The sequence below is a fragment of the Besnoitia besnoiti genome, chromosome XII (genome assembly GCF_002563875.1).
Source record: "Besnoitia besnoiti strain Bb-Ger1 chromosome XII, whole genome shotgun sequence".
Taxonomy (NCBI): domain Eukaryota; phylum Apicomplexa; class Conoidasida; order Eucoccidiorida; family Sarcocystidae; genus Besnoitia; species Besnoitia besnoiti.
The window spans coordinates 593,621-730,631 of NC_042367.1; the positions used below are offsets into that span (position 1 = coordinate 593,621).

General features: G+C 56.7%; 15 protein-coding genes and 2 non-coding genes across 17 annotated transcripts; 10 read left to right on the forward strand and 7 right to left on the reverse strand.

Annotated features, from left to right (window-relative positions):
• Positions 1-3,202: 3,202 nt before the first annotated feature.
• On the reverse strand, positions 3,203-13,375 carry BESB_022870 (uncharacterized protein; the record flags this gene model as incomplete). Its single annotated transcript, XM_029360989.1, has 17 exons — positions 3,203-3,580; positions 3,889-4,010; positions 4,262-4,502; positions 4,840-5,015; positions 5,294-5,417; positions 5,847-5,951; positions 6,604-6,693; positions 7,367-7,471; positions 7,877-7,928; positions 8,224-8,461; positions 8,667-8,820; positions 9,098-9,291; positions 9,990-10,113; positions 10,404-11,451; positions 11,940-12,220; positions 12,533-12,660; positions 13,255-13,375. 17 exons carry the CDS (start codon positions 13,373-13,375, stop codon positions 3,203-3,205), a joined length of 3,681 nt encoding a protein of 1,226 aa, XP_029215804.1.
• Positions 13,376-20,938: 7,563 nt separating this feature from the next.
• Positions 20,939-29,871, forward strand: BESB_022880 (Sodium:neurotransmitter symporter family protein; the record flags this gene model as incomplete). The annotated part of the gene is made up of 16 exons (XM_029360990.1): positions 20,939-21,065; positions 21,278-21,405; positions 21,792-22,553; positions 22,902-23,025; positions 23,354-23,547; positions 24,130-24,283; positions 24,691-24,928; positions 25,301-25,406; positions 25,658-25,762; positions 26,183-26,272; positions 26,623-26,727; positions 27,450-27,573; positions 27,777-27,952; positions 28,527-28,764; positions 29,039-29,160; positions 29,434-29,871. The coding sequence occupies 16 exons, from the start codon at positions 20,939-20,941 to the stop codon at positions 29,869-29,871; spliced, it is 3,231 nt and encodes a 1,076-aa protein (XP_029215805.1).
• Positions 29,872-33,184: 3,313 nt separating this feature from the next.
• Positions 33,185-37,153, reverse strand: BESB_022890 (putative serine proteinase inhibitor PI-2; the record flags this gene model as incomplete). Its single annotated transcript, XM_029360991.1, has 7 exons — positions 33,185-33,333; positions 33,707-33,742; positions 34,094-34,216; positions 34,692-34,796; positions 35,168-35,299; positions 36,435-36,550; positions 37,098-37,153. 7 exons carry the CDS (start codon positions 37,151-37,153, stop codon positions 33,185-33,187), a joined length of 717 nt encoding a protein of 238 aa, XP_029215806.1.
• An 892-nt stretch (positions 37,154-38,045) lies between these two features.
• Positions 38,046-38,672, forward strand: BESB_022900 (uncharacterized protein; the record flags this gene model as incomplete). The annotated part of the gene is made up of 1 exon (XM_029360992.1): positions 38,046-38,672. One exon carries the CDS (start codon positions 38,046-38,048, stop codon positions 38,670-38,672), a length of 627 nt encoding a protein of 208 aa, XP_029215807.1.
• Positions 38,673-40,343: 1,671 nt separating this feature from the next.
• BESB_022910 (protease inhibitor PI2) lies at positions 40,344-43,375 on the reverse strand (the record flags this gene model as incomplete). Its single annotated transcript, XM_029360993.1, has 8 exons — positions 40,344-40,390; positions 40,871-40,993; positions 41,153-41,218; positions 41,514-41,633; positions 41,772-41,858; positions 42,171-42,293; positions 42,579-42,656; positions 43,282-43,375. The coding sequence occupies 8 exons, from the start codon at positions 43,373-43,375 to the stop codon at positions 40,344-40,346; spliced, it is 738 nt and encodes a 245-aa protein (XP_029215808.1).
• Positions 43,376-48,008: 4,633 nt separating this feature from the next.
• Positions 48,009-48,080, forward strand: BESB_024490. The gene has a single exon. It is a non-coding gene; the product is annotated as a tRNA-Ala (tRNA).
• Positions 48,081-50,158: 2,078 nt separating this feature from the next.
• On the forward strand, positions 50,159-50,230 carry BESB_024500. Its single transcript has one exon. It is a non-coding gene; the product is annotated as a tRNA-Ala (tRNA).
• A 511-nt stretch (positions 50,231-50,741) lies between these two features.
• On the reverse strand, positions 50,742-55,156 carry BESB_022920 (uncharacterized protein; the record flags this gene model as incomplete). The annotated part of the gene is made up of 4 exons (XM_029360994.1): positions 50,742-51,648; positions 52,131-52,206; positions 52,717-53,374; positions 53,636-55,156. The coding sequence occupies 4 exons, from the start codon at positions 55,154-55,156 to the stop codon at positions 50,742-50,744; spliced, it is 3,162 nt and encodes a 1,053-aa protein (XP_029215809.1).
• A 2,368-nt stretch (positions 55,157-57,524) lies between these two features.
• BESB_022930 (protein phosphatase 2C domain-containing protein) lies at positions 57,525-63,225 on the reverse strand (the record flags this gene model as incomplete). Its single annotated transcript, XM_029360995.1, has 9 exons — positions 57,525-57,662; positions 58,167-58,772; positions 59,289-59,378; positions 59,841-60,105; positions 60,367-60,469; positions 61,029-61,257; positions 61,904-61,979; positions 62,347-62,480; positions 62,767-63,225. 9 exons carry the CDS (start codon positions 63,223-63,225, stop codon positions 57,525-57,527), a joined length of 2,100 nt encoding a protein of 699 aa, XP_029215810.1.
• Positions 63,226-65,474: 2,249 nt separating this feature from the next.
• On the forward strand, positions 65,475-71,388 carry BESB_022940 (uncharacterized protein; the record flags this gene model as incomplete). The annotated part of the gene is made up of 6 exons (XM_029360996.1): positions 65,475-66,132; positions 66,864-66,905; positions 67,351-67,425; positions 67,884-67,993; positions 68,548-68,656; positions 69,035-71,388. The coding sequence occupies 6 exons, from the start codon at positions 65,475-65,477 to the stop codon at positions 71,386-71,388; spliced, it is 3,348 nt and encodes a 1,115-aa protein (XP_029215811.1).
• An 11,573-nt stretch (positions 71,389-82,961) lies between these two features.
• On the forward strand, positions 82,962-89,276 carry BESB_022950 (nicotinate phosphoribosyltransferase; the record flags this gene model as incomplete). Its single annotated transcript, XM_029360997.1, has 15 exons — positions 82,962-83,311; positions 83,593-83,669; positions 83,812-83,950; positions 84,396-84,457; positions 84,670-84,740; positions 85,320-85,514; positions 85,989-86,090; positions 86,322-86,376; positions 86,650-86,749; positions 87,052-87,172; positions 87,574-87,645; positions 87,978-88,115; positions 88,275-88,433; positions 88,723-88,803; positions 89,199-89,276. The coding sequence occupies 15 exons, from the start codon at positions 82,962-82,964 to the stop codon at positions 89,274-89,276; spliced, it is 1,800 nt and encodes a 599-aa protein (XP_029215812.1).
• Positions 89,277-92,327: 3,051 nt separating this feature from the next.
• Positions 92,328-99,100, forward strand: BESB_022960 (DEAD/DEAH box helicase domain-containing protein; the record flags this gene model as incomplete). Its single annotated transcript, XM_029360998.1, has 9 exons — positions 92,328-93,092; positions 93,580-93,730; positions 94,023-94,164; positions 94,574-96,049; positions 96,526-96,627; positions 97,024-97,166; positions 97,674-97,757; positions 98,079-98,224; positions 98,900-99,100. The coding sequence occupies 9 exons, from the start codon at positions 92,328-92,330 to the stop codon at positions 99,098-99,100; spliced, it is 3,210 nt and encodes a 1,069-aa protein (XP_029215813.1).
• Positions 99,101-101,461: 2,361 nt separating this feature from the next.
• Positions 101,462-102,487, forward strand: BESB_022970 (uncharacterized protein; the record flags this gene model as incomplete). Its single annotated transcript, XM_029360999.1, has 1 exon — positions 101,462-102,487. One exon carries the CDS (start codon positions 101,462-101,464, stop codon positions 102,485-102,487), a length of 1,026 nt encoding a protein of 341 aa, XP_029215814.1.
• A 1,852-nt stretch (positions 102,488-104,339) lies between these two features.
• BESB_022980 (carrier superfamily protein) lies at positions 104,340-109,298 on the reverse strand (the record flags this gene model as incomplete). The annotated part of the gene is made up of 9 exons (XM_029361000.1): positions 104,340-104,521; positions 104,836-104,987; positions 105,282-105,760; positions 106,045-106,172; positions 106,727-106,853; positions 107,069-107,109; positions 107,506-107,652; positions 108,157-108,250; positions 108,672-109,298. The coding sequence occupies 9 exons, from the start codon at positions 109,296-109,298 to the stop codon at positions 104,340-104,342; spliced, it is 1,977 nt and encodes a 658-aa protein (XP_029215815.1).
• A 3,843-nt stretch (positions 109,299-113,141) lies between these two features.
• BESB_022990 (uncharacterized protein) lies at positions 113,142-119,352 on the forward strand (the record flags this gene model as incomplete). The annotated part of the gene is made up of 6 exons (XM_029361001.1): positions 113,142-113,296; positions 113,784-113,838; positions 114,362-114,472; positions 114,814-114,877; positions 115,599-115,741; positions 116,137-119,352. The coding sequence occupies 6 exons, from the start codon at positions 113,142-113,144 to the stop codon at positions 119,350-119,352; spliced, it is 3,744 nt and encodes a 1,247-aa protein (XP_029215816.1).
• A 1,770-nt stretch (positions 119,353-121,122) lies between these two features.
• Positions 121,123-127,895, reverse strand: BESB_023000 (putative DNA ligase 1; the record flags this gene model as incomplete). Its single annotated transcript, XM_029361002.1, has 11 exons — positions 121,123-121,332; positions 121,694-121,801; positions 122,091-122,276; positions 122,670-122,824; positions 123,108-123,954; positions 124,246-124,514; positions 124,882-125,147; positions 125,548-126,025; positions 126,357-126,458; positions 127,017-127,423; positions 127,843-127,895. The coding sequence occupies 11 exons, from the start codon at positions 127,893-127,895 to the stop codon at positions 121,123-121,125; spliced, it is 3,081 nt and encodes a 1,026-aa protein (XP_029215817.1).
• A 2,726-nt stretch (positions 127,896-130,621) lies between these two features.
• Positions 130,622-136,166, forward strand: BESB_023010 (putative vacuolar ATP synthase subunit 54kD; the record flags this gene model as incomplete). The annotated part of the gene is made up of 11 exons (XM_029361003.1): positions 130,622-130,777; positions 131,404-131,544; positions 131,961-132,060; positions 132,411-132,552; positions 133,011-133,147; positions 133,665-133,710; positions 133,972-134,134; positions 134,536-134,622; positions 135,017-135,182; positions 135,558-135,717; positions 136,022-136,166. The coding sequence occupies 11 exons, from the start codon at positions 130,622-130,624 to the stop codon at positions 136,164-136,166; spliced, it is 1,443 nt and encodes a 480-aa protein (XP_029215818.1).
• Between the last annotated feature and the right edge of the window lie 845 nt (positions 136,167-137,011).

A 137,011-nucleotide genomic window follows, 5' to 3' on the forward strand; every position in this document is an offset into this window, starting at 1 on the left:
GGGCTCTGCCTTGGGCATTGAAAACCCACAGGTCAACCCTGTATCACAAATTCCAGCAGACTCATCCCCTGGCCGTCTGTATAACCTATTAATTCTTGTCAAGTTACTTGTATCTAGTTAGCTCACTACGTATTTAGGAAGACTCTGCTGGCACACCGTTGGCAGAAGAAAGCTACCGCGGAGGCTGAAGCCGAGCCTGCAACTCGTTCCGCCTGGTGACAGAGAGAAGGCCCGCTACCCGGGACCAGCCACCGCCCCAGTGCGCCTCTGGGCTCCGGTCAGACCCTCCGTTTCCATGCGCCGCCCGCTACCGCTGTTCCAACGCAGAGAGGGCTCGCATTCTGAGCAAGTCATGTCTCAACGTGAAATACATGATATGTAGTCACCGCAAGAGTGCTATCGTGTAAGCTTGCACACATCTCGTATGCTTGTGCGTCGGCGTAGATGCCGCGAGGCAGCCCAAGGCTCGCGGTATGCGTCGAAATATCACCCACTCTGCCTGAGCAGCAGAGGCCCCTGTCCGCCATTGGCCTACTTCAGTGCCAACAGGCGCATATATATATATATATATATATATATATATATATATATATATATATATATATATATATATATATATATATATATATATATATATATATATTATAATGCACGCGTAGAGCTACTTTGTGGCGGGCGGCACTGCTCTCTATGCTCAGTCATCGATGCAACAATCTCTTAACAGTCTTAGAGCTCCGCCAACCTCTAATAAGAAAAACTCGCGTACAACGCCAACATCTCGGTGGGGTCGTGGCAAAAGTGAACACCCGGCAAACCATGGTCTCTGTTCGAGCATGACTGCACACCCGACAAAAACACTTGACAAGGGAGACAATACGCAAACGCATGCATGAACTGGTGCTGGAGAGACGCACCAGACGACGTGCAGATACGAATTTCCTCGCGACCGAATTAAAAACGAGTGGACGGGCTAAAAGACTGGAGACAATGAGAATGTGGAGCGTAAGTATGTGCATGCGCATGTAAAACCTTGGATGGAGGTGAATGCCGGGAACTCAAGGCGACCAGTTGGGAGCTTCGAATTAGGCGATGTCGCTACAGTAGATGGATTACTGACCAGCAGCTACACCGCCAGAAAAATACACAGCCGCCGCTCTCGAAAAATACGTGGCTCTGTGTTTAGTGCGCGAGATGCGCTGAAAATCGGAGATGATGTACATCGACGACTTCCTCCCGCAGAGCGAAATCGAGCGACGTGACGGCTAGCTAGGTGACCGGACGTTCCCTCCCCCCCACATCCAACCGAATGCGCGGCGTAACATGCATATACAGAGCGTAGTTTCAAATAATGTACACGGGGCGACATGCATTCCCCGCCCACATTGGCGACATTCGCACGAAACATTACATCAACGCTGCTGACTCAGGTGCGCGCACCCACACGAGTAAGAATAACGACATGTAGATTTATCACGTATGCTTATATCCATACGTACACAAGGAACGAGATCGCGTTCTCTCTACACAACTGCGCAGGCGTACGACAGATGTCACAGCCTCCACACAAACAAACAGCTCGCATGTGGACGAAAATATTTTCACTGCGTGCAGGAGGAGTCGATTGCACAGCGGCCGCCCTGCTGGACTCCCTCCCAGCAGAGCCTAACTTGGATATCCCTTTCTCGTCCGCGAAAGACAAGATTCGCAGGCGACCCGCCATCTCAGTCTCCAGTCGCTTCCCCCAACTCCACGCAAAAGAAACATGGCCATACACGAACACTCGGTTCGCATCCGGGATAGGGCGCTGGAAGACGCAAGCCGGAAGACTTGCAGAAGTCGACCCCGACGCTGCGACTCGCTGTCCTCTCTGCACGCGATGCGGAGCCCACGTGCCTCGCAGCAGCGAGACGCCCTTGTAAATACACATTCACCCGACACAAACGCCGCGCACGTGTATGCACGCTCCGCCGGTCACGCGTGGCGCTGCATTGTAGCTCCAGAATAGACACCTAAGCCGTGGTGATCGCTCGACAGTGTCCCTGCGCGCTGCCTCGGCAAATCCACAAAATGCAGAAAACCCCGACATTCCTTTCCGCACAAGACGTATGCATACACCGGACGCCGATCGAGTGAAGCAGTAGACGCACTGTGGACGTGACGTGGTCCACTTACTCTTTCACTGGGATATGCATGGACGCATATGCCGAGCTAGCACGGGCGAACATGCGTAACAAACACTCTGTTTGTGCGAGCTGCACATTGTTCATCATTTATGCATGTGTATGGTCATCTGGCACAGACGATGCGCGCCACCACTTCCACGTCAGGGCTGTCGTCGCGCGTCCCACAGCACGCCGCACAGCACACAAAGACACCGAGTCGCGTGCGCACGGAGCCTTACTCTCGAGAGAGTCGCGCGACAGCTCTACGCAAGCCGTATCGCTAGACTCCCGTTTCGGGTCGCATGACAGCAGGCACAGCCGCACACATCCGACACCACCACGCTACGCTGGATATGGCTCAACAATTTCAAGCCCGGCCTCCCTTTCGAGTTCTGCTCCGCATTTTTCCCTACGGAGACTCTCCCACACACGCCACCTGCGTCTCTGATGGAAATACCACAACTGACCGAGCACGTCGGCGCGGAGAGATGCGGGGCGACTCCGCGCCTCATTAGCCTCTGAGGAAAAACGGATCTTTCCGTGGCGGTCGCCTCTCCATCTCTTTCTTTATCTCCATGGCGTCCCTCGTGCTTGCGGCGTCTCACTCCTCTCCTGTCTTCCATTCATAAACCGGCAAGTGAGCCTCTCTCTCCCTCTCTCCCGTTTCAGCCTTTTTACGCTTATTTTTTCTTCGCGTAATAGAACTCATGAACGTTGATTGATAAGCCGGCAAGTGAGCCTCTCCCTCTCCCTCTCTCCCGTTTCAGCCTCTGTACGCTCACTTTTTCTTCGCATGATCCAACTCATGAACGTTGATTCGCACGGACACCGAAACAGCGTGCCGTTCGCGCATTTGCAAGCGTGAATGTTCAACAAACTCGATAAGACACCTGCATGCGTTCTTGACTGTCAGCCAGTCAGTTCCCGCGGCACAGACCTCTAATAGCCGTTCCGGGCGGGTTCTCCATTTCTTGGCTTGTCGAGCAATTTTCCGGCCTCTGGAGGCCTCTGGCCTCCCGATCGCACCCGTCGCGTTCCGCTCAGTCCACGAGCTCTGCGAGCGCGCTGCTGACGCGACTCTGCGTCGCAGACAGCTCACCTATCGTGCCGCCGCCCATCGTTCGGTCAGTCCGCCGCGAGAGAAGGTACCGCGGGACGCGCGAGTTCGCACGGTCGCACTCGTCCTTGTCGATGGCGCGCGGCGCCGTCGCCCGCCGCAGGCAGACGTGCTGTCGCTTGTAGTCGGCTACCACCGAGTAGAGGAAGCGCGACGTGGTCCGCGACGAGGCAGAAAACTCCGCAAACAGCCGCGCAACTGCGTTCCCCAACGGAGGCACCCGCGGCGGCCGGTAGACGTGGACTGGGAACATGTAGGCCGGCATGTAGTCCTCTGGAGGTGGGCAAACCCACCAGCGCAGCTGAACGCAGATGCAAGAGATGCCAGCCGCGCGTCATCGTCGCCAACTAGCCACTTGTTGCACGCAGGCGACACGGCGTCGACCCAGGTTGTCAAGCTCGTCCCCAGGGACTCACTGCACACACGGGACCTAACCAAACCGCCCCGGCGGGCTCCACCTGAGGCAACGCGCCGAGGCGCCCACAGTGGAAGTCTGTCTGCGGAGCCACGCGGAGCGACGGCTGAAGCCACGCAGCGGTGCCAGAAACAGAGTCGCCTGCCGGCTTCAAGAAGCTCCCGGCTACGAGACTGGCGGTGACGCGAATTTACCTTGGGGATGACCGGCGCGAGAAACAAAACAAGGTAGGCAAAGACCACGGTGGCGATGCCGACATGTCTGACGTGCGGAGACGTAGACATAAGTTGCCAGTATCGAGGGAAGTCTCGAAGCCCTGAAACAAACAGGCAAGAAATGGAGAGGGTGTGAATTGGCGTCGTGACCCCGCCGGCGGGGGGGGGGAGGGGGGGGGAGGGGGGGGGGCTCTCAGCAACGGAGGGCGCAGTGGAAGTGCCCGTGGAGCGCGGCAAAGAACGACACACGAGTTCCACGTCGCCAGCGACCGCGGAAGAGGCAGGAAAGCAAAGCCAAAGACGCGCGGAAGAAGCGACATGCGGCCACCCCGCTCTCGATGTGCATGCGTACCTTGCGCCAGGAGTCCAACCATCGCCTGCGGAAGGACGTGTTTCACCAGCACACACCACGCGATGGAGATGCGAGAGAGGTAGAACGGCTTCACTTTACTGAAGAGGCAGCCACACATCATGCGCAGCATGGAGAATAACCAAGCGACTGCGGGGCTTGGAGGGCGGGTGAAGAGCGTCACACGCAGGACCTGCTCCTTGAACAACTCCACGTTGCCGAGGAAGAGCGCCCGAAAGCGAACCTGGAAAAGAGACAAAACGTCCCACAGACAGAGCCGCGCGTATGCACAAGGGGGCAAACACACGCCTGTCGAAGTTTCTACTCCCGCGCCGCAGCGAGCCTCGGCGCCGCTTTCTGCCGACGCGCTGTGGCGCGCTTCCACGAATCCCGGGCAGCCAGTGTCTGCTCTAAGTGATGCACCTTTCCGCCGACGGGGTTCCGTGGGATTAAATACGCGCACCAAGGCAACTGCCACAGCAGCTCGATTGATCCGCCCCCCTGAGCTGGAGCTTGCTCTCTGCGCAACTGACACTGCGAGAAGCTTGACGACCCCCCGCCCCCCCAACCCCTCCCCTCACCTGGAAGAACGAGGAAGCCTCTGGCGGGTGGATCAAGTACGCAGTCAGCGCCGCAAGTCCCGCGTTTATGGGGAGCATGACGAAAATCGGGAGGTAGAAGGTGCCATTCGCCGCGAGGGCGATGAAGCCGTATCCAACAGCAACCAGCGCGCAGCAGCCCGCATAGACGCGCACGGCTGAGCAAGAAAGAAAGCAAACAACAATACACGCTCTGATGCCAATCCGCAGCGGCTGACGCGATGCGACAAAGCGACCGTGGAAAATCATCATTCTGCGCAGGCATGCATGTATACTCGCGGGACAGTGACGATCTAGCTACGAGGTGATTCGCCCCGAGGGGAGCAGCGTGCCCACTCTCAGTGCGGCTACCACGCACTGAAAAAACAAAAAACACATGTCGTTCTCGCAAAAGCCGAGCAACAGCACATATTCGCGAATTCTCCTCGGGACATACCAAGTCTGCCGGCGACTCTTTCTTGGTAGGTCGCGTTGTGAATCCAGCCGATGGAGATGCTTTCGAGAAAAACCACGCACGGCGTGAAGAGAAAAGAGATTAGAAAGGCGAAAAATGCGTGGCGCTGCACAACAGAAGCCCAACACGAAAATTTAACCCTTTCGATACGTGCAGACAGCATGAGAGACGTCCCTTTCAACAGTGCGGCTTTCCACTTCGACTCAGCTATACAAATATACCCGAACTGAAGTACGCCCAGTGTCACCTGTGTATCCATGCATACATATGCGGCACGGCGTGCGAGACGCATGCACGCAGTACCCATGTATTCGAATAGCGGAGTGGAGTGAGACGAGGTAATCAGGCTGTCGACTTGAAGTACCTCCAGAATTCTATCGTGAGTACTCCTATCACCATGGAGTCCCTCACGAGATCGATATGGATGTCCGCAAATGTATAGAGGCCGAAGTCCCCGGAGGCGCATTGACGCCGCGAAAAAAAAAACTGTGCTGCCACGGTGTCCCTTCTCTTGTTCATGCGCGTATTGTCTCACCCTCTGTTGGTCGTTGCTACAGAACGTTAGCGAGAGAATGAAACAGATCATAACGAGGCCGACGCAAAACTGCTGCCGCCATCGGAACTGGACGATGCGAGACTCCTGGAAAAATAATCACACAATTCGCAATAAAGGTGATGCACACGAGGTGCCCATCAGAACCAAGCCTCACTCTGTGTATCCATGCACACAGATGCAAGAAAGAATGTGAGGCACATGCGGGGAGGCGGCTGTGGAAGTGCCTAGTCTCCACCGCCGCGCGGGAAATAAAAAGAGGGGGAAGACGAGAGAAGACATCACAAGTCGAGAGAGAACATAGAACTGCGCCAAGCAGCCCATGAGTGAGAACATCAGTCGAAGAAGGCAACCGAAAATACCCTCAAAAGGGCTACGTTCTGTCAAACGTACGGCTGAGAAGGACGGAGCTTTACTACCCCACCGGATACGCTGTGAAGGCATGGAAGGCGAACGCGAATTCGTGCGTGTACATGAATTCCAGGCTGCGTGTCTAGTCATCTCTGCCTCTGCGCTATGCACAATGGAGAGGCAAAATCCGACAGCTATAACGCGCAAAGCAGCGAGCCAGAGGCGAAGGAATGATGAGGAGAAACAAAAACAGGAAGCCTCCACGAGGTTAAAGCGAACAGAAGCGGGGTATTTGGAAACATGAATGTGAAAGTATCTCAGAGCTGGAAGAGACAACAGGAGAGCGAAGCAGTCGCGGCACGAAAAGGCTCTCGCCTTCGAGACGTACTTCGAAGACGTTAATGACTGAATGAATTGCGATGGCCGTGACCTGGATATTCAAGATGAAGATGCCGCCATAGAAGAACATTGCAAAGACCTAAACGCGCGCCAAAGAACACAAAGGTGTGCGACAACGTACATTCATGGAGGGAAGGGCCGTGTTGGAAAACATGCGTGGACTGTGTTCGTTCCCAGTACGCGAACCACGCAAGCGTTTTTCTATTCCGCCCTTCTTAACCGTCACCTCCTTGCTATGGCTGTTTTTTCAGTGTTCTTTCCTCTCGCTGAGGATTCGTCGCGACCCTCGTTCATCGTTTTCTTGTTCTTCATTCACGGCCGCCGCTCAAGGTGTCCGTGCTGCAGCCTCTCCGCGAACCTGCCACCTCTTTCGGTTGCATCCCCAATCCCGTCCCTGCTCGAACCGCTTTTCTCGTTTGGCTGCGCTTCCGGTAGACCCCTTCCGCCTCTTGACCTGTCAGCATGCAGACCTATCTCACCACTGCCTGCTGCGCCGCTCCGGGATCCACACGCCGACTTGCTCAGGCGTAGGCGCACGCGTTGACACTTAGAGCTCCGGCGAAACCTAAACCGTCGAGCCTCGGTCTGATCGCCACGCGCGACATGAAGAGGCGCCCGCAAGCGCCCCAGCACTAGACACTCCAGGGATATGCATGCATGCATGAGAATACTACACCGTCCCTGTCCGCTCGGTTGCTTGCCGCGGGCAGGACCCGCGGCGTCGGATAGCAGGGGACTCAGCGAAGACTTACATTCGATGCAGAGACTCGATCGAACGCAGCTGGGAAGATGACGTAATACGCGGGCGCATTCCGGGTTTTCCTGACCAAGTCGTAGAACGAAACCCCCGTCGTTTTCTGTAAATAACGAAGAAAGACAGAAAAAAGAAATGCGCGTGTCACCTGCGTCGTCTGGGCACACCTTCCCACTACGTCTCCTGCAAGGCATTGGCGCTCATAAACATTTCTATTTGCTTGCTGTGCTACCGATCGACGCATGAACTGTGCTCCCTTAACATACATACAAACATATTGACGCATACATATGTATACAGAGCCTCGCAGTCGTGCATAGGCTTCCCTATTTGAATATGGCGCGCAGAAAAAGGCCATCTGCAGTCCGCGTTCCTGGAGGCACAAAAGTATAGTGTTGTCTTGAAAAAGCTCACTGACACCCATTTCGAAGAACCACAAATCGCGACTGCCTCACGTGCATATTCTGCAGGACTGTCATGAGGGAGAGGAAGGCGAGAAGACGCTGACGTAGTCGATGAGCGCCAAATGGTTCGCGGCTGGAATGACGTTGTATCCGATTCTGAAAAGGGAAGCAATGCGCCGAAGCCCCAGAGAGGAATCCACATGCCGAAGCGCAGAGATTGTCACCCTGTGGCAACTTCTGCACTCCCATTCCCCCCGCCCCCCCCCTCCAGTTAGGTGCGTCTACAAAAACAGCGTGTTCGAAGCAGATTGGTCAAACTCGCAGGCCGCCGCAGTCACCTCCGAACCCGTTGCGGCCCAGGTAGGTGCTGGTTTATATTTTGCAGGTCTTCGTAAAAGTACTTTGAAAATTATTATGAATCGTTTACCTAAAAAAATAGGTTCTGTCCTACTTTGAGAAACTGCTGACGGTCTCGTAGACGCCGCAACCGAGCGTGAGATCGTGGAGCACCGCGCCCAGCGTATGGGCACGCAGCGCCCACATGTCCTCCGGTGCACCCATGAGGGGGTCTTCCTGGATGGCGCTGTAGTCCGGCTGTTCCTCGTGGCGAGACGTGATCGCCGTCATGAAGCAGGTGACGATGAGCGCAACGCACAGCACCAGCGCCATAAAGACCAGCAGCGCAGACACTGAAGCGAATGCACCAGACACACAGAGGAGACACATGAGACGCGCCGCGCGCCTGAAGCCTCGGCCTGCTGCAACTGCCTGCCGACAGAACGCACCTACGCAAGCTCAGAAAGAAAGTGACACACAGACTTGACGACAATGAATGAGAGTTTCGAGTGAGCTGAGCAACTGCGCCGAGCAAGAAGGGCGAGACACGCGACTCACTGAATCCGATTTTGAAGAGCCCCTTCCAAATGTACGCCAAAACGAACGCCCAGACGATACTGATCGAAGCGACGTTTGTCGGCTCGAGAGTGGATGGGTTCACGTTTGAATGAATCTCCGCAGGCTCCAGACGCGAAAAGTAGAAATGTGTTGCCTGCACACAGCGATGCAGCAAGCCAAAGCGTCGGAGTGGCGCAAAAAGCATGTCTCACGGCGTGCCGGAGTATGCATTTTTTGTTGTATCGCACGGTCTTCGAGTCTGGGCATTTCTCTGAAGAAGCATTCGCAAACCCGCCCCCTCCGAGAAAGCACAGCTCGCGGCCCAGGCAGCAGCGCAGGAGATTTTTGACGGCTCTGATACCCCTACACTCTCGACCGGAGTTTTGCTGTTCGCGTCGCCTGCTGCCCGGGAGAGCGCCCAGAGGTCTTACTTTCCCGGTAGGCGATGCGAGACACTCGAGCAGCGGCGAGCCTCGCCAGTGACAGAGAGTCCCCTCGCCTGCGGATTCGCAGACTTGGCCGTTTGAAATCGATCGACAGAGCTGCCGGTCTTCCGCCGTTACTTCCCACGGATGTGGCGCCTTCCAGCTCGCGAGGAAGTACACGAGAAGGCGTGCACTCTGGCCTGATACAGGACGCACAAAGCGACCAACAAAACGGAGGAGATTTAGCAACACACAGAGAACCCTTGCAGCGCTCGTCGCCGTCTTCGTCCATGGCGCCTTGCGCCGGCCTAGTCACACTCGAATCCTGCGGGCACCCGTTCCGTCCCCACGAGATGCGCAGTTGATTCATCAGCAGACGCTCGACGGAACTCGGAGAAAGAGCCAAGACTTCTTAGTGGCAGCACGAACAGCTCATCAGCACGCTGACGCTCACGCAAGGTGATACATCTATCTCTACACGTGTATATATAGATATATATATACATACGTAGTTCCCTGTCTATATATGTGTATGGCTACATATGCAGCTGCGCATCTATACAGGTATGTGTGTGTATATGCAGTTGTCTACGGCCGACGCGAGGACATGCGAGAAAACACAGTGGGCGCATAGCCGCTGGCTCAACGCTGCGGCAAGGACGGGTGCCGACGCTGCGCCTGAAAACTGCAGTCTCCCGCCGCCCTCGGACCTCTTCCGAGAACGGCAGCGCCCGTTCCCAGCTGCACGCGCAGGTGTATAGCACGCCCAAAAGGAGCACCGCGAGCACGAGGGAACGCGACCGAGCCGAATCCACAGTGGAGTCCCCTCCGCTCGCGAGGCCCGGTCCACGGGCCCTACCCCTTTAGTGCGCAGCATATCCTTTCTGTCTGCGCTCACCGGCTTTCAGCGACATCTGAATCACCGTGCTGACGAGAGTGAAGAGTCCGGCGCCGACCAGCCACCGACTGATTTGCGTGAAGCATTTGACTGGCGTCCCGCGGAAAAGGTTTCCAAGAAGGACCTGGAAACGCCATGCCCCGCAACAGAAGACACGCGGGACTGCGCAAAACAGAGCTGTCGATTCACGGGTCTGCGTTTGGTGCATTTCGTTGCTTGTTCAGACGACTCGAGCTCGCCGTCCAACATGAGAGACACCTCCGCGTGCGCTGTTGCACCCCGAGTACCGACTTCCATGCACAGGCTGGGACAGAGAGGCGCAAGCGACTCTATCGCGTGGATCGCGAAGCATGAAGCACTGCCTTCCCCCCCTCCCTCCCCCACCCCCCGTCGCTGGAATGACGCTTCAATTACCTCGGTGTGAAGGGCGGGCACTCCGATGAAGACAAAATCGAGCGTGTAGGGGACGAGGAACCAGAGGCTCTTCCACGTCTGCAGTTGACTCCAAAACGAGGTGAACGTGCCGGCGCCCATGACGGCGCCCAGCGTCGTCATGAAGTAGAGGGCGGAGTTGGCGAACCAGCCTCTTCGGCGTTGTCTCTGAATCCAGTCGGTCCAGTTCAGCGTGTGGCGCTCGCCGCCGGTGTCGCAGACCAGTCTGCAGCTCTCTGCGCCGCGTTCGCTGCGATCCACCCCGCGGCCAGAAATACCGTGGAACGCCTGCGAGACGCTGAAGCTGCTCCCGCGCGGGAGGGGGTTTAGGCACTCGTGGTGAACGCGACTCAGGTGTCCAGCGCCCTCCCATCGCCTGTCTCGAGCCAAGCCGTCGCCCACGCTCGACAGCCGCTGCTTCGAACGCTTCACCGATGCCTGCGACATGCGCGCCGCAGGCAGGCACAGCGGCACCGACGCCACACAGGAACCGCCGGAGGGGGTATCGACGAAAGACTTGGGCGAGAAGGAGAACGGGCGGTCGCGGTCGCGGTCCGCCAGCGCGTCGGACTCGGAGCTCCAGCCTGAAGACCTCCCCTTGGCCTCGCCGTCCGCGCCGCGCGCGTTCACCGCCGTCGCTACCCCCGCCGGCGGCGGCGACGCGGGGCCCCCAGCCGCGCCGGGAGGCGGCACGAGCGAGCGGTGAGAAGAGAAAAATGGGAACCGCGGCACGCCACGCGCAACCCCACTGCCGGATCTCCTCCGGCGCGCGCCTGCCGCTTGCGCAGGCGCGCGCCGGGGCTCCTCGCTGGGTCGCGTCGTCGTGCAGTGCGACAGCGGAGACGGCTGCCTGAACGAATAGCCCGACGGGGGGGGAGACGCGACTTGACCGCGCTGCCGACGCCGCGGCTGGTGAGAGAGACACGACGATGTCCCTTCGCTCGGCCTCATGCCGAAGTGGCGCCCGCGGACCGCTGCACACGGGATACCCGACCCCAAGTCGTCGCCGCGGCGGTCACGGTCTCCGTAGCTGCAAACAAAGAAGCACATTGACACCAGAGAAACCCGACTCGCACCGCCGTCACGACGCTCGCGATGACTCGTTTCACGCATTCGCTCATCCTACGCGCCTTCGAGGAATCCCGCAGTCGCGAAGCGCACGCAACAGCAAAGCCAAACAGCCACGCGCGAGACCTGCTTCTATGCGGCCGCGGGTCGTTCGGGACTGGAGGATGGAGATGGGCGCGTCCTCCAGTCTCTTCTGGTGCCGTTCAAATCTCGCGTCCCGCCTCGAGAATCCTCCAGCATCGTCTGGAGTGTGTGGCGCATGAGATTCTTTCAGGTTCTGGCGCCGGCTGACGCGAAGCCTAGCCACCCGCGTGCTGAGTCTCGTCTTCTTCTCCTTGCCGGTTCGCTCTCGCGTCGGTTGGGGGGTTGCGGCGTGCGGCTCGTCCCACCCCCTCCACCCCCCCCCCTCCCCCCCCCTCTCGCCTTCCTCAGCGGCCCACAGGCGCTTACCTGTGGGAGACGCCAGACACCACCGGCGCGTAGCCGACAGCGCCACGCGAATTAAGCGAACTCGAGCGCCGCAGGTGTGCGACGCCGGGGGGCAGCGACGCAAAGTGGCCTCGCGGCGTGTGAGGAAGTGGAGAGAAGGTCTCCTGCGACGGCGCGCGGAAGTAGTCCGGCAGCAGGAGCTCGTCGGGCATCAGCAGCGGCCCGTTCTCCTCCGACCGCTCCAGCGCCTGCAAGTGGGCGTGCAGCAGCCGGTGCTCTTCGACGCGTTGCTCCAGCGCGATCTGCAGGCAAAGACGCAAGCGACGCGACCCGAGAGGCACGATGCATGCACCACGCAGGCACCGAAGACCGGCAGGGAGCGGCGGTTGAGCCATGGGGCTCGGAAGATCCACGGACTGGAATGCGCATCGAGACACGCGTTCTTTCCCCTCCGCGTCGCCTTCCCTCTCCCTCGGGCAGACGGTGGGCGTCCACGTCCAGTGAAAACGACGACGCAGAGCGAGAGCGAAGCCAGCAGAGGCGAAGCAGACCGCGAGCGCCAACGCGAGGGGCGGCGACGTCCACAAATGAATTGCTGAGGCAGTAGGACCAACCTTGGTGGCATAGAGCGGCGTGGTGCGGTAGACGAGAGCTTCGGCGTAGACTTGACGTCGCACATCGTGGAAGTGATCCATCTGAATCACCGCCGAGGAAGTCTCGCCCAAAAAGGCGTCGTCTACGTCTGAAAAGAGAATAACAGTCTAGCACGCATAGGGGTTTGAGGATTCGGGCTCAACAGTTAGAAGCTGAGGGAGGAGGAGCAGCAGCAGCGGCACAAGCCAGAGAGACGCCCTGCGGAAACGACTCAAAGCGCAGGCGCTCGCGTGGCTCTCTAGAAGGCAGGAGAGCAGGGGGATCAAGGTCGCGGAGAACGCAGGAAGGACGCCAGTTCTTGAAGTAACACATCCAGACGCACACTCGCGACAGAGACCGGATCAAAAGAGGGACAAGACATACAAGCAACACGCAACAAGACGAGGACAGTAAGATGGAGCTCTGAGACACTTAGGCTCTATCAAAGCATGTTTAGTCACGCCCGCAAGGACGCAGTACACAAGGGACACGAGTACCGCTTGCGACTGAGGGCGTGAAGCAAAGCAAGATATCGGGGATGAGATATGAGACCCCGAGCGCCCCCCAGCACGCAACGACAAGGAGTGAAGCCACACAGTGGAACTTAAAGCAAAGGGAAGAAAAACAACAACCGAGGACCGCCGTCACAGTGCAGAGGCATGACGGAGAAAGTCCCCTGCTTGGCACTTCACGCCTGCCATACCACTTTGCCTGTGTTGCCGCGAATTATTGACTTCGAGGGACTCCACCTCTTCGAGGTCCGGAACGCCTTGGAAGGCATTGGAAAGGCGCTTGCGCGCCTTTGTTGTTATTTTGTTCAGCATCTTCCCTTTGCTCCTTTCTCCTTTCACTTCTCATTGTTCTGAGGATCTTCTCCCCGCCTCGTCGAGCTACCCTCTATGCCGCATTCCGGTCAATATCGAGATTCAGCTTCACGTCTTTCACTCGCCTTGCAACATGTTTCTCATCGCTTTCGCTCGCTCAGAGTCCTGCAGCGCCTCGTGCGGGGAAGACCTAAGGAATCGCCTTTTCTTTCACCCTTTTCAATTTCTCCTCCCCGCTTCACGGCAGGTGCGTGTGTAACCCGGCTCACGGGGGAGAGGCAACCAGTCCTCCGCTGTGGCGCTTCTCTTCCTCTGTTGTCCAGCGGGAACGAAGGACTGCGAACAGTAGGCGAACTCCGTGAGCTGTAGCGGCTTCAGGAGCTTCTAGAGCGTCTCCTTTGTCAAATTGCCTCTCGCTGCCGAGGTCCGAGATAGAGGCGAAAGCGAAGCGACGACGAGGCGGTCAGCCCGAACGCTGGGGTGAAAAGAGACAGGAAGACGGAACGATCGAAAACTGCCACAGGGAGAGAGAGGAGACAACAGGAAAACACGGGGCGGAAGCCAAGAGGGTCCGCACTGCGTGAGGCATGATACAACAGTGCGAGACAGAAGAAAACAATATGGTAGGGGAATGGACTTCAGACAGAATGGGTCGACGGGAGTTTCGGGAACAAAGTTGGAAGAAAGGCGCCGTCATGGATCAGGACGGGCCGTCACGGCACTAATGTACAGGCCAGAAACGAGATCTTGCTACTCTCGTCTGATTTCGCAATCTCTGCGTCATTGGATCGCCTCCGTGCGTGAATGTCCGGAGCACATGCAAACAAACAAGAATGCGTCACCGGTCACTTCTCTGTCCAGCAGCTATTCAGGTCTCGCGCGGCCGAAATCTGTCAGACCGGGATGTACGGAGACCTGTGCGATGTTCAAATAATCTAGAAAACGCGCGGATCGCACATTCTCATGCGAATGCCATGTTCCTGAGGCCAGACATGTACCACGCGTATACCAACGAAGTTCGTCGGCGTGACTACACGGTCCCGCAGAGTCCTCTAAATCTGGAACAACTGCGATGAATGACACAACGCGGCGGATTGCAGAAGTCGCGCAAACGAGAAGTTTGGGGTGCGGGCGTCCTCCAGGCGGACCGGGCGCGCCCAACACGGCTCAGGCATGAGGCGAAGGGTCGCGTACAAGACAAAAATCCAAGAAGCCCGCAGAAAAGAGGCTTGGGGACTGCGAGAGTGAACTCGCATGCAGGCGCCAGTCCTAAATCACAAACGCCCTTCTCGCCCCCTCAAATGTGCGCGGCTTCGAGAGAAGTCGCAGAGTGAGGGCGACAGACCGCGAGACTAGGCACATGCCGTCCGCCTCCAGGGAGGAGGACATCTAAAGTCGCGATCTATCGCGTGTCTGAAGAAATGCACAACCACTCGCCTCGCAGCTGCAGCCCCGCCCCTAGCAAGAAAAGCCGACTCGCCGACACGTGTTCTGCGCCCCGCGAGGGGTGCGTCAAGAAAGCAGGATGGCAGCCTCGCCGAGAGAGGAAAGACGTGCAGAGAAGGACACGTGGATATGTTGACAAAGAACAATCGCGCAACGACCAAAGAGCGGACAGGATACTAACACGAGGAAACACCGAACGGCCGCTCGCCGAAGTAGAGTGGCTCGGAGTCGCTAGCAGCGTTCTCCTACGTTTGACGCGGACCTCTGCATGCAGGAGTGGAGGAGACAGAGAAAGGACTTGACTCTCTCTAGGCGTGAAGTCGCGCAGGCCCGGAGCTCTCCCTGAGCAGCGCTCTCCCGCTGAAAAGGAGAAAATATCGCCCACGTGCTCGCCCTGCTGGTCTCGAAGATGCAGGAGCCCCCTAAACAGAACAGAGCGAAACGCACGTCGGACGCGACCCGAAAGGGGACCGAGAGGCCAGACAGCGAAATGAGGAGAACATCCGGGAAAGCGACCCCGCAAACTGTTCAGACTCGTGCTCAGAGACAACCGAGCGCCACAGAAAGAGTAACGAGACTCTGCAGAAAAGGAGCCATAAGCAACTGTGGAAACGGGACCAGAAGCCAGAGTTTATTGGGGCCAGAGATAGAGCAAAAACTGGCGGAAAGCGCACTCAAGTGCTTCGGTGCGCCTTCATGGAGATGGAAGCTGAAAGACCTCTTGAAAGAAGCTCGCAGAAGAGAATCACAAGATAACGCCTTCCAGAGGTAGATGATCGGCGCGTCAAGGAAGAGCCCGTTCACGACCGGATATCTCCTCGTGTCGTCCGGGGCTGGGCGCGCGCCGCGCGTCCCGCCTCCTGATGGACTACGCCGGAGCGAGGCCCTTCGCGCCTGCCGAACTCCAGCTGCCGTCTCCATGCGGAAAAAAGCCCACTGTCCCCCAGTGTTGAGTGCTTCTCCAGCCCAAGAGAGTACACAAGAGTTCCAAAGATACTCTAAAATCCCTGGAAAGTCCAGAACGATTTTCTGGCGGCGAGAACGAGCGCTTCCAGAGGAGGCGGGTCACGCGGCTGCCCGCGTCGTCGACGTATTCTTCCCTCACTCTTCAACTTGTTCCCGGCACATAATGGGGACGAGCGCCGCCAAACGCGGACGATTTACTTTGTTGGTCCTCTCCAGCTACTCCTGCCCCTGCAGACGCAAGCTTTTCGCCTCAGCTCCCACAGGCGCCCGGTATAGCCGTTCGACGGGAATGAGAAAACAAGATGTCTTGCACCAACGAGGCGCTGTCCCCTATAGTACGCTAGCGGTGGGCGCCTGCTGCGCCTGCCTGCTCTTTGGCTCTCGCGGCTTGCCGTGCGCTAAGCTCAGATATCCACACAGGTGTCGAAACCGGCTCGCCAGCATGAATACGTGTATGCCTACTTCCCCGCTGGATGCGCACAGCATGTACTGAAGCCGGCTGTAGCGCCACGGCGATTTCGTACACTTTCTGTCTGCTGTCGCGAGTCGAAACCATGGAATGCAATGGCGCAGCGAACTGAAATGAGCATCGGCACGAACTGCGGAATGGATGCCGCCTTGAAGCAATTGCGTGTCGGCGGGAGGTGTTGGTCGCATAGAGACAACCCGCGAATTCGCTACAGTCACCAGCGCAAGCCTGGGCGAATGAGCATCCTCACCGCCGTAGCGCAGAACCAAATAAACCAGTACAAAAGAAAAATCCACAACGCACACGTAGCGGATAGCTGGTGTGCAGGGAAAATGGAAGGCACGTTTGTCGAAGACGACAGATACACCCCCGCGCAAACTCGGCCTTACGATGAGCGTTTACCCTCATCTTTTCACATGGTTAACGGGAGCCGGATAGCCTCAATATGAGTCGCTCATTCAGAGTCATGCCTCCTCAGCCCTCACTCCCCGTGGCTCGCATAGAGGTTTGCGTTTCACGTGTCAACGAAAGATCACTTCACTGGGGGTCGCTTTCCAAAGGGAATGCCGGCGTACAGGAACGTGGTTTGGATAGGCTCTCGGAGGAGGTCTGGTTTTCTGTGTTTGCTCGGACCGACTCTTTGGGAACGAAGCGTTTCAGAGGTTGCATACGCCTCTGAAACAGCAGCTCACTTGACGTTGTGGAGGGACCTGCTGTTTCGGCGTGCTCTACAAGGGCACTCCATATACGACGACGACCATGTCAAGCGCTCTCGCTGGCGCTGTCGTGGTTCCTTCGACAGTTAGGTGGCAGTTTACAGCACACACACGTTTTTTTGCAGAGATGCTGTTCCGTGATTGTTTTCAGAGGCCGAGTGCACCGCGTGCACCCGCGGCACGCGCGCCGCTGCCGCGATGAACTCTCACACTGACTGCTAGGCGGTAACATCACATGCAGTGCAATTTGCGTTCGGAATACTCTCTGAAAAGATGGAGGAATGCTGCCCATGCTTTTGCGAGGCTCGAGAGCAGTAAGAGCTCGACAACAGCGTCTGTACCCGTGGGCTGTGCATATCCGCGAACATCTGAGCCGACGATCGCGAAGCCGGTTCCCAACCAGGCCACACGGACTTCTTCCCAACCGAAAGAGGTAAGCACGTGGCTGGTCATAGCGATGCAGGGCTCACCATGATGTTCCAGTCTCGCCTACTGACCAGATTTCTATGACGGCACTGGCTCTCTCTTCTCGGGTCGAGCACCATGCATGCTCAGCGCATTTTTGGGATTCTTATTCCACTGTGTCCATCTTGAAAGACTCCTCAGATCACATGCACGATTCTGCAGTGGCGTACGCGTCGCAGAGCAGTTCGTTGTCACATGCCCAGGCCTGCTTCTGGGCAGACCGGCATGCAAGCGACCCGAGATTTGGGTTGGAAAGTGCGGGGTAGTGAAAAACACTGCCACGCAGAAATCCTTTAATTCTTGCCTATCATACCCACCAGGTTACTGGGCGCTGGATGTAAACGAGTGAAGCTGGAACTTGGCACGGGGATAGCTGAGCGTGATTGTAGCCTGCCATTCTGCTGATGAAGGCAGCGAACAGAGAACGATGAGTACCCCGTCGCGATGCTTCACGAACTCTTGCAGTCCAGCAAACTTCTGAGAGCAGCCGTGCTCTTCCAGCTTGCACAAAGCGGAGCCACGAGGACCAGCACTCGTGGAGGGGAAGGCAAAGGCATGGGCGGCAGAGTATGTCGTCTGAAACCGAGTTTCACGAGAGACGGTTTCTAGCGGTCTCGAACCGTGCGCTCCTCGCTTCGCATCTCTTGTTCCTCTTACGGATTGCGAGACTGCTCGCCCTGACAAGGAAGGGATTGACTTCGTGATTTAGATCCTTGTGACCAGAAGATCGGTACATTCGTGCCACTGAGTCGAGGGCCGTACTCCCTTCGTCACTCGAGCGACGAGCGAGGATGACATCCTGCGCTACAGGGTCGGTTTCTTGTCGCGCTTCGTCTACAGTGCTGCGGATCGCAAGGCTGCAGGGCTATATACAACTACGCACGCGCTGCGACGACTGAAAGAACTCGTCTGCTCTCCACAGCTAGACGCGTGCTTGAGAGAGGGGTCTTCTGGTCACCTCCAAGCGCCTCTCAGGCGCGGTTGACACTGACTAGCCGCGAGAGCGGGAAGGCTGGACGCAAAAATGGTTTCACGTCCCGTGTCTTCGGCCGGCAATGACCGCACGCGGTGAAATACAGAGCAACCGGCATATTTTTCAGTCGACGCGATTCTTTCGCGAGGTCACAGACTGTCTGGACGCCGCAGGGCGCCGGCTGCGACACGCGGGGCTCCGATGCTTCTTCACCTCAGCAGCAGCAGCAGCAGCCCCTCTCCATCTTTCAAGAGAAAAGAGGGGGGGCTGGACGAGACGAAGACAGTAGTGGTGTGACGGTCACGGGTGCTGCGAGGACTCGAGGCAGTCGAGCAAAGGCGGCGGTTGGACGCGGCAGTTATCTCGGCAGTGCGTCCAAGAAAAGGATCGACTGCCTTTGCGGTTGCGACCCTTTCTGAACGCATCGCGTTGACAAACGCAGGCAGTTTCGTTCGCGTTGTTCCTCCCCGCGATCGCGCGGGACCGCTCTCTACAGCTCGGCGCTCCGGCCGGACCCATGGCGTTTTACTGATTTGTCACGTTTTCTTTCCGGAGCCGCCAGTTGACTGCATCAGCACTCGTCTCTCCTGATCTGCGAAACTCTCCTGGAGTGTTTCGACCAGTCTGTGTTCTCGTTGCTTCGTGGCGGAGCAACTCTTCTCGAACGACTTTCGCTGTTGCCCGGAAGCCGCAGGGCAGCCAGCTTTGCTCTTTTGCGGGACGCAAAGATCTTCGCTCCTGCCTTTTTCCCATTTCGTGCTTCATTGGCTGTTTCCAGGCCAGCTGTTCGCCTCTGTTCTCTACGATGACACTCTTCTCATCAAGTCCTGTACGTTGTCGTCGGGTTACGTCCGAAGGCGGTTGGAAGCGGGGCCTTCCGAGCCCCTCGCGCTGCGGGAAACAATGCCGTTTTTCTCCTCTTGATCTTTCCGTTCTCTCCGCCTGAGACGGTCTTCTTCTCCAAGTCTCTGTCGTTCCCAGCTCGCCCCAGCCCAGCTGCGGGCGTCGCTGCGTTGCCTGCTGTCATTCGGCTCGATTTTTCTCCTCGTGCCAGCATGCCACGCCAAATGTGCCGCTAGTCACTGATGTGGATGCGGTGTAGCCGCGTCGTCTTTTCTTCTGCAGACTTCCCATATTTCTTTGTCGCGCTATGACACCCTGTCTGTCACGCTCAACGCGCCAGGTGAACCTCCTCCTCCGAGTCAAACGTGAAGCGAAACGCGCCACAGCGCTCCTTTCTCCGCCGTGCGTCTGTAGCCTGATCCACGCAGCGTCGGGCCCGTCTCCTGTTTCCTCTCCAACAGTGTGCAGACTCCCCATTCGCCTGTCTAGCCTTGGCCAAGTCAAACTGAAGGACCGACAGTCAACTCGATTCTTGCCTTTCGCCTTGTGCGCGGACACCCGACTTCCACATTCTGCAGCTAACAGGTTCACGCTTGCAGCCTCTTCTTCTGACACGCCGCTTTCGGTGTCTGGTTCCCGAGCCCCGCGCAGTTCGGGAGGAAAAGTAAAGCGACTGTTTGTGCCATATCGAGATTCTCTACCCCTGTGTCTCAGCTGCGCGAGTGGCTGGCGGACCTGACCGAGAGCCTCTCACATCGCAGCAGGGGATGGCTTCCACGTACGCTCTCTGTGCGGGATGGAGGATAATTGCAGCCCTCGTCCGTCAGCCTCCGGATTCTGTAGTGAGCGTGACAGCAAAGCACACTTTTTCTTGGAGAGGAGCAGCTTCTCACCTGTACTGTGGCGACAGCCACTGAGGGACTCGTCCAACCTTTCTAGTTGTTCGAATGTAGACGGCCAGCATTCCTCCTCCGTATTCCGTCTGTAGTTCGCGCGAGCACGCGCTTCTTGCGGTCTGTTTGTTCGTTTCCTTCTCGTCTTCTGCGCTATCCTGCCTACTCTCTCTTTCTCCGTAGTACGCCGACTCTCCGGCCTCACTAGGGTCGTACACCTGCTCACGGGTGCTCGTTTATCTGCATCGCCCATCCGTCTCAGTCCATTTTCCGGCTGTCCCGCGTGTCGCATTGATCGTCAAATCTTCTCTTCCTGCGCGCTCTCGCCCTTCACTCAGCGGGACGGCGGCTTATTTCTTGCGAACCACGAGCGCCGCGTCAGTCTTCCGTCACCGCCGCCCCTTAGGCGGGCGTTCTCTCCGGTAGTTCTGTGAGCACGCAGACACCGGCCGCTTGCGGGCGTTCTCTTGATCATCATCGCGTGTGACGCGGCCGTCTCTCGCCGCAACCTCTTCGCACGCCGAGCGACTCAGCACAAAACGCAACCGGCGTCGCCGCGCGAGGGTGTGGGCATTCCTCCCGTGAGGGCCTCGCGCAGACAGCAGGCGCCTTCGCGCGTGTCTTCTTCCCCGTCCGGGCGCTGCGGCGAGGACGCGCCACGAGGGTCTCCTGTCTCTTCGCACCCTCGGACTGGCGGCCGGCTGAGCTCCGCGTTGCACTTTCTTGCCTTAGTAGCTCGGTCTTTCGTCGGAACTCTAAACCCTTCCTGCGTTCCTCTTCCCTGCCGTCAAGATGATGAGGCGACTCCGCACCGGCACCTTCAGGACGAAGAGCAATCAGGGGAATGCCGAGGGCGTCACCCAGTTGGAGCGCGTCGAGTCTCTCCTCGTGAAGCATGAGCAGAGTCGCGCCGGCGCAGGTGAGGCCGAGTTCGCTCTTGGGGGGCACGCTCCGTAGGCGCCTCGCGTCTTTCTCTTCTCTGCTCTCAGCTTGCACTCTCGACGTCTGTTCTCCGCTTGCCTGTGTTTTCCAGCGTCGCTTTCTCGTTGCTTCTTGTGAACTGGCTGGACTATTCTGCATTCGCGTGACGCGCAGCAACTTCCCGGCTCTCCTGTGTGGTGCGTCTCTCAGACGTCGATGATACGCTCCTCGGCGAGGCCTCGTCGCCCATCTTCAACGTGGACTACTACCAGGATGCGCGGCGGCAAGTCTACAATGAGTCTCTTCTGTTCCGAAACACGCCCTTTTACGCCAGCAAAGTGAGCAAGCGAATCGAGGCGCGTGCGCGTCTGCGATATCTCTGCTTTACTCGGGCTTTTTATCGCGTAGAGATCCATTCACAGGTGGCTGCCTAGGTTTGTGTGGCGGCACCTCAGTCGATCGTCTTGCCGCCCTTCAGCGAACTTTGGCGACGAGTCCGGTAGAGTTACCGCAGACTCGCATTCCTCTAAGCGTTCCACGTGGAGAGAGATGCGCGTCTGCGCAGTTCCCGTTCATATGTAGTTCCACATTTGTGTGTATGCTGACTGGGAACCCGGCAGTCAGGTTTATACCTGTGCGTGTCCGTGCCTCTCCCTCTCTGCTCTTCGCCTTTGGGGGGTGAAGGTCGGTCGGTTTTTTGTCGCCTCTGTGGCCGCGTGTGCAGGTGCACCTGGAGCAGCGCTTCGATGAGCATCATTTGCTGCGCATGCATTTGGCGGCGTTGGAGCGGTCGGAGCGCAACGGGCCTATCCTGATGCCTGACGAGTTCCTGTTCCTCGACGCGACAGACATCCCGCCGGCGCTGCTGGCGACGACCTCTCTGGGTCCGCACGCCGGCGGCGCGCTGCAGCACCTGACGTCGGGCTTCGGTCCGGCGGCCTCGATGGCAGCTGCGGGAGCCACTCCGCTCCATCGAGCGTCTTCGGCTGAGCTTGCCATGCCGCCCTTGCCAGGCGCTGCGCAAGCGGTCGCGGGCTCTGCGGCGAGCAGCGCGCCGTTCCACAGCTCCGCGGTGACCAGCAGCATCGGGCATCAGCTGGCCGCAGGGACTTCGATGGGGCGGATGGCTGGCGAGGGCCCAGGAGGCACGAGCGCGGTCGGAGGCGACTACTTCGTGTTCGACAGAGGGCAGTTTGGAGGGAGGGGCGACCGCCACATGCTCGGCGCCGGCGGCGAGGTGTCGCAGGTCAGCAACGTCGGAGGAGAGATGCACGTTCTGAACTGGAGAGCCTGGGTGCAGCGGCAGCGACAGCGAGGCTGGTTCAACAACGAAACGCTCTTCTACATGACGATTCTCGGCGGAATCGTCGGCGCCGGAAACTTCACCACGTTCTGGAGTCAACTGCAAATCTGGAAGAGCAGCATGTTCTTCATCCCGTTCGTCATCTACCTCTTCCTGGTCGGCATTCCTGCGATTCAACTCGAGGTGAGTTCCGTGCGCGGCAGCGTGTGCAGAAGGCGCTCAATGCCGCAGTCGACTGAGGCGGGTCTCAGGAACTAGCGCTGAGGACAGGCGCGGCGCGGCCGCAGGTCGTCTCGAGCCCTGGAGTTCCGAAAAGCAACGTGTGACGAGACAATAGAGCCGGTTGTAGGATTCGACGCCGGAGAGGCCACGCTGGAGACGATCATCACGACGTTCGTACACCACAATCAAAAGAGCGATCAGACGGAATAGGAGGCGCATTGGGCTTTCAGTATTACTAAGAGCAAGTCTGTGGATGCGAAGAGTAGAAAACGAAGAGTCTTTCGCTTGTTGCTGTTTCTCTCCCGTTAGATTCTGATGGGCAATCTGTTTCGAGGAGCGCCGCTGAAAGAGTTCACGCAGATCAGCCACAAGCTCGTCGGTGCGGGCGTTTTGACGTTCGTGAGTTGCCTCGTGCGCATCATTCTCTTAGCAAGTAAGCTGAATGTTTCGGCTGCTGCACAGCGCGGCTCTAACCCTGATTTATCAAGCATTGTTGAAACGAAGCGGCAATCGCCGTGTTCGGCTCGCCGAGTGGCGTCCACACGGGCCGTATCTGCCTCACCGATGCATCTTTTTCTTTGCCGCTGCATGGCTGAATGCATGTGAAGACCTGGTTGTGTGTCTCCTATTTCTCACAGACATGAGTGCGTGCACGTGGATTCATAGATATGATACAGTGTGTCTACGTTGAAGCGATCGTCTTGTGCGGGATTATCTCCCAGTATTTTCTTTCTTGTGTGCCTTCCTTGTCTGCTTAACAGATCGCAGCGCGCAGCTTGTGGTGTACTTCATTGCTAGCGTCAATACACCGCATCCGTGGGAGTTGACGACGCAGGACATCCACAGCTGTCTGATCCTCAGCGGGCACAAGTTTCAGTGCGAAGCAACGATGCATGGAACCTTATGTCACTACATTGACGAGGAAGGCGTCTGTATGGCGTCCCCAACCGGAAAGGTAAAAAGCGGAGGAGACTTGCAGACGACTGGCACACGTTTTCGCGGGCATGTAGACGGCCGGCGGCCTCAACTACGAGCCGCCTCACAATTCCAGGGGCGCGTGTGGATCAATAGGAATGTTTGTTCAGCCACTGGTTCACCATCATTTACCTGGTTGCGACTTCGTACGGCATGTGTCGTAGCACATAACAATCTTTTAGGTAGGAAGGTGGTTCCCAAACAACCGCATGGTGTTGAGCGGGTGAACTGGAACGTACATGCAGGGTGCACGGTGCCGACGTGTAGTGCATGCCGCCGCGAGACAACTTGTAGATCTATGGAGACTGTGCGTGTCAGTGGGGGGTTCGTTGTTCCTACTGGTTTGGCACGCTTTCCAGACGTATTCAAATTTACCGTTCTTGGTAGCTTCGCATACGTCGTCACCGCGTGTCACACAGGGTCGATACACAACGCTAGCCCCGAGCATACCGCATGTAGGGCCGACAGGAGTACTCGAGAGACGCATTCGACGTCGTTGTTTCTTGGTTCACGGCGTTCCGCGTGTGACTGAGTTTTGTCTCTTCGTTCCGATTCGGCTCAGGCGACGTACTACTATCTGAAAGAGCTGCAGCCGTCAACCATCGATAAGGACGTGAATCCGGATCGCCTTCAAGGGAAATTCATCGGCGCTGTTGCCTTTGTCTGGCTCTACATTCTTGCCTACATTTGGCGCGGGCTCTTCAAGCTCGGATTCTGTAAGCACAGACGCGCGAGATGTGCCTAGCGGAAAATCAGCCACACCCAGCCCGCTGCTGAAGCTCGACAGTGCGAGCGGCAATCGGGACCTATTCGACGCATCCGTCCATCGATGCATGCACGCGTAGGACGTAGACAGGGCGGGCGCACGCGGGAAACCGAGTGAGTCACGTGGTTCAACAATGCAGATATAGCAAACGTGGCAGCTATTCAGAAGCCCGTAGGTTTACAGTCATTTGAATATGTCTCTTACGGGGCACGAGCCCCTGACGTGGCCGGGCTTGAAGAGGCCCTCTATGTTCGTGTGCGTCTACCCTACACCCTGAATTCGGTGACGGCGCCGCTCGTGTTTCCACTTGAGGAGACATTTTGTTTTGTGGGGTGTTTGTGTGTGGCCTGCGCGCAGTGTCGGCGATTTTAATGTTCGTCGCAGGTATCCTGTGCGTGACGCTGATGCTTGTGTGCTTCTTCGGAGCCGCGGATTCGGGCCGAGACATTGGTGCCATTATTCGCGCGACCTTCAACTTTAGTCAGCTTCTCTCGTCATTTCAGGTGTCGCGGCTGACTGCGGCAGTCCTCCAATTCGTCTTCCAAGATCTCTCTTTGGGCTGTGGCATCTTCGGGACCGTCGGAAGCTTCACGAAGTGAGTCTGGAGCGCCGTGTTCAGCGGCTTCTCTCCTCAGGTGGAATCGCGGTTTCACGATGCCGCCACATTGCACATCGGAGTCGCGTGCATCATGTGGTGTTGGTTTCGCGGCGGAGGCTGCGGCGCGCGAGTTCAGGGTTTCGGCGACAGCCAGTTGCCCTGCCGTCGTCCGCGTGAGGCACTCGCGGCATACCCGGTGAAATGGCCTCCCAGCCCCCGCGGGGTGAACCGCAGCTGTGCCCGCACCCAAGCGTGACGCATTCTCCTTTCGCGGGCGTTGCGTACGTGTGGACGGCAGAGAGCGCTGCGTGCGGCTGTGTTCAGGATGCGTTTTTTCCGTGTGTGTGTCTCTGCGGCGTGTATCTGCAGGATTGGCTACAATGTCGTGCCAAGCGTCGCCTACGCAACGCTCCTAGACTTCATTATGTCGCTTCTCCCGTTCGCGGCCCTCCTCGCCGTCATTGGCAGCATCAAGGTGCGCGCTCTCTTCCTTCCCCTTTCTTTCAAGCCTGCCTCTGCATCTGCATTATGCCTCCACGTGGCTCTATCTTCGTACGACTAGGTGCATACATAGATATATATGTATATATATATATATTTATGCGTATGCGCTTTTACGCTTTTGTTCGGGGGCTTCGTGATGGCGCGGTGTGTTGTGGGTCACGTAGAGCTCATTTGGTTCTCTTTTTTTGACTTTGTGGACGTTGGATGTCTCGGCGTTTGCAGGTCGATACCGGCGTGTCGGTGAACCACCTGGTCTCGAAGACTCGCGGAGCGACGGCGTACTTTGTCATTTTTCCGGCGGCGTTCACGCGCGTGTCTGTGCCGAACGTGAGTTGAAGCACGTGCCTCGTCGGTTTCGCGCGGGGCTTTTCCCAAAGTCAGAGACGCGCCGAGCTCGCGGCGGGCAATCAGGAAGCCGCACTCTGAGGGGAGATAGTGTGTAAATGTGGAGAGAGCCTTTTGTCTAGAGTGTGTGTATGTATCTGTCTCATCCGGCATTTCCTAAGACGCAGCTTGTGGCATCGAGCCGAGATTCTGAGCGCCGTTGCTGTGCAAGCGTTGATAGTTTAGCGGATATGTTATGGATTTGGTCGGGTTGGTGCATAAAAGGAGTCTGCAGAGATAGCGTTCAGGGCATAGGTTTTATCGAAGCACCAGAGTGGATGCAGAGGCTGCTCCCTCCGCCGGCAGCGACGACGAGCTGCATCAACTTGGAATTGCCGTTTGTCACGGGTGATCGCCATGCAGCTTTTCGCCATGTTTTTCTTCGGAGGCATTTTCGTCCTGAACACGCAAATCGCGGCGATTTCATTTAGCACCATGATCAGCATGATTTCGGTGAGATTTGGAATTCCGGTAACAGCTCGCTCCAGTTTAGGGTAGATGAGCAAATCGGATCTGAGACAAGCAGATGCGCATCGCTGCGCACAACACCCTCTCTTCCGAACTCAGTGAACTGACGTCCGGCTTCAGAGCAGACGCGAAATTCGAGGACAGAATGGTGTCATCGACGTTTTTTGCAGTTTAGCTTTGAATCATAGAGGGGAAGGACGGTACTGTGCAGCTGAATGGCCAAACGAAGCCTGCTGAGTGTGCAGACCCGAAATATCAGATTCGAGTTGTACACTGCTGGATCGCGGATCAATTTTACAGAGACTCTTCCTGTGTCTCGCATGTCTTGTGTTTAGGAAGCGCGCGTCTTCCCGAAGAAGTATCGAAAGGCCCTTTCCGCCGTCGTTATTCTCATTTGCTTTCTCTTCTCCATCCCGTTCTGCGGATCGAACCAGCAAGTTGTGAGGCGCAGCTGCGATTGTGTGACAGATACGCGCTTAATCTTTGTCCAAGCGTTCGCTCACCTCAGCGGTTCGCGTTCAGGGCCGAATACTGGTTTCGCGTGGTCGATCAGCTAGATATAAGCTCAGACTCGTCCTGTGTAGTGGGTTGAATGCAGTGCACCTGCTCCTTGTCGTTTTAGTTTGTACAGAACTTCTGTCCCGACGCCAGCGTGTGGCTGCGCCTCCGCTCTTTCGGAGGCGGCATATTTTGCACGTGTTTGAATATGTATAACGTCAATATCGGCAGACGCCGGTTTAAGATTATGAATGCGAGTACTGTTTCGACGCGTTTTTTTCTGAGAAAACGCCTCGGGCCCCATTTCCTGACTTGAGTTGTCGTGTGCCCGGCGCCTAGGGAACATCTTAACGTCGGCAGTTCCTTTGTGGAGGGTCTTTGGCACACATAGGGAGATCCTATACAGTATGCATCGACGTCAGTTATACACCTGTGTCTACCTATATTTTTATAGAATGTCAGTCTTGCTACCATCTTCCGTCGACATAGGTGTATGCTTATAGATATGCATTTTTACGCTGGACTTCATCACTCCCTCGCGCAGGCTCGCACCTACGCGTGTATATGCATATACTTGCGTGTGCCTTGTGGTCGTCCCCCTGTGCAGTTTTCTGCGCAATTCGGTCACTGTGAGCGCTTGGCCCTTGTGCACTGTCTCTTTCAGCGCGTCGACTTTTTTAGTTACCTCCTCGCGACTTTCATGATCCCCATCGTCATTCTCATGCAGGCCATCGCCATCGGCTGGGTCAACAACTACCGCCTACAGATTCGCCTTGCCGGAGCAAAGGGTACGCAAGCAAGGGGAGCTTTCTCTGCGTCGCTAGCTGGCCGCGGCGCACCCTTATACGCCCGTATTTGTTGTGTTTTGTGTGGCGCGCGACTGCGGTTTTCGGCGCCGGCGCGCGTCGTGTGTGACCGAGGCGCCTAGCGTGCAAGTTGCGCCGCGGCTAGAGTATCGGGCAAGAGAGAGCGTGTGTTTGGGTGTTTGCAGCCTATTACTGCCACACCGCATGCTGCTGGGTCGTCACTGTCGTCTACGTGACCGTGATGGTTATCATGAGCGGAGGAGTCGCCGCGTCGGTGCTGTTCGTCCCGATCATCAACTCTGTCCTGGCCGCGATCTTCGCCTTCTTCTTCAAAGAGCCCCCGGCGGCTCCAGATTTCGCGGTAAGAGCTGCAGCGTTACATTCCGTCACGGCGAGTTCGTTCGAAGGCCCGTGCAGACCTCCGAACGCATGGTCGGACAGGTGTGCACGCCGCAGACAGCTGGCTGCGGGCTTCGCCGCGCAGCGTCGGCTGGGGTTCTTCACAGCCAGTGTGCTGCAGCCCCGCGCGGTTTTGTTCGCCTGTTTCTCGGCGTCCCCTCGGAGCTTTAGACCAACGCACGTGCAGACCCCTCGGAGTTAGCACGTTCTTATGCATACGTGCGGACAGACCACGTTGGCACTTTTTTCTGTTGAGAATTAAAGAAGTAGGTGATGGATGTCGTCGAAGAAGTAGATGATGGATGTTCTCATCCATCCTTCTTCAAGCACATGTTTTCTGGTGTTTGACCCGATGAGTGCAGAGTGTGCTTGCGGCTGCGGAGCTCTCGCTGCTCGGGTGACAGCTTCTCCGTGGCTCTGCATCCAGGGGGAACTGCCGCGGATCTTTAAGCCATATATGCTTATATATTGATCCGTGTGTTCCTGCAGACTGATGTGTTTCTGGTTGGATATGCGTTGTTTGTGCTGTGTGGCAGACGCGGTTCTGGGCGCTGTGGCTGGGGAACATCGAGGCGTTTCGGCGCGACGTGTGCCGCTTGACGCTCTTTCCTCCGCGTTCCAGCCGGCCTGCGCAAGTGTGTCTCAGCTTCCTCAAGCGCGTCTTCTGCGCCTGCTGCAGTCGAGGCCCCTTCTTTCTCTGCCGGCCCTCGATGTACTGGTCTTTCTGCGTCAAATACATTATTCCCGTGTCTACACTCCTACCCTTCGTCCAAGGTACGAAAGCCATACGCATTATATATATATGTAGCTTGGAGGGCGGCGAAACGCGAACGCGCGAGTGGCGGAATCCGAGGGCTCTGTGACCGTGCGATCTGCGTTCCCGTGCCATGCCCGAGATGGTCGACTCAGTCCAAGTGCAGTCCGCAGCGTTTGGTTCTTCTATCTCTTTTTTCCACTTACTGTCCGCAAGACACATGGGCACGTGTTTGTGTCAGCGAAAAAAGAGCCACGTGTGAGGAGTTTTCTGTCCCGTCTGTCTTTTTTTCAGGCTTGACAGATTTTGAGAGGCAGTGGGCCTTTATGTCGCCTTCTCCCAACCTGCGCAACGCGGGACTCGCGCTCGTCATAATCACTTACGTTGTTGCTGCCGGGATTCTCTTCATTCCTAGAGTAGGCGAGGCGTGAGAGCTTCTCTGGAAAGCGGCAAAGCATTCCCCTTCAACTGCAGCGCGTGCTTGTGCTCGAGTGGTTGTTGGGCACGTCACAGACTTTGACGTTTTGAACGCTTGCAGCGCTCTGACGTAGGTAGGCGTTTTCTGGTTCCTATCCCCCGGGTGAATTCGCGCGCAAGCGGCAGCGACCGCGTCGCGACAGCGGATGGCTGGATGCGTTTTTGTTCTTGCCCGATGTTTCTTCACGGGCGCTGTGTGCGGCTTTCTGTAGGTCCACTGGTGGGTTTGCCCACCTCCCGAGGACTACATGCCCATTAAGATGTTTCCACATCATCCGTACCGGTCGCCGCCTCCAGTGCCGCTGATGCGCTCGCTGTCGAGGCTGTTTCGGGAGTTCCTGAGCTCGTCCTACAAGACGTCGGCGTACCTCTCAGGCATCGTCACAGACTACCGTCTGCACCAGCAGCGGCAGGGCGTGCCCCTACGCGAAACAGGGCTCAGCTTACAGGGGGCTGCTCAGGGCGCCGAGGTGTTTCGAACCGCGCCGACGAGCTCGCTCCCCGCAGACGTCCAGGGTCGCATGCGCAGCCAAATCAGCAACGACAGCAGCGAAGTTGTGCGCCGGCCTACGCCAACCAAAGGTGCGAGCCCCGCGAAATCGTGCAAAGTGCCAGCGGCGCCCGCTGCAAGTCAAGCCGGGCACATTTGAGATGTGAGGCTCGGAGCTGGCTTCACGCCTGGCGCACGTGGCTCTGCTCGCGCGCCTCTTGTAGCCAGCGTGTCCTACGCGCATGCGTTGTCCAAGTGACGATGCATCTGTTCGGTCTTTTGGCGGCAACTGGCGGGGGGAGGGACGGAGACTAGGACCGGCGCTCCAAGCGCGACCCCCTCTTAACTGGACTGCGCCCGCGAGAGTTGAGCCTTTCGGATTCTCGGTAGAAACTTTGCGGATGATTTGCGTACGTGATCATATTTGCTTCCCGGGGTATCAGCGTGTAGTATTGAGATGTGCAGTACAAATGGCCATAGGTGTTAGTCGCTGTCTTCCCCGCTTTCCACGTCGGCGCACACCTGTTTGACGAGCCTGTTGCTTGTGCTTTGCGCCTGCCTGCAGGTGGCAAAGCGTGAGGAGCTGATTATTTCGAGTCGGCCGCGCTCTGATGCGTGCGACACGAGAGGCTCCGGGAAGCATAACGAGCTCCCGGGCTTTTTCACCGGCTGCGATCGACCGTGGATGTGCTTATGTGCTGTCTCCCATAGTTCGGCGATTTTCGACGTCACGCCTTCTCTTCGCCTCCGTTTGTCAACGTAGAGTACGCGCGAGCGTTCGCGTCTTCTCGCTGCAGTCGCACTGCGCGTGATTCGCTGTTGGCGTCTAAGCGCCGCAGCCGAATCGTAAACCGTAAATCTGCTCTAGGCAGTGCCATGCCCCTCTGAGTGTCCTATTGGCTCGTGGGAGCTCTCGATCACGCAGGCGAGCTGCTGCTACGCCCTCCGAAGCGGTCTCGCCGAACTTCCTGTCCGGCCTCGCTGTCGTGGTCGCATGGCTGGGGAGTCGACGGCGTGCACCATGGAGGCCATAAAAAAGCGAACCTGAAACGCTTACAGCGGCGCGCGGTAGAGGACAGGTTTTTCAGAGGAAGTTTCTCTGTTTGTCGATTGCAGAGGAGTGTCTCTGACGGTCCAACTTGAGATTCGTCTCATCGAAAACGCTACTGTGTACGCACGATTCTCGTACTGGTATCTCGCACCTGCCCAAGGCTGTGTCGCGATCTGTCGTCTGCCTGGCCTTGGTGTGCGGGCATGTGTACACATGTGCGCATGCACATATATAGATGCGTGTGTGGCCTGTACAGAACCGTACGCATGGTGGGGTCTGTGTGTAGTGACGCGTACGTAGAATTTTACAGATTTCAGGATGCGGGTGCGTGCGTACACGTCCAGATGCATATGGGAAAGGTTGCGTACAGGGCCTTTATATACATGCGCGTACATACGTGCTTTTTTTTAGTCAGAGGCAGGAAAGCAAGAGTCCGCCTGGTGGGAGCCTTCTCGCTTGCCAGCGCAACCGGAGGCGCGGCTCTTTCATTTCCATTGGAACAGGGAAACTTTGTTTTGAACGCCGTGTGGTGCTGGGGAAGCCTGTTGATGCCCATCTTTTTTAGGTGAACGTTCCGGTGGTTTTGTCGGGAAACACCGGGAATGGGAGAGAACCTGTTTTGTTGCTCCGTGGAGATCTTTGCTTCGCGCGTGTCTCAATTCTTGCATTAAATTGCCGCCGGTGACGCTCGGCATTTCCAGGCTCCGTTGCATTCTCGCATCTCCCAACCAGGTTTTGATGCTCTGCGAACCACTGGAGTACTATTTTAGGTTATTCCGTCAGCGTCGCGCTCATTCGTGCCCCGAAAGCGTAGACACTGCTGGAACAGTTTCGTAAACACGGAACCGCCGAGGGAAAGTGGGATATCTCAGGAACCCCGTCCGCGCTATCGCAAGCTGGGCAACAGGAAGTCCGACCAGCGAAAATATGCGAATGTACCTAAATTATATACATATATTGTTATATATATAGCGTGAAAACAAAGTGGTCGCTTGTCCATTCTCTGGTGCGATGATTCAGTAATTGGCACGTGAGCCGTGTCAGGCTACACACGCCGTGACATCCATTAGCTCTCCCATCATGTTGCGGGATGTTTATTACACAACGCACGTCGTAGCCACGCTTGCTACGCGATCGAGGACAACAGCGAGACCGGATTACACCTGTCTGCGCGGCGCGCTTAGGAATTCGCAGGGGCTTACCGTGCGGGTCGACGATGCGGTAGGTGTGTGGTCATAGCCCGTAGCGCCAATTTTACAGGTAATTAGAATATATGGGCGTGAATGCGCTTGTCGTTTCGCAGGACTAATTTCCTGCGGACTGCGGCAAGGAAGTTATGATTTCACTGTCCCTCTAAAACATACTGGCCTGGCTAGAACCAGTTCAGGCTGGCCACATCTCTCTATCACGGTGTTAGCCAAGTCATTCGTTATGCACTGTTTTTTGAAATGATGTGAGCAAATCGTAAGGGATAGGTTGGTCGGCCTCATCAATTGTCTGCCGCCCACTACCGGGGCCAGCAAATCCTCCGACACCTTTGTCGCTACAAAGGGAATCAGATCGCAGCGGCTGATTTTGTCGCGTGTTTATCAGTCAAGCACCGTAAACCAAGCGAGTTGTGCAGGTAACAGATCTGCGGTTGATTCGCCCTGACGCTTGAATTGCCTGTCAGGGAGCAGGACAACTGACTCCACGTTTAGAAACTAAAGTTTGCGCATGAGGCGGAACAGAAAAGACTGCCGTTTTACTTCTGTGTTCATGGTTTCTGCCGTCTGCCGCGGACGCACACGTTCCTTGGAGCTCCTCGTAACCGTGTGGCTTCAGTCATCGTCGCAAGGTAAGGAACATCACCAGGAGACTTCGTCTGTCCTCTAAAGGACCAGCAACCAGTCTGGAAGCTGTTTTGCACGCAACAAGAATGGGCAGTCAGCCTCAGCCCTGATCTGTGGCCAAAACCTTTTAACAAGTACAGATGTACCTTTGTGCTTCATTAGTCCAACATGCTGACCGCGGAGACGTGCCACACAGAGCGCTGTGAAACCGTCCGTATGAACGATCAACACGAACGTTCATCGACACACATAAAACTTCATTTAGCACGATCTGAGCAGTCAGCTTTACCACAGACATGCACATCCCTATATCCGCACATACAAATATATATATATATATATATATATATATTGGCGCCAGCATGCGTGCAGCTCAGGGCTGGTCACGCTAAGGCGATGGTAGACACTGACAAGAGGCCCACGCTGGTAGACACCGTGTGTGGATTTGGAAGACACCGACAGCGTTTTGCAAGTCGGCTTCTTCAGCACCGTCGATGAGTCTGCGAGACCTCGACAGCCAGGGGATGCGCACGCCAGCATACAAGGGCAGCGTCCTGAAGGCGTCTTCCTCCGATGACCGGCACCGCTGTTTAAGATAGCTCAGACTCCTTGTTCAACTTGCTCCAGCAAGTACCGTCATGGAGCTGGGCGACACCATAGCAGTCAAGAAAGCAGGAGTTTTGGTATGTCTGGCCGTCAATGCCGCAGACAGGAGAGATGTTTCGGGGGCAGCGGCACTCTGCAAAAAGGTGAAACACAGACAAAAGCCAATCAGTGTGCCTCACGAAACCACGAAGAAACACACGGCTTGCGCATTAACGCATTTAGCTCAGTGGGCTCCACTCAGAATAGTAAAACACAGCTTCAGTCCCAATCGAGTCACCTAAATGCCGGGCTACTGCCTCGTCATATGTAGCCTCTCCGGGTCCCACTGTGTCTGCCTGTGTACTCATATGTATATATATATATATATATACATGTATATACAATACGGCACTCCGTGGCTTATGGTCTAGAAGCACTAGTGGGATACCATAACAAAGCGGGTGAGCCACGTGCCGGATAAAACGCGGGCAACATGTGTGGACAGCCGGATGGGTAGGTCTGCTCACCTTTGTTCACGACGCCTTCGCGCTTTGACGGAATATCTGCGCAAAATACGGACCAGACACATTTGTGTGGTAACAGAGGGTCAGCCACATTTCTTTGGTTCCCGCTACTCTGCCATACCGTGGCTCTGGCACTCCTGGTCCTCGTTCCAAGCCGTGAAGCCTTTTTTTATAATGGAACAAACGCGCGATTACCGCTCTCCTCGCGCGACCGGATAACACGATGTGCGAAGACGCGAGGTGCGGCGTGACTTCTGTTTACCAGCATTGGGTCCTCCACACTGTCGGCGGCGATTATCAGAAATGAACAGAAGGGGAATCATCCTCGAGAACCGACGTGGAGAGCCACGTCGCATCAAGACCCTGCCTGAAGAAGACGGGCGGACTCACCTGCTTCTCCGCAAGGGCCGTTGTGGAACTCCCTCGCGTCATGGCAGTCTCGCACGCATTGATTTCTATAGGTCTTCTTGTCCATGCCGCAGACGTAGGCAGGGACAGCTGGGCATTCGCAAACTGAAGGAGATAAGCAAGGCCGAAGGGACGCGGCACCGCACATACACACAGACGGACCGCGGCAACAAGAAGCACGACGCCAGAAGGGAACACAGCTGCGAGGCCCTTCAGGAGGAAATCCACAACAGCGAGGATCCGTTTGAGGGCCTATCTGGCTTCCCGCGCGATGGACACTGGGGCGCGCATCACGAGGGAGAAGCAACGCTTGGCCTACTGTCCTGTCACACACACGCCGACAAGTATTTAGCACGTCGCGGGCGCAGTTTGAGTGCGTGCGTCTAGGTTAAGCTTTTCTAACTAAGAGAGACAGGGGAAGCGCCCGCACCTAAGACTCCCCGGCTGGGAGCGGCCGACACCGCGCAGGAACAGGTCGAGCACTGACGGTGCGACAAAGGCTTTCAGAGCTGGACGGACACTCATGCTGTGCACGAAAGACGCGCCCGGCCCCCAGAGGGCCGTGTGGAGCCCAACCTACCCCGGGGTTCTCCCGATCGGAGGACTGCAGCGACAGTCTCCCACTTGTTCAGATCCTTCAAGCTCGGGCCTGTCCAACCAAGTGGAGCCAAGCCGGCCTTTGCCTCTGCAACGAACATTTAAACAGGGTCTCAACAGGTCTTTCTCCGATCCAGCCGCCTGCTAAGTGCACGATAATGAGGGATTCGTGGGTGACCAAACGGGCTCTAACGAGGGCAAGCCCCGGAGGCTGCGGCCTTGTAGCTGAGGGAATTTCCATACATATCATCGGGCTCCACACTCGCACTCAGGATCACGCGTATCAACCAACACACCTGCATACACGCGCGCTCTAAACGTTCGCCACATCGTCTGCCCTGCGTGAAGGCTTGAACGGCATCGTCCACTGTGTGGTGAGCCGCACAAGGAAATCTACGACGCTGCAAAATCGCAGTTCTCTGCACAACGCTACTGTATGTGTTGCACGTTGGCTCTTACCTTCTAGAGTGCACGGACCGGGATGGGCGGCACCATTTCCGCCGCAACCGAGCTCGCACATGTTCCCCCAGGTCTTTCCCTTGTCGTCGCAAACAGGGTTGAACGTCCACTCGCAGTCGCCGACGCACTCCTCTGTAGAGCCCAACAGAATCGCTTCGGCGACACACAGGGTGATTCGCCAGACGAGGCATCCAAAGCACGCTTGTCGAGGTGAGGCTGCGGAAAATCGTATTCCCTCTTGTACTCCAGAGTCCCCGCGGTTCGGCTCACCCAGGCATCTTCACAGGCGCGCCTGCGGCCCTCAACAAAAAGCGGCGGTCGATGGGTGAACCTTTTCGCGCCACTACTCGTCGGGGTGGTGGGGCCCCTCTGTGTCTGTAGTAGCCGTGGAGCAGCGAAGACTGCGCTGATGCTCGCGACAGCACTGGGGATCTACCGTCTAAAAACTCGGGCACTGCGTTTTAATGTTGAAGATGCCATCGAAGGAGCGAGCAGTGAGGGAAAAGGTATTACAGGGCGTGAAAGATGAGCTCGCGCTCTGCGAGCCCACAGGACGCCGAGATATCACTCTCGCTGGCAGGCGGACCTTCTCATAACAAGGAGAGACACGCCGAGACACTACGCTTGTCTCCTCCAGGCTTTTTGTCTCACCGACGGATGCATCGACATCGGTTGGGATAGCGTGGCCTGCGTCGGTTTCTGCAGAAACAAAACAAGCGATCTCCGAAGTGATATGTGCAAAGAAACGCATCAGCCCCTCGGCTAGAGCTCGGCACAGCGGGCGCTCGTTCACGCGCTCGCTGATGTGTTGCGCAGGAGAGAGCGACCGGCAGATCACCTCAGGCGAGCGACCAGACATCAGCCTGCGCCGAAGGCTGCGCCGCGTCCAGGTTTTCCGAGCAACAAGTAGAGCAACCGCCATGTGACAGGAAACGCTGGCGTTGGAGGACGGGGTCGACGAGACTGTCGGCGCGACAAACAGACTACATCAGTTGCCACCTCCCCTCGTTGCGGTATCTGCTTGCTGTGAAAATGAAGCTTCCCTTTTCTTCGCATTGCGTGGGACGTGACCAGCAAGGTGGCGGCGTGCGAAACGTCTGTCGTGTGTGTGGCTGGCGCCACATTCACTTCGCTCGACGTCTCGGGCCAAGGAGATCTGGATGAGACTGCTGTTACAGCTACAGGCTGCTTCGCGCGATTGAGGTGAAACCCTAAAATCTGAGCTTTCCGAAAGCTGTGCAGAAGATTTATTTCTACGTATACTCACCTTCAGGAGTGCATACACCAGGGTGTGCCAAAGAAGTGGATGCGCATTCGCGTTCGCAAGCATTGGGGTATGTCACGCCATTGATGCCGCACTGGGGGTTGAAGATCTTTGGGCACCTGCACACTGGAGACGGCAACAGCGGACAACACGCATGATGGATGGAAAAGCAGACTGCGTGCAGGCACTCACTCGAGTGTTGGCTGCTTGCAATCTGCAGAACTTGAGCGTTGCATAGACCTCAGCGGAGCCTCCGAGTCTTGGTCCCCGAGTAGGGCGAACCCCGGATGTCCTTTTGGTTGGGCAAAGACGCGCGAAAGGAGGCGCACAGCCCTACCAGATTCAGCCAGCCGCACAGGGCATTTCAAAGAACACAGCAAAGAAAAACACATCGAGTCACGCGCTCGTGTGCACACAAGGCTGACTCCTCGCGCAAATTTCCGTCGCTGGGCTTCCGTTTCCTGCGGCTCGAAAGGTTCGAGCGTGCGCTTGTAGCGCTGGCAGCCTCCCTGCAGGACTGAGGAAGACTGTGGCGCGGAGTGGTTCCCCACGTGTGCTGAAACGCATCCGTTACGCGCTGCACGGCGTGTAGGCTCTCAATTTCGCGGCCGTCGGACTGAGGCGTGCGACATACGCTTTTTCTCCGCGGCTGCAGCAGCTGCGTACAGCGCGGCAGGGGCACCACAGACGAGCACGAAGAACGCAGCTTTTTGAGTCTTCATTGTGCGCGAGTCCACGGATATCCCGGGTTCAGTGACGACTTTTTCGGGTTGCGCGGCGGTGAGGGGAAGCACTGACGGCAACAAGACCGGCAAGTCGAGCGGCGCCTTGCACGAGACGAGCGACGCGAGGTGTGAGTCCACAGAGGGTTTCCAGTCTCGCAGAATTTGCAAGCGGAAGTGAGAACATGCAGGGGTATGACACCTCTGCTGCAGGCGTCGAGGTGTACGCAAGAAAAATCGCTGGTGCCTGTCGGCAGTCGCCGCCAGTTGGGCTCATGCTTGCGCGCCCGCGCCGCCCTGACGACCCACCGGCGCCTCACAGGGCTCGCGGTGAACGCTCCCGCCGAGCTTTGTGTGAGGCGCGTGTGTGACTTCGCGTGCGCTGCTCCTTGGGAAGAAAGCACTGCGCGGGAACGACGAAAAGCGGGCGAAGGAGCCGAAGGCTCAGGCTGGAGCGCGAGAAAGGGAAATTGACCGGCGAGAGACACGCACATGCAGAAGCTGCGAAAAGGCAGACAGGAGGCGGATGTGTTGGCGCGACGCGCGAAGATGCGATACGTGGATTTTCCGTGACGCAAAGGAAACACGCGGAGGAGCGAATACGTGTGCGACAACACATTGTATTGGACCGCTTCCCTGAAGTTCGACAGGCTCTAACAGACGGTCCGCGCGGGCATTGTGTCTCCTCTCTCGACGAAACTACGTTTGGTACGGCATCGACTGGTGTCGGATTCTTCGAGGACCTCCGTTCTCGCAACCTCGTTTTCTCTCTCCACAGAAGCAGTGTGCTGCCCACGCGTACGCCGTTCTTGCCTCCGCTGTCCCTCCGAGTGAGGCCCGAGTCGTCTCCGTGGCATATTCAAAACTTGTGTTTGTTCGCCTCCAGCGGAAAATGAACTCCTTTTTCTCTACGCCGGCGGCCGCAGCAGCCAGACGGCTGGCGGCTTCGGCTGCCGAGGCGGCGCGCAACAACGTGCTCAAATCCCGCGCCGCGCCTCGCGCCTTCCCTTCGCAGCGCCTCGCTGGTGAAACCCCCGTGGGGAGAGCGCACAGTGCGTCGAAATCTCTGCTCTCCAAGTGCTTCAGAGCAGGCGGCCGCAGTCAGTCAGGGAAGAGTGAGCAGAAGGCGGGAGACGCGGGGCGGGCGGGCTTCCGCGCCGCTGTTGGGGGCGGCGCAGGCTGCATGCTCGCAGCGTCGCCGATGATGTTCACTGAGTACGACAAAACTGCCTCTCCGTCGGGCGAGCTGATCTTCACGGCAGGCAATGCTCTCGGCTACTGCACGGAGCGCTTCTTCGAGAACGAGTACGGCCAAAGCGTCTTCATGTTTGTTCTCGGTCTGGCTTACCTCGCGATGCTGGGTCACGAAGGGAAGATCCACGGGGCTGTCTGGCGGATGAAGCACCTCTTCGCCACCAACTTCCGCACGGTTGGTCATCCCCGGTACGCGTACGCGCTGCCGAAGAACCCCCTTCTCCAAGAGGCCGCCAAGCCGAAGGCGGCGCCCGCGGAGAACTAAACAGGCGAGGCCTTCTCCGCCCCAGCGCGACGGGATCCAACCCAGAAGTGTGTTCGGAGGTGCAGGCGTCGTGTGCGAGCAGAGCGGAAGATGCACGCGCTTTCGGCGCCCGCAGCCTTCGTCTGTGTGCACGCTTCAGCGTGAGGTGCCTGACGCGGAAAAAGCGGGCGACGCCCGTTGTGAACCGCGTTCTAGCGGGGACTGGTTTGTCAGGGCCGTTCATTCTGCGCTCGGCAATCCAGTGCCAGCAGTTCGAGCCGTTCAAGCAGTTCCCGGTGACTCTGCGTGTGGAGAGAAACTCGGTCCTGGTAAATCTTGTTTGCTGACTCGATGTGACGCACACTGCAGTGCGTCCGCGCAATGCTTTTTCCACCAGACAGCCAACAGTCGTTTTCTGGTTTCAGCTGTCGAGGTGAAAAACGCCCGTGTATGCGGTGGCGTGCGACCAGACACTACAGAAGACCCGCCTCGCGGACGTGTGCCTGGACGGGGCTGCCGCGAGTGGCGCCGACAGGTTTGCCACTTCAAGGCACCACGCCCGTGCGAGGCAGAAGGCCACGCGACTGCACCAACACCAACGCAGAACTCGCCTCGCCGACACACGATACTGAAGCGAGTCTTCAGGGCAGCAGTTTCATCTCCCAAGGGAACTACAGGTGTGTTAGCGGAAACCATTCGCGGCGTAATAATAGTACTACGTCTTGGTGGGGGGGGGGGGGGGGGCTGGCGCATCCCACGTGGAGCAGGAACGCCCCCGACTGCTGGAAGCTGATGACTGTCGTCGCCCAAACGTTTTCAGCAAACATGCTTCTCCTGCTCCAGAATTCAGCTCGCCCGACACAAACACCCCTGAATGCTGGCTGAGCGTGCCGGATGCCGCAGGGAGTGAAGCTGACTGCACTGACGGGCGACAACTGCAGAGAAACGCGTGCGCGCGTACTTGAGAGGGTGTGACGCTCGTTAAACACAGCACCCGTCGCTAAACCTATTTGGATTATGCCTTCGAAAGTTTAACCGAGAGACAAACGCCGACATCTAGCATCACGCGACGTGGCGACGCTGCCCCCCTTCACGGGGAGGCACATGCAAGGCTTCTCAAATGACACGTCACATTCAAAGAAGTCGATTACTCAGACAACCAAAAAAGAGAAACGTGCCAAATTTCAACTCTTTACAAGACACCCTGCATCCCATATTACGGCACAGAATGTTTTTCGATCCTTCCTTCTAGCCTTGCTCAAAAACGGCAGTCGACCGCCTTCCGCTTCCCGAACAACAGTCGTAGCGCGTCTCCGGGATGCCCTTGTCCTGTGAGCCAAGTTCCCGTAGCACCCTGGCAAAGTTCCTCTTCTGCAGCAGCAACCGGACGTGATGGTGCAGAAGTAGACCACTCCGGCGGCGCACATCACACCTTGACCTGGGGTTCAAGGGACGTATTCAGCCTGAAAAAAGGAGACACAGGCCATCACAAACCCAACGACGCACGAAAGAGCGCATTTCACCCAGCCTGGTAAACGGGCGGAGGGGCAGATTGGGACGGGACGGGCAGGGGGAGGGGTGTAGAGAGGGCGATGGGCGTTGCAGCATTGACTTCTCCCACATCTATGTGCGGACCGAGCGGAGCCCCTTCCACACTCACATCCGTTGCTTATCTCTTCCCATCGCTGGGGTTTACTCAGAACCGTCTGCATCATCCCGGATGGCGACGTCCAGATGCTCTGAGGAAACAGAATGTGGTCACAGAACACGACACACTGCTGTCAGCATCGCTCCACTGCACACATTCAGTTTAGGGTTCACACACTCGGCGTTTAGTCTACAGGCCATGGCGCAGCCGACGCGTTGCACAGGCAGAGAAACCCACTACAAACACGTAGACGACTCGTGTGCTAAAGTGGCTCATCTCTTCTGAACGTGCTCCAACATCCTTGCCACTCTACTTCGGAGGTCTGTGCGGCCACGAGCCAGTGCCACTTGACAAACGAAGGGCGCAGTCTCTCTTGTGCACGATTCGACATGTCATCGCCGCCATGTGTTTTCCCTCTGAGAGAGTCCCGTGGTGTGCGCAATCCGGTCGACACACTGCGCGTGGGAGGTGGAAACGACACTGGTGCAGCTCGAATTGCGGGAACCGTGACTTTGTACTCGCTCAGCAGCTGACAAGCCGCGCATGAGCAGTCCCGGCGGAGTTGGCTTACCGTCACCCTTGCAGGGACCCTCGTGCTCCAGTCCCACTTTGTGGCATTCGCGTTCGCAGTGGTTGCCGTACGTTCGGCCGTCCGTGCCGCAGTTCCACACCAAGTTCAGCGGGCAGATGCACTCTGCAAAGACAGGAGCAGACAGAACGGAGAGGAGCTACACGCTGGAAGGCGCACCCGTGGGAACGCAGGCCATAGAACACGTGATGCGACGGACAGAGCACCCTGAAGCCGCACTGGCGAAGGTATTCCACCGTCGCGCAGGATCTTCACCACCCCTACCAGCGGCGAGTCCTTCACCCTCCGGGCCTTCCTCGGGCTGGTCTTCCTCTTTCTCGGGCTCTTCGCCTACAGAAACACACGAAGCAAGCACAGAGCTGGCTGGGGCTTTCCAGCCGGCAACCCGAAACGGAGGTACAGGTGCTGAGCGTGACACGCGAGCTCGGGCCAGTCACTGACGGGTGACACTCATTTAGCCGAGGAGCTGGTGTGCGGATATCGAAGCTCCGTCCCTTGTTTTCGAGAGACGCTCCGCCCAGCAGACGCACACATCCTCGACCACCCTACCAGGCGCTCGCTCTCTGTTTCTGCAGATAAATATCGCGCGAGCCTCCCCTCCGGACGTAACTTAATCCCGCCGCACCTTCAGCGCAGCCGCCATCGTGGAGCAGTTCGACACCAAGGCAATCGCGAATGCAGTGGTTCGCATACGTCACGCCATCCACTCTACAGTTGGGCACAATGTTGAAAGGGCAGGCGCACCCTACACGACACAAGCAGAGCAGGCATCGACCGAGGCGACTCGCGCAAGCGCTGAGGACCGAGACAGGAATCTCCAGACGCGACACGAACCACACGGCGCATTCCACACCCGTTACCCTGAAGTGCCTCATCGGCGTACCTTCCTCCGGCTCATCTTCTGTCTTCTCGTCCGCTTCCGCCTGCTCGCCATCAACCTCCTGGAGGCGTCGCAGTCTCAGTCGCTGCCCTGAACGCACAAGACACGACACGCGAACGCGAGAGGACAAAACGTGAACACAACAGTATCCACCCGCGCGACGGATGCCGTGCAGTTTCGACGCTCAGGGCCGCACGGCCGCACGCAGACACTCGGAACCCGGTAAAAGCTCTCCGAAGATTTCGCAGGGTGGTCTGTAGCTCGCCAGTTCAGTCCCTGGCTTTCGGCAAGCTCAGACGTCATCAATGTGGAGTCCACCCGGCAGGCAAGAAAAGAGAAGGCCCTCGGCAAGTCCGGCAACCACAGCGCGCTCGATTCACGCCTTCACGCGCAAAGCCTCACCCTTTTTCTCGCAAGGTCCTTCGTGGCGCAGGCCAACACCTTTGCATTTGCGAAGGCATGGGTTCGAGTACGTGACACCGTCCTCGCCACAGTTGGGGTGATATTCACGCGTGCAGAGGCAAACTGCAAGAGCAACAGAACAGTTCATGTCGTTTGAATCATCCAAGAAGCCGCACGATTTTCGGGCATGGAGCCGGTGTACCACGTCGGACTCTGCTGCTGCTCTCAGACAAAAGTTTCTGTGACGGAGGGGGGAGCTGACTTTTGAAGATTCCTGCGAAAGTGAAGAGCGCGTTTACTTGAGCACGTTTTTACGCTTCCGCACACACACGCTCATGCCAGCAATCTCGCAAAGACCACACACGCTTACGCAACAAGAAACGGCTCAGCGTGTTTCGCATCATGTACCTTTTTCCTCGGGCGCGGGCGCGTCCTTCTCCGTCGCGTCGACCTCGTCATTTGAGGTTCCAGCATCCGTCTTCACGTCTGCCACGAAAACACAATGGACACACCCGGGCAGTGAGGAAAACGTCTACCGCGACTACCCCTCTTTCTCTCGGCAGCACCGAGCAAATATAGGGGTTTCGCAGTCACGGGTACGCTTGGTAAAGGCGCACAGTCTCTCACCTCCGTTTTACATTCCCTCTACCAATTACAGCGGACACCCGACCCGACGCATGTAGAAGGTCATCGCGAGGCGCGATCTGAGCCGTCGAAAATGAGTTTTTTGAGGAACGTACCGCCAGCATCGCAGCGACCTTCATGCTGCAGATCCACTCCAGCGCACTCGCGAAGGCAGTGATTCGTGTAAGTGACGTTATCGGTACCGCAGTTGAAATCTATGTGCCGAGGGCAGGCACATGCTGAGAACAAGTCAATCGCACGTGCAGTACGCAAAGCCTTCTTCTTGCTACGCTCTGTTCAGACTGCATTCCCAACCTCGGTCAGATTCGACTCGATTGCCTCACGTAAAAACGACGCTTCGAGTTCTCGCGCCTCTGCCTCCGGAGTCGCACGCGTAGTGTCGCGAATACAAAACGCTGGGCAAAAAGGCGTCGCGTCGCCACGCTCATAAAGACAACCGATACGGAGTGCAGGTCCCTTCCCTTACTTTGGTTGCTTTCCACGGCATCTACGGGTGTGCCGGTGGAGACCGAGAGCAAAACCAGGCCGCCCACAAAAACGCAGGACGAAAAACCCTTCATTTTAGTAATGAACAACAGCACTAGGGGCTAATAGCCGCGCGCAAACTTCAGGAGGTAGCGTAGTGGATGGATAGCGCAGAATCGTAGTGCATAGTTCAAAAGCGCGGGAACTCACGTTAACTGACGGCAACCGAGGTGCCTCACTTCCGTCCTTTGCAGACTTCGAGAGGCATGCCACAGCTACCGCCGGCGGTTGAGGCGCGACGGCGCTCAGGCAGGTTGCGAGCAGCCGGTGTGTCACTTCCGCGGCATCGATCGAGGCTTGAGCCAGAGCTAGCGCTGCAACGATGGCGTCGCGGCTCGGGATCGAGTGAGTTCTCGCGTGTGACCTCTTTTCCCTAAGAAGACTCACGCTTTTTCCATCGTACTGGACGCAGCAAAACGGACCTAAGTGGCTTTGGCATGAGATCGGACTGCTCCGGAGGAAAACCTGCCCAGTGGGGAAAGCCGTTCCCGCCGGGTGTCGGCCCCCGGGGAAAAACGTGCCTGAGGTTCAGAGCGCTCCAGGCGGATTGGCGATGTATGCCGGTTTAGATATCATGTATGAACGGGCAACCATGTCTCTTAATTTAATCCTTCTTTGTACATGCCTCAATTGGAAACGAGATGCTAGCCAGCCGCGTGGGTGAGTTTGTTTGTTGGGACAGCGTTGTGCAAGAGTCGTGTTGCGGGGTAGTCCATCTTCAGCTTCGATGAACTGCAGCAACTAACGCGGTGCGCTCGGCCGCGTATGCGCATCGTTGCTGGTTTGTTGTTAATGGTTTTAGAATTTGCGCTTCTAAGGATTCGGTTGCCGTTTTTTGACGCGGACACGAGTAGTGAACTTGTCGGCGTTCCAGCGTTGGTACCGAAACAGTCCGCGCTGCGCGGGTGCCTCGCTCGAGCGACACTCAAACGCGATGCAAGTTGAAACAGGTATGACGTTGCATGTCGACATATTTTGCGTGGTTCTTCAAACAAAACATGACTGCCGAAACTGCCCAACCCATGCTTTCGAATGGACCTCAAAAAACTGAAACGTCTTCGGTACACTGGTTCCCGGGGCGAGGGAAATTATGAAAGGTAAGGCGCACCTCCTCTTCCCGTCGGCCCCCCTCTGTCTCGATCCAATGCTCTCTACAGTACAGAGTGGAGAAGATGAAGTACCATGACCCAAGACGAATGTTTGCGTGCTTGACCTCGCTGTGAGTTAAAAGTGAATATAATCCCAGCAGGTTCCGGCGTGCAGCTCATCTCTGCCGTAGCATTTAAGCCAGCACTTGTTTTGGTAGGTGTGTAGATCTTTACCGCACACGGGAACGAAGTCCATAGAGCAGCTGCAATCTACATTCCACCACACACACAGTGCATCCTCGCTGGACCAAAGTGATTTTTGTATGCTCAAATCCGGTATTTCTGCTACAAACGTCAGCGGCTGCAGCTTGGAGACTGGAGCCGAAGTCATCAACGCGTCCGAGCTTTCTATTCTCGGGCTATTCCTCTTGTGCCACCATAGACGTCCACGCACATCCGAACTGCGACTACACGAGTGAGCAGAAGTCAGCGGAGCCTCGGCTAAATGACGCCGATTTCGTGGTTCCTTTCCATGCAATAGTGGCTCCTAACGTGCGGCAACAGAGCATAATTGAGGCTTACCAGACACCTGCTGCCCCGAACTGTTGCGAGCGGGGATATCTGTAGCGGCAGCGGACAGAGACACACAATGGTTGTGTCGTGCGTGAGTTGCTTTTTGCTCTTTCTGCAATGGGTCATTTTGCTTGGTGCCGACTAAAGGACGTCGTGGTTGCGTCCCTCCTGGTGAATGAAATTTACATATTCTTACCTGCTTCTTTGCATGGACCCTCATGTGCAAGTTCTACGTGATGACATTCCCTCAAGCAGTGGTTATCGTAGGTGATGTTGTTCTGTCCGCAGTTGAACGCCAGAATCTGGGGGCACCGGCATCCTGCGATAGGGGCAACGTACACGACAGTCAGGTTCGCCAGATGCTGACACTCCGGGTAGAACTATTTGTGCGTGACTGTGTACATGCATCAGATGAGGTTTGCGCACTCATCCAAACCCTTCGTACTGGGAGGCGGCGACCGTCCGTGGAAAGACAAATGTATTGATGTCTTGGCCGACAGCCACCTAAGACAATAAACTAACCACATCTTTTTCTGCTTTGTATCGCACATGAAGTGGTCAACCCGCACGGACACCAGAAGCTGGAGAACACGGAGTACTGCTGCTAGTGTCTGACTTCTTTCCCGTCAGGAGCTCCTAACAGTTACCTTCAGCGTCATTAGGGCTCGAACTAGCTTCGATGCGTCCGAGACCGCAGACGTGAACGAACAAAAGTAGCAAGTAGAAGCAATGCCGCTTCATTTCGGAGGCGGAAATAATGCAAACAAAAAGATGAACTCTGGAGAACCTGTCGCTGATACGTCCGGGTGGCTTAAACATTCCCCCCATCACAAGACAAAAATGATGTTCGACTAGCGGGCACAACGCTGCAGAATGTTAAAAGAAGCGAGCACGCCAGAAGCTCCGAAGCGACGGGAGACATGAGCGGCCCGTGCGAAGCACTCTCTGGATTCCTGTCACGAAGAAAGCGAGCTAAGCAAGCATTCGAACACTTGGCACTGTCCGCTTAAGCTGGAGAGTAGCATTCCCGTGGTGAGACGCCTCTAAATGCGAGCGTTACCTTCGAAAAAAAGTTGGCGGCAGAAACATTGATACGGTGACATATCGGCCAGCTGTCTCGTGCTGCACCATTTTCTGCCGCATTAGTGTAGGAAAACGGCTACACAATCGTGCGTGGGTGCTCGATATGGGATTCCGAGGTCTGCCGTTTTTCAGCGCACCGTTTCAAAGCATGACCCCTCCGCTATGTATCCACTGCGTACGATACGCTACCTGCGCGTTCATTCTCAGACAGTCCGCGAGAAGGTCAACTGAACCAGACACGTCAAAGAGCCATTTCCTCTTGATTGGCTCAAAAGCCCCCCGAGGGGGAACAATCTGTTCCGAGACGTTCAGCCCAGAGGGGTGGCGTCGCACTGCAATGCTAACAGAGCAGTATTCGTTGGCCGTTATCCTGATTCACTTTCTGAATTCTAGGGACAGTCTCGTGGGGTGTTGGTGAACTGCAGTCACCAGGTTGGCAGTAATCTTGAAATCCAGACCATCGTGAAACATGACCGCATATATTCGACAGCATTGTGCAGGAAGTTTCGATTTGCATCGGCAGTGCATCCCATACTCCCATAAAAAGTAAACCAACTCTAGGGGTTGGGTTTCGAGCTTTCATAGAAAGGCGCAATAATCGGCAAGGTAACTGAACAACTGATCACAGAGTGTGACTGGCACGTCTGCTGCATCGCTTACTTCCGGCCCCAGTCTACGCTGCTGATTCAGCCACGCCATGAGGCTCCAGTCTGAGCCCCAGCGTCTGAAACTCTAGACGGCTCAAATGTATCCACGTGATTGTTAGGCTTGGTCAAAACACCTGTGCAGAACAACATTGACTCGAACTTCCTAAAGACATGGACATGTCTCATAATCGACTTCCTCAGTAGGCGGATGGTGTAGTGGTAGCACGCCTGATTTTGATTCATATCTCCCGAGATCGATCCCAGGTCCATCCATCGGTTTTGATTGATGAAACGAACATCTGTCTCATGTACGCTGCCCGTTCCAGCGAAATAGGAAGCAGTCACTCCGGTTGGTCCCGCTATACTGAACTTGCGATAAGCGAAACCGTGCACTGGTCGGCACAGATAAAACATGGACTGATCGTCATCTGCCTCTGACAGCGAAACAGGAATCCGAGGAGTGAGAACTTCCAGGAGTTGGTTCCAGGGATTTTCCGCCCAAGATAAATAAGTGCCACTGGCAAAACATCGTGTTGACACGTTGTTAAGCGACCAGAACCCGCACAGTGTACTCATTCATTCTGTAGCGATGCCAGTCTCGCTCATGCCAGAGTGTTCTCCGGCTCTCTTTTTTTGAGCAGACCATAGCAGGCACTGCTAAGCTGTGTTGGCTCCCCTGTGTTTCGTTCAGTCTTCGTTTATGGAATCGACTCGATAAACAATGTTACTCAATTGCTGCCGTGGAGAAGAACGCGTCTCGAAGGTTCCACTGCAACTCTCGAAGCACTGCCGGCGAGAAGGATTCAGATGTGAGAAAACAAGGATGCCATCGAAAAACTTTTGAACAAACATATTGGAAGCCGGACACGGAACAGTTTAAGATGGGCTGCAGACAACTTGGGTACAAGACGAGTCTCCCATTTGAAAAGTGAATAGAATGTAATTACGAAGCCACCCAGGCGAGGGAACTGTCTACCATCCGCTAGATGCTGCGTTCTCCAGATGTCGTCAAGGCGTAGGCTTTTAGAGCATTATTGCCTACGAGCCCTGGCGTGCAATGACACTGGCGTGTGTTCTCTCAACTTTGTGGACGCCGGGTGGTTAGCCTAGAGCATGATTGCTTCCGCACACATTGCTCATGCTCATCCACCGTCATGTGTATACATTCGAGACCGGAAAAGAGCTAGCAAATTAAGCAGTAGTTAGCCACACCAAGAATAAAGGTAGAGAGGACTGTCTTCAGTCGCACTGCGGTGAGATCATGAAACAGAACAACCGGGCGGATGGTGTAGTGGTATCACGCCTGATTTGCATTCAGGAGGTCCCGGGATCGATCCCCGGTCCGTCCACTTTTTTATTCTTTGTACGCTTCTATTAATTACCTGTCTTTTTGCGGCGATGTTTTCAGGACGTCATTCTTTGATCTTTCCTCATGAACTCTGGTTGCGGCCGTTAAAGCCTGAATCCGCTTATGCTGATTCACACAACAGACAGCAGGCGGACGAGCAATAGTGGCTGTGGCGACGGACCCATTGCCACCCAACTCTCACATGAGTTAAAACTGTCTGACTGACTTGTAGAATAAAGACAGTTTACCTGGATGACACCCGCACTTGTTCTGCGTAATGAGCCGAGCAATGGAGGCTATCGCGGCCCGCTGACGGGGACGTGACCTGCCGCGTCGTTGACCTTTGCTCGCGAAGACTGCGGTCTGTAAAGTCTCGCCATCTTTTGTTATTCCGCCGCGAGTAGGTGGTTCTCGAAGAAGGCGCCTTCGAGCAAGTTGACGCTTTGTCTTTCTCAAGTAATATCGCTCATGACTTGTGCCGATGCCTCGAGAGCTCCTGTCCCTCTCTCTTTCGAATGACGCCAGCTGCAAAGCGACCGCGACAGCACTAAACAATCCGACAGGCAAACGAAACAGCTTGCGTTCGGAACGGCGTCGCAAATTCCGCTTGTGATAAAGGGGAGGGGTGGTTTGCTTCTGCATGGCGTTTGTGGCAGGACCCCATGCGGTGATCACTTGCGCTCCATGAAGTGAGATTACAGCGGCGGGCACCTGAGGCCGAATGATTGCTAAGATGAGCATGCTCTGTCGGCACCCAACAACGATGATGGCAGTGGACTGATGCTTTGCGGGTCGCATGCGGCCTCTGCCCGAGCGCATCGGCATTCTCCTGGAACAGACCTGCCTTGATCGGTAAACTCTAGTGACGTTTGATAGCCTCATCTGCGTCACCACAGCCGGTTAACCGAGCGGCCGTCTGGCTACACGCACCAGTGTTGCCTCTAGAGACGTGCGCAGAGAGTGTTTAGAAGACGTCCGAAGTGATACTCTATTACCGTAGCAACTGAAAAGCCCGGTTCCGACCGTCACCGCGTATCACATGGTAGGCGCGGCTCACAGGATCGTTCACACAGGTAACGCCTCCTGTGGATGGCTGGGACTGATTCGCCCTGTTGCGTGCCCCTGCGTACATGCGAGTCTCGATTTAAGTTCCCTTAGCCAAGCGCATTAGATTTATCCCCCATCTGTGTGTCCGTCTAAGCAATTGCCTATTCATCCACGAGAGCATGCAGTCAACAAGGTTGCTTTTGGATGGTGCCTGTCACCATGTTTCATGCAGACGAACCGCTTAACTACTGGGGTGCGGCGGCATCTACCGCGCTACCCCTGAGTACCGGAGTCCGGAGATGAACCTACTTTACTAGGGCCCGCGCTTGGGACTACGATATTGCAGTTGGTTCTTATTGTTCTACGGCAAATGTCGTTTCACGCATGCGGATGCTTACGCACCCAGCATCCCCAATTAAATAACGGCTCTCTACGAAGGACACTTTCGTCCTTTGCATCCTCGTTAGCTGCCATCGGCTCATATGTCGTGTAATCAACCCATACGGATGCTCGCACGCAAAAATCGAGGCGTATCCAGCCTCAGTGAGAGATGCACGGAAACCGCGGAGCACCAACAACACGGCGACTTAGCCAAACAGCTTCATGCACTTGGTGAGCACAACACAACCTCTCAGCGCGGCTGATACACAAGATGGTGAGTTCAGTTGACTCCATCGAGGCGAACACTCGAATACGACCGACCAGCGGCTTCGTCTCTACATCGAACGAACATGGATCGTCTCCACTTGTTAAGCTGACCTGCTGACAGCACTTTCCTTAACCGTGAGGAGACTAGGGACTCTCTCAAATGCCCCTCGAAGAATGCTGTCGTGTGTGTCAGCGGCCAGACAGCTACGAAACCGGTCGCTTGCCCTTCTGCATTTGCCTCTGTAGGTACCGTGCCTTGCGTTTTGTCATGCCGTTTTTCCCCTGAACACACGTCCACATACAAATCACAGGAAACCGCGCATGAGCCACGTGAGAGACACTACAGAGCCCGCTGCAATACAGACATGTAAACCGGCCTTCGTCGGGCGGATGGTGTAGTGGTATCACGCCTGATTTGCATTCAGGAGGTCCCGGGATCGATCCCCGGTCCGTCCACATAGCAATTTTGAGGCGCACCGACGCGGCATGCAGAAGGGATACAAACAAGATTTCGAGGGCTCTCTCGCGACTACTTTGCCCTCGGCGAAAGGGGGAGGTATATCATTCGCGGAAATCACGTCGTGAGCCCGTTTCGCACTGCGGGCTGCGAGGTGCGCGCACACAAGACGAATCCTTCGCGTCGTAGGTTTCCGTGCCCACTAACACGAAAACGTGCTTCTACGTCGGCTTGTGCGCATATCACACGCATTTGTAAATCTACATACACCTCCGGTCCTGCTGCGGTATGCTTGCCGAAACACCAGAAAGTGTTACGCACAGCTGCAGCAGGCCACGAGCTACCCGCCTTACGCGCCGCGAGCGCCCTCCCCAGGGCGACGCCACGGAGTCGCGCGAGTGTTCGGCCTAACGACCGAACAAGAACGCTGGAACAGCCTCTGCGGGTTCAGTTCGCTCTATATAGACCGAATACCTCCCAGAGCCTCTCGGACTCCGTCACGCTTTACGTCTACGCGGAATCTGCTGCAAGGCCTAGACTTGCCGCGCTGGAATGCGGCCTGCGTTTCCCTGTAGACGATCTCTCTTTCTTGAAAAAACTCACCTCCTTGCCTCGGCGTCCGCCGCTCTCTGAGAGGCCTAGAACGCTGCCCTCTGCACCGACGATCTGCGCGAGGTCTTGGTCGAGCGACAAGTCGAGAAGGTCCTGAAGCAGACGCGGATCGAGGCCCTCCGCCTCCCCGAGGTCCGGGCCTAGCAGCGCCGCTGCGTCACCGTCGTTCCGCGAAAGATGCGCGCCAGCCTCCCGCTGCGAAGGCTTGTCGCCGCTGTCGCTTGCCTTCCCAGACTCCGCCTCAGACGCTTCGCTGTCGTCGCCGCCGCTCTCGTCGCCAGGAACCTGTCTGTTTTGACTCGGCTCTTCCTCCTCTCCTGAGTCCTGGGGGTCGTCCGCGCGCGCTTCCTCGGGGTCCAGGGCAGCTCGGGCGCTGCGCGACTCCCCCCGTTTCCGCTCTTCCTTTTGTCTCCGCTCCGCTGAGCCGTCGCAGTACCGGCCATCTGGGCAGCGACACGCCGTCAAGCGGCCCGCCGCGTAGTCCTTCAGAACCATTTTCGCGACGCGGTACAGATCCCACTGCCCGCCTTTCCCGCCAGCGGTGAACCTGCGCTTCTGTGCCAAGGCTTCGAGGAAAACCGGCGCCTGCAGCTGCAGCCTCTCGGGCGCGCCGTCGCCACCCGGCTTCGGGTCTGCCTCTCCGCCGCGGCGGCGCTCCTGTCTCCCGCGCCGCGCCGCGCTCTTCGCCAAGGCCCTCTTCGGCAGCTCCAAGGCAGCCGAGGGCGGCGGCGGCAGCCCGTACCGCCCTAGGAGCTGCTCCGGAATCCGGTCGCAGAGGAGCTGGATGGAAGGCAAGAAATCACCTCTGAAGGCACACAACACGCGAAACGACGCGGACATCCACCCTCTAAGTTCTCGACAACGACACGCTCTCACGCCGTCGCGCGCCTCGCCTCGCCTCGCGTGTGCTTCCCTCCCCCAGAAATTACCACACCGTCCGTGGAAAGCAAGCGTTAAGCACATAAAGGTCATAGCTACGCCATGCATCGTTTGTGTAACGTCATGAGCAGCTATAGTCTCTGTAAAACCGATCCGCGATCCAGAACTGTGTAACTCAAGTCGAATAAATAGAAACATTATGAGTCCTAGAATACTTAAGAGGACTCCTGACATGAGATACAGGCCCCAGTGGCTTTATGAGTCCACCACGCCACCGCCTCACTGGACTAGTCGAGCCTTTCTCGCTGCGTCGCCAAACCCTAAACGCTCGCGATGCATCGAAATGGAGCGGCGGGCAGGAAGACTCCAGCGAAGCCGCGCGGCGAGATGCAGGGGACGGGGACGTACCTCATGTGATCCAGCGGAAGAACGCCGTTCACCACCAAGTGGTGCTTTGTGGCTACTCGACGCGGAAACACGAGACCTGAACAGAACGACGCACACGCACCTTCGGCAAGCGACTGCCGCCCACCCGACACCGAGCCCCATGACGCGACGTCCAAGCCGCGAGAGAAAAACCAAGCTGCTCGCGTAGCGGCTCCGCCGCCCACGCCGCCTACTTGCGGCCGCGGCCTGTCCGCTACGCTGCGCCCACGCTTGCCTTTTCGACTGGAGTCCCGCGAGAGACTGCGTGCACACACCCGCGTGCGCGTAGTTTGGCGCCTCCAAGAGGCTTAGAGACTGGACTGGGGTTTCTGATCTCTGAGTCTGGCCGCGGCCGAATCGACAACTCGCTACCGTCCCCTCTTGCCCCCGCTCCGCCCTCCCCCACGATCCTCCTTTCCCCGCCCACATACTGGTCGCAGAGTTGCGCATTCCGTCGGTGACACGCGGCAGCGCTCGTAGGCCTCAGCGAAGGGCGCGTGGACGCCGGCGAGGGTCGTCTCTCCTGCCTGCTGAGAAGGCAAAACGCAACAGACTTGCCGGCGCTCACCTGGACAGTCGCAGAGCGTGAGCCCTGTGTCGCCGACGCAGAGCGTCTGCAGGTGCCGGGTTTTTCCCGGCGTTTTCGACACGCAGACGCGCTTCGACCCGAGGAGTGCGTTGATGACGGAGCTCTTCCCTACGTTCGGAAAGCCCACGAGACCGACGATGAAGGGCGGCAGAGTGTCTGCGGACGCGCCGTCGTCTGTGGCCTGCGCGGCGCCCGCCTCCTCGCGCTTCTTCGCGAAGAAGGAAGCCAGGAAACGCTCTCGCCGCTCGCACAGCAGTGCAAGGAGGTTTTCGGTGCGCAGGACAGGCGGCGACAGCTCCGTTGCAGCCTCCCCAGAGGCCGAGGCGGCGTCCACGTCCTCCTTCTCCTCATCGAGCCAACAGCCCAGAAAGGCGCCGTCGCTCTCGTCTTTCTTGCCTTTCTCCGCTCCCTCCCCTCCCTCTCCCCCCTGCCGCACGTCGTCGGCGGCCTCGCCTTCGTTGCGGCTTCGCTGCACGCTCGACTTGTTCTGCGTCTCCTCCCCCTCTTTCGCTTGGACCTCCAGCTCTCGCAGCGCCGAGAAGAAGACGAACGGAATGCCTTCCTTGCCCAGCGCCTCCGCCCACGCGCGACGCACACTCGGCGGAATTAGGTCGGCTTTGTTCACCACGAGCAACACCTGCTCACATAAGCGCGTCGCATTAACAGTAGCAAAACGCGACATCGCCCAAAAAACGCGAGAGAGAGGAAGGGCGACTCACTGACGCGGCTCTCAGCGGCGAGCACTTTTCGGGCGGCGGGTTCGCCCCGTGGCGGAATTCAGAGCCACGCGCTCGCCAACGGGTCGCCGCAGACAATCTGAGCACCTGCCGCCGCTTTTTCCTCCTTGTTTAAGTGAAGACGCGCTCAAGCTGCAGCCACTCGCTGCTAGAAAACCCACCTGCTTGCGCGTATCGACTTCGCCAACGAATTTCTCGAGATCCAGACTGCGGAAAAAGCGAATGTCGCGGCCGTCCACGATGTGCAGCAGCAGGTGTGCCTTTTCCACAACCCGCCACAGCTGCCGCCAGACGTCGAGGTTCCGCTCGAACGGACTCAGCGAGTAGTTCTTCTGTTCCTCCAGCACCGCGACTTCGCGCCGCCACCGAAGAAACGCATCCCGCTCCAACGCATCGAGCTCCGCGGCGGTGCGCGGCAGAGACGCAGCGGCGGGAGGCGCGCCGGGCGCCGAAGCCGGCGAGTGAGCCGCCGCAGCGGATACCGACGCGTCTTCCTCCGAGCTCCCGTCGCTCGCTTCTCCGTCCTCTTCATCTTCATCTTCTTCGTCTCCGTCTTCATCTTCTTCCTCTTCGTCTTCCTCCTCTTCATCCTGATCTTCCTCTTCAGCATCTTTTTCCTCTTCATTGTCACCTGCCTCTTCTTCTCCAGACTCTTCTTCTAAAGCAGCTTTTTCGTCCCCATCTTCTCCCTCCTGGCTTTCGTCTGGGTCGTCAAAGTCCTCGTCACTGTCGACGAGGACTTTGCGCGCATGCGAGCCATTGCGCGCGGCGCCCTTCCTTTTTTTCCGTCGCTCCTCTTCGCGCTGGCGCTTCTTCGCCCACTTCACGCGTTGCTCCTGACGATGCGCGCTCACGAACTCGACGTTGTGAATCGTCGCTTCCTCCATCTTGCCCTTGAGTAGCACCGCGACGCGTTGCCGGTTCCTCCGCCGCATCTTCTCCACCTTCCTCCGCTCCGAGCGCCGCCGCTCGCGCTCAGCGGCCGCGTCCTCGGCAGCTGCGCCCGCGGGGTCTCCCCCCCGCGCGAGGGTCTCAGCCGCGTGCTCGCCCTCGAACCAGACGACGGGGAACTTGAACGGGCGCCGCGGGATGGGAATGTCTTGCTCTTCTTCGTCGCTGGCGGCAGCAGGCCTCCGCAGCTCCGCGCCGGGAGTCTTGAAGACGGGTTGAGCCTCAAAGTACGCGCTGCCTTCTTCGTGGTTCGCCAGCAGGCGCGCGTCGACTCGATCAATCATGAAGTGCTCCTGCGACGCGAGGACTGTAGAGAGGTAAAAGTCCAGCTCCGACTGCTGCGTGAGCGACTGCAAGTTGTGGCTGCGCTTCTTCTTCTCCGCCTCCAAGAAGCTCGGATCGATGTTCCGCCCCGCGAGAAAATCAAGCAAGTGGTGCTTCGACGACCCGCCAGTCACCGCGATCCCACGCCCCTCGTGCGAGGTGAAGGAGGCCTGCGCGGCAGATGCAGCAGAGGCTGCAGAGGCGGCGCCGCTGGGCGCGGCGGCCTCCGCCAGCGAAGGAATGATCTTTGGGTCCCGCTGGCCTTCCTGCTCCGCCTTGATCGTGGAGAAAAAGGTATCCTGCTGCCGCTGGTGCGCCATCAGCCGCTGGTGGAGCAGCGCCCTCCCGAACGTCGATCCCGCAGCCGCCCGCTGGCGACGCGCCTGCGTCTTCTTCTTTGGCGGCATCCTGGTGAACGAACCTTCAAACGGGATGCAAAAGGCCGCGCCGGCGCGCGGGGGTCGGCGCGGCAAGAAAAACCGGCGCGGGCAAAGGAGACAGGGGACGCCGGCGACGGATGAAAATCGAAAAAAACGGAAACAAGAGCGGGAGCCAACCGAAGCGAAGCGGCGAGAGCGGCGAGAAGAAGAAAGGAGCTAAAGAGCTCTTGAGCTGCTCCTTTCTTGCCGGAAAAACTCTGCTCAGCTGCTCGACCCCACTCACTGGTCTGTTTGCTCTCAGCGCTGGCGGGGGGGAGGGGCGCCACAGTGCAGAAACCGAGAAAACACAGTCCCTGTTTCCTTGCCGGATGGGAGAACGCAGGGGAACCGGCGGAAGAAAAAATGGCGAGGAAGCGGGGAAGAGGAAGGGAGGTTCGGGCGCGGTGATTCTTTCCGTTTCTCGCAATGAAAAAACTCGAAAATTGAGTGCATGCGCGCCGCGCAGCGAGACAGAGGGAAGAGAGACACGCCAGACATGCAATCAGCTGTGCAATGGCAGCAGCGGTGGCTGACTTCTACGCTTCCTTGTCGTCATATATATATATATATCAAACTCGCTTGTCATGTCCTCTCTTCTTCTCTGCTGAGAGCAGAGATGGGCGGCTGACTGTCGCTGGGCACGCGTGAGGCTCTCAGAGTTTGAGGAGAAAGCTTGATATGGGTTTAGGGCTGAAGGTCGTGCGACGCACAGCGAACTCTGTAGATTCACAGATTGAGGCGGTCACGCGACTTGGTTTCAACTCGCGGACTCACGAGACGTCTTCAGTCACGGAAAAGCGTGCTCACGTCTAGCTGAGCCCCTAGTCTCCCGTACCTTCAAGAATTCGAAAAAGTAACTGTGCCTGCACTCGAACGAAGAGCAGAGACACAGAGACCGAGTCAGCTGTGTGCGAGGGCGCACGTCCGCGTGTGTATAGAGCGCTTCAAAGATTCGTAAAAAACCGACGAAACTGCAGAGGCCATGCGGTGGCGCTTGGGATACATGCAAATCGACTAGAACAGACGAAGGCGGCGGTTAATTAAGAGGGGGGGGAAAGCAGGTCCCAGCGGGACGACGAGATCCACGTCAAGCGGCTACAGCAAGGCCGCGCCGCGTTCTCGTCTCCTCTCTCTTTAGAGAAGAGTGACTGCCGCCACAAGCTTGTTTCGTGGACTGCACAGCTTCGCTCGTATATTCATGCACGCAGGCATGCATAGACGAATATATGTTTCCAAAGGTATATCTATACCTATATATATGCACGAATACGTATGGATGAAGGACAAGGACACAGATATGTCTTTGCATGTATGTGCGTCTGCTTGACGAGGGAGGTGATGAGACTTCGGTTGGCGGAGCGACCGCGTCGGTACACCCTGGAGCCTTCCACGAGAGCGGCAGTCAGGGCAGCCGCGGGAAAAACCAATAAATATGAGAAAAAAATTGTTTTTGCCTTCCACGTGAGGAGACGTCTGTGTGAGCCTCGTTTCGGGCGGCTTCGCATTGCTGAAGTGAAGTCGACTCCTGTGGGAGTCGCTGCGCTTTGTAAGTTCATTCCTCAACCAAATTTCCCTTTTGAAAACGTGCAAACATGAACAGAGATGCTTTTTATGGCGAACCGTAGTCTCATGTGCCACGCACACGAGGTCTCAAGCCCCTCCTGAATCTATTTCGCTCTGAGCAAGCCAGTCTTCGTTTTACATGAGACACTTCCGTTTTTGCGCAGCGAATACGCATTCCGGGCTAGTTGAATCGCTCGCCTGGCTGCGGCCTGTCAGGTTCCAGTTTTTTTCAACGATACGCTTGTTCAACGTGCTTCACATCGCAGACATCTGCAGCCATTCGCGGCATTGTCGCCCTGGCTGACGGCCTCCTCTTGGATGTTCGCGGCTGTGCGCTGACTTTCCTCCGAGCCCAATGCCGTCGCGGGGAGGGAAAGGGACTTCGACTCAAAGCGTCGACCTCGCAGAGAAGTCAAGCAAATCGAGAGAGAAAACGGAAGCGAGAGAGCGAGACAGCGCGCAGGAGCAACCGGAGATGGAAACACAACAGTTTAGAAAGAAGAAAAGTCAAGTCAGACCCGCCGCGTTGTACGCGGCAAAATTCACCGTTTTGCGCGGGTTGAAGCGAAACTTCATAAACAGATAGGTCAAATATCACTGGCCAAGGAGCAGAATTCTTTCGACTCAGCGCCGCGGGCGACATTCAGAGAAAAACTGCATCTCTGGGAACTGTCCTCACTTTGGGGTTTCAAGTGTGTGTTTCGCTTTCTCAGCTTATCGCGACCTTGTCACGTCCCCAGAGAGTGCATTGTTTCCTACTTGCCGCTGTCTCCATGATCCACTAGCCTCTTTTTCACATCGAGAAAATATCGATGTCTTCTTCTTCCTCTTGTTCGGCGGCCTGAGGGCAGCAGAACGAGAGCGACACGCCAGCGATTGGAAAAGAGGAAGAAAGCCGCGAGGGACTCACGCAGCCACCTCTGAAGCAGGCCTGCGAAACAAACGGCGAGAATACTCAACACTAAACGTTGGAATACGCAGTATCACACACAGGGCAACTCCGCAAAGGAAACCGCAGCGCCAGTGCGGAATACGCCGAGAAACTGCCCCTGAACGAGCCCAAGGCGCAGACAAAACGAGTTCCCTTTGAGACACATAAGGAGGATACGGCGCCTGCAGACCTAGGATCTGCGGCCTTCCAAAGGACGCGGCGACCCGAACTGGGCGCCTTTACTCCTCCAGCGGCTTCTTTACCACTGCTGTGAGATTATTTATTACTTAAGGGTTCAAGGTGTACTCGTTTCAAATGAAAACCCGGCATTAGCGAAGATTCCTCGAATCTACGCGGGGGCGCGAACAGGACGTCTCGCTGCTTTGCCTGCAGGCCCCGGCCGCGGTGCAGACCGCGCGGCTGTTTTTGTCCTTCAGTGAACTTTCTGGATCTTCCTTCCCTCGCCCGAACGCCCTCTCCGGAGACGAAAAACTACACACTTACCGCCTGTGCTTCTTCCTCCTTTCTCTGTCTTTCTTCTTCTTCTCTTCGCTTGCGGATCCGCTCGTAAATGTCGCTACTGGACAGGACCCCGATGTCGTCTAAGCCTCTCCCGGCTTTGAGCACATCCCCCTTCTTGTCCTTTTGGCTGTCAGCCTTCGCTTCCTCCGCCTTCGGGTCGTCAGCCGCGTCTCGCGCGTCCTCCGCAGGCGGCGCCGCTTCCTCCTCATGCGTTTTCGCTTTCTTGCTCCTCTCCTCCGCGGAGCCGCCTGCGCTCTCTGTCGAATCCCCAGGGGGACTGAGCCTTCGCATTCGCCGTCGCGCGCTTCCCTCGCCGTCGTTCTCGTCGTCGGTAACGCCTGCTTCATATTCTCCAGTATCTGCCTCCTCTGGCGGGCGGCGGCGCGCGGACGGGCGTTGGTCGGCGAGCGCCTCGGGCTCGCTTCCGCTCTCTCCGTCGCTCGCCTCGCTCTGTTCCTCCGCGGCAGCCTCCAGGCCGCTGGGCGCAGCGGGGAATCTGTCTTTGTTCCATTTGAAAAACACAACAGTGCATGTTTTGTCATCAGGACTGCCGCGCTTCAACGCGTCCTCCACGACGAAGCGCGCGGCCTAAAAAGACGAAAAACACCAACAGGCTCCATGCGTTTTGCTTCATATTCAACCGCGCACTGCACGCCACACTCTTAAGAGGGTCGCTCCCTCTTCCAACGCCTTGGCTGCGTCGAGGAAAGCGACGGAAAGGGAAAAAAAAATTTGTCCCTCGAAGCTTCGCAGCGCCCTCTAACGGACTCTACCCTACCTTTCGTAGGTTGCATTCTAACTGCATTCCACATCTATTTACATGCAAACGGTCGTCTGCGCTTTAACACCACATCAGGCGCCGTGCAGTGTGAGCACTGAGCATGACGATCGCCTCGTGATGCCCGTATCCCTTCGCTGAGGCTCGAGACACGGAGAAAACGAGGCGCTCGCCGCGCCGGCGCCTGGGAGGTTCCGCGCAGGGTCGCGACGAATTCGAAGCCGACTCCAGCGCTTCCGAACGTCTGCATGTCGTTTCGCTCTCTGCAGCCGCAGACACGCGCGGGAGTGTGTGGCGCGACTCCGTCGTGAGAGCGCGGATCTTACTTCTTGCGGCGACTTGTCCAGGTGCGCCGAGACGATCGAGACGACTTCCTCGTCAGACAGCACGTCCCAGATGCCATCGGAGGCGAGCACCTAAACCCCGCCGCATCCGCAGAGAAAGAGATAGAAATGGTGTGCCTCTGTGCGGCCATATCTGCTTAGAGGCGCAGCTCGTTTTAGCTCTCACGCCGCGAACACACCGCTCGAGGGCTCACCGCGCACGATCGCAGACTGGGCAGCGTCAAACGCGGCTCGAGACACGCACTCGTTTTCTCTCTCGTTTTCCTTCATATTGACCTCTCTGCGGCGCCTTATCAGTCAGTTTGTGCCTACGTGCGCCTCTGTCGCGCTCAGAAATTCCGCACATCCGCCAAGCGTCCCCTCTGCGTCGCAGCCGCCCTGTCTCTGTTTTTTTGCATGGGCCCCAGCCCGCATCTGCTGCTCGTACAGCGCGGACGACTCTGCGTCGCGCCGCGGGCGCAGAGGCGTCCAGCAGACGCGTATGCCGGCCGTTTGTACATAGATCTATTGATGCCAGACTCGGCACGCCCCTACCATGAAGAGATCTGTTTCGAAGTTGACGGAGTACACATGCAGCGTCGGTTGGCTGGTGACAATCGCCTTCGGGGTCTTCAGGCGCCGGTCGCCCAGCGCGCGGGACGTGGCGAGGCCATAGAGTCGGTTCGTCTTTCGATCGACAAACACAACTCGCCAGACGCCCTCGATGTTCTTCACCTCGCCGCCGTTTTGCAGAATTCTCCGCTTCTCCGCTCTGTCGTTGGGGCGGTGGTCATGCGTCAGTCGCAGCGCTTGCTCGTCGCTGAAAAAAACGCAAAGCGCAAAGAGAAGTGAAAAACGCGCGGGGGCCTCTCCGCGAGAAAAGGCAGCCGCCCCCGCGACTTCTCAGACACGCGCAGATGAAACTCGTCGCGCTTTGAGAGGAGGCGGCCTCCGCCCCCGCGGCTGCGGCGGTAGCCCAGAGAAAGCAGAACGTCCTTGCATGTCAAGCGCATGCGAAGGACGCCGATGCATCAGAGAAGGAATTGGATAGAGAAACGGTTCGCTGCTGAGAAAACCTCACCGACAGAGCACGGCTCGAGTGTCGCCTGCATGCGCCGTCACGATCTTGAGCTGACCGTCTTCGTCCGGACCGAAGAGAAGCACCACGCAGGCTGTGCTTCCCGCTGAAAAAAGAACGCATCTCGATGAAACGCAGCGCGTGAACGGATGCATCAGGGCACTGATGCATACGCACGCATGCGCGCGCCTAGCGAGGTTTGTGTTTGCTGTGGGCACATGCGGAGAAGCGCAGCCTGTTTCTGAAGGGCGAAAACAGGGAAGGGAAGAGTAAGGAGAGTCAGCACATCGCGCTGTCCTCTCTCCGCATATGTATACGGATATTAATATAGCCCTATGTGTACCTATGAACCAGTGGAGGGTTCAAAGTTGCGCGCCTGCCGGTGAATGCACCGAGCGAAAAGAAAGAGACGAGACAGAACACAACAGAGGAGATCAAACAGAGAGCGGAGGAGAGAGAGAGAGAGGCAAAGGAGACGCCCGGCCAGCCTCTCGAAGCTTGGGAGGTCACGAAAGCATCTCCACGCCAGCGGACATAAGACAACGAGGCCTGACGCAAATAAGAAAAGTCAGAAAGACAACGAGCAAAAGAGAGGCAAATGGCACGTGTGTGGAGGCACCCGAACAGAAGGCGGACGCCACCTCGTTTCTACAATTTCTTCGCACCTTCGGTCTCCACACCCGCCTTCTGCGCGTGATCCAAGAAGTTGTGATCTGTCATGAGGAAGCTCTTCGCAGTGGCTTTGACGAGCGACTCGAGCCCGACGGAGAGGAACTTCTCCTCGCGCCGCGCACTTGGCACGCCGTCGTTCAGCTGCTGCAGCAAAAGAGAAAAATTCTTCGCGCGCCTGCGCCGCTTCTCGTCCCCCTTGTTGTCCTGCTCCTGGCGCCTCCGCTGCGAACAGCAAGAGAGAGACAGGAAGCGGAGGCTGCAGAGACGCGAAAGAAGAACGGCAGAGTCCGCCGTCCTGGCAGCACCACTGCCTCCACAGTGCCTTTTCATTTCAATTTTTTATCCTTTTTTGCAGCGAGACAAACGGATGTGGCCGCACACTCAGACGTCTATATACATGCCTGCACACTATAATCTAAAAAATCAATTTTCACAAGAGTATATGCATTTAGCATAAATACATATATATATATATATATATATATATATATATATATATATATATATATATATATATATAGCATGGCAGGCGGTGAATGCGAGCGCAGCCTGCACGTAGAGCTCTCGGCAGGCCAACAGCCGTTTCTTCAAGCGAAATGCCCGCACGGAAAAGCGGATTTCCGCCATCCTCGACACATGACAGAGAACCCCAGATAGTCACAGATCGATGGGCACTGCCACTCTTAACTCAGAAACGCACAAATATATATATATATATATATATATTTACATGGGAACGGCAACGGGATTTGGATGGGCGGCGGAGGCGGAGCGCCGCCCACGACAGAGGAGGTTCGAACCTCGAGAAGAGAGCTCGAACATCAAGACAAAATGGAGAGAGAGCCTCGCGTTTGAGGCCTTCGCGCACCTGAACTGTGCTGTAAATCTGCCGGTAGAGACTTATCAGATTTTTGTGGAGATGCACCATGGCGTACTGCGCGCAGCTGCGAGAAACACAAAGCGAAAATTCCACCTTTCAACGACTACGCTGAGCGCAAAGCACGCACAAGAGGCTACGAAGGCCGGACGTGACAAAGGCAGCAAGCAGCAAAACTCAGAGAGTGCGCACGGAGAAAAAAAGAAGCCCCGCGAGCGAGCGAGTGGAAATCGCAGCGCAGAAGGGCAAGACGCAAGTTCTTCTGCTGCATGTCGTAGGGCGCGCAAATTTCGGGACAGCGAAAAACATGAAAGAAGCAACGAAACGTCTCTCAGCCGCAACCTGACCGCCGCGAGCGACACGATAGACACGAGGATACGCGGGAGAAGGCAAAGAAACGCGAAAATGAGACGGAGAAAAAACACGAAGCCTACCTAGATCCGTCGTGCCCATCAAAGACCGCAGTGTAGTAGCAGAGAGCATTTGCGTTGCCTGTGACGACCCCCACGGGAAGCGACAGTTTTGTCACGTGGCGATCCTCGATCTCCACTTTTCCTTCTGCCGTCCCCTGAAAAGCATAGAAGGCGAGCAAACAGGCATAAAAAACGGACGACAAACACAGAGAGCGAGACAGGAAGCAGAAAGGAGACACCCACATGTTCCTTTCACTCCCCCCTTCTCGGGGCTTTTCTCTCCGTCTTCCACGGCCTCCCTCGCCCATCCTCTGCTCGTGCGCTTGAACCCATCCTCCTCAAAGTCGCTCGCTGCATAGGTTTCACCAAGCGTAGAAGTTACAAAATAGGGTAATGCAGAACACAGAGTGGAAACGATTCTCGCCGCTGTGATCGCCTCACTTTGCGCTCGGCTGTCCCAGCGACGATGTCGGTTTCGAGGTCAAGGTCGAAGTCTTCGTCCTCTTCTTCTTCCTCGCACATCGCCTCCAATTCATCTTCTCCCTGATCGTCGTCTCCCTCTTCCTCTTGTCCGTCTTCTTCGGCTGCGGCTTCAGCGGCCTCGTCGAGCGCCGAGGGAAGCACGAGGTCTCCCGTTTCGCGATTGAAGTAGACGGCTTCCCTCGGATTGAACATCCACTGCGGGAACTCCTGGTGAACGAACCAGACGTCATTTTCGGTTCCAGTGTCCTCCGCCTGCGCCGCGGCAGCTGAAGCGGCGCCTTCCCCTGCAGTCGCACTCGACTGTCTGGTCTCATCTTTCTTTCCCTCCGCCTCCTCTCCCGCAGCCGCAGAGTCGGTTCGCAGCCAGCACGGATCGCCCGCCGTCCACAGGGGCGGCACTAAGGCCTCCGCCGCCATGACGGTGGAAGTCTCTGCAGGAAATTCCGCGCTGAACGAGAGAGAGAGAGAGCCGCGAACGGCTGCGCGGGCGAACGCTTGCACAGCGGGCGAGCTCAGCGCAGGCGAGATAGAAACGAGCGAAGAAAACACGGACGGGAGAAGTGAGATTTCCGCCAAGAAGGCAGAGAAAGACGGGTAAGGGAGAAAGAGAAAAAGGCGCGAAGCGAGGCGTTTCGAGAGAGAAAGACGGAAACCAGAGAGGCAGAGGTCCGGTGGGAGATAACAGTCCCAGCGCGAGGGGCGATCGGGAGGGAGGAACCACCCGCAGCGCGAGCAAAGAAGAGGGAGAAAATGCAAAAAGCGAAGATTGCTGGGGGAAAACAACACCACGCAGACCGACCAGGACAGCCGAAACGGAGCTGAAAACAGAAGCGCGACGGCGGCAAGGGAGAGAGAGAAGAAAGAAAAGGGCGGCAACACACCCTATATGGACTCGCGCGGCGTCCGTACGACCCCGGCGCGGAAACTGGGGGGAGCATAAACACGGAGAAAGAAGAGAGTGTCGCGGAGAGACGTACCTCGAGCGAAAAGGCGCATGAAACTGAGTGGGTGTCACAGAATGGGAGACGGCGAGCAGTGTGAGAGGAAAGAAAGGAAGCGACGGAACCGGGCACTGCGGAGAACGCCACAAGACAGCGACGGCCGCTCGAGCTCCAAAGAGAAAAAAAAAGAAGGACCGAGGGACGATAACTGAAGGCAGAGGAGAAGGAAACGAGTGGGAGAAAGAAACAGAGGAAGAAGAGGAAGAACGACGAGTAGAATCGGAGGCGAATCAAGGAGACACGACGACGTTTTTCTCAGAGCTGCACGCAATCAGGAAGGGAAAGTCCGAGGCCGAAGGAAGAAAAGACCAGAAGAGAACAGAAGAGAAGGAGAGACATACAAGCGAAACACTGAGGTGTGCGGCGTTGAGAGAGAGATAGCGAGAGAGAGAGACAGAAAGAAGGGAGCTTGAGTTCGCTGTTTGCGTCTTTCGCGCAGTAAGCTTGCATGCGCGCTCCGAGCAGATGAAACAGCTGGACATCAGGCAGGCGAAGTTTCTTTTCTTCGCATCCCTCTCTTTCAGACTTCCGTTTTTTCACTTCCGTTTCTTCATTAGGCAGGAGACGTGCCGTCTTGGTTCCCTCACAGGCAAGGGAGAAGTGAGTCTGAAGCTTTCTCTCTCTTCCCTTGCCTCTGTGCGCACGCGCGAAACTCTGGGCGGCGGGCGCTTCGTCTCCGTGCCAGCGGAAGATCAAGCTCTGTAGCGGCGGTTTCTTTTATATCCATGTTTTTTCGGCTGCTGTCTTTCCCGCTGGCGAGAAGACACGGATTCCGCGTGGTTGAAACGTTTGCATGCCACACTTCTCGCTCCTAGCCCCTTGCTCTGTCTTGGTAAGCGCTCTTCCACGGGCTTCTGTCCGCTTTTTCTCTCTTTCCTTCTTGCTTCTTCCGTCTCACCGGCCTTGCCGGTTGCCTCTTTTGCCTTCTTTGTCAGCCTCCTCCCTGATTCTCTCTTCTGCGCCGGCACACTACTCTCGTCTCTCCCTTCGGCAGCGCCCGTCACTCCCTCAGCTGCTTGTATCTATCTTTCCTCGCTTCCGCGTAATCCATGTCGCCTTTTTTTCCTGGTGTTCCCCAGCTTCGGTTTGCTTCTCCTCTCCTCTTTGTCTTCGCCTCTTTCACCTTGGTCCTCCTTTTCTGATTGCCTCTCTGCTTCCTCCTCGCGCTGGTGCCGGCAGAGTCGCGCGAAGAGCTTGCTGAGTCTGCGGGCGGTCAGTCCCACAGCGCGAAAAGGAGAATCTGGCTGCGCGAGCCGCCACCGCGGACGCAGAGACCGCAGGTCAGCGAGAAGAAGGGAAGGAAGAAAGAGGGAGCGCGTGGCGAGGGAGACGAGACACCGCACTTAGAAGCCACGCAGGAAGGGGACTCCACGAGGGGAGAGATCGGCGTCAAGTGTGGAAAAAACGGAAAAAAGCGGGCGGGAGAGGGAGAGATATTCGAGTGTAACTTCGTTTTCCAACGCAGCATAGACGGAGACGCCAAGCCGCGAGAGAGTCGCGCTCGCGCGGAAGCGGCGCAGACGGTCGGGAGAACGCGATGCTGAGACGCAGAGAAGAAAGCGGTCAGGACGCGAAAAAGGCGATGCGAAGCGGGCGACTTGACAATCAGCCACGCAGTGTGGGCAGCGCCGCTGGAGCTGCCGAAACTCAGAAGGAGACGCCACGATGACGGGGAGAACTGCCGCAGAGGCAAGCGGCAGGAGGAGCGCGAGGGGGGGAGAGGGCGCCAGCGCGTGGAGCGGCACTAGCCGCCGCGAGGCGCAGAGAGACAGGCGCGCCGCGCCGAACAAAGTCGAGGCGCTGCTGGCGTCTCCTCCTCTCCCTGAGCTGCTCAACGGAGACGCAAGACGCGGAAAAGAGGCGGAGGAATCCGCGCGCCGCGCATCCGCGTGCGCGGCTAAGGCCGTGAACGGCCTTAGCCGCGGCTTCGCGTCCCCCTCCTTCTCCTCACTTTCGCCGACTGTCTCCTCTGTTCCCTCTGTCTCCGCGGTCGTTCTGCCCGCGCCGGACGCAGCGGGCCTCTCGCCGCCGCTGGGCGTCGCCTCGCCGCCGGCCTCGGAGGTCGGCGGCTGCGGGACTTCGACGGCGTCGACGGCGTCGCGGCCGCGAGGCACGGAGTTGGCGCGGAAGCAAACGCGCACAGAGGACGCCGGCGAGGCGGGCGCTCGTCCGCAGTGGCACGCAGACGCGGCGAAAGTCGGAATTCTGTCCCACGGCGGCCGGCGGTTTTGGAAGAAACGCAAGGCGGGCATGATATCGCTGGTGTACGAAAACGCGCTGCGCTCCAAGGGCGTCCACGCCTACAGATACGACATCCTTCAAGGTCCGCGACAGACCGCGTGAAGCTGCGATCTCTAGGGGAGGAACCGATCGCGCTTCGCTCAAACAGAGACTCTCGCTCACCTACCTCTCCATCTGCGTGACACATGCGCGTGGCATTGTACATACATATATATATATATATATATTATGCGTCTTTCTGTCTATCTGGCTATCAATCTATATACATATATATATATATATATATATATATATATATATAGGGGTACATATATGTCTCTTTATCTAGGGTTTAGGCTGATGATAGATAGACAAATACATATGCCTGCACGTATGCATACGGGCTCGGTGTTTTTCTTTCTCTGTGGGTTCTTGCGAAACCTCGCGTCTGACTAGCTGCTGTCGCTTGGCGAAGAGGTGTTCTAAGTTTGCCTGTGGTGTCCGCTTGCTTCATCCGCGGATGCGTGCGCGCGGGAATTTCGGTCTTTTTTTCCTTTCGCAGCAGAGATGAGAGCTCGTGCTCCCCGCATGCGTCGCCGCGTAAAAGTGTGCAGATACCACTTGCTGAGTTCTTTCGCCTGCGTAACTGAGGTTTGACGTTCCCCTCTGCATGCCTCGTGTACGCGTAATGCATACATCGATAGGCATCACTGCAGAGAGAGGCGTTTCTAGACGTTCGTGACGGAGCTGTGTTGATATGCGTGAAGAGATACTCCGCCGTTGTGTGGGTATGTTTCGCGCAGAATTCTTTTTTCGTTTTTTCTCTCTGAGCAGGCCACGTTAGCGCAGCCGATGGCGTCGGTTTCGTCTTCGCAAGTAAGGTTTTTTTATAAAAAGTACTCAGAAAGGCAGGCTCACGTTTGCCGCAGGGCCAGTACTGTCCCAGACTCTCTGCGTTCATCTTCGACCCAGAGGAGATTCGTGGAAGCTAAAAAGAGAGCTCGCCATTTCTCCATGTGTAAATGCACACGCGTCTATATGCAGTTCATACGTATAAATATAGATAAATATATATATATATATATTCATATGGAACTGCCGTTCCGTACTGAACCTCCACGAGACTGTCCACCTGATATCGTGTTCCTATTTGTATGCAGTGAAAGATATTGCTCGGTGCTTGTCTTCGGCATAAGCTGCCGCTCACCGCGATATTTGTATGGCGGAGGACCGTTTGGTCTGGGATCGGCGGGGTCGGTGTTGGGGCGGAGGAATCGTCAGCGTGAGATGAAACTCTTCTTTTTTGGATTTTTCTGCGCAGATCGCGTGCCCTGTGGCAAGAACATCCAGACCCTTTGGAGCGTCTTCGTCAACCGACAGGGGACACTGTGCAAACGTGAGTGTGCGAGTCTTGACGCGGCTGCGGAGAAGGCGCAGTCTCTGCTTTCGAGCAGGCCAGCAGTCGTCTCGTTCGTTCCTGGTTTCAGAGGGTCCCTGCACCCGTCGCTTGCCTCCATAGGCATTTGCGTCTGTGTCCCCATTTCCGCACCTTATGTTCTCAGTTATGTCTGGGATGCGCAGAGCATCCTAAGCCACGCTGCGTCTCGGGGCAAGATGCAGCGATGCTCCTTCAGCCGGCTCCCACACTTTGCAACAGCATGATCATCAATATGCATGCACACGCCTCTATTGTGTATACACCATATATACATCATATGTATATGTGTCTGTATCGAGAGGTCAGTTGAGAATGCCTGTGTAGTGCACTGAAGGTGCTGAGATATACTTTTTAGCATGACGATGGCTTTCAAAGTTAGGGTTTTCAAACGACAGTTTTGCTTGTCGGCGCCTCAGGCATGGGCCTGCAACTGGTGAAGCAGCCGCCGCCCGGGTTGGGCCTCTTGGAGGCGGGCAGCAGCGTCTTTCTCCTCGTGGATCTCGACCGCAAGCTGGCGCTCTTTCAGGTAAAGGATGGGCTGCGACGACAGTCTTTTTGTGTCGCCTTCTCGCCTCCGTGCAGCGTCAACTCGGAAGCTCGCGTTCTGCGCTTCCGCTTTCAGGCGACGAGGAGCCCACGCTTCTGTGTCCATTCACGTCCATCTACGTTTGCTCAGAGATGTGTCTGCGTCCCTCTCGCGGTTTTGTCCGTTCCTGTATCCTGCGCGTGCGGCTCTTTTCTACCCGCGTGTCTCGTGAAAAGCAGTTCCATCCAGGACCGGTTGGTTCACTAGTATTTATGTCCTCTCTCCTTCACGTAGCTCTCGTATCTGGAATTTCGAGCCTTGAGCCCCGTCTCTCGTGTGCTTCCTTAGCTTTTTTCTCGTCTCTCCCGATGTGCACTCGAAGCAGAACTGGAGTCCATAGGAACGAACGCTAGCAAACTCAAAGAGGTTTGTTCAGCCGCTCGCTGCCGATTGACTGGCTGTGGTTGCGGGGGCTCTGTCCTCCGCCGTCGACTTCGTGCCCTGGCTTCTTGGCGCGTTTCCATCCCGAGCATGCACGCGTTTTCTGCCTGCAGATGAAGAATGGGGCGGGAACTGAGACCGAGCCTCGCCTGCTGGACTTTGGGGACATGGCGCAAGGAGCAAGTTGCTCCCAGGGCTACTTCTGCGTCGTCATTGCCGCAGGTGGGTTTCCTTCTGAACACGAAAATCCGTCCCCAACTTGACAGACGGCCCAGACAGGAGATGCTCAGCCCGAGGGAAGCAGGCGCGCAGCTGCCCCAGCGTTTTTCACTCGGGCTCCTCGCGCGGCGTGTCACTTCGATGCGGCGCCAACAGCTGCGCTCGGCGGCGAGAAGGGGGTGGACTGTATTCATTTGTCGCCTGTGAACCGCAGTCGGCTGCTCTCTCTGTCGGGAAATCTTAGCCGTGCGGCTCTTCTGACGGACCTGTCCATTCGATTGCGTTTTGCTTTTTTCTGTGGAAAGACTTGCATTTGCTGCAGAGAAACCTGCCTTGCCATGTTTTTTGACTTCTCCTCTCCCCGTGCGCGTGTGTCGCTAGGCGATGTCAGCGTGGAGGTCTCGGATCCAAGCGAGTTTCGGCATCTGTACGCGACACACGTTCGCGGGGCGGCTCTCACGTCTCTTCCGTCCCCTGCGGCGCCGGCCTTTTCGGCGTGCCGCGCCCCGGTGACTTCGCCTGGGCCGTCAGCCTGCCGGTCGCCGCCGCGCGTGCCTCCGCCCCCTCCGCTTCTGGCATCGCCTCCGCGTTCGCCGCTCGTCCCGCTGCGTCGAGGTGCCCTGCCCGCGCATGCGCCTTTGTCTCCATCTGCCTTTCCTGCTCTCTTCGCGCCTCCTTTCTCCGCGGCTTCCCACGCCTCTGCAATACCGTGTGCGCCCTCCGCCTCCGCCGCCTCCATCGCCTCGCAGGTCTCTGAGCCTTCGTCGTCCTCTGTAGCTGCGCCCGCCGCGTCTGCGCCGCTGATTTCCACCCCAGCTTCTTCCTCGGGGGCGTCTGCGACCTCTCGTCGGCCGTCGACCTCCTCGTCTGTCGCCGCTTCGCCTCCGCTGGCGGCTGTGCAGGGCCCGTTTGGGCCGCCGCGTGCGCAGCGGAGCTCGCAAGCTGCGCACGCGGCGGAGAGTCGAGTCATCGGGCGGACCCTGTCGTTTTCCTCTCTGCCACCTATCCCTCTCTCCAGCTTCCCGTCGCTACCTGCCCCCGTGCCTCTGCCCACGGTTCCGCCTTTGCTCTCGCCGCCTTCTGCCTTCTCTTCGGCTGTGTGCTCCTTGGTCCAGCAGGACGAGTCGGCGTCGCTGCGGCTGCCGGCGCTGCCGAGACGCGAGGCGATGCGAAGCATCTCCTGCGCCTCGTCTGCGTCCTCCTCGCCGTCGTTTTCTTCTTCTGCCTTCTCCACCGTGGCCGCTCTGCTGCGGTCGCCGCAACATCTGGCGGGAGGACTGGAGCCGGACCCGCCCGCCGGCGCGCGGAACGAAAAAGCGCGGGAGGCGACAGATGAAGACGCGGACATGAGTCGCGTGCAGAGAGTCACGTCGATGCCGCTCTCTAGTGAAGCGCGAGCGCCTTCGCCGCCTGCGCAGCTGCGCCTCGGTCCCATCACCCTCGGGGGTGGGGAACCCGCGGACGGTCTCTTCTGGTCTGGCGCCAGTGGAGACACAGTCTCCTCGTCCCGCCCCGTGGAGCCCAAGGCAGCCGAGAGCGACGGCTGGAGTTCGCTCATGGTCGCGCCACCGTTCGGTTTTCCCTGGTTCGGCTGGGGCTCCACCCCCAGCGAGGCGGACGCCGACCTCTCGAAGAACGCATCGACGCTGCCTTCTCCCTATTCGTCATCTTCTCTCCCTGCTGCACCCGCTTCGGCCTCTGCGTTCTTGTCTTCGCCTTCAGCGACCGCGTTCGCGTCGGCCCCCGGCTCGTCCGCAGCGTTCTCCGCAGGGATCGCAGCTCCGCTGGCGCCGCCTCTGTTTCTCTCTCATCCAGGCGATGTGCAGCGAGATGAGGCTTTCTTCCCTTCGTCGGCGTCGTGCACCTTCGCAACTTCGCCGTTTTCTTTCTTCTCCTCGGACCTCTCTGGTCCCAACGCCGCAGCCGCAGCCGTCGCCGCGGCGGCAGCCACGCAGCACCCCTCCGTCTTCCTCGAGTTCGAGCGTCTCGCCGCGACCGCGGTCGGAGCCACCGTCCTGTCGTCCGAGAATATCCCTCCGTCTCCTTTCTCCTCGCCCGCGCGTCTCGTCTGGAACAACCGTGCCGCCTACGCACACGTCATCGCCGCCGCTGCGCACATGACCGCCGCCGCCCAGGCCATCGTCCGGGAGGCGCACCAGTGTCCCGGCCCCGACGGCGCCGCGACCGCTAGTTGGGCTCCAATGGGGACAGCAGGGCCTGGGGATCCGGCGGCCGGCACCCGAGACGAGGCAGAGAAGAAGCAGACGGGCGAAGGAGCAGCAGACGCGCATACGCACGGGTCAGGCGGGTTGAGTCCTGAGCTAGATGAAGAGCAAAGCAGACCAGAGGACGGGAAGACTTCGCTTTTTCACGCAAGCGAAAACGGAGATCAAACGGCAGAAAAGGTGACGCGGCATGTGGGATGCTGTGCTGTAGGGTTTTCCAATGCGGCGCCGCACAGTGCGGAGTGCTGTCACGGAGATGCTTGCGCGAGAGACGGGCAGGAGATCGTTCAGTGCTCTCCGCTGGGATCGTCGCCTCCGTTGATGTTTCCACTTTTTCTCCCTGGCGAGTCTCGCAGAGACGTAGACTTGCTGCGCAAAGAAGAGATCGTCAGTGACAAGACTGAGACGGCGGGGGCAGGCCTGGACGGCCGAAACTCTGAGAACCATCGCCAGGGCTCGGAGGCGGGCGCCACGCGATTTGCAGAGGCGCCCCTCCGAGGCGTAAAATGAACCTCGGGAGGAACGCAGAGAGAGCGGTTGTAAAAGCAGGGGCGACTGCCGACAGACTTCTTCTTCCTTTTTGAGAACGAACGCGGCCATCTGCGGACGTCACAAGGCTCCAGCTGTACCGCGCAGGTCTTCCATGCTAAAAACGTGTGTCGTATCACGATGATGGGCCTGAAAACTCCAATGTGAACGACAGCATTACAGGGCTTCACCGGGAGGCGATCAGGACGGCGGATGCGCTGTTCGCCGCCAGTGCAAAGCTGTATCTGTTCCCCAGTTGTCTTCAGCATTCGCGCGCACACGGGCACGCGGCAGGTCCGCGTGAGATGTTTCGTAGCCCTTCAAGCGCGCGCAGCCGTGTGCAATGTCAACTCGTCGTTTCTCGATTTTTCGGCCGCGGTGGGAGTAAACGCCGCCAAGCCTGTTTCCGTCGAGCCATTTGAGGGGCGTCATCCGTATTGACCATACAAATACATCTCCGGTTAAAGGTATGCGTGCAAGCCTTGATACTACTGCACATACACGCGTTTGTATGTCTATATATATGCGGACGTGTGCGTGTGTGGGTGTGAGTTGGAGACACCGCCAGCGACCTCGGTGGACGCGATCGATGCTGGAGCCTGCGTATGCAGGCCGATGAACGCGATGCGACCTACGGAGGAGGGCGGGAGTCGATTTTTCGACATATTACCGTCAGTCGCCTCTGTGCTGGTATGCGGCCTCTGCTGGGAGGCAGGGACGCCGGAGCTGTTTGTTAACCCACGTGCGAGCTTCGAGAGGAGCTGCGATTATTTTCCAAGTGCAAAAGGCTTTCTTCGATGGAACGCGAGTTCCTCAAAACTCGATGTATCTGTAGTTATGTCAAACTTTGTGCCTGTGGCGGGGTATGGGCGCCGAAATTCATGCGCCGCACTAGCTTGAAGGGAGGGGGAGGGCGGTGGTACGACACCCTCGGCACAGGGGCTGGCAACTCTGTAGGTACTTTTATTTATATATATATATATGTGAACGCATGTGTGGATATACGCATGTATGCATATATATATATATATATATATGTACATTCACGCGTGTAAAACCTACCTCCACTTCACGCGAATGCATGCATGCATGCTCATGTATGATAGCAAGCGAAAGCACGTTTACATGTGTGGAATTTTGTCGCTTTTCCGCTAGACCCCGTAGGAAGAAGTGTCTGCCTGTCAAGAAATGCATCTTTTGCCTTTTCGTTTGTCCAGGGGGATTACTCGCCTTCCGAAGCATATTTATGCTCCAACCGTCTACGTGCAAGTCAGGTTTTCCACGCATCCGTACGTGTGATGCTAGTGTGTGGGATGGACACAATTCGAATTCATGACAATTTAAACCTGTATTCGCACATTCGTTGATTTGGTCCCTGGTGTCACTCGCGACATCTGATCAACGCGAGTGTGACGAAATTCGACTGTTCAAGCGGGACTCCAAAGTCTGGCACTGCCTCTCCTTCTCGGCCTTGAACATTTAAGGCCCTTTCTCTCGCGTAGCGCCTCGCTCAAAAAGGGCCTAGTTGCTGGTAGCTCTTAGTAGAAAAAAGCCGGCCTCGACGAACGCCCTGTCTGCATACGCCTGCTTGTTGATGTGCGTCCCATACACTGATCTCGCCCACCGAATATATATATATATATATATATGTATATATGTAAATACTCACGCATGAGGTGCTCCATAGCGATGGATTCCTCACGAATGAGCAAGTTGGATAGTTTGCCTATTCGTACGGATGTTCACTTTTTAGTTCTGTCACGTTGTCAGCTTTCGCTGCGCAGCACGCCCCCGGTCTGTTGGGAAATCTAAAGGTGCCACACCAATACAGTAGATGACAGCTGTCAGTCTGTGCGCGCTTCGCTATGAGCTTTCTGCTTTCAGTCGATCTGAACTTCGCCAACGAGGGCCTTTGTCCCATGCTGTGGCTTTGCATGTCTGTAAAGCTCGCTCGAGCTTTAGAGGTTTCGGCTTTTCGAGGGGTTTCCAGCAATCAGTAGCCTTGGCGGCACGGCTGAAGTGTCTGTCACTGGACCGGGCGACGCCCCGGGCACAGCTTCCGCACGTGTGGGAAATCCCGGCGCCAGGAGAAAAGGATGAGAGTGAGGAGACGCGGGCGCAGACAACAGAGCTTCTCAGGGTCCCACAAAACGCAAAGGTGCGAGGGGCATTGACCCGGCATTAAGAGAGCAAAACGATGCAAAGGGGTCTGCTGCTTTCCCGGCGTCGCGGCGTGTGCGTCCGCGGACGCAGGACAAGGAGACACCCTGGGTCGCTCAAGGGCGAGCACCAACGTCCCTGGATGGTGTAGAGAAACGAGCAAATGCAGTTTGCTCTGTGTATTCACTTTTGCTCGCCCGTTTTTCTGCTCCATCGTCGCACATCCCGTTGCTGCCATCTCCCTTTCCGGTGCTTTGCTGGTTCAACGACTCCGCTATTTGGCAATACATGCATCGACGATCGCTTCTATCATTTCCGCTTCGTCGTGAACCACATCGTCTTCGTGTAACGCATACTGTAAATCTTTGGATGCTGTATTCGCATGGATGAGTGTCGTTTCCGACCTTGCGGCCTTCGGTGTTTTCCATTGTGCCTATTGCTCCATCTGCCGTGTCTACCGTCGTCTTCTCGCTACACATGTTCCCTTCAAACATGACCTCCCCGGCATTTTCCTCGTCATTTGTTCAATGGGGGTCTCCCTCTGCTGACTGCCTTTCCCTTTCCCTCAAGTTCTCGTTTTCGGCCGGCCGCATTTTCACCTCTGTTGGGTTGATTCCCGCCTGTGGCGCTCCTGTCGCACTCCACGCTTTCTCGTCGATCGTCGCCTCATCGTTGATATCGATTCGGCCTCGCTCAGCTCCGCAATGCTGTTGAAAAAGCGCGTGCCTTGCAAGCGGCACCCTCCCCCTTGGTTCACCTCTTTCCGCTCTTCAAGCGCGAACGAGTAAGGGCGCCTTCTGTCTTTTCTGCCTCGCCTGGTGCCTGCTCTCCCTCATCCGTGTGCTTCGGCGAACGGGAGGAAAACGGAGTGACGGATGTGCCAAGAGAGACGAGCAGAGCTTGTGTGGTGACGAGAAAGTTCTATGCTTCACCGTCTTGGAGCGGTGAGTCTCTAACAGCTTCACTGAAGGAGCCTGGAAATGTCGCTGGAGAAAGAGAAGACGAGACCCGATGCTTTGCGTGGGAATGTTCGGAAAGCGAGGAAGCCGCTTCAGAGAGAGAAGCATTATGGAGGGGAGTAGATGAAGCGGAAGACGTTGAAGGCGAAGTCGACACTCGTAGGGAAATACAGGATGAAGCGGGCGACGGTGTGGATGACGCCTGGAAAGGTGAGAAGGCGCATGTGTTGCCCGGTTGCGCTGAAACTGCAGCGTAGGCGAGAAGCAATTGCGTCAGCTGCTGCTGTTGCAGCTGAAGCGCCCACTGAAGCAGCTTGGTGGCCTCTTCTGCCGTTTTCAGGTGCTATCGAAAAACGAGGCACACCATACGACATTGCACAATGCAGTGATTTGTACCCTTCACGGTTTGCCACCCCCCCCCCCCTTTATCTGCTGTCCACGACCCCGTGGCAAAGCGGCGCCTCCACTCTTTTGATGTGTCGTGTCCCTCGCTTCCCGTTGGACGTTATTATTCCTGTGTTTCCCTGTTGTTTTTTCTCCCAGCCGCGTGGCGATGTAGTCGTGCCATGTTTTGCGTTTTCCGTCCGTTCATTCGCCGAGTTTTATAGGGTAGTGCCACCCTATGTACCATGTGAGGATTTTCCGGCAGTTCTGCACCGTCGAACGACTTTTTTCATCTCCCTGGCTCGCGGTCTTGCTGCTTGCAGTTTCCGGTTCAGATCTGATAGCTGGTTCTCCTTCCACTTGCAACCGACGCAGGGGCCGCCGGGCCTCTCGTCTCCACCGCCACCCCGCAGGGGGAACACTGCCGGTGCGAGCGGAGACGACGCGCCCTAGGAATTCCTGAAGGCCTGAGCGTGTAGCGACGAGGCCAGATGCGTGTTGTCTCTCTCAAGGCGTTGAATCTTCGCGAGGTGAACAGACACTTCTTTGATCCAGCTCCTCTGCCGATCTTCCAAGAGCCTCTCACCATCTGCTCGCCCACGCCTGAGCGCACCTCGAAGCAAAAGCGACACCAGTGAAAGCGAGGGTCTACACGATAGCAAACGGCGACTACCGGGGGGCAACGGCACCCGATGGATGGCGTTTCGTCTAATACCACGCCTTCACGTAGCTTGTTTATTTTGTTTTACGGTGTCATGGCGCTACGATGACCTTGCGAGCGGCTTTTCCGAACTGCGACGGTTTCCTTCATTCTTGTGTTTTGGTTGGAGAGACAAAAGCGATAAGCGCGCTAACACGGTCTACATACGTCCGCCTCATGTTTCTTGCTCGCGAGTCTCCTCCCGGCCATTCCATGTCAGTGGTCTCCTTTACTTCACATCCTGTTAACCCCGACTCAGGCTGCCACCATAAAAAACAATGTGCGCTCATTACAATCTCCGCTTACTCGGCATCTTATCGGCACTGCGCAGCTTCTTCTCTCGCTCTCTGCTGCGTCGGTAGCCTCTTGTGTGTGCCTCCACGCGTCTGCCAAAGCGTCCTCGAGGTCCCGAAACTTCTCGCACATGGATGTTGCTTCCTCTTTCCAGTGTTTCGTTTCCTTCTGCAGTTCGTTCTTCTCCACCTCCAGGCCCTTGAGCTCTCTACAGCAAGCACATACGCTCCGCGCACAGTGCCCCTTGCATACTCGGAATGCAATAGGTTGAGCCTCTTCGTACGGTCGGAAATCACACATCCTTTTTTCGTGAGGCCAATTGCTCTTATTCGCTGTCGCGCTGGTTCCGCGGAGGTAGACTGTGACACGACCGGACGCTTTGTCAAGCGGAGGCCCTATTTCAGGGTGATGCTGGCAGCTTCGTAGGTGGAGTTACCTTTATACTCCAAATAATTAGAGATATCACTTCAGCGTTCCGATGTACTTCTGAAGCGTGTGGTGCATTTGCGAGTGTTCAACATCGTGAGAGTGCTCTCATGACCGCGTACCTGGTCGTGAACGTGGTGTGATCTGTAGCCCGATTCTTTGGAAGACGGACAGTCGTATGTAACAGCATGACAGTACCGAAAGGCCGTCTCGACACAATCGTGCCGTTCTCCGCTATGCATCGATTTTTCAACGACATGACTTGCCTGAAAGGCTTCGGAATCCCTTACCTCAACTTCGTGTCTCTGTTCACGGCAATCGGGAACTGCGGTTGCTGCTCATTTGCTCTATCACGCTGGGTATCCTCGAGAGCAAGGCCGCACGCTGATCGATAGGCGTCGGTGAACCAGGGATAAATTGGCACACAGAGTCTTGTGGTGGAGGTGATGCAAGCTTCGCGCTTCTCGACCTCGTCGCGCAGAATCGAAGTTTCTGTGCGGAGGTACTCGTTCTGTTTCTGGACTCGACGAACGCTCTCTCTGCGACGCGGGTAAAATTGGAATGCAATTTCGCTCCACTTGAGAGCGAGAGACATTGAGTTTTCTTCCTGAGACGTTTTGAAGGCAACTGTTAATTCAGCACGACGCTCACCTGTGGTAACTGGATATGGACGTTGGCGAACCCAGGAAAAGTCATACATGTTTGTATGTACTTTTAACTGGATATGGACGTTGGCGAACCCAGGAAAAGTTATACATGTTTGTATGTACTTTCTCCGTAGTCCACCTATACTGAACGCGCCTCATCGGCGGAGTTCTTTTTTTGCCCTGGAGAGTGAGAAGACAAAGGCTGAGTGTGTCCGCGAGACATGGATGACGAATTGTGAAACGCGAGAGGTGCTGCAACTCACCCGTCGGCGCCTCCTCCTGCCCCAGGCGAAGAAACGGTTGTGTTTCACAGAAGGCGTACCGAATAACTGCGACGACTGCGAAGAGGCTGATGCAACCTCGGAAGCAGCAACACATCGCACGCCAGACACTTACAAGAGAGGCTCCGCTGAGCCATCCGTCGCAGCAAAGAGTCTTCGCCGACGTTGGTTCACAAAGTACTGTTTAAATCTTTTAAAATTTCAAATTATATTAGAAAAATATTTTACTAAACCTTCTTCCAATAAGCATAAGAATTTTATATGTAAAACATCTTTCTTAAAAAATCTAAAAATGGTTTTTGATTATTACATCTATTTTTACAAATAAATTAAAAATAAACAGAAAGCTAATTTACTTTTTAAAATTGTCTCGGAAAGCACTCGAAGGTAGGCCCCCTGGGAGTCGGCCAGCCTGCGTCTTAGGACGTTGAATCCCGGCAGCTCTCTTGTTCACCTTTGCAAACTGGATTCACGATGAGGACCCAAATCATGGGCAGATAAAGCAGCCGAGTCGCTTTAAGGGTTGAGACCCGTTGGCTCGGATATGGCCTCAGGCAGGTGCTGTCCATTTCCCTTTCGTTCCGTCGATATCTGCTGGGCGCATGTCTACCAAATGCCTGTTTCAGTATCCTCGCGCAACTCGCTGAATGTCGCGGAATCCACTGATCCACCTTTTCAGCTTGGTTGCTGTCTCTGCCCCCATGTATTTCTCTACCGTCTGGACTCGTGCATATGAGAGGCATTTCCTATGGTCCGTGTGCGTTGGACTTTCTGCATTGTATACCGTGTTGCGCGATGCTGTCTCGAATCTTCATCTTCGGCGGCTCGCTCTCCCGCGGACGTCGGCTTTCCGGATCTCGTCTCCTTATTCCCAGGCGCTCCTTCAACTTGATGCCCTGTGTGCTCTCCAGACGTTCTTAACCCAGCTCACGTATTACATCTGACGGTGAACTAGCGTCCCTAACTGAATCTTATCCCGCTCCCTTGCTTGTTCTCTACATGGCGTTCATTTTCGGGGATCTTCGAGGTCAGGTGCCCTCGAAGGCCCGCCGCTGTGTCCACCTGAGGGAAACACGCAAAGCAAAACGAAATGTTGCAATAAACCCCGAACATCGGCTCTCACGTGCAAGAGAGTTCACCGGCAAGTTACGCGCGTGGACGGAAGCGCAAGACATGTGTAAACAGAAGGTGACGTCACCAATATCGAGCAAAACAAACAAGGGGAGCAAATGCCTATTCAACCTGGATTGGCGACAACGAGGACTGACACAAACCCGGCGCTTCGATGCAGCCGCGGGAGCCGTTGATTCATCGTCAATATCCTTTCGTCATGCTACTATTCCTTACCGGTGCACACGTAGTGACAGGCCAAACACGCGATGAAATGACATGCGAAAAAAAAGACGAGAGAGATACTGGGAATGGGAAAGAAGTGAGGCCCTCCTTTCAGCTCAACTCCACTCTTTCTTGTTTCATCTCCAGGTGGGTTTCGGCTACTCAAAGCGTATCTGGGTCTCGATTCCTTGGAACTCCCGACCCGTGGACGGCTTCCCCGTTCACCCGGATGCACGCCTCCTCTAACCGACCCAGAGGCAGTTGCAGGGGCCTTCTGCATAGTCCAGAGTTTCGCTCAATTGCGCAAGTGTGACCCCAGTGTGCGCATCAGTGTTGGAGGGCGGCGTTCCTGTACCGGGCACCCGTAAAACCAAAGCGAACGGCAGCGACACTTGCGACATCGACTCAGTCAAAGCCTGCGGCACTGTAAAGCCATAGAGGAGGACATGTGCGTCCTCGACCGTGCGGGGAAGACTCCAGCTACACGTGTCGGATACTCCTCAAAGACGGGAGTGGCAACCCAGCTGCGATGGCTACGTGGGCGGGTTCACGGCGGCAAGACCGAGAGGCCGTTGCGACTGCTGCTGCGTTTCGGGTTTGGAAACGGAGAGCGGGAGCTACAAACTCGTGAGCTATGGGTCTCATTCGCAGGACCACTGAACAGCATTCTCGGAGAACTGCATCTATCCTCTGCTACGGCAGACCAACACCCTGGCGAGGCTACCAGGGGCATCCACGCACACGTGCGTGATGCTCCTCCCCTGCAGACACACGAAGCCCGCTCGCATGAGGCCACAAGCGGCACCGCCCGAAATCTAACAACGGAGCTTACAAGCCACGGACGGCTACAGATCACAGTGCCAGCCAGACAATAAGGCCGGCCGTGCGCAAAAGACGACGCAACGCTCCTTTTCATGAGAACTTAATGTGCGCAGGAGTTGCCACAAACTCAACACTCAAGTCGGATAAGTGGTGCGCGTCATCTTTCCATGTGAGCAAAAGTGGAAAGTTGAGCATTCTCAGCCTCAGCCACGTGGCGGCGGAGAGTTTCCCGCGCAAGATTCGCACTACGTCAGCTGGGAAGCCCAGAAGTCCTGCACACCGCCGGACCAGCGTACATGAACGCCGCCACGATGCTTCGCGTAAAAACCCAGATGACACAGCGACTTTGAGGCACGGTTCCCGCGCTTGCAAAAATCGACGAGTGACATGCAGAGAGCACACGCCACGCACCCAGAAAAAGATGCTTCGCTGTCTTCGTGCCCTTCCCGGCGGCCGCTGGCTGAGAGTAGAGGACCCTACAGGCACCGAGTCAGGGGTGAGCGATGGGCGGCGGAAGACACATCCGAGAAGCCGGGTAACCCCGCATGAATCAAACATTTTATAGACATCCGTTGCAAGACTCCCAGCACAGAGGGGGCAGGCTGGAATGCTTCTGAAGACGTAAAAAGATGTCTGTGTTTCCCTTGCGCGTTTTCAGCCGACATGGTTGGTCGGCGTCCCCACGCTATTTATCAAGGCACGCGTTACGTAGAAGCCAGTCCAGCGGTCTCCGTCAGTCCCTCCGCAGATGTCTACTAGCTCAGAGCGCATCTCAGATCTAATTTAGAGCTTGAAACCACCTCCCCTGGATCTTACAAGTTCAATATGATGACAAAGCTATGTAAGATCATCGACGGATCCTTCGTCAGGGTTGTGCACTACGTGACACAGAAGCCGCAGCTTTCGCCGCTACTTTCGATCGAGTCGTCACTCTTCGTCACTCATTGCCTATGAAGAGATTTATTTCTTATGGATTCGCCGCTTGCGTGACTCGCGCATAAATGCCTTTCTTTCGCAGAATCCCCTGTTCTGAGTCCAGCCCGCAGCAGAGCGGCAGGCAGTCTGGCTGCGCACCAGGCTAAAGACATCTGGGCAGGAGAAGGCTACCGCGGAGCTGTGGCATTTCTTGTGCTGATGGCATTGTGCGTTGCAATCCTTCGGACTCTGATGTCCCTCTTTTTTTCCTTTCTAAGTTGTGATAGGCATACATGCCTTTAGAGGCAACATGGTAGCACATGTCTGTCCCCAGAGACAGAGACGTGTAGGTAGTCACCTACATGTTTCTATCTCTAGGAGCGAATTATGTGAGTCCCTACCCACATGCGTTGGTGCATCACGCAAGAGAGCAACTACGCCCGTAGAGTCAGCTCTACAGACGAGAAAAAAGAAGCCGCCTCGTGTCGCGTGCTATCTGGGATCCCCCACTCCATTGCCAATTCACCTCTATGAGAGCGCCTACAGAAACACGTCTGCTGCACACAACGGACGGGAACTCATTCTGCCCACCGCTGCTCCTGCTGATACGTGTACGTTTTTTTCAGCCAGAGCCCGCGTCAGTCCCCCCTCGTTCTGTTCCATTGAAAGGCACTTTCCCACCAGCTGGGAATTACAGTTGCTTTCAGATCTGGTGTGCGGCACCAGGAGGGTGAATGCCACCTGTAGCTCAAGCCTGGATCTTTCTGTGTCCTTTCGCTTCCACGGAACTGTGCGAGTAACTCTCATAGCGACGCCCTGAGATGCCAGCACAGTCCTTGACTAGGCCTTCAGTGAGTTGACACACACAGTGCCAAACTGGAGGCCTGGAGAGCTATTTCCGCAGCGGAGTATGGCGTCGTGTTCTAGGGCTGCAAGCCGTCGTTTCTGAGCGCGGGTGCCCATTGGGGGGGGGGGGGGGGGGGGGGCGGGACACAGTGAATTATGAATAGATTCGCGAATAGCCGCATTTCTCTGAAATTTCCTTTCCTCGTCTCTGCGTCTTCGGCCCCTCCCTCTCGCACAAATCGTTTAGGGTTTCTTTCCCCTTGCCTCGCGCCTGAACTCTGGCGGTATCTCGCCCGCTGATGCAAGGTTGTCGACGGATGGCTACGGATCGGTGCACGTACCTCTGAGATAGTGGCAGAAGTGAGTCTGCTTTTCAAGCTTACATTGCGTACCCAGCAGTATGCGCTCAAGAAAACTGACTAGACGCTAAGTATATGGGCGCGGCGGCTCGCAGCCAGTTGTCAAGTCCCCCCCCGCTTTTCGCGTGTGCCGCTCGTGGCCTGGAAGAGGAGAGAGAAGGCTAGCCGCGGCGCGACACGCGTGCACATGCAAGAGCATCGAGGAATTGACGCTTCGGGGCGATGAGGCCGTCCCAAACGGGGATTCCTGCAGTGTGGAATTTCGCGATGAGCCAACTGAACCAATCGCGCCGCCGTTTCACGCAGCCAAGCGGGGGAGACAAGAAACAACGCGCTGCGCCATCGTTGACCGAAGAGCGCTCCGCGCCAGGCGCCGCGCGAATGATCTGTGGTCGCTTTGCCTCCGTCGTTCGCACAGCTTCTTTGAAAGGAGATATACAGGTAGTCTTCACGTGATATAGACACAAATAGATTGCCACGATCTGCGATCATCGGCATTTTTCCCAGTTCCCTATCTGAGCCTCGAGCACGTGTGTCTCGCTGCGCCCGAATGACCCAGTCAGTGTGGGACGCTAGCGAGGGCAATTTATGAATTTTCATCTCTCAAAACACTCAGGTTGAGTGCCTTTGGTCACCCTTTCCATTTAGGGCGATCGCTGCTTGACTTTGTTCCGTGTCCATTGCTTCCTCGCCTCGACGCCGACGTGTCGGCTCCGCCGGCCGTCACCTAGTCCACTCCGGTGTGTCATTTTTTCTCAATTTCGGGGGGAGGACGCCCTTCATTCTTCTTCACTGCCTCGCTGCTATGTCTTCGCTCTTTCCATCATCTTCCTTCTCATTCTGTTGCTCCGTTTCGGTACTTTGGTTGCGGGTGCGGCCTCCTGCCTCCTCCGATTCTTCTAGGACGGTCGCGTCGCGGACTGCACGGCGAGGCTGCGGCGCGTGTCTACGCGAGCGGCGAGTTTTTCGTCGCGCTGCGGGGCTCTTGTTCATTTACTCGGTTTTCCTCTTTTGAGGCGGAACGCGACTTCCTCCAAGGGCCCTGCTTTCTCGCCGCTCGCCCACTGAAGACAAACTGCAGCAGCCGCGGTGGCGTGTGCCGCAGCGCCCCCGGCCCCAGATCCTCTTAGCCAGGCACGAGGGCTGTCGCGAGGGCGGAATCCTGAACTGCTTCGACGAGATAGCAGCTGCACTTTGCGTCGCAGCCTTAGTCGGAGCGTTTGAGGCGCTGCGCGTCGAGAAGGGAGTTCCGACCTCTGGCGATTTCGGCGCCCTCGAAGCAGCCTGTCTGAAGGCGAGTTCGCCTTTTCCTGCCTCGTTAGCCGCGCACTCTGTAGAGTAGTTTCGTTGAGGACGCGTTGCACGCGTGCCGCTGGCAGATCCTGTGTCCCGCGCTTTCTCGCTGCTGCCTCGCGTCGTCTCTCAAGATGCCGGCGAAGCGGCACGGGCGCGAGATGGAGGAACGTAGAAACGAAGTGAAGCAGAGGCGAGAGGAGGAAGACGGCGTGGAGGACGCCCGCGAACCCGCGCTGCTGTCTCTGTCGTCGTCGCCCTCGCTCCCGCTATGCTCGCCCTCGCTCATGCTGACAGACTGGTACCAGCTGTCGATGCTTTTCGCCAACTGGCGACTCGGCAAACACAATCAGCATGCAGTCTTTGAGACCTTCTTCCGCAAGGCGCCTTTCCAGGGAGAGTTCGCAGTCATGGCTGGAGTCAAGCAGCTCGTCGACTTCATTTCCCGCATGCGCTTCACCGACGAGCACGTCAACTTCTTCAGGTCAGCGACACTCAGTCGCCCACACGTGTCCGAAGACAGAAATCATACGTCTGCATCGCTGTCTCTATCAGTCTATATGCAGGTACACGTAGGTAGGTATGCGTGTACGTATGTGTTGCATCTCATGCGTGTGCAAGCTGCTGCGGGGAGGAGGCCAGCGCAGAAGGCCGCGGGAAGATACCCCAGCAGAGGGAGTAGTATGGGAGTAAAAACGCGCCTGCTTTCGCATCATGAGTTGTACACCTTGTTCGCTCGGCTCTCTTTGTCGTTTTTGTCTCCAGAACGCAGTTCCCTCACGCGCCTGAAGAGTTCTTCGACTACCTCCGCTCGGTGGACTGCTCAGACCTCAGCGTGCACGGTGAGGTCTCTTTTGGCTGGCGGAATGAGTTGACAGTTTTGAAGCAGCCTCGCGCCTCCGCATTTTGCCTGCGGCGCCTGCTCGGTGCATCAATTCGTCGCTCCCCTCAGAAGACGAAGTGGCAGACGTTGTTTTTTTTCAGCGATCCCTGAGGGCACGATCGTCTTCCCGAAGGTGCCTCTCGTGCGCATCGAGGGTCCGCTCTCCATCTGCCAGTTGATTGAGACCCCGGTGCTCAACATCCTCAATTTTGCCTGCTTGGTCGCCACCAACGCCGCGCGGTACGCTGCTCGTGCATTACATTTTTACAAAGACTCCGCGGACATCGCCCTGGAGATCTTGTCCATTGGCGCACGCTGGCGCCTTCAGGAGGCCGCTGCGACTGTTGGCGTACGCAGACTCACTGCGAGCCGGAAAATCAGCGTTCGACATATATAACCGATAATCGCAACTTAGATGCACAGAAGGGAAGCGCCCAGTTATTCGTGGTGTTCCCAATCCGCGTGGCGACTCTGCGGCTGGTAGAGCTCGGGCTTTGGCTACGGGCCGCGCCTGGCATTCGAAGGGCGTCGCGTCTCTTGCGCGATTTTTGCAACTCGCCGAGGCTTTCTCGCGATTCCCGCGTGCTGCGTGCTACATGAGCTAAACACCGCGCGTGGGACGGAGGTGTTTAGCTCATGCAGCTTCAAGGCAGTCGTTTGTTGTGACTGGGGCTGCTGCCTGCAGGTATCGGCTGGCTGCGGGTTGGGAGAAGCAGCTGCTCGAGTTCGGAGCTCGCCGAGCGCAGGGTGAGCGACTCTGGAGTAGGGAGGCGGAGAAAGCAGACACAACATGCATGCGAATGATGCTTTCCAAGCAGCGCACTGGGCGCTGGAGGCTGTGTGGGCCCCGCTTCACCGTCGTGCATTCTGGTTGACGGGGGCGTGGCTGCGGCGTCTGCGGAAGGCGATAAGTGTCCTCCTCATGGCTGCTGTGTCTTTTTTTCTTCTCCGCGCTTCAGGCCCTGACGGCGCCCTGAGCGCAAGCCGCTATTCGTACCTCGGAGGCTTCGACGGCAGCAGTAACACTCAAGTGAGAAAACTGGAAAGAAGTTCAAATGAGAAAGCACTCAGGCGCGGACAGGGGCGGAGACTGCGAAGAGGGTGAAAGGGCGACTCAACAGAGTTGAACCTGGGGCATGCCGTCGAAAAAGCTCCTGCCGAGTCGTGACAAATCGGGAAGAAAGGGTGAGAAACTGGGGAAAAGAGAGGCTCTCTGCATCAGAGGCGCTGAATCGTAATAACGGTCACGGCTTCGTGAAGCTCATGCGTCTTGCACACCGCCGGTTGGGTTTTGGAGGCGCACACGCTTTCTCGCTCGTGTAGCGTAGGCCCATGCGTACCAGGGCAACCAGACGGGTTCTCTCAGGGCTTCAAAGTCGAAATCTTGTATCGGTTGAATTCAGAGGAGACACGCACGTGTGATCCTGTGCGCCGTGGATAGCGTTTTTCCTTCGCGAAGAAAAAAAATCTTTCCCTGCGCGGAAGGCGCCCTAAATCGGGTCTCGTTCCTCAGGGCTTTTCGTTCTGGGTGACTCTGACCTGCGCGTCGTTGTCGCTGTAGGGGCGCAGCGCGAGGCGCGTTTGATCTGTCGGTCTTTGTGGTGCTCAGGCCGCGTATTTGTTTGGCATGCCGTTGCGAGGGACGATGGCGCACTCGTTCATCACTTCTTTCTCCTCGATGAAGCAGCTCAAGCGCCACCTGCCAGTCCCCTCGCCGGCGAGCGGCTCTGCCCAGCCCGACGGGGGACAGCACGATGCGGTGGCGGCCATTCCCTGTCGCACTGGCGGCGACCTCATCGAGCAGGTAAGGAGTCAAAGAGACACGCGCCTGCATGGGGAGAACTCGTCGAAGTCAGTCTATCGCACAGAATGAAAAAGGCAGTGTATGTGGACCTAGGAATCCCATTTGGGTAGGTATAGCGTGCAGCCTAGCTTCACTTGGTGTGTGACGCTGCGCATGCCTCTACGGCCCCGTTGCGCTCGCTCGCGAACCTCGAGGCTTTTCGCGTGGAGCCCACGAGTATGCGGCGAGCTGGACTCCTGTTGAGATGTTGAATGGCTTTAGTTACGCCAGCCGAAAGTTCTTTTGTGCTTCCGATGACATCTATGGACAGCGCACTGATCATCGCGACGGCGTCCAGCGTAGGTTTGCCTCTCTCTGGAAAGGCCTTCAGGCGAAGTGATTCGCGAGGAACGCCTCCAGTGGACGTTGCTCGGGTGCGTCGTGCTCGCAGGTGGTGATGCGCACGCGGACGGGTGCCTGTGTGTGTGTTTGCAGGTCGCCAAGTACCACCAGAAAGTCGTCGAGCTGTGGTCGGCGAGGAGCCTCGACTCAATGATGCATGAGGGCGAGCTCGCTGCCTTCACCGCCTTCGCGCAGGTACGTCCTTAACGTCCTTAGTTCAGAGCAACGACTTGCAGACAGAGCGGCAAAGCCTCACAAGGCCCCAAAGGCGAGCGCCTGGAGGAAATTCGGTGTCTGAAGTTTTCTCTGACGCGCCGATTCAGGAACTTCGAGCCGTGCTGAGTGGGCTGGCGTGCGTTCGCCTCGTCCCAGGCGCTCTGCGTTTCACCTGGATTGCTTTCGCATCTGCTTCGTGCTCCCCCGCAGACCTTCCCGAACGCGTTCCTCGCGCTTGTGGATACCTACGACACTCTGTACTCAGGTGAGAAGACGCAGCGATGCCACTGTTGCCACTCGGCTCGCCGAGGGTCCTACCCGTCATGCTCAGTTTTGCTTTGTCTCCCGTAGTCTGAATTTCTGCGTGAACGCTTGGTTTTTGGGTGCGCTTCACCTGCACGCGGGATACTGCTCACGCAGCGATCGCGCCTGCCTAGAGCGTCGTCGCTGCGCGTGTGCCGCCGTTTCGCTTCTGGACCGGAGTTCCGCGTGAATCTTCAGCTGCCAGAGCTGCGAGATGTCGCGGTCTTTTTTGCAGGGGTGCCTAATGCGCTCGCCGTCAGCGCGGCGCTCGTCGCGTGCGGCTACGAGCCCAAAGGCATTCGCCTGGACTCGGGAGACCTGGCGTACCTTTCCAAGTGAGTGCACTCGCACTGCGGTCGCGTGTGCGCGTCCTCGCGTAGAGTCCGGCTTCCGAGTCTGAGTCTTCTACGGCGGAAAATGGGCTGTCTGGAAGGATATGTCCTTTTACCGTGGCGGTTGCCGCCTCTGCTCGCTTTTCCGCGGCGCTCCCGCGCTCGCGTTCCACACTCGGAGTTGCGGCATCCAAGTCCCTCATTCGTAAGCCGTCTTTCGAAGAGGCTGGCGTCGAGGTCAGAAGTCGCCCACACATCGAGTCTCCCCGCCTTGCTGTTGATGCGTTGGCGCGTGCTGTCTTCAGGGAGGTTCGCCGAATGTTCAGAGAGGCTGCCGAAGCGTTTGGGATGCCCTCGCTCGCGCATATGGCGATTGCAGCGTCGAACGACTTGAATGAGGTCATCATCTCAGCCCTGCGAGACCAGGTAAGTGGTAAAGGGGAAGCGTTGGGGCGGGCGGCGTACTCGCGAAAAGCCATTACGCGCGTCATAAGCAGAGAGTGCTGCTCGCGGCTGAACGCGCTCACTCACTCGGGGTGTACGCACTCGTATATGTATATGACTGCGTGGATGAGTGCGCGGGCATATTGCAAAAGCCCTCAATTCAACTGCCGCATCATGTGCGGTGTGCGACGCTACAGCCGCGTCAGGATAACTGTGAAACCTAAACCTTCGCGAAAAGGTCGCTCGCGTATGTGAGTGAATCTCAGGTGCTGTGAGCGTGTTTTGAGTCTTTTTCCCGCATAGAAACCCAACCCTTGCCGCAGAGTGTGTGCGCGGGCTTTGGAAATGTGAGTCGCGAGCGTTTTTGCGTTTTTGTGCACCAGGGCCACGAGATCGACACGTTCGCGGTGGGAACGAACCTCGTGACGTGCCAAGCGCAGCCTGCTCTCGGCATGGTAAGAAATCACACAATCCAGAAACATGGAACTTGACAAGCAGCAATAGATTTATATAACGACAAGGACGCGAGTCTGCGGTGCACGTTCACAGCGAGGCCCGGCGCGTGCGGTTGCAAACGCCTCTTCGTAGGCGCGCGCGCTCGCGCCTCCGCGTTCCACTCGGCTCGACGGAGCAAGAGCTCGCTGGAGACCAGCCAGCATGCGCCAAGGCATCGGCGCTGAATTCGTGCGCCCTCGCAGTGACGGCTTACGCACATACGGGCCCCTCTCTATACATATACATATATATACATTTATATGTACATATATACGCATGTGTATGTGTTTAGGTGTATAAGCTGGTCGAGCTCGAAGGCGAGCCGGTGATGAAGGTGTCGCAGGTCTTCGAGAAGGCGTCGCTGCCGAGCAAGAAGGAAGTGTACCGGCTCTTCACCAAGGACGGCTCTCCGGCTGTGGATCTTATGCAGGTGAGAAAAAACGTGAACTGCCTCTGCACATTCGTGCGCCTCTGTATGTGTATGTATATGCATTTGCATAGACTCCGGCATTTCCTACAGATGCGCCGAGGCTCGCACGGTGAGACTGACATGCAGTCGTGGTGTGCGGGTGACGTGTCGTTCGCACAGGAGGCGAAGGACGCGGCGCCCGCAGCGGGACAGCGCATCTTCTGTCGGCATCTCTACGATGACCGGAAGCGCTGCTTCCTCGTTCCGACCAAAGTGCAGAGACTGCTTCAACAGTACATCTCCAAAGGCGAACAAGTCTCTGAGCCGCTCACGCTAGAGGTGCGGAAACCCTTTTCACCTTGTCACTCGCGCGCGCAACTCTCAGCGTGGACTTCCCCCCTCCTGTCGCTGCCGCGCAGGCCCGTATATTTGCAAGTGTATACTCATGTGTACACAGCTTTGATCCAGAGGTGCGCTTTCACGTAGATAGTGATTGTCGTTGTATACAGTCCCGTAGTTCCAATATATACAGTTGTATATATTTATTGTAATATACGATATATCTAGATTGCGATTTGCCCGAGGCAAGTCGAAGTTTGACTGGATCAATACTGTGTTCTGCACACAGGAGGCGCGTCAGCATTGTATGAGCGGGCTGCGGTCGCTGCGGAAGGATCTGACTCGCTTGGTGAATCCCACACCCTACAAGGTAAACGCGCTACCGCTGGCTGAGCTGCATATCGGATTTTTTTCCTTTGTCTGTGGGTCATATGTGGGGGAGAAACTCGGGAGGAAGTGCTTATTCTCGTGGAAGCCAGTGGGCGCGTGTGCGACAGCCGCGCGCGGTTCTCACGTGTTTGCTGGGTCCGCAATTGCTCGTACTAGGTGTTGCACCTTACAGGTTCAGAAATATATACCCGTTTGTAGTATACACGGAGTAAAACGGTAGCTTCCATTGGATATAAATGGAAATCTGTAGGACATAGATGCAGCCAAATAAAGCTCAGTATAGAGGGCGTGAGGGTGGGCTTTCGGCCAAGCTGATAGGCTGCGAGTCGCGTTTTAGTTTGCCGCGACCGTGTTCTGTGGATTGCTGCTTGTCAGGTTTCCGCCAGCGAAGAGTATTTCACGTGTTTCCACCGCATGTGGCAAGACACTGCGCCAGTCCGCACCTACGAGTGACCGCGAGAGCCAGTCAGGTCCTCTGTGGGGGAATCGGCGACAGGCGCGAAGCAGAGCGTCGAGGCAGATGCGTCCTGCCTGCGCGCACGGCTGTCAATCTCTTGGAAGTCTGCGGATCCTAACAGGTTGCTGCACAGCTGCACGTCGCTTTCGTTGGCGATTGCGGGTGCTGCGCCGTGGCGTGCCGAAAGTCTCGAGTGGATCCTTGCGGGAGGCCGGTGCGGTCACCCGACATGAGCGATCGGCGGCATGGGTTCTGAAATGTAAATATTTTCTAAGAAACTATCGGTCTCCGAGGAGCGAAGCACCCGAAAAGGGGCTGATTCACCTCACGTCTCGCCCGGGGCTATTCGACTGTTGAGCTACAAAGAAGATTCAAAATTACTAGCAGAAATTTGCCAAAAATTGACGGGGCGTCATGGGTGATTGTATAGTGGCAGGTGAGCTGTCCTTCGTTCCTGGCAGGTGGAACAACGGAGGAGACGCCGACGGCGTCGTGTCGCCACTTGTCTGTGAAGCGTGCGGCGAAGGGATCGATTTCTCTTTTGAAAAAACCCGGCTGCGGCTGATTCGCACCCGGTCAAAGCGCGGCTACAGCACGCGCACGGGGCGGGCGTTGCACCTGGGCAGACACTGAAAAGCAGGGACGTGGCGACCTAGTAAAAATCCTGAATTCATGACGATCCGAGATGAAGAGCACGAACGTAGTTTCGCAGTCAGCAGCGTTCCACCGGCACGGCTAAATAAGCGAGGGGAGCAGAAGAAACTCCGCACACGCCTTAGTAGCCGTTGACGAATCGTTTTCGAAACTTTAGAAAGCGGATCGAGCCCCTGGGGACGAAGGCCAGATGTGCAACCCCGCTTCGACCAACACGCAAAAGACTAGTCAGTCTGAACCGGTAGAGAGACGAACGCGAATGAAACAGGAGAACTCGGCGTCGGGTGAAATACAGAATGGCGTCTGCTGCGTAGCCTGAATCTCAGGACTTTTGCGTTTCTGAGTAACCTCTCGTTGGCAGCTCTATGCCGTCTCTCTACGGCGTGTGGTGGCGAGTGCCTCATCGCGCCACACAACCAGAGCAGAAGGTTTTCGAGCTGGAGTGCTGCTAACGCCGCATCTCCAGTTCGGTCGACGTGTTTTGGGGTTTCAGAGTCGGCGTCAGCTTTGGGGTCTCGTGCACGGCGAGTCGTGAGTCGTTTAGAAGAAGAGTCACTGCCGTATTGCTCGCCTATTTCTCGTAGTCTCTATGCCACGGATAGACAAGGACATTCCGACGGTGATACTGATGAGAGAGGTCAGCACGGGACCTCTACAGATGAGATGGACGAGGACACCGAAGACCTACAGGGTTAGGACGAGGGGCCTGCCGGCAGACGCCATGAGAATTGCTCCATCCTTTGAGACATTCAAGGAGAGAAGTGCTGCCTGAGCGACCCGACAACTCGCGTTTCAGCATGCGGAGACAAAGGGACCGGTGGAGGGTGTCTCGTGCTTTTATCGCGCGTAACTCAGGACACAAGCAGACTCGCCGAAGGCACAGGGCAAGTTGCATCAGGGTGGACTTCTCTGCTGCGTTGCTGTTCCTATCATTCCAGAGGAGCAGGAATCTCGATTTTATCGGAGCCCCTCCCGGCTCTCACTGGTTTTTCTCTCGCAGGATTTGCCTCTCCGGCGCTCGATTCATCTGTGTGAGGTATCTGTGTGAAGTTTTTACCTCGTCGTGGAAGGAACTCAGCACAGCCAACTCGCACAGCAGAAGTATCCAGTATCCCCTCTCAAAGCCTCGTTTTCTCATCATCATAACCTCGCCGTCGACATCGTGAAGCGAGTCTGCGGCGGCGAGAGGCGATCCAAACGTTCAGTCATAGATTTCTGAGGAACGCACCACAGGAGAAAACACGACGATATCTCCGGCCCCTCGCGCGAAACCGTTCGTTCTGTTGTGCACCCTCGATCCCCCCGGCTGTTTTCTCTCATCGCGGACGCGCTTGCGGCTCCTTGCGAGAGGAAGATCTTTCACCTGGTGACGACAACAAGCAGAAGGTACCAAGCTGCTCAGGTCAACCCTCCCGGGCGGTTGGAGAAAGCCGATATTCCCGATAACTGCTTTTTCTCCTTTTACTGTAGCCCCGTTGCCGACTCGCAGTCCTCGAGCCCCGCACTGCTTGAACCGAGGAAGGAGGCGCCCGGCAAGGAACGCGATGCAACTCTCCGTTGTGGAAAAAAGAAACATACGTGTCCCGAAGGACTCGCGAGTGCTTTGGGAGGTTGGCCTCTGGAGATGCAATCCACTTGCGGGAACAAGAATTCGCGAAGACGCAGCAGTCCCATTCCACTCTGTGCATGTTGCATGCATGTAACCCAGCGCGGAACGCTGGCAGCGGAAGGCAAAGGCGAAACGGGCGCCATTATTTGATTCTTCTTTCCAGGGAAGAAAAAGGGGAACCATGCGGCACGTCTCTCGCGGAGAGGCTCCTTCGTCTCCCTTTTTTCGCTCTTCTCGTCTCTCTCTGCGCTGCGTGTCTGTCGCGTCCACTGCGCGTTGGCGCGCCCGCAAACGGGCGGCAAGTCTCGTCGCCCCTTCCGCCGTGTGTGCTTCGCGGTTTGCTTCCTCCAGCCCCCGAGCCTGTCCAGGCTTTCGCGTCTTCTATGTCTCCCTTCTTTCGCTGCTTGTCTCAGGCGTCCCCATCCTCGACTCACCCCCGTGCTGGGTGAGCAGCTGCCCGCGTGAGCGACTACTCGGTTGAGGGGCCTTCGAGTCGACGAGCGTGCGCGGCTCGTTTGAGGGCTGTGTGTCTCCTCTCGCCCTCCCTGCTTTCGCCCCTCGCCAGCTTCTCAGCCCTCTCGTCTTCTCCCTCCGTCCCTCTATCCTATGGGGCTGTCCTGTTCTCTTTCTTCTCGTCAAAGGTCCGCCTTCGTTACGTGTTCCCTGCCTGTTTCTTGCCTTCGAGCCCGAGGGCAAGCCGCCGCGGTACGGGTTGTCTCTCCTGGAGGAATTCCCGCGCCTTTTGGGTCGCCTCCGTCTCTTTTGTACGTCTTTTTAGCGCAAGATGGCGTCTTCTTCGGGGAAGAAGAAGAGCAAGAAGGGCTCGGCGTTTGAGGCGCTCGGGCTGTCTTCCTCGACGTCTCTCGCGGCGATCAAGAACCTCGGGTTTTCGCAGCCGACGCCGATTCAGCGGCGCGCGATTCCGCTTCTGCTGCGGCAGCGCGACTGCATTCTGATGTCGCGCACGGGGTCGGGGAAGACTGCGTGTTTTCTGCTCCCTCTGCTCGACTTGCTCGGCGAACACAGCTCAGTCGTCGGGATCCGCGCGGTCTTGGTCGCGCCGACGCGTGAGCTCGTCGCGCAAATACACCGCGTGAGTCACAAGCTCCTCCGCAACAGTTCGTTGCGGCTGTGCTGCCTGCTTGGCGGCGAGAACTACGCGAAGCAGTTTCTGGCGCTCTCGAAGAACCCCGACATCCTCCTGACGACCGTCGGTCGCGGGACCCAGCTGATTCAGGACAAGATTCTGAACCTCTGCACGGCGTCCTACCTCGTGCTCGATGAAGCCGATCAGATCTTCGAGCTGGGCTGGCGCGACCAGCTCACACTCCTCTTCTCTGCGCTGCCAGCCAACAAGCAGGTTGTGCTAGTCTCCGCGACGCTCCCCGCTGCTCTGATTGACTTCGCGAAACTCGGCCTGCGAGACCCCGAGTTCGTGCGACTCGACAAAGAATGTACTCTCAGCGACGACCTTCGCATGGACTTCCTCTTTGTCCGCGCCGCCCAGAAAATCCCCACTCTACTCTTCCTCCTCAAACGCACCATTCAGGTACTCGACAGCAGACCCTCCGGCTCTTGACCTGCGACCCACCTGCGCCGCCCAACCCCTATTTACATATATATACATATACTCATATATATCTTCTTGTTCAGTTGGATATTCCTTTCAGGTCGACCAGGTGTGTTGGGAGCGCATCCATCTGCATATTTATATACATTTTTATCTAATTTACGTCTATTTTTGTAGAATATATATGAATCTTGATGCAGAAACGCGTCCACTCGCTGGGGCGGGGGGGGGGGGGGGGGGGGGCGGGGGGGCTGCTGTGTCGCTGGGCTGCGCCTATTGGTGCAGAACGCAAGAGACGGTTTTTGCCTCGAGCGGGCATAGCAGAAGAAAATCCGTATGTAGCGTTTTCTTATGCTTGCTTGTGTGCATGCGTATATATTTAGATTTTTTTGCATATATCCGTTGAGTCTGCGGACGCCGTTGACAATCTATCCGGGAGCATGTGCCCGCCTCGTGTTTTCTGCAGCGAAGGGAACAAGTTATGGTTTTCGCGTCAACTCGCCACCAGGCGACGTTTCTGCAATGCTTCTGCGAGCGTCTCGGATTTCCCTCGGCGGTTATCTACGGGGCTATGGATCAGGCCGAGAGAGTTCAGACTCTCGGCGCATTCAAAAAAGGTACGCGGAGCTCGCAGCGGCACAACATCTCCTGTTTTGCTCGCACGCTGTCCAGGCGGGCGTATCCACATCCATCTGCATACATATACACATACATATATATGTACATCTGCGTACATATATATATATGTATATTCACGTATGTGGATGTGGATGTCAACTCTGTCCGGCAGCAGCGGCATATATATGTATATACTTATATGTATATATGCATTCATATATATATAGATATATGCAGTTGGTTGCCTCAGTCTCGTCCAAGCGCGGTTTTGATGCATGTGTTATTTTCCAGGCAAGATCTCGATTCTGCTCGTCACGGATGTGGCCGCGAGAGGCCTTGATATCCCTTTTTTACCGTCTGTGATTAACTTCGACTTTCCGTCCTCTGCGAAACTCTTCGTTCATCGTGTAGGGCGCACAGCCCGCGCTGGCAGGTGAGAACTTGAGGGCTAAGCTCTGTGCCGGAAACTTGCTCAGCTCGGCGAAAGCGTTGCCGTCCTCTTTGGAGAAGCGATATTTGCGCCCAAGTCTGCGGAAAACGCGGCCGCTCGTTCAATGCCTGCTTACTGTACGCATGGCGATATGCATGTATATGTATATATATACATATATGTAGGATGTCATCGGCGTGCTGCCGTACAGCTTGGTATAGAGAAGCGCGGGCCTGGCGGCTACGGGGCTTACTGCTGTTCCGCAAGGCGCTGTATTGCTTAACAGATCTGCGTATAGAGGTGGAAGGTAGATGGCGTCGCACATGCATGTATGCACCTGCATATGCATCTCAGCATCCGTGGAGTAAACGGTGGGTCACTCGGTGCGTCTTTTTGCGTCTCTTTTTCTCAGGTCAGGGACGGCGGTGTCTCTCGTTACGGCCGAGGATCTCCCCTACGCAGTCGAGCTGATGAGCTTCCTCGGCGGGCGTCTGGTGCCTCCGTGCGCGACGGCGGAAGCGAAGAGCTCGGATAGTGACGCGGATGCAAGCGATGAACGCGCGTCGCTCAAGCGCGAAGAATGCGCCTCCACTGGTTCCTCCCCCTCGTCTCTCTCCCCCGGCACGGCATCTTCATCCGCGGCAGCGTCTCCGTCTGGTTCTGCGTCTGCGGCAGCCTCGCCTTCGGCAGCTGCGTCTGCGGGCGGCGCCTACGTGTTGGCAGGGCCGCCGGCGCTGGTGGATCCCTTTGTGGAGTTTTGCGAGAACCTGCTGCACTCAGATGAGGACGTCGCGCTCGCGGGGAAGACCGCGGCTTCGGCGAACGTCATGTACTACAAGACGCGACCCTCCGCGTCGCGTCAAAGCGTCGAGCGAGCCAAGCATCTCCTGGCGCAGTGCGGTGGCGCCATGCTCCTCTCCTCATTTGCGCATCCTGCGTACGCCTCACCGTTCGGCACCGCGGCGGAGGCTGCCGGCGGAGGCGAGCGGGCGCTGCCCCAGGACGCGGGCGCGGCCGCCGCGCTGGCGAGTGCCACGAAGCTGCAAGGGGAGGTGCTGCTGAGTCTGCAGCGGTACCGACCCAAGGTCGGCGAACGCGGCAGCGTCCTCTCGGCGAACGTCATGAAGGGCATGCACAATAAGAAGACGGAAATGCTTCGATACCGCTCGCTGCTCAGTGAACTGCGCCGCTCGGCGGGCGAGGAGGCGGAGGAGGCGCCGGAGAGCGACTCGGATCTCCCGGAAGACGAGACCGGAGAGGACGAGGAGGAGGGAGGGAGCTCGGCTGCAGCCAGCGGCTACGAAGCGGACGAGAGCGACCGCGGCGGCGAGGAAGGCCGACGTGGGCGCCGCGTCCGGGTGCGAGGCCGCGACGCAGGAGCGGCTGGATCTGACCAGGAGGACTTCGACGAAAACGAGATGGACGCGAGAGGCGGAAAGACAGTGCCGAAAAAAGGCGGCGGCGGCGAGCTGAGTGCGAGCGCCGCGTCGCCGCTGAGGCGGAAGCCTGCGGCGTCGAGCTCCACGGCGATCGACTCGCTGCTCGAGGCCCGCTCGGCCGGCATCCCGCGGATGTCGAAGGCACGCGTGAGCAAGCGCCGACTGCGCAGAGCCGCCAAAGAGATGGGCGTCTCCTGCGCGTCGGCTGAGGCGAAGGCCCTTTCGCTGGCGCAGCTCCACGCGCGCGAGACCGCAGACGGCGGGGCGGACGGCGACGACGAGGAGGCGGAGAAAATCAAGAAAAAGGGTGGATTCTACCTCGACCTCAAGAAAGGCGAATGCAAAGAGAAAATCCAGGAAACCATGCTCAAACTCGACGAAGCAGCCATGGACCTCGTTGCCGACGAAAACGACGACATGAAACGGCAACGATCAACTGAAAAGCAACGGTACGCAAGGACACGCCTGCACAAGTACATATATATATATATATATATCTGTTTGGATAACTACTGGTAGAAATATCTACATATATGTATACATATACATATTTATAGATAGATGTGTGTGATGAACCGGGCCACTTAGAGGTCTGTTTCAGCCACCTCCGCGTGACTCTATTCCATGCTGGGCTCTCCACCAAAGAAGGGACGCATGCGTAGAGCTCTGCAACTATGTATACACAGATAGAGAGAGATATAGATATAGATAGATATAGGTAGATAGATCAGCTAGATATTTGGTATCCGAGTCACCAGCGCAGCGCACGTCCTCGCGTTTCGCTCGCCTCTGTATATGTATGTATGCGCGCCTATGCATTCGCATCTGCATTTTCGCCTGGAGAATCGCTCGCCTGGCGTCGCGGGCGAAGGGCGGCGGGTGAGCATACAGTTGGTTGTTTTCGACTCGCGTCTGCGTGCGGCAGATGGGATCCGAAGAAGAGGAAGTACATCATGATGAAGATTGACAGCACGACGGGTCGCGCTGTCAAGCGCAAGCGCGGCACGGAGAAGCAAGAGGAGAAGACGTAAGCCCAGGAAATGCAAGAAAAAGAGCTTTCTGCTCGAGGGGCAGGTGCCTTCACCCCCGAAGATGCGCACCGAGCTCGACGGCCACTTTGCAGCTGCCGCGCACCCTGTATCGACACCGTCGCGCGGGCTAGACACGCAGAACGCAAGTCTCTTCAGCTTATTGACTTATTTTATGTATAGATATAGGTATACAGTTACGTTGATGGAGATGGATAGGTATAACTAGTTAGGTACAACTACATATAGATAGATCGACAGACGATTATGCGCTCAATTGGCACGCTTTGTTTGGGTCCAGCGTCGGTTGTCTCGCGCGCGGACCGCTCACGTGCAAATGCGTCTCTGCTCAAGGTGCGGCGATGTGCGACGCTGCATGTCTCTGCTTTCTTTAGAAGCAGCGCCCACCGATACGCACAGTGGTGTCGCGAGACGAAGCGCCGCATCCAACGCGTGGGCGAAGAAGAAGACCCCAGCCTGACGTCTGCCAATGGGCCCCGAAGAGTTGGCGCGGCTGCACTGCGAGACGACTCTTCCGGTGAGTCGACGGCCTATCTTGCCTCCTTGGGTGTGCGGCGACAAGTCGCTCTTTGGCGCGGGGGTCTTCGGCGCGGAGTTTTCTGCTTCCTCTTGCCTCGGCGTCTACTGGGCTCTGTCCGGGTTTCGCGGCGGACGTGCTGCGCGCGTCTTCTGCAGCGCATGCGTACTGAACGCCGAGGCGTGGAGACAGCCTAGTTGGCTTTCTTTCCGGTGGCAACATGCCGGTGGCGGGGGAGTGTTTCGGGTCGACTGCACTTGTTGGTCTGCGGCCTGATCTTCTGCTGAGCTGCATGCAGACACCCGCTTTTCTTTCTCTGTCGCGCGTCTGCTTCTTTAGAAGTCTGTGGCTTTCTGTCCTTCGCCCCTGCGCCTTCGCGCCTCGGCTCTGTTTTCAGTGTCAGCCTATGCGTACGGGGCATCCGCATATTCGTATCGACGCATTGTATGCATTCTACGAATCTCAGCGCCTTCCTGCGTGCACATGCAAATATGGTTTTTCTCTCAGACTCCGATACGGAGGGCGGCTCGTCCCGCGGAGGGGCGGCCTCGGCGTCTGCGCGCCTGTTGGCATTCACGGATAAACATAAAGGTAAGCTAACGCGACGACTTCGCGAGGTGTCTCTCTGCTTATCTTTTTCTCCGTGGGCTGCCTTCTTTTTTTGACCTGCGTCTCTGAGGGAGCTGTCTCTGTGGAGCGTCTCTGTGCTGCTGGCAGTGGCCATGGGCGATTTCGGTTCTCGCAAATTTTTGTTATCGTTAGACGTGCTCGGTGGCATCTGCAGCACTTGGGACCGTCTGCGTGTGCGGCAGGTGTGTTGGGTCGCACGTATTCCCGCTCAAGTCTTCTCGCGGCTTTCGCGTCTTTGCATCAGCTCTTTCGCGTCTGTATGTTTGCGAATTGCGCGCTCAGGCATTCAAGAAGCACTGCAGAAGGGCGTGAAGCTGACGCATAAGCAGCAGCGTATCGTCAAGAAACTCCAAGCCGGCGTTGTGACCTCCTCGTCGCACGACGGCAAGGCCGGCGCAGCAGGATCGGTTCTGCCGACGGTTGAGCAGGTAACCCGCAGAATTCCTCTTCTTTCCGCACCTCTGCATCGCTGCTGCATGTGGCTCTCGCTCTCTCACCTTGTGGAGTAGGTACTTCGTTTTTCGTCAGCGCATTTATATGGAGATCGGTGAACGGGCGGTTCCCATCTCGAGTGCTTCGCCAGAAGGGCGGTCCAAGCCAGTGCCTCTGCGGAGTGCGAATCTCTCGCGCGTTTTCGCGGGAGCGTTATGCTCGAATTATGAACAGCAGTGCGCGCGGTACTCTCGATCCCTAAACCCTAAAGGCATTGGCGATGTCGCGCATGCATTCCGTTCTCGCCCTTCACTTCGATCTGTAAAATGGATTTCTGCCTCGTGAAGCCGCGTAGATGCGCGCATGTGTCTCCAGCACCTGTTCGATCGCGGGCGCAGCGTGTTTCTTAGTAAAAAGAAATTTATAAAATTTTCTTGATGAATTTAATTGTTTTAGAGATTCCAATTTTTTACTGATAAAATTTGAATGTCTCAGATTCTCTGAGTGTTTAGTTATATGATTACATAATATAATAAAAATTTTATTTGCGCTTGGGCCGCTTGATCCTTCTTCTTCTGCACGCGTCTGTCTGGAGAGGGATCCACGCGGGCGGCGATTCGCAGCTTGTGTCATGAGATCGGTGTGCTCTGACTTCTGCGTGTGCCGCTCAGATTGCGAAGAAGCGCCGACGCGACCAGCAACTTCGTCTGCGCCACGACAAGAAGAAGGCGATGGAGGAGGCGCGGAAGGGCAAAGAAAAATGGATGAAGAAACAGAAAACCAAGGCCGCGAACAAAGGCGCGCGAAATCGGTCAATCATGATTGTGAAAAAGGGAAACAAAGGCAAACGCAGCCGCCCGGGACGACGATAAACGGACGCGAGTCTAGCGGACCAGGCCCGCGCTGAGGCGTGGAATCCTGTGCATACATATGACGCATGCATATATATGTATAAATATATATATATATATATATATATATATATATATATATATATATATATATATATATATATATACAGACTCACGAGTGTATGCATCCCGTGAGCGAGTGAACGAAGTGCGTCAGGCGAGGATGCTCAGCATTAAGTACAGATTTCCTGCAGCGTCTTTCTGCGAACCGATGCGATGGCGTCGATAGGCGCGTTCCTCTCGCTGCATATATATGTATATATGTATGTGTATATATGTGTATGGCAGAGCACCTATACACGCACCCCTCTGGGTGCATGCATGCGCGTTAGGCCGGACGACTTGACCCGCTTGCCTTTTCTCCGAGCGTCTCGCACTGCTGAGGCAACGCGTGTTAGCGCTCGCCAGTGAGCAGTCGATTTTATGTCGAATTCTCGAACCTGAACCAGCTGCACCGTGCCGTCGTAGAGTCGTTGCACCGACAGTCGCGCAGGGACCTAGCCCGCCGCTTGAGTTTCGCGAAACTGGCGCACCCGCGGCGGGGCTTTATCGTAGACTGTTTGCCTCCGCCAGGGATGCGTCAGACCGTGCAAAGTGCTGCACACGCGTATATCCCTATGTGTGTTTCTTTCTGCGCGGAGAACTCTGAGTCCGCGAAGTCAGAAATATCTGGTTAAGCAGATAACGCCACATGTGCATGGATGCGTCTGTTGCGCGGAGACGGCGCAGTGGTGCCCGTAGGCCATGGGCTCCAGCTGTCCACTGCCTTGCACTCCCATGCAGTCCCTTCCCGACGCTGGTGTATCTATTTCTGCTTTCTTCTGTACTTTAAATGGAGCGCTAGCCCCTTTGGGGGCGTGGAGTAAAAGGCGGTATTACGCTGTCCATAGTACAGCGCTAGGAGTAGCGTCGCAGCTGCTGCAAGCCTAGATCGTTTTTCGTCCTCAAGTCGCGCCGAAAAGAGGCAATCGCTCATTTGGGTGCCTTCCTCCGCGCACTCCCCCGTAGCCTCTTCGTTGGCGTCGCCTAAGGACTCGTATTTGAATCGCTCGCGCCCCCCAACGATCCGCTTAACAGCGGTGACTGCGTTAGGGAACAAATGATAGCGGACTATGGAGGCTGCCTTACACGCCAGTACCGGGGATGTGAACTCCACCGGCGACCCTCATTCTTTTTCAACTTCGAACACGATTGAAAAGCAACTGTTATTCCCTAGCGATTTCCTCGTGCGTGGTGCAACGGCGCGTGGCGTAAGCTGTTATCTGCCTTCGGAGCGGCGCGACGGCGACTCAAGTGTGCGCAGCTCGTCGGGGGGGTCTCACGGCTTTTTCAGTCTAGATGTATCTGACGTTTCATTCGAGATGACTCTTTCATAAAGAAGAACCTGGTAATCCGCGGCCAAGCGCCTCGGGAAAGCTCCCGCTTGAGGGGCTTCTTCCCTCATTACCAAGAGAGCGCAAGCGGCGCCTCCGGGGGCGGCGCGCCGGCGTCTACGCGACAGCATTTAGCAAAACGCGTATTTGCGCTTCACCATACGCTAAAAGAAGGATTTGTTGGTCCGCACGGCGGCAAAAGCCGGCGCTGCTCCCACTAGCATTCCCAAATCATGGACGCTAGCTGTGCATGCCACGGCAGTGGGCGCGCGACCCAACAGACGAGACCCTCGCGTCCCTCTGCTCTCTGCGACTAGCAGGGGGGAGAATATGTTTCACAAGGCCTGTCATACGGCCCCGAACGAGAAGCGCAAAGACCATATTTTCCGTTTAAAAGGGAGTTGTGACCCCGCAGCACTGCAAGAGCTGAGTTGGTGAGTAATGAACGTACTGTACTTTGGCTGCGTTTCCTCTCGCTGCGGAGGCTGTTCCTGGAGTCGCGGGGGTCGAGTGTGACTGTTGAGTCTGCGTCGTCTCTAAGCGTTTTTCAGCGCGAAAAGACAGCGCGCGCAACCAGCGCGTTTAATTTATTCTTCTGCGGACTTGCGCTCTCATTACTTCGAAGGAGAGCCCGCGTCTTTGTAGACAGTCGCGGAGCGCAGTCCGAGCCACATTATCGGGGCTTTGAATGCCTTACCGTCGCATGAGCTGCGTACGCAGCCGCGCTCGGTTGCGTGCTAAAGGCCACACGAGCAGTCTTTGCGAGCGGCGTGGTCAACTCTGTCTCTAGCGACTCAGCCCATCGTTTCGAAATTTGCAGTCCTGGTGCTGGCGGCAGTTTTCCTGTGTGGGTTCCCGAGTTACCCGCGGGCGGAAGTACATCTCTGCGCCGGTGTGACTGGGCAGAGTAACCGCCACTCGTTTCGAGTCGCACGGCGTGACGAGGACAATGGAGTATGTTTGGAATCATTACGAATCGCGCTCTAGCGCGACGCCAGACCAGGCGACAGTCGCGTCCCCTGCGAGAAGGGGTTCTTCGCCTTTCCTGCAGTCTCATCGTTCCAGAACGTTCGTTTCCTTTCTCGTTGCCGTGTTGCTGGTCGCCGCGGCGTCAATGCCTGACGCGTGCGTTGGTGCGCCGGGGGCGCGGCGCTCGTCGAAGGAGAAGCTCAGCAGCGAGGACAGGATCAGGTCGCTGGAGAGTTTTCTGCGCGAAGACGATGAGCTTGCCGGCAATGAGGAGCTTCAACAAGAGTTGTCACGCGTGAAAATGTACTTCAACCTGTACACAACGACCACGACGAAGCCGCCGCCTCAGAATATCGTATTGGACGCGGGAAAGGAGATCAGCATGGGCGTGTGGAACGGCTTACTCGCGCCGTTCCGGCTCTTCAAGAATCTGTTGACGAAACCCACGACGACGATGGAGGCCGCCGCGATGTCGGGAGGCATGACGATGTCCAAACTCGGGCACGCGCTGCGGGCGACGGTGAGCAGCGAAGAGAGCTCTGGCAGGCACTGGCGCGAACTGGGCCGCGACCTGGTGCGCGCGGCGACGATGCATCCCGAGAGGCAGCGCGAGCTCGAACGCCTCAGCCGCATCCACAAGGCGCAGATGCTGCAGGCGGGCATCTACCGCACAGACGCTGAACAGGAGGAAGCCGACCGCCGGCTGAAGATCGCCATGGGGTACGACGAGAAAAAGAAGGCCGAAGCGCTCCGCGAGTATGGAAAACAAAAGGAAAGATACTTGAAATACCAGAAACTGAGGGAACAAGAAGCCGCAGCCGCTGCTGGCAAAGTCAACGCGGACCAGCGAGAGGCCGGCGAAGGCCCCCGCGAGGCAGCTCACGGGCAGGACGAAGCAGCGACCCCCTCAGAGGAGGTGGGCGGTCTCTCGGAGGGTTCCGCCGCCAGCCTCAGTCAATCGTCAGAGGAACCCGGTCTGCAGAAACAGGCGGACAGCACGAGGTGAACAACCTGAGCCGCTTCGAGAGGGTTATGACGCTGGTGATCTGCAGTTCGCGGCGGATCAAGGCGGAGATACGATCCTACATCTCTAGGGAGGCAAGACGGGAAAAAGCCGGCAGGGAGTTGTGCCGCTGTAATTTCAGAGAATTCCGCGTGGAGCGGGATCCAGCCCCTAACCCCCACCCCGGTCATCCGGTCGTGAGGATGAACCACTGCTTGCCAAGTGGTGCGTAGCGACATATCAACGGATAAAGGCAATACAGAAGAGCAAGTGGATCTGCCTTGAAGTATTCAGGCGCCTCTTCGCCCGAGCAAAGGAAAATGCTTTCATCCGCCAACGGTGTCTCTCGTTAGGACAGGCACTGATCGGCCGCGATTGGAAGCTGTCGCTATTGCATATGCACCTTGCGAAGGGTAGGGACTGGGAACTCGTTCCTCAGTGTCGAAGAGAAGGGAAGAGCGGTATGCTCTAGCGCCCGCATCACGCAGGTTGTCGAGTGAGGGCGATCCTCCATATCATACAATGAAGTTTCCTGTGTTTTGTGTGAGGCGAGTAAAGCCTTCATATCTGACGAGATTTCCGCGTTACCCTGGCCGCCCACGTTATGCGAAGTAGTGTCAGTTTTTTCTGTTTCCATCTACAGACTTGACGCGTCGCTGTTCACTGGGTCCATTAGGAGCCCAGTTCGCTGGAGCGTTTTGATATATGCGCCAAGCTCCTGCCGTTTGGGAATCATGTCGAGCTTCCAAAGTTTGTGAAACTTTTGAAACACTTCTCAGTAGAAAACTGTTTAAAGGCTTGACTTGAATCAGCTGAGGCCTGCGTCCGCGGCCGGAGTGATGTTGCTGCTGCTTTCGCTACTTGTGACATCAGGCGATACTTTGCAGACACACTGGAGGTCGTTCCGGCGTCACAGCGTTGGAGGGTGCTTCCTGAGGTGTCGATATTTTGTGCGCTGAGTTGAGGATGCAGCCAGTGCTGGGTAAACTCGCTTTGCACCGCGAGCGCCTGAGCACCGGAATACAACGACGTGAACTAGCATGATGCTTCATGTTTCGGGGTTTGAGCTTGGTCCACGACATGGTCTTCGCAAAGGAGGCGTCCTGCTGCTGCCGGCCCTCCGAGGTGGCATCCAATGTGGAGTGCAGGAGTCGGCGTCATCTCGCCTAAAGTCTCCATACGACTGTACATGTGAAGACGGACGAGCGCTCGAGCTGCGACGGGCACCGCTAGCACGGTTTTACCTTTGTCTCATCTTGTGCAGCCTTGCTCATTTGAGTAGCGTGTCACCAGAATTGCTGGTTACGCAGTTCAATCAGCGTCACACATGCCGCCCCCCCCCCCCCCCCGCTGGAAACCTTGCCATCTATCAACGCATGCATAGGGCACTTCCGTCTAGCGGCCCTGAGTCAACTCCTCGGGATGAGAGCCCTGTATGCCAGCGTTGTGTGCGGGACTGCCTGAGCACCAGGGCAGCGAATTATGGAGAGAAGCGCAGAGAAAAACGGCCCAGGTGGAGGCCCGAACGACTCGAAGAGAAACAGGAAGGCGATATCTTTGCATGCATGACAGGTCTCGTTTCGAGAGCCAAATCCGCGTTCTTCCACTGTTCAAGGCTTCGTTTTGTCGCCCCCAAGGCGGAGCTCCGGCGGGGAGCGCCAACCAGGCGCGCGCCGCGGTAATCACGGTGCGGCTGGCCTGCCTAGGTCTCGCTTACTGGGCCAGAGCTTTTTACAAGGGCAGTTTCGCGTGCGAGCCGTCTTGCGTCCAAGCGGCGCTGCAAGCGTAAGCGACCGTCGATCGACTAACTTAGTCGACTTCGCGTTTTGCACCAAACGGCAAAGTTCCACCGGACCTACTTTTCGACGTCGGGGAACCAGTGATTCAGAGTTCGCGAAGTTCCCTCAAAAATCAGAGCGCTCAGAGCTGTGCAGGGGCCGGCAACCAGCATGCGTCTCGGGGCGCTCTTCAACCAGCCGGACATGATCCCTTCTTGCTGCGCCAGCTCGTAGAGAGCGCGGCACACGCCAAGCAGACCTGCAGGCAACGCGCAGTCACAGTGCGACCACGATTCGAACCATACCAAAGACTGCTGTAGCCCTCGCGGGCGCCGAAAAAACACGCAGACCGACGCTTACCCCACATTTCCAGATATAGAGAGGTATCGGGGGCGTGCTCCCGTTTGAACCACATCCCCGGCGACCAACACGCCGACCATTTTTTCAGCGCGCTTCCAGATTGCTACTACACCTCTTTTCTCGTGGCAGCCGGGCGACAAGCTCCTTCTGTGCAAGGTTGCCAGTCCCCACAGCGTGGTTAGGCGTGCGCTGCGTATCTCCCCGCCTGCTCACCCTGAAGTCTGGTCGCAGTAACGTCGTCGGCCTCGTCTTTGTTTCTAGCGACGATGTAACGCCTGGCTGCCTCGAGAGGGGACGTGAAGAGAGAGGTCAGCGTGCCGGATATGAGGCCAACCGCCAGGGTGGTGGGCGCCGACGACGGCGGCCTACATGCACACGGAAACGCGAATACCGCATGTAATTCTCAGCATGAGCAAGTCTTCACCTCATTCGAGCTCTCAGCACACACTCTAGTTCAGTGCTTCGGCGTCCTGAGGCACACGACACATATACGTATATGCATGTACATATATATATATATATATATATATATATATATATATATATATATATAAATACATGTATGCACATACGTTGCTCTCCGGGCGACCACAGGAATATATTTAGCAACAGGTATGAAACGGTCTTCGCTGCGTGTGGCATGCGCAGCGCTCCCGTACCGTAAGGTTCCTGAGGGCGTAGCAGCAACGGGAGGCGTGCCCTCTCCGCGCTGTGCAGCGACGTCGGCCTGTTCCACGAGCTCGTTCTCGCGCTGCCTATTCGCCCCTGGGGTCCTCCAGTGCGTCAGTTTGGCCGCGATGTTTCTGAAGCCCTCCGCCTGTCGCTGCACGCCGTGCAGCAGCAGGTCAGTCGCCCAGTTCAGCTTGCCTCCGAGTCGCTCTCCCAGCGTCGGCGCACCCCGCGGTTCGCTGCCGAGGCCGAGTTTCGCGGTAACCTTCGCCACGAGGCCCGCGCCGAAGGCTGTCGTATCGCCAGACTGCAGCGCCGCTTGCTGACGGGCGGCGATCACCCTGCGAAGCGCCTGCATCGTCTGGCCGTTCAGCACTCGGTAGCTTGCGTCGCGGAGAACTTGCGCGTAGAACCCTTTGTACTGCGCCCGCAGTATCGCGGCATCGTCCTTGAGCACCTCTCTCGCCGCCTGCACGGCACAGCCAAAGACGGCAGTAGGAGATGAAACGACGATTAACGGCTAGTGCACTCTCTCTAATCCGGCAGTGTAACGTTGCCCACGTGCCAACGGGCGTCTCCCACCCGCAGCGCCACAAAGTCTCTATGCGGAAGCCACATCTGTTTGTTTCTGTCATCGGAGGTGCGTCGATATGCATGCGAAGCACATCCACCCCGGCCGCACCACATACGGCCAGAGCCAAGAAGGAAAAAAGCTTCGGCTTCCAGTCACGCCTGGGTCTGCTCGCAACGTACCTCCTGCGGCGAATCGACTTTGCCTCGCTGGAGAAGGCCTTTGGCGCAGTCGAACGGCGTTTTGTACAGAGTTCCCACGCTGTCGGCTGCAACGGCGCTGAGGAACAAATTCGCCACTGTCGGCAGCTCTGGGAGCGCTCACACAGGCCGCACGGAGGAACATGATTCGTCGAGAAAGGCCATATCGAGTCAAGCATGACACGTTCATGCACGCGTTAATGCACATACACAGTCTACTGATACGCGAATATGTATATTCTTTAACTACGTACAAAAGGAGTTTTCGGGTTCGATGTACCAACTACATTCGCGAGGCGGTGCAGCGGTGTTCACCTCGTAAACTTCAATGAATGGCAGCAGGCTCTGTCAGAGGTACAGGACTTCAAAGCGACTTGACTCATTGCATGAGATTGCCAAACGGCCACACAGCTCGGGTCTAGGTGCAGCTGGCAGGTGAGATGCGAAATCAACGATAGGGCTGCAGCCTCAACACGCGTAGGGCGGCAACCAGTTCTTCTTGTTTCGCAGCGCACCTTCCCAGTCCTCTCCCTGCTGAGCAAACTCCCCTGCAACACGAGTCAGAGACCTGCGGCAGACACTGAGTCTTTATCACCTTCACGGCGCTTGTAACTAGGTCATCCTCTCTGTCTCCCGTTGACTGCAGTTCCAATCTTCGGCTTACTTCCAGCGTGCTTCGCAAGAAGTTTCTGAGCTTGCGTTTGGAGGGTCAGGCACAGCAGGCAGTAGGGGACCTCCGCGAGAGTCAGCAAAGTCAGGCACCCGTTGTAGAGAGCTCCCACGGGGATGTCCTGCAAGCAGGTAGAGCGACACGCGGGAGAGGGCCGTATGAGCCACGTCGCTCAGGCCAACCGCGGCCCTAAACGCATGCCGTCCGTCGAGGCCTGGCATGCTTTGTACGCAGTTCCTCCTTGTAAAACCAGCAGCGGGGCTATGAAACGGATGCGGGGTGGCCCCCAAAGCTCTCTAGAGGCGCTTCAGCTACTGTATGACCCCTCGCGCTCACCTTGAACGCCATTCCCTGGGCGCGGCGGCAGCGAACCACATCTGCGAGGCCACAGAGAAGGACGCACGTCGGAAGCATTTCAGGTCGTCGTACTTTGCCAGCAACAAAACTCCGCCGTGTCAACTGGAGCGAAAATGGACTGAGGCCAGGCAGCTATCACAAAGTGTATGCGACGGAGGTCATACCTGTTCACCCTGAACTCTAAAGCACCTTTACGGTTAAGTCACCGACATACCCCAGACGACCCATGCATATGTGAGTTCGCGACTTGATGATGTGAGCACCTGTCTCTGCTAGCATATGCGCTTGAATGAAGATGGATCGTAGTATAGATGCCAACAGCCGGACTCTATGCTGGGGTATTTCTCGCCGGGATCTTGCTTCAGTGTCTCGCTGAGATCGGTTCCTTAAAAAAACACAAAAGTCCGAAGACGCACCGACGGGGTAGAGAAGGGACTGGACAGTGAGGCGAGCGACGAGGGCCGACGTCAGGCGCTTGGCGAAGGCGCTTCGGGGTGCGAGTGTTTGAGCAGCGCGATTCGCAGCCGTCCACACTCGGCGCTTAACTACGCAGAGCGAGTTGCCTGGCACGCGTTCAGAGCCACACGACAAACGTATCTCCATCTGCCCTTTCGTCCGTGCTTCCGAGCTCCCGGGAGGAACGCCTATCAATCCTCTGTTGTGTTGAGCGAGGCGTTGCCGCTCCACCCCGAGACGCTGTCGTTCTACTGCCTAAGGTGCCCCCGCCACGGCGCTCGACACAGGGACATCACAGGCACCCCGTTTCTGGTCGCATGATCCGACATGTACTCTTTCAAGGCTCTTTTGAGCGTCATCTGGCTTCCTGCAGTATTTGGTGCAGTGTTCGGGTATTTTTTCGCGCACACCACCCGTAGCCTATGCGAAGCTTGAGTAGGGCTCTCAGCTCGGTAGCCAGACAGCCGTCGGACGCATCTTTCAGTGGCTAATAAGAGAGTGAGCGAGAAATCCCGAGTTCGAAAAGCCCGCAGAAATGGATATGCACTACACGGAGAGGCATCATGCTTGCACACCAACCCGAGGATGCGGGTACTAGTCCGTGGACTCACCAGCCTCGTCGACAGCCTTCTCTGCCGTCTCCTCTGCGTCGTGGGCGATACCCGGAGCTGTATCTTTTGCGGACTCAGCAGCGCCAGCAGCGAACTGCGAGCGAAAAGAAGAGGGGGCATGCAAACCCGAGGCAGAAATCTACGTTAGGAGAAGGTCATCAGATGCGTCACAATACGATATGCATGAGACGGCTTTCCGCCTGGAGCAAAATGTCGCAGCGTATGCCCTCCACTCAAGTATACGGAGGAGTCACCGGCGGCTTCGGATCCTGCCACTCTCTGTAGATGCCATCGTGTGTCTTGTTCCGTGCCTGGCTTTATCTGGCTCGGGCGTTTTCTGCTTGAGGGCGCCGCACGTGTTTCACGCTGCGTTAGAGGACTATTCGGCGCACCGCATCGCTGCATTTCCGGTTAGCCTTCCTGCTCACAGCCGCGTCCGTGCGTGGCTGCAGAGCAACGGAAGTCTGTTTCGCGTACGTCATCAGGCAGGATGCGCAGACACGTGTGCGACTCACCGATCGCGGACTCGCTAGTCTGTCGGAGTCCTCGGAGGCGACATCACCGCGAGGACCAAGCTTCAGGGATAGCAGCCAGCGCTTAGGCCACCAAGCCCCGGTGGCGACGGCAGCCAGGGGCGAACGCGCAGAAGTGGCGTCTGGATCTTCCTCAGGTGCGGGGGGGCGGTAAGACGGAAGGCGCGAGGCAGAGAGTGGAACGGCAGACGCGACAGCTGGAGGGTTGGAAGGCAAAGGCACCCTGCGAGCAATGGATTGCGTCCTCGAGTGAAGCGCTGCTGCGTGCAGAAAAAGACCGGAAGACAAGGGCGAGGTGGAGACCGCCGGCGGAGAAAACAGTGTGCAGAGCGAAGAGAGCGCCAAAACGAGGGAAGCGACACACAGCACAAATGAGATACCGTAGGAACCGCAAGGTCGGCAGGCGGGGGCAGTGTGTTTCACTACTAAAGGCGAGGAGCCTGCAGAGAATCGCGCGGCGCTCCAATCTGAGAGACTCCGACAGCTCGTCTGCGCCGGAAGAGAGCGATGTAGCGGTTTGCAACGCGTAGAAGACATCGCGCCAGCGCGGAGTTGCAGTGACAAATCAGGCGAGTCACCTGAAGTGACTGCTCGTCCGCTTTCCTCCATTGTGCGTAATCCAAGTCCAGACAGAGGGAACAATTCAGACAGAAAAGCGGCTTAAGGAGTACGCGTGAAAGTCGCAAATGCTATGCGTGAAAGCTTCAGAATGTGCCCTATCGTTCCAGAAATATGAGGTAGGCGGCGTTTTCCACAATGGCAGGGACTCAGAAAATGTAGGCTCAAGCAGGGACCGCGATGAGAGAACGGCCAAGGGCTTCTACACATCCCTTGAATAGAAGGCCCGACAGTGGAGGCTCGTTAGTTCAAGCGTCGATGCGGAGACACGCCCGCTGCGGTTGCTCTGGAAACTTCCGACGCGTGCGCGGCAAGACCGACGAACGCACAGGCCAGCATGCACACAGTGTATGTGCCAGGATGATGTAGCGTCCGTGCGTTCACAATCGATTCTGGTGCAAGGAGGCCTGCCGACCCGCGCACTAAGAAGAAATTTGTAAAAGGCCAACAAATTCCGTCTCTCACAAGGGGCTACAGCGCATGCGCCGTTCGTGAACGTGTTCTGGCGATCGCTCTGTCCTCCGTGCAGACACACAGCCGCAGCTCGCGGCTAATGCTCCGATAGCGGAATACACCCGACTTCGAAAACCGAAGACAGCGACTAAAAGGGACGTTGCCTAGAGCTCAGGCCATAAAATGCCGGGAAAGGGCTTACTTGCACTCCAAGTCCAGTCAGGCGTGACACGTGACCATCCAGTCTCCGCACCAGTCGGCTGGCCGCAGACACGGGCAGGGCCGAAAGTTGCTATGTCGCGTTTGAAAAGCGCAAGAACAAATTTACAGTTACGAGTCTTCCGCGTCCGAGAAGAGAGGCTTTGCTAGGTTTACGAGTGCAGGGGCAAAGCGGGGGGATCGGTGAACACTAGAGAGGGAAGGTCACCACTGTCTTCATGTCTGCGCGCCCACGAGGCGGAGAAGGCTGCCGGCAGAGAGTTGTGTGGCATAAAACAGAAGGCTTACCCCAGGACTTGCTGAAATGCATTCTGTACTAGCGTATCAAGATTGGGGCTGATGTGACCTCTACGTTGACAAAGGCGCCGCTACGTTGGTTAAAGGGACACGTCTACTGAAGCATCGCTGCGAAGCGCCACTGGCTATATACTAGGTTCGAGCGCAGCGCCTTTGTTGACATGCCCGCCTCGCGCAGCTGTGGGCGAGGGATAAAGAGGTATAAGGAAGGCTGACAGACGACTTTTTAGAAGGGAGACTGTCAATTTCATGCCAGCAAGGAGTGACGAAGTGATAGCATTTTCTCTCAACGCTGCGAAGTGCAGGCTCGTGCCGCAGCACTCCTGCGATCCCCCAACCGGGTCAGATTGGAAACATGCTCGGCACCCTTCCATCATGCGTGCACGCGCCCTCTGTTTAACCGCACCGTCCACGTCGACTGCATGGTCCTCTCTGCAAACACATCTGAAGGCGAGGTGTTCCTGCAGAGAGGCCAAAACCTCCGGCAAGAGAAAGCAAATCGACGGCAATCGCCTCCGCCCGTCTGTCCGAGTCAGTGTTTCTTAGAGGGGTGAGAGAAATGGTACCACAACGTATCGCATACATGTAACTGGGTCACGTTCCTGGGTGGAAGGCGTGCCAGAAGCGGAGGACTCTGTACTATTACCGCTTCCTTGCGCAGATGGAACGATATTCAGGCCGTGCTGTAGGAAAGCTTCCGGGGAACCGCCGGGACAAAACTGTTCCTGTTTGTCCCATCCGAGATCGCAACAAAAGGTGTACCACGCCACCTTCCTTGAATCGACTTGTCGCTTGAGTGCGCGACGTGGAGACGAATGCTCTCTCTGCGATTGATCGCACAGTACGAGCGCACGGCTCTTCTTTCACAGTGGAAACGATAATTGAGTAAGGAAAGCGGCGCTGCCAGGATAAATTTCGATATGATCCTTTGCAGTGCATTGCTTATATCACTCGAGCCACGTGTTGCGGGGACATCTTTTGCGTTCAGTGGCAATACACACTATACCTGTCACCTTACCTGTGTTCCACAGATCGGGCTTTTACTCTGGGCGTCTCGCTACTTTACGCACATTCACCCCCCTGCATCAGTTTTCGCACGTGTGCAATCCTCGCGTTCCATGTGTGATCGTGGCGCGCCCTAGACCACTCACGTGTTGCACGGTCTGCGGAGCCTTGTTGTACTGGGCTAGCGGTTTTGTCTTCGGTCCGACCTCTCTGCTGAACATTTGCGCCGTCGGTAAGGCTGCGGTGGTGGTTGTACGTCATGCCCACCTCGCTAGACTGGTTCCGTCTGCACCCACCGAAAGACTGGAGGATTTGGCGTCTCAAAGTGCGCATAGTTTTGCTGGAGCCCATGACTGTTTTGGACACCCGAGTGTGGATGCACACGCTAGAGGGAGTCTGGCACAGCCCCTGAACACAGTCTAGGCGGCTAGCCATTCAAAAGTTATTCGACCTCACGGGTAGCATGTTCATCATCATTCAAGTCGATAAGGCACTCCTCGATCGGGTACTTCGTTCCGTGAGACACGATACACTGGATTTGTGCCGCAGTCCCTCCTTGCTGCATCTCCACGCGTTTTGCGGCTTTCTTCGGCACAGCGTTGTCAATATCGACGCGCCAACGCATGCGCGTAACTTGGGAGGGATGGTTCTTTGTTGACGAGGACGAATAGTCTGTCGCACAGCATCCCTACACGCGAGGCCAGCGGCGTGAGATATTCTCTTCTTTTGCGTCCCCTGTTCGACGATTAGCGAACTCTAAGCGGCGATGCTTTGATTTCTTACTTATTGGTACTGTGCTTTATCGTGTCTCGGCGCTGAACAGGTAGCCGCTCTCGGCGGCCCTCAAACTCACAGTTCTGCAGTTGTAAGGCGATTCATGGCTTGCGACTCCGTAACATGGATGGCAGTTGTTTGTTCTGCCTCGTATCTCGGGCTGGACCGTCGCCACGGATCTGCGTGACGCCGGTGTAGTCATCGCAGAAAACACCTGGCACCAGCTGTAAGCAGCGTCTCATTTCTGCCTGTGCAGCTTCCTTCATCCTATCTGTAGACAAACGTTGTCTAAGCACGCTGCCGTGTCTTTTGTCCGCCTAGCAGGCTCGTGGCCGTACTCTCGACTTGAGTCTGCTACGTGTGTGTAGCATCCCCTCCTGTTACATCTGTGCATCGATGGGGCGGGCGTCGACTGTTCGAGCGGGTTTCCTCACTCTGAACGCTGCGTCTCATTTTCCAGTTACCTTGGCCCTCTTTAGCTGTGCACCATCCCCACGTTTTTTCGGCGAGCGTTCGTCTCCCGCATCTTTTTACTGGGATTAGCTCAATCTCGCACGTCACTCTCGAGTAATGTGGGCTATTGGCGAACAACTTGTCCAGAGAAGTAGGGCCGCTCGGGCTGCGTATAAAAAACCATATCTTCGTGGCGGTATCTTTGTTTCTTGGTGGAGCACATGTTTTTATCGGACGCTGCCACCATCAGTGTGCTCTCGTTGTTTTGGAGTGTTGCCTTCCTTAGTTCACGTCGAGTCCCCCATCTGTTTTCCGAAGGGGGGCGAGCCACACGGACGGACACGGCTACTACTGTCAGTTTGTATCGTGTTCTACTACAGCATCTCTCTCGCTGCATCACCCGCTGAGCAGAATCTCACGTTCCCGCTCTTGGCGACTCAAGGAAATACCCAGGACTGTCGTTGTCTGTGAGTGTCTCGTCTGCCCGTGTACGTGCCCTCTGCTTACCGGAGGACGCCCCTCGCGGTCACAGGAGAGTGTACAACGAATGGAACGCACAGACGAACCGACACCGCGCATTTAATTCTCTAGGGATGCTTTACGCATTGAAAGGAAACAAAGAAGACCGACATCATGAGTACAGCCGTGGCCCCCGCATCCGCGTCGCCCCTTTCTGGGGGAGCTGCGGGAAGGCTGATGCGGGAATACCGAGCAATACAGCGTGACCAGATCCCCTTTATTCTTGTCAAACCCGACGAGAATGACATCCTCACGTGGCACTATGTCCTGTGAGTCTGGCGCGACACGCTGTTTTGCATTTGCACTTACACACATGTCTCCATGTCTGGCTTTCGGATGTTTTCGGCTGTGTATGCGCGGGTGTCGATAGTGTTTATTTTTCGTCTCAGACACCGAGCGAACCATTTTGCTCTCTTCTGTGTACCCGGTTTCCTGCGCGTTGGATCATATGCGTGCTTCCCTGGCCTTCCTGTCGCTTGTCGCGTGGCGCCGAGTGACGTGTTTCATTCCCCGCGTAACCTCTCTCGTCTTGGTCCCGTCTGGCGTTCCTTTGCATGTTTTCTACTGCTGCGCAGTACGTGTCAATTCTTCCTGTTTGTATGATTCGTCTCTCCTTTTGTGTCATCGTGCCTTCTCCAAAAGGGCCTTCCTCTCGTCGGGGTTTCGATGTGTCGGTAGTGTGTTCCATGGAGTTTCCTGCAAGGAATGATATCCGATCTCGTCTTGTTTGTCTTCTTCGATTCTGGGGCGCTTCAGTCACGATCTGCCAGAGGACACGCCATACCGAGGTGGACTCTACCATGGGAAGCTGGTGAGGCTCTTTTCTCTACATCCCTTCGCGTGCCGCGCGCAGAGGGACTACGTAGTGGACGATCAAATAGCGCGTACCGAAGCGAGTAGAGCACGCATGCGAGAGCGATTCAGATATGCTGATCTGCGTTCGGTGGCTCCCGCTTTGCAAGACGGAGAATTTGTTCAAACGTGTCCTGGCTCTCGCTGTCTTCTAGCCGGTGCGCGGCCCTCGGAGGCAAGTATGCATCGATAGGGATATACAAGAATACAGATGGGGGGATATCGATATACGCACTGCGTAGGAAGGCACCGGGTCTGACAGCCATTTTTGTCAAATGACACTAGTCATGCACGTATACCAGATACGTCACGCGGTACGCGCCTCTCCCTGTACTATGTCACAAAGATTTTGGTATGTAAATGTGTGTCAGGGCATCCCCATGCATGTACGCCTTCCGTGTTCGTCCGTGCTGTCTAATCAAACGCCTTTGTGCTCGATGACAGCTGCACGCGCTTTCGTGCCCTAAACTGGTTTTCTGCAGGTCTTTCCTTCATCCTACCCCTACGCACCACCAGCGATCTACATGATGACGCCGAACGGGCGCTTCGTGCCAAATCGGCGACTTTGTCTTTCCATTAGCGACTTCCATCCCGTAAGAGCTTTCGCCCCTGGCGCGTCGATTCGCCGCTCACTGGTGCCATGAGTCCGCTTATGGCTTTTTATTTGCTTTTGGTGGGGTCTTTCCGTGGCCGTGCGCATTCGACGTGCGCCTAGTGGAGCTCTCAACATGGTGAACACGCATACATTTGCGTACGTAGATTTTTGGCGAGTGCACCTGAGAGGTAAAGGCGTACGAGGAGAGCTGGGGAACTTCGTGTACAATTCGCAGAGGGGGAGTAAGAGTGGATGTGGCGCCGGTCGCGGTGCAGGTTCTGGAGCGATATTTGTAGAGTGGCGCTGTGCCTCATCGAATGAAAACTGTTTTCTCTGCAGGAGTCCTGGAATCCCGCGTGGCGCGTGGAAACAATTTTGACCGGCCTCTTGAGCTTCATGCTAGGTGAGGGCGTGCATTGGAAAGCCGAATTTCTCGCCGACCACATGCGTTTTCTCTGGAGGAAACGCCCGAAAAATGCGCCGACGCGTTATGTCAGCGTCTGCACTTTCTGTAAACGCCTTCATTGTGTTCTTACGTGGACCGCGCGACGGGATTCTTCCTTGTCGCACGCATTTGTACGCACTTCTTCCCTATTTCTGTGCGTTGGTGATCATGGCCAGCTGTGCCCGCCTCCCCGAGTAGTCGCCACTCTCCCTTTCTGTCGGTCTGCGTGGACTCTCCTTTTCCTTGATGTCTTGCACCGACCACAACTCCCCCCAGCCAGACGAGGCTCGAATCTCTGCCTCCACTGCGCAACGCATCTGGACAAGAGCCGCCGGCGCTGACTATGTTTGGACGTGTGTGGCCGCGGGCGGGTATTTTTCAGTTCACCTCGAAACAGCGTTTCGCCGTCAGTCACGCGCTACAAAGGCTGCGGGTGGCGAGGCAGCGGGTTACGCATCCAAAGAAGTGCACCACCAGCTGGCGTACCTACCAGATAATTGATGATGTACCCACTTGTTTATGGGAGAGGCATTCCGCACCTCTCTACCGCAGCAGAGCGAAGCACTGCAAACGTGAACATCCTCGCGTGTTGTTGAGGCTTGACGGGGGACGCTCGCCCTGCACAAAACGCGCATGCCACGTGCTGTCCTCTGCTTTCTTGCCTTTTTGTGTGTGGCAGACTCTGAGGAGCCGGTCGCGTATGGGACGATGGGATGTTTACCTAGTGAGCGACGCCGGTTGGCGCTCTCTTCGTTCGCAGCGAACAAACGCAATCCAGCGTTTCTCCGTCTCTTCCCGGAGCTCCTCGCGGACCGCAACTTCGTACGTCTCTTCATCCTCCCCCGCGTCGATCGCACGCTAGCTGCGATCCCTTTTCTGACTCCTCGCATGCTTTCACCAAACTCTTCAGATATACGTGTATATGTGTATTTGTGTGCATGGTTACGGGAATTAGCGCAGATGCCCCTCTAGCAGCATGTGTCTCTGCCTGTCTGTATATGCCTATCTGTCTGTCGGTGAACTGGCTTGCAGGTACATCCATGCATATATTACTACTTATGTATGTATATATATATATGCGCATATGTACACACACGTGTGGATTTTGAGCACGTCGCACACTCATGTATCGCGTAGGGAATTCATTGGTGAGCTGCTCTTGCGTCGTGAGCGGAAGGACCTGCTGTTGCCTCTGCTCTTCGGTTTTCAATTTTCAGGACCCCGCGTTAGGCTATTCGCTTCACGGGCACGCAAACACCGATGACACCGATAAAGCTGGTTCCCCATTCGGAAGCGCGTCCGTGACTTCATCGCCTTCCACTTCCTTTGCTTCTCCTTCTTCCGTACACATTTCCCATGCCGCGATTCCGTCTTCCGCTCCCCCGCGCGCATCTCTTCCTTCTCCATCTTCAGCGGAGTCACTCCTTGCCCCGCCGTCTCCGCACCCTCCTTTGCCGTCTCGTCCCTTGTTGGCTCTGCCTTCTTCGTCGCCGTCGTCCTACTTCGCTCCGCCGTCAGGGTCTCCCGCGTCGGATGTCTCCACGTCCCCTACCTGTCTGAGCTCGCCGGATGCGGGCGCGGAGACACCCGCGGGCGGTGGCGGAGGGCCCCTTGCCACGCCGGGCTCTAGGCTCCCCTTAGCGGTCGGGAGCGACTGCATAAGCACCTCCGTTTCCGCTACAGGATTCGACTCCAAGCATATGCCGCCGGTCCTCGGTGGCGTTCGCCTAGAGACGTGCCGCCGCAGCGAGACGGAGCGCCTTGCTTCGCCCCGCCGAGGCGTCGAAGGCGAAGATGCCTGTCGAGAAGTCACAGGAAGCGCTGAACTCGCGGAGGACTTGCACGGCCAAGGGCAGCCCTGGCAAGTCAGGAAACAGAAGAACTCGCTGTCTCCGTGTCGGCGCCCGCGCGATGAATTCAGTATCCCCTTGCCTACTAGCCGGCACTGGCCGTGTGGAAATCTCGCCGAAGACTGCGGTTTTGCTCCTTCGCCATCCAAGCGAAGGTTGCAGCTCTCGGCGCTGTTGTGTGGGCGGCGCCCGGAAGGCAGGCGAGCGCCCTGGGAGTCAGCGGGCGCTGCAGGAGGTCGGGCGCCGCCGCGAGGGGGCGGGTCAGGTACGGACCTCCCCCACACAAGTCTCAGCTCTTCGGATTTTCTCTCGTCGCTCGGTGGCACAGTGGGCGCCGATATCGGTGCAGGATGTTACCGCTGCACTCAACCTCGCGAGGCTTTTTCGCAAGCGAAGCCACCCGCGGGTGCGACGCCGGCACGTGCGGCCGTCCCAGGGGGCGAGTGGCCGCCTGCTGCTGGAGTCTCTAGACGTGAAGTATCGTCGAACTTGATCGACGACAGGGGTGTCTGGAGCGGTCGCGCCCACGAGTCAGGATTCCTGGAGGCTCTCGCACGCGCACCGTTTGCACAAACCTCGAGAGACGCATGCTCTTCCAGCCGAAGTGGAGTGGGCTCTGGGGGCGGCGGCAAGGCGGGAGCCGCGCGGTCGCTATTCGCTTTGGGTGCAGACCCGCGGCTTCCGAGCCAAAGACTTGCCTGCGCGAGCCAAGGTGAGTTTCGCAGATACCCGCGTGACACGGACTTCGCAGCGAGCGGCGCGGAGGCGGGTGAATCGCGCGGCTCTGTGGCGGCATGGCCACTCGGAAATCAGACTGGAGTTATCACGGCAGGCGGCGTTTCGGCGCCTGCCTTGCGAGGCGATGCTCGCTTGGTGAACTCTATGATAGGAGACGCGCGCCTCGCGTGTATAAGCGCGGAATGCCTCGCGACCCATGCGCAACGACGCGAGGGGCGCCCGGGCGCGGAGGATACGGTTCAGAACAGGTTGTTTCCGCGTACGCATTCACAGACGGGAAACGGTTATGTTTCGAGAAGTGACAGCCAACTGGCGCGAGGACCTATCATCCCTCCCCCGTCTTCGAATACGCAGCCTTCCGCGCTTTCTTCACGCGTGGCGGCTGTCCACCCTTCAGTGCCTGCATTTCCTCAGTCGGCAGTTCAATTATTGTCGTCTGTGGCGGTTTCGTCTGCGGGTGGGGCTTTGCCTTCTTCGGTCTCTGTGTACCCTCGTGCGCCAGTTGATGCCACTTCGTCTCCCGATCCTGTCCGTTTTTTTTCGAATTTTCTATCTGGCTCATCGTTCGCTTTTCTCTGCGGGGACGGACGCCCTTCTGGGAAGCCAGAGGGTGGTGAAGACGTGTGCGTCGCCAGCGCCAATGCCACGCAGGAATCAGCATTCGAGATAGGCGGGACGGTGGAGCCGCGATGCAGCGGTTCCGGGGGGGATTCGGCGATGAGCCGTCAGCGCCTTTGGGTTGATCCTGAGGAGGCAATGCGGCCCTCGTCGCCGTGCGAGGCCGGCGCAAACGTTGACGACGACGTGGTGATTCTTGGGACGACCCCACGACGCGGAGGACTTCCGACACGGTCGGTAGAAGAAGGCTCTTTCGAGGGACGGAGCCTGCGCGACATTCTCGCAGCCCCGGGCGCGTCTCAGGTCATTCGTCCAGCGACTGAGAACGTGGGCGTTTCCTCTCTCTCGTCTTCGTACCACGGAAGCTACCCTGTTCCTCCGCATCCGGAAGTCGCAGCAGGGAGCGGCTTGCCATCGTGTGAAGCTCCGGCGTCTGCGAGCACCTCGCTGACAGCTGCCTCGGTCTCTGCGTCGCTTGCCGCCGATTCAGCTTCCGCTCCATCTGCCTTCTTCTCTGCTGGCTCTTGGTCGCACGGAGCGCCTTCAGTGTCTCTCGCAGCTTCGTCGTGCTGCTCGCCCTTCTCCCTGAGTCGCGCCTCCCTTTTTCTGGCTTCGTCAGCCGCTCATGGCTGCCCCAACGCCTCCGCGGAACGCGACGTGTCCGCGGGCGACGCGTCTGAGCGCCTCGCGGTCCTGAGTCTCCTGCGCAGCTTCCACGTGACTCAGGCTGCTGCCTGGAGAAGCGCGTGCCTCAGCGGCCTGCTGGACTCCGCCGCGCTCAGCGCAGCCACTATTCGTATCCGCCACAGCGCGGCGCTCCCTTGCGACGGCAGCGGTGGCGACGGCGATCCGCATCCAGTCCCCCAAGACGGCGACGAAGACGAAGAAGAGAAGCGAGCTGCGGGTGAAGGCGACGGAGACAGCGGTGAACAACACGAAGAAGACGAACAAGGCGAACAAGATGACGAAGGCGGGGAAGACAGTGAGGGGTGTCAGGGAGGCAATCAGGGCGAGAGCGATCGCGTTGCACTGGGCGAGCGAGTAGAAGTTTGCCTATCGAGAGGCTCAAAGCGATCTGCCGCCGGGGCAGACGATGTTCGAACCGAGCCTTCTATCGGCACGAAGCGTCCGCGAGTCGCTCCCGTGTCCGTGCCGCCGCGACAGCCGCCCGGCGCGGAGGCTGCGTCACACAGCGATAGACAAGACGGAGAGAGAGATTGTGATTAGGCATTTTGATCGAGGTTGCGGCAGGAGCGGGGGATGAGCAGTCTTCTGCGCGCCTGCGAAGAGGCGCCGAAGACGGAGACCCTTCGAAGAACGACAGCAGCAAGAAGGACGCACTGATAGGCAAGGCGCGAGAGAGGGAGAAAACAAGCGTGGGTGCGGCAGAGCAGAACGATGACGGAAAGTCGCAGAATCGTCGTCACGAGGAAATTAGCTTGTCATTCGCACATCTGAATAGGGTGGAATTCCTCGGACAACTGGAGAGAAAGACAAAGAAAGGCATGCAGAGGCAGGCAGCGCCACCTGCTCGGGCTGCTGTGACACGCGAGACTGCGCGGATACATCAGAGGGCATGTGCGCCTCTTTCGGGAATTGTTTTTGCGCCGCGAATCTGGACCTCGCGTGGCGAACGGAAGTGATTGTTTTTCGAGAGCTGTGTCATGGCGGTTTCAAGGAAAGGCCGACGCTGCCCTAGATCTCAGAGCAGCTCTGACATGCGGTCGGACGCGCTAGAAGAAGACCCACGTGGGGACTAGCACATCTGTACCTAACAGATCGGCAATTCCGTTCGTCAGTGCTCGTACCGGGACGCGTTTTGACGTGTTCATGAGTTGAAGCGTTTTTACTTAGATGCTTCGTTGAAACCGGTTCTATTTTCGCCGGGGTTTTCCAAGTTCAGACGCATGCCTTGGGTGCATCGCCGTGCATGGCCATTGGTAGAGAAGTTTGCATGATAGACCTGGAAAGAGGCATTCGGCGAATGCGAGGGGGAGTCACGCATACGGTTGTCTGCGTTCTGCACAGAATGGCTCGATCTGCATCCGGTAGGCTACACACCGAGAGCCGATAACTTTGTCAGGATGCGAACGCGTTGCCAGATGGACCTACAACGCTGACAACGCCGCGGTACCGTGAGGAAAGCGCGGTGCGCCAACTGCGGCAGGAGCTGAACATAGCGCCTCTCACATTTAGTTCGCATGCCTGCCGCATTTAACCGCAAGCCCATCACCATGAAACCCAGCATTCTCTATTGCGTACGGTGTGGTGCTGGTTCGCCAAGTAGGTCGCGCGTGCAGCGATTCTCGTATGCATGTGTAGGTTAGCACCTGTTGACTCTGAGCAGCAGACTGGGCGCACGCGACGCTGGCGGCGGCGTTCTGAAGGACTTCAGAACTGAACCTCAACCGATGTACCAGAGAGGCGTTGGCCTCGGGGGTGCGCTGGGGGGCTGGTAGCTGCGGCCGTTTGCGGCGGTCTCTCGCAGCGGCGTCGTCCCGAAATAAAAAACAAACTACACGCGGGAACGAAGTTCGGACACGACAATACCACTGATCTGGTCGGGCAAGATCTTGACAAAATCTTGATGAAATGAAACACAAAACCTCGAGGTCGCCTTTCCGTCTCAGGCGAGGCCACAAAAACGAACGGAAATCGTTGTCTGTACACAACACATTCTGCTGGATTATGCATTTTGTCTGCGTTTCTGCGCGTTATCTCCGCTCCCGCGACACTCTGCCATCTGCCAAAAAACAGCCGTTTCCTTCGGGTGCTGCGCATACAAACACGCTATACAGATATAGGCTAACGGGAGGTACAGATGCATGTGCATATATATATATATATATATATATATATATATATATATATATATATATATATATATATATATATATATATATATATATATATATATGTATATAGTTGTAAGTGATCATTCGCTGTGTGCGTGTGCGTTCCATCGGTGGTGTATCTTCTCCGCCTCGGTCTGCTCTTTCACGATTCCTCATCTTCCTCTTTTTTCTCCATTTCCTCGTCGCTCTCCTCTTCGTCTTCCACACGTTCAGGTTTTGGCTTGGCATTTCCTGTCTTGTTTTGACGGAACTGGTTCAGGTACATGTCGATGATCTGCGTAGAAGTCGTCGCTTGCTCGGGGTTCTTGTCGTCCCGCACGCGCAAGAAACGCGGAAACCGAAGGCCGATGCCCTGCGAAAAATGCATAAAATCGGGACCTTCACCGTTGAAACCAGCTTCTTACTCCGCGCCTTTCTAGGTAGATAGTGCGGGAAACAGACCAGCGTTTCGCAGTGCACGGATACGTCCGTGATACGTACCTTGAAAAACATATAAACATATTTAAACTCAACTTCTACAAGCAAGATGTGACTAGACTGCACGCTGCTAACACAGCTCCCTGCGAATCTCCCGTTCGCATATCGACGCAATTTTCCACTTTTCCGCCCTCAGTGCAACGCGCCGCGGGCGGCCGCCACGAAACGCGCAAGGCCTGGCGTGAAATCACTCAGTTGCTTGTCTCGAAAACGCCGAGAAGGCGGTTACAACCCACCTTGTCCGAGGCGGCTTCGCCCATGCCCGCTGTATGTACAGGCGAAATCGAGAGATCCGCTGCGCGACATTCCCAGACCTGACACGCCTCGAACCAGACGTCCGCCTCCTAAAAACACGAAACGAATGCGCGGCATTCTCGCACCGCTCGTGGCTCGAGATGTAAACCACAATCGATGAAGACACTGCGATCTACGAAGTGTCGTCAGCTGTCCACCACGCGGAAGGAGAGAGCGAGCGATAGCGATAGAGAGCGAAAGATATACGTTAGAATATATATATATATATATATTTATACATATGTATATATGAACAGACCGACAGGCACTGAAAACTGAAGGAAAAACGGCTCTTGGATTTACAGGGAGGTGCGCGTGCGTCTCTAGCGGAATTCTCACCATCTTTGACGTGACGTCGTAGTAGGGCTTTTTGTGGGAGATGATGTGGTCGCTGAGCGTTTTGTGTTGATTCTGCAGGGCCTCCTCGGTGAAGCCTGTGGCAGCCTTGCAGACCGTTTGGAAGGTTTCGTCTTTCGGATTAAACACCGCGAGCAGGTACGTGCCAAAAGTCCCGCTGCGCTTCCCCTGGACGAAACGAAGCCAAAAATCCCCGAGGGACACGCACATGCAGGCAATTCGTGCTCTCACGGACATCACAATCTTCAACTGTCAAAAACATGCTCAAGCAAATACGTGCGCGGCAAGTGGAAGGTCAACAAAGAGGCCTCGCACAGCCCCACCCGGACCCATGGAAACAAGAGCGAATGACTCAAAGCGCGCCCGTCAGGCATCCCAGATAAATGTACAAATACCACTTCAGCAGGGAAGACGCCCATATCCCCCTCACTCGCAGATATATATTTATTAGTATGTACATATGTATGTATGTAGGTATGTATGTGGAAGTAGACAGTGTGCGACGAGCGCGGGACCGCGTCTCAGACAGCCTGCGTGTAACGTGTTTTGTGTTGAACGAACCTTGCCGTAGAAGGCACCGATGGGGACGAGATCGACGGAGTCAGTCATGCCTTCGACGTAGTCTTTTTTCACTTTCAGCCAGTTCAGCGAGCGCTTCGAAGGCTCGTAGGTCGCGTTGTCTCTCAGAGTCTTCACCATCAGCCCTTCGCAGTTTCCTGCGCTCCACATACACGCAACTGCAATCGCGCTGAGGCAGCAAACAGACCAGAAACCGGCTGCGGAAGAAAAAGGACGGGCGCCGCACCACAAAGCAGCGTCGTCTCCCGCCTGTGGTGCCCTCCGCCCACACACAGTCGCTTCGGGTGACTCTCCTCGCCGGCCTCCTTCGCGCCGTGCCAACTAGCGCCCCTCTGCGGGGCATCGCGCCTCGATCGGCTGCCATCTCCGCGGCAGCGCAGGCGCCTTCCGCTCCTTCCTCCGTCTCTCTCGCCTGCTCACCTTCGATCGCCTCGTTGAGGAAGTCTTCAAAGTCCTGGCTGCTGTCGAGGTCTTTGTAGGTCGCCTGCTGCACCAGAGGCGACGCGTGGAGGTCGACTGCCTCACGGAGCTTCGCGCGGCGGGCCTCGAGCGTCTGTCCCAGGAGGCACTCGCCGTTGAGGCGCATGCAGTCGAAGAGAAAGAGCGCGACGCGAACCTGGATGCCGTCTTTGCTGACGTCCTTCCGCTTCCGCCGCGTGAGCGTCTGAAAGGGCAGAATCGCGCCCTTCTCCACGTCGAAGGCGACCACCTCCGCATCCAAGATGCACTCGCGCGTCGCCGGCTTGAACGCGCCGAGAATCATCTCGATGATGTCGGGGTACTTCTGCGTGATCTCCTCGAGGTTCCGGCTGAACAGTCGCACGCGCGCCGGCGAAACGCGCCCCGGCGCCGCGGCCGGGGGGGCGGTCGCCGCCGCCGCTGCCTCGCCCATCAGGTGGATTTGCACGCGCTCGCCGTCGTACTTGAACTCGCAGGTGAAGGCGGTATCCTTGAGGCGCTCCGCGACTTCTGCGAAGCCGCGCGTCGGCCGCGCGAGCATGGGTTGCAGGGGAACCCCCGGCGTAACCACGCAGAGCGACCCCAAAGTGTCCGCCGTCGCGCCCGCCAGCAGATGCGAGACAACTACTTCCACATTCGGCACCTCGCACAGCGCTCGGCGCACGCTCTGCTCCGTCCGCGACAGATGCTCCTCCAACTCGACGGCACTCATCGCCGCCGCAGCCTCTCCCTCCGCGCGGCGCGTGTCCGCGACAGCAGCGCGCCCGTCTCGCGCGTTGTGCGTCAGGAAAGACGCGAACGCCAGCGCCTGCACAGAAAAAGCGAGACGCAAAAACGTCCTCTGCGCGCAACGCCACGCGAACAGAAGACCTGACCCGCCAAGAGTTCGCGCAAACACACATAGAAAATATATATATACAGATATATACTATATATATGAATATGTCTAGGCTGCAAAGAGAGGCCCAGGCTTGCAGAGACTCCCCCCCGGGTCGCCCACGTCCCTACACTCATACATGCATATATAAACCAAAACATAAAGATATATGTATCTGTGTGCATGTATGTCTACGTGAGAATGTGGAGCGGATGACCTTACCTGGTAAACCGTGGCGGTGGACGCGCCTGTGCGCATGCGTTGCTGCAGAAAGCGAATGATGTACTTGGGCTCGGCGCCCTTCGCGCCGACCAGAAGCCGCTTGAGGAGGTGTCTCTTATGCAGCTGACTGTCCTTCCCGGCGCACAGACTGATCGCCTTGAGCTGCGTGAAGACGCCGTCGATCGTCAAACGCGGCGGCGAAAAGAGCGTGCGCGTTTTGCAGGAGCTCTGCTCGGCGATGCGACCCAGGTCCTCCGTGTGCTGAAGCTCTGCAGGCACACGCAAAGACTCAAGGTGCGCTCAAAAAACAGAAACAACGAGCCCGGACGCGCGCGCCGACGCAGAGAGCCACGCCCCTCCCGGAGACGCGAGCTCTATGGCTCTTGAAAAGATAAACACTGGACAGGGCGAGACAGCGAAAAGCCAGCACAACACACAGCCCGCGCCGGCGAGAGTGAGGCGGGGAGTCTGATGCAGAAAAGCACTTTCAAGGCGCGTCCGCCTTCTTGCTGACTCCTGGAACGCCGTTCGTCGCTTCGCTCGCTTAACTCGCGAGCCTCAGCGTTGCCTGACGCTCTGTCCGAAGGCTTAAAAGCATCCTCTGCACTCGGTGGCGTTTCTGTGTCTTTGCTTCACCTTTCTTGAGATGTGCCTCGGTGCGGCCGTAAGTCTCCGCCATCGCCTTGAGAATGAGCGACTCGCCGACGCCGACCTCCTGTCCCAAGTAGTCCGGTGCGACTTTGTTGAGGCAGATGTAGATCGCCTTGTGGAGGAGCTTCGGCGCGTAGAAGAGCAACAGACGAAACGCGTTGGTCAGGATCACCGTCTGCTTCTTGCTGCTGCCTGTCCCGCTCGCCTTCATCTGTTCAATCTTATCGAAGGCTCCCACCAGAACCTCGAAGCTGCGAAGACAACCGAAACACACAGTGCGCACGCCGCGCGACCCGCGAGACGCCTCGCGCGTTGACAGCTGAGGGCACGTCTGCAGTGAACTGTGACAGACGGGTTGAAGGCGGAAGACAGGCACAATTGTGTTTGCGTGCACACGGGTTCATTGCAGGCAACAGCCGGACACGATCTACACGGCACCGCAACTACCTATCTACCCACCTACTTATATATATATATATATATGCGCGAACTGGTGTATTTATAAAAAATTTGTGTTTAGGCATCTGTATGTATATTCGTAGATATCCCCGCACCTACGCATTTGCACGTGTGTGCCAGAAAACGCATATATATATATGCATGTATTTGGCATGTGGACGGCGTGGATATGCGCTGCTTCCGGTTTCTCACAGAATCGCAGGGGTGTCGTCTTGAGCTTTTTTCGCGTTTGCCTCGGGTTTCGCGGTGATGGACTCGAGTGGGACTTGAAAGGGGGCAAAAAGAGGGGAGGCGAGGTCGGCGGAGGGCTCTTTGCCGAGGGCGCGCGTCGCGAACAGCGTTCCAGTTTTGAGTTGTTCGTCCTCGTCAGATTTCTTCTTTCGGGTGCCTGTCTTCTTCTCGCTCGGCGCAGCCTCCTCACTCGGCGAAGGCCGCAGCTTCGCCGTCCGCCCCTCCTTGCAAAGCAAGTCCAGCACCGAAGCGCCTGGGCGCTTTGAGCGCTTTCGAGTCTCCGCCTCTGCATCCGACTCCTCAGAAGCCGACGACGAGCCCTCGCCTTCGCTGTCGGAGACGAGCGTCTCCGCGCGCGCCTTCCCGCCCGCACTCGGTGAACGTTTCTTCTTCTGCAGCATCTCCAGCGCCCTGCGGCCTTCGGCGGACGACGCAGCGACTGCAACACACCGACATGAAGCCCTCAACCGCAGTGAGACAATAAAAAAAGTAAAGAAAGTAAAGAGAGAAAAGACACCGAGCCGCGCGCGAGGCGACTGAAGCACGGGGCAGAAGAAAAGCGAGCCAGCACAGGGATGAAAAGCAAACCAAGGATGCGCTGCGGAAAAGCCAGAAAGGGCACAAGGCGCTCAGACTCGAGGCCGGGGAGACGCCTGCGAGACCACATGCGACAAAAGGGAAGCGAAGAAGACAAAGACCAACACGGCAAAACGCGCGGGCAAAAGGCGTCCCAGTGCTTCTAACGCGCCGCTGAAGTGTCTGCTGCTTACCTTTCGCGACGTTTCCTCCCTCCTGTGAAGACGGCTCTGAGGCGTCGGACTCAATCGACTCGTGCTCGCTCTCCGCTTCGCTGATGCTGTCCTCCTCGCCGTCTGCAGGAAACAAAAACGGCACACGGCGAAAGACTCGCCGCCGCTGCCAAGAGAAACGCACTCGTGCGGAAATGGCCAGACACGAGAACGCGAATGTAAATAATAAATAAGAAGATATATTGAAAACACGTGCATGACTGCCAGTGTACATCTACGTGAATCAGGTGCGGTGCGGGCGTCATTCTTGGCGCGGTCAGAAAAACTCAAACGCTGAGGAACCCCGACAAAAGAGGAAACGCCAATACGCGGCGGGGTGGATGCGGAGTTCGCCTGCCTCTGGAGATAACGGCTCATCAACCGTGGATTCGGAGAGGCTGAAACCTACGCACTCCTGCGTCACGCAGACCCGCAGAGATGCATCCGGAAAAATATGACGATCTCAAACAGACAGAATGTCCCCGGAGCCCTGCTCGCTCAGCGAGGGGCGCCCATCGCCAACACTGCGAGCATGACATTTCCTGCGACGCAGGCGCGCCACTCTACGAGCAGGGTTTCTATGCATCACTCCAAATTTCTCCCTTTTTTCGCTTTGTTCTGCTGGCTGGTTGACCGTCTCACCGTCGCCGGCCGGTTTCCTCAGCCTGCCGCCTCGTGGCGCAGCGGCTTTCGCAGCCGACTCTGTTTGGGCCTCTCCATTTGCCTCGCTTTCAGCTTTGCCTGGCGCCTCTGCGTTGCCGCTCTTCTCCTCGGTGCATGCGTCCGCCGGCTCCGCGGCGTCTGTCGCCGCGCGGGTCGCGTCTTCTCGGCTCGTTTCGGTCTTTTCGTCTTCCGCGGTCAGCGGGCTCTTCTTCTCGCGCTTTCTCTGCACGTCTGCCGACGCGGGCGCGGCGAGCAGACGCTTCTTGCAGGAGACTTCGGCGGGGTCTAGCTGCGGAGAGGCTGTCCCTGCCTCGGGCTGCTTCGGCGCCGCTTGCAGAGCGGGCGAAGGTGCCGGCGCAGCCGCGCCGCCCTTTCCGAGGAAGCTCCTACACGCAGAGGACGACAAAACTCAGAACGTGAAGTGCGCGGGGACGAAAGCGAGCAGCAAACCATGAGAGCAGGAAGAAACTTAGCAACAGGAGGCAGAGAAGACGGGCGGTTGTGGGTCGGGTGCTCGCGGCTGCATGTGCAAGCCGCGAGGCAAGAAACGCTCCCCCGGTATTAGTAAGTTAGTTTTGAAACGTAGCTAGTGTCAAGCCTGAACTCTGGGGGGAGAGAGAAGAAGGAAGATCCAGAGAATCCAGAGAAGAGCGCCGCGGCAAGACGCTCAACAGGGAGGCTGTGGGAAGCGTCGCCCTGCGTTAGCAGAGACAGCGAAAGCGAAAGCCATGAACGATCCTGAGGAACCTGACTGCGAAAGACACTCCCGTAAAGGGAGGAAGGCAAAGAAGACGCGAGAACCTACAGGATCGACGTTTGCTTCATCGCGTGGCCTGAGCCGCCCCCCGACAGCTTCATGAAGTCCTCAGAGGCGCGGGGCCAAGAGACGTAGAGGAGTGGAGACGGTCGCCGCCTGCAGCTGCAGAGCGAAATCGATGAAGAAGAAGAGAGCGAAGAGAACGACGCGGGAGCCGACGCCAGCGGACAGAAGGCGAGAGCTGCGTGGCGACCGCGCTCTCTGCTGAGGAACAAGGCTTGCGCAGGGGAGGCCGTGAAAGAAGGTGCGTCTTTCTTGCCGAATAACGCGCTTGCATGCGAGAACGCAAAGGCTATCTGTGGATCGCGCGGAGTCGCCGCTGAGGGAGCAGGCGCAGAAGGAAGAGGGCGATCGGGCAGCTCCAGAGTGAAGGCGGAAAAACCCGCAGACTGCAAGATGCAGAGGAACGGTAGAAGACAGCACCAACTCAAAAACCGACGTAAAGCAACGGAGTCCTTTGCGAGGCGCTGGCGCCTTCCGCACGATGAAGAGAAACGAAACAAACAAAAAAGAACGAGGCAGAACCAGGCCGGAATCACGAAGATCTGGAGGATGCTGGCGGACGCAAAGCCCAAGATTCGCACATACGGGGAAAAACTGAGTAAAAACAACGAGCGGAGGAAGGGGCCGGGCGCCGAGAGAACACGCGAGAAATCAGGAGAAGAAGAGCACGAAATGAACCCTTTATTCAGTCTGATATGTCTGGAGGAGTCAGGGCGGGAACAGCTGAAGAGAGAAGAGAGCAGACGATCGCAGAGAGGAGCGAAGGAAGAGGCTGGCAAACTCATCAGCATTCCTCTCACCAGACAAGGGATCCTCCACAGGCAACGAAAACTGCTATCCTCTTCGAGAGAAATCGCTTGCGTGCGTGTGAAACTCTCACAAGGCACAGATGCACAGGGAGGGCACCCTGCAGCTGTCTCCTCCGGCTCTGGCGCACGAGCTTTTCTCTCGCGCCGAAGACGAGAGAGGGAACAGACGGCGAGGAAGAAACAAAGACAAAGGGGATCAGAAAACGCGAGAGTCGCGAGAGAACAGAGACACAGGCGCATTCGGAGTCGGCGCACTGCTGCCGTGTGCTTGCGGAGGGAAAAACCGAGACGGGTCGAGCAGGGCCTCGCACCGATTGCAGAGGTCTTTGTTTCTTGAGTTTCACTCGCCTCTCATCTCTTCTATCCGCTTCGCGGTTTGCCTGCAGCGATTTTGTTGCCTAAACCCTCGAGCATTCGCCAGCGTGTCTCTGCCTTGCGGCGCGGCCTGCGCGTGTGTCGGGCTTGCCTCTGGAGCTATCCTCAGCCGGCATTTCGCGGCGCATGCAAGCGGCAGCAATTTTTAGAATTTTTTTCCGCAGCTACTCGCCCTAAAAACCTCGGAATTGACGTTACACGGAGCTGCATGCATGAAGAAAAATATAAAAAATTGCGCCGTGTCTGGAAAGCCGCGAGCTCGCCGGCGCCTCCACGCGACAGCTGAAAGCCAAGGCGAGGATCGCAGCGGAGACGCTCGGGGGAGAGAAAACGAGAACGGCGTCAACACTCAGGTTCAGGAAGGTAGACTCAAGAATGCAAAACAGAAAAACGACAGACGTTGGAGAGCGAGGCTGAAGGCATTGTTGCTTTAGAAGAACAAGCGAGAAGAAAAAAGGAGACCTCAGGTCCAGCGGAGACACTCGGAAACGGATCTTTCTTCATTTTTCGATTTTTCTCTCTTCTTGTATATGCCGCACGCAGCTGGCAGTCGCCAGCTGCAGGGCGCGCCTTCCGCGCGAGTTTTCGGCGGCATTTTCTGGATTTTTCCTCCAATTTTTGCGTCGCTTTTTATCTTTCCATCATCTTTTGTGTTGCGTCTGTGCGCTTGCAGCAGAGGCTCGAGCGCCCCCTTCCTCTGTTTTCTCTCTCGGCGCCGAGAGAAGAAAGAAAACGAGTTCTGCTTCGCGCGCGGAGCGGAGCAGGTAGCTTGCTTTTCGCTCTGTCTCCAATCAGGTCAAATTTGCGACCTAAAATCCTACAATAAACAGAGAGAACGCCGTGTGCGCGCTTTTTTTTCTTTCGAGCCCTGCGAAAGTGCAGGGAACCGAGGTCAAGGCTGCAAAGTCTGCGAGTGCGAGGCGCGGAGGCGAAGGCGTCGTCCTGAAGAAGAGTTTTTCAATGTGCTGGAAAAGAAAGAGAGAAGAAGTCCTTCTCGGAAGCATGCTCTTGTATCGTAATCTTCACACTCACTTTGTCTGCATGTGTTTGCTCGTATCCGCGTAGTTCGCCCTGTTTCCCCGAGAAAGTCGCGTTTTGCTGGCGCAGGGCAACCAACCCATCCGTGTGTCGTTTCTGCTGTGCCTCCCTTCTCTGTTTGTCTTTTTTTTTAGCTATTGCGCTCTCCGGCCCTGCGGCTTGAGACGATTTCTCCGTCGGCTGCGTCGTTCGTTTCTCTCTTTTCCTTTTTGTATCTTTCGCCCTGGGCTCCTTCTGGGCTATGCCAAGAGTCGCCGCGAGTTTCTGTCCCCTCTAGGCGGCGTTTGTGTTCCCTTTCTCGGTTTTTTCGCGAATGCCAGTCCGTCTACTCGTTCCTCTTTCACTGTCTTCTTCTCATCTTGCGTTTCGCAAGTCCTCAGCTTCGAGTTTCGTTTCTTCGCCCTGCGCGTGGCTGCGCCGCTCTGCTGCCTGTGCGACTTCGCTCTCTCATTGCTCTACTCCCTCTCGCTGTGCTGCGCCAGTCCTTTCCCCTCCGTGTCCGCGCGCGGCCTCGTAGGTTTTGCTTCGCCGAAATGCTGAAAATGGAGACGAAGGGGAGCACTCTGCAGACGCCTGCTGGCGCCGAGGCGGGAAAACACGCTGGCGCGCATGCAGCCGCAAACTACTCGGACCAAGTCGACCAGAATGAGCAAGTCCGCCTCCTAAATAGACTCGCCAACGCAGAGGGGAGCTCGCAGGTACGCCGGCTTGCCAGACAAACGGATACTTTTTTTCTAGTGCTGAGCGAGGCTCGACTGTGCAGCGAGCGTCGAGAGAGGCGCCGGGAGACAGAAAGCAAAAGGCGGAAGGCGATGGAAAACGGGCGGCACACGCTGCCACAGACGCGTAAATTCCTGGCTGTCGGCGCAGCTGAGGCGGATGCCACCTCGGCTTTGAGCGGGCAGCAGCGAACGAACCCTTACGAGGGAACAGAGAGCGGAGATGCGGCAAAGAGGAGGGACGCGCAGTGGCTGCGGTCAGACGAAGAGAAGGGGAAGAGGAGGGAATTGGGAATAGAGCGAACAGAAGCCCAGAGAGAAACACAACTCGATTCTTGGAGCAGCATTCACAGTGGAGGTTGAAGGCAGATGAGTGGAAGCTCAGGCGCGGCTTTTAGAGGTGTTGGTATTTCAGCGAGGGGACTCCTTCGTTCGCGATTTGCCTATTCTGGCGAGCAGCTGTGGGCCTTTTGGTGCAGGGAGAACTCCTCGGTCGGGTCGCGCATGCGCGCGCGATTCTTGCGTCAGTCCAGCGGATGCACGTTCGTTCGGTTTTTCGCTTATTCTGTGGCATGTTTTCGATTTTTGCATTTCCACCTTTACAGGTGAAGCAAGACGCCGTCCTCGCCAACCCGCCTGACTGGAAGATCCTGGAGAAGGCCGGCTTCCTCCCCGCGGGGCTTTCCGCAGTACTCACGAAGATCAATCCTCTCTGCCTCGACGACTTCGCGGAGATGTTCGCAGCTGTGAGCCTCGGCTTCTCTCTCCACTCGCTTCTTGCCCGCAGTTGAGTCTCTCTCCTCGCTTTTCAGGCGCAAGTGTGTTTTTCTCTCTCTGCTTCCTCCTCTGCGCGACGGCGGAGACGCGGCTGTCGCACACGTGCATCTAATCTTCGATGAGAACTGATTCTTGTTCACAAAGTCTTTCATGCAGATCAGTGGAGCTCTCCGCGGTGCTCACCCTGGAGATTTTTCTTTACACAGACAAACACACAGGCGTGTATATATGTATGCATGTGAAATAGTGTGCTGCGGCATTACTTGCGGCAAGTTCTTTTTTTGTGTCTTTTGCTTCGTATGCGTCTGTGGAATCCGATCAGCGGCAGCGGGGTTTCAGTTTGAGCAGAATCAACGCTTGTAATTTACTTTGATTTTTTTCTCAGGATCCTGATCTCGTTCGTGCGCTGATTGGCTTGGTTCGCCTCGAGGGAGATCTGCGCCCTGTGCAGTATGTCCTCACGATCCTCTGCGAAATCGTTCGAGGTAGGAAAGTTTTTTTTTATCTCCAAAATTCCGGAAACGCGTGGGAAGCTCGCACGCCTCTGTGCCTGGAGGCTGTGTTGGTGCATTTCGATTTTTTCCGGGTGAAAGCGTTTGAAGCAGTTCTTCGAGTCTGTGCATCGGTCCTGTTTGTGAAGCCTCTCCTAGAGGGCTGCCTTTTCGCGTGCGCCGTGGTCCTATGCCGTCCTTTTCTTTGTTTTGTTTCGTCTGGGTAAAACGTCTTCATCTTTTTCGATTAACGGCCCTCCGTCCGCTCGAGGTCGGCGCTTTCGTTCTTCCCGCAGCGTCCTCCCCACCCAGCTTCGGGGGGACAATTGTTTTTTTGCCTTCAGACGACACGAGCAAGTATGAGGCGCTGTGCGCCGCTGTGAAGGAGAGCGAAGTTTTTGAGGCCTTCCGCCAGCTCCTGGAGACGCCGAATCTCGAATCGTACACGGCCGACAGAGCTGCGTTTCTTCTTTCTGGACTCATGTGGTGAGGACGCAAGGCAAAGCGAGAAGCTCAGCTTGAAAGGAGTTTAGGGTTTAGAATGAATTTCATGTCTTTCAGACGCGCGGCGAGGAGGGGACAGATTTTAAAGAGAAGCGCAGCCGTGTCTCGGTGTCGCATTCAGTAAACAGGTGTCAGCGCGAAAAGGGACGGAAGAAATCATGCGGAGAGTTTAGGGTTTAGCGTCTGTTTCCTCTCTTTGTGCTGCGCATGCACAACGAAGCAGACACAAGAGCCGTGGCGTCGTGATGTCGTCTTTCGGGGCGGTCGCTGACTTGTCCCTTCTGCTCTGCCTCGTCGCGTTTTTTTTTTTTCAGTTTTTTTTTTTTTCGTCCCTTGTGGTCGCGTGCTTGACGAACGTCTTCTGTCTTTTGCAGCGCGATTTTTTTTCTTCTTTTTCCGCAGTTGATGGCATGTTTTTCTGTTTCTGTTTGCATCCGCAGCCGCGCTCGCACGGGCACCTTCTCAGATGACCAACTGCAGTATTTGATTCAAGGCTTGCTTCATGGGCGTGCGGCGAATAAGTTCCTCCTCAGTGAGGGCGGGCGACTCGACGCGTTTGTGAACCTCCTCAAAATCGGTGAGAGGCATCGGCTGCGCTGGAGGCCAAAAATGCAGAAGAGCGCCCACAGCGAATCGCGAGGCGCGTGCGTCTGCATGTGCATGAGTCCGCAGGCGCGCGCCTATATACGTATCGATGCATCTGCTTGTTTCTAAGAATGAGTAAAAGACTCGTCAGAAATGGGTGCAAATAGACGGAGAGAGACGCGGCATCCAGAGCGACGGTCCTATGTATGTTTGCTTGCATTTGTGAGCCACGCGTAGACTTCCAGGTTCACATATGGGAACATGTTCGTACGTGAAGAGGTAGATGCAGTAAGGAATATTAGTAAGGAGGCTGCGCGAGAGAGGCAAATTCGAATAGAGAGATATCGACGCGTGTGTTGATCGATTCAAGGGCTCAAGCGACATAACCGCGCGCTGCTGTTCAGTTTTTTTCGTTGAGCGCCGAGAGGTCAGAGAGACTTTTTCTGAAGGATAAGAAGACCGAAAAAAAGGGTCTGTTTTGTTTTGTCCATGGTCTGTGTGTTTTCCAGATCGCTACCGCCCGATGATTTGGCACTGCCGCGGCTTCCCAGAGTTGTAAGCTTTTGTTTTTAATTTTTTTCCGGCATTTTTCTCTAGCTTTTCCGGGTCTTAGCGATGCATCCTCGCACTCGCGTCCTTCGTTTCTCACACAAATTGTTGCGTTTTTGGGGGGGATTTTCTCCGGTCACGGCACCTCGCTGGGAGGCGTGTCTGCGTGGACATCGGGGGGGGCCCTCGCCTTTTTTTTCGCTCAAAATATCTCTCTTCGCTTCCGGGGTCAGCTCTGGTTCATCGTTTTTGGTTTTCTTTCCTCAGGATCCTTCGCAACCTGTCGCTGTCTCTTCCGGCGAGCGTGCTGTACAAAGCGATGTTCTGTACTTGGCTTCTCACCTTCCACGACGCATTCCTTCCGCTGCTCAACGACAAAGGCATCGTGCTTGCGGTTTGCGTCGTCTTGAAGGAATCCAGAGTCGAAAAAGTAAACGTCTCGCACGCGCACGCGCGATGTCTGCCTGCAGCGATTCGTGGGTGTGATGCCGCCTTTTTTTGGTGGAGAGGGAACTGCAGCGTTGCGCGGTCTCATCTCAGGCTCGGGGAAGGCCTGACTGTAGCCGTAGGAGAAATCGCAGAAAAAAATCAAATTCATCGTCATCCCCCGATCCTCAGCGTGTCTGCGCCGTCCGCTTTGCCAGTAAAGCCATATAAATATACATCTATATATATTTTTTTTTAGAGTGTTCGCAAATGCGGCTGTGCTTGAACCGGTGTACACCCCGTTCCCGTTTCATGCGCGTTCCTCTCTTGCCGGCAGAGGTTGATCCGGGGGTGCGCGGCTGCGACGAGAAGCATCCTTTCTTTGTTTTTTTTCCAACGTTGCAGGTCATTCGCGTTGGCCTCGGCGTTCTGAACAACCTCCTCAAGTGCGACTCGTCTGTGGAGACCATCATCGAGCAGAACGTCGCTCAGGTGAGGAGCGAGGAGAAGAGCCGTGCGCCCTCGCCGCATTTTCTCGCGTCGTGCTTCAGGGGCTGCCACCTCGGCTCTCCTGACGCTTGGCTTCACAAAGAGAGAGCGTCGCTCTCTGTTCGTCTGGCCCGCTGTGTGTCCGCGATGTTTTTTCTGTGTTTCCCACGCGAAGAAACTCCTGAACAATGTTATTATACTAAAAAATATAGATTCTTCAGGAAATTTACACGGTGAAAAACTTCTAACTGGGCGTGCTTTATTGCTAAAATATTGCCTTTTCTTTCCTGGAATTGTAGATATGGAATTATTTTTGCATTTTTAGAAGATCTTCGTGATACCAACGCTTTCTGTAGTTTTTCCCGTGACTGGCTCTGTCTGTTTTTCTTCTTTTCAGGTTTTGGCGCTCCTTGAGTTTGAGAAATGGAGAGACGCAGACATGTACGACGACATCCGCGTCGCGACGTCGCACTTGGAGCAGAAAATTCGACAGTTCAACAACTTTGACCGATACTGCAACGAACTTGAAAAGGGCAAACTCACGTGGTCGGTGCTGCACTCAGGTACGCTCTTCGCCTCTGCGGCTTACGCTACCTCGCGCCCTCGATTCTCCACCTACACAGCGGACATGGTGCCTGTGTTCGTGTGACGGGCTGGCTCTTCCAAGCGTCGATGGACGCACCTACGTATTCGTGTTTGTAGAAGAATAGACCCGACTTCAGCGCGGCGTTGCTTCGCTCCTCTTCTGGGGTCCTCGCGGCCGCCGATGTATTCTAGCTGTGGAAGGTGAATCGTGTGTCGCGTGGCGTCGGATAACTCACTGATAAAAAGAACGTGTCAAGCAGGAATAGATTTATTACGCGACTACGACGTGAGTGTACTGAAGCTTACAATACAGGGCCCGCCGCCCTGCGGTCGGTGCTGGCGCGTGTTTGCAGAGAAGTTTTGGCGAGAGAACGTGATGGCCTTCGAGAACGACGAGTTCAAGGCAATCAAGAAACTTGTGAAGCTTCTGGACACCTCGGAGGACAAGACAACGCTCGCCGTCGCGTGCTACGACCTGGGCGAGTTCGCGAGGCTTCATCCGGCTGGAAAAAAGTAAAACTAACAGAAATGCGCGGGGAGGCGGCTTGCCTGCCTGCACAGACACTGAAGCGAGGTTGCCTCAAAGAAGCAGATTCGAACGCGACACGTGACGAAGCGAGCAGCTTTTGTGCCTGTGCCGATGACACGCTTGTGCGGGATGGGCGTTTCAGGCCTGCGCGCGAGACGAATCTCGCATGCGTGAGTTTCGGTCTGCCTGCAGACCGCCACTCTTTCTGCCGTTTTTTTTTCTTGTTTTCGCGAGTTTGCAACACTCACGAAGAGGTGCCTTGGCGGTGTTTCTCTTTGATCTTTTCAGGGTTTGCCAGCAGCTGAAGGTGAAGGATCGGGTGATGCTGTTCATCAGCCATAAGGATCGCGAAGTCGCCGGAGAGGCGCTGCTCTGCGTGCAGAAGCTCATGTTGAACAACTGGCAAGACGTCGCGGAGCAACCGAAGAAATAAGTCGGGAAAAAAGTGAATCCAGAACGATCGGAGTCAGCGGCGGCGACACTGACGCGAGGAAGAAGATGAAGAGAAGCGTTTTGAGGAGAAGACGTCAAGGCGGAGACAGGAAAGGGCACGGGACGTTTCCTCTCTTTGGTGGAGTCCTGCGCGCGCTCAGGATTCCGCGAAGGCATCGCGAGGGCGCGTTTTTCCAGGCTGTGTGTTCATCGCTCAGAGTACAAATAGAGGTGCACGTCCGCATCCTCGTGAGGTCTTCGATTTGCCTTCTACACACGCTTGTATACATATATATATATATATTTATATTTGCTGGTCCGACTGTATATATATGCATATATATATCTATAGATGCATGCATATATGTGTATGCCTATACTTCTGTTTTGTTTGTGCGGCGCTCCCTTCGGCCGAGTCGGGTCTCTGAGGAGAGCGAGCAGCCTCGCTGAGAAGCGCCACGAAGAGGGCGTCGCTTGGGGGGCGCGGGCGACGGCGCTGAAGCAGGACTGCGATCTGAGGAGGGGGAGGCGACTCGGGGCGACGGCGGATGCGAGAGACGCATTCTGAAGCACAGGAGTGTCGCCGCTCCTCCCACTGTTGGTGCGCGGGGTTGGTCCGAGAGACTCGCGGCGCCGGCTCCGCTTTCCGTAACTTGATTTTTTTGTAACGCATCAGAAGCATTTCCACCAGACTCTCCACAGGAAGCGACCCGCGAGGGCTCCCGAGAGGTGCTTGCGTGGCAGCTGCCCTTTTTTCCCGCGAAGCGTTTCGACACGAGGCACCAGATGAACTGGCGAGTTTTGCTGAACTCTTAGCTGCGAAGAGCTTCAGATACGTGTGCGTGT